The 121,896-nt window shown below is 41.9% G+C and overlaps 2 protein-coding genes across 7 annotated transcripts; both read left to right on the top strand.

Annotated features, from left to right (window-relative positions):
• The first annotated feature begins 596 nt into the window (after window positions 1-596).
• On the top strand, window positions 597-14,666 carry coq8b (coenzyme Q8B). The gene is made up of 16 exons (XM_033630875.2): window positions 597-664; window positions 1,221-1,402; window positions 1,599-1,752; window positions 2,265-2,473; window positions 3,090-3,156; window positions 5,251-5,325; window positions 5,720-5,836; window positions 5,965-6,050; window positions 6,273-6,413; window positions 6,506-6,587; window positions 8,764-8,857; window positions 9,402-9,543; window positions 11,658-11,765; window positions 11,899-11,964; window positions 12,224-12,310; window positions 13,739-14,666. Coding segments are annotated over exons 1-16 (1,917 nt in total). The 5' UTR covers window positions 597-663; the 3' UTR covers window positions 14,045-14,666.
• A 6,475-nt stretch (window positions 14,667-21,141) lies between these two features.
• numbl (NUMB like endocytic adaptor protein) lies at window positions 21,142-106,115 on the top strand. Of its 6 annotated transcripts, none has more exons than XM_078167315.1 (9): window positions 21,142-21,497; window positions 82,341-82,491; window positions 88,692-88,766; window positions 91,248-91,322; window positions 95,155-95,295; window positions 97,283-97,487; window positions 97,945-98,214; window positions 101,959-102,144; window positions 102,242-106,115. In XM_078167315.1, exons 2-9 carry the CDS (start codon window positions 82,366-82,368, stop codon window positions 103,399-103,401), a joined length of 2,238 nt encoding a protein of 745 aa, XP_078023441.1. In that variant the 5' UTR covers window positions 21,142-21,497; window positions 82,341-82,365; the 3' UTR covers window positions 103,402-106,115. The 6 variants fall into 6 exon arrangements, with proteins under 6 accessions (XP_078023441.1, XP_033487692.1, XP_078023440.1 ...); XM_033631801.2 differs by lacking the exon at window positions 21,142-21,497 and adding an exon at window positions 65,489-65,735; XM_078167314.1 differs by lacking the exon at window positions 21,142-21,497 and adding an exon at window positions 65,491-65,735 and having other exon boundaries at window positions 101,965-102,144.
• The last annotated feature ends 15,781 nt before the right edge of the window (window positions 106,116-121,896 follow it).

Below are 121,896 nucleotides of genomic sequence, written 5' to 3'. Positions count from 1 at the left end.
TGGTATAAAATGAAATGCCTTTGACCAATGACAGCAACTTAATGTGAAGTATTTTCATGGCAGCCCCACTGAACTTGCTCAGTAACTTTACAATTACAGCTGGTGCATTGTTAAAATACAAACATCTTATTCTTTTTCTTTGCATTCCTTGCACCGTACTGTTCCTCTTTCACACACAAATGCTGCAGATAAATAAGTTAAAGTCTGCATCTTATAGGGTGGGCTGAGGGCAACATGTAAACAAACATTTTAAAAAATAATGTCTAAATTATAGCAAAAAAAAGTGTACTATTGCTTGGGAAACACCTGGGTAACCGACCGTGCCTCTTTGCACGTGCATTCAAGCGTCCTTCAGGACGAGGACACCCCTGAATTCTCATTAGCCGTTGTTACATCTAAAGCCCGCCTTACGTTGACTGTGATTGGACCAACTGCCCTGATTCAGACGTCCATCATCTGATATTCTGCACTGCTATTGGTCAAAGGAACAAACTCCTCCTCTCTTCCATCTGGGTTCCGCCTATGTATCAAAAGCCGGACTGTGATTGGTGGAAGGGCGGGTCAGTCAAATTTGAACTTCCGGGTGTCAAAGCGTTGCAAAACAGACAACCTGGCAGTGAAAGAGGACAGTCACAGGAGGGAGACTACAGCAGCTTCGGGAAAAGTGAGTAACGTCATTTGTTTACAGCAATATGTTTTGTTTATTAACGTTTTTTCTTCACGTGGAAGAATAAACCATTTGTGTATAACTGTTTCGGTTTAGCTAGCTTACGACTACAAGCTTCATTCAGCAGCTAACGTTATACAACATGGTTGACACTTGATACAGTAACGTTAGCTAGCTAATGAGCGAGTTGACGTAGCTGAGAGTGTGTAGTTACTGGTTTTAATCATGTAAATGTGTTGTAAAATACTGTGCACAAGACAGCAGGTCACTGGTGCACCGTTACTATAGGCGACACGTGTCCAAGCCACATGAGCATGTCTTGACATGTGTAGCACAACATATCCAAGGTTAAAGCATCTAGCAGGGTGAAGACTGTGATCAAAGTTTGTCCCAGAACTGCATGGATGTATTAATGTCACAAACATATGCTTATCTGTGTCAAAAAGTGTGGTGGGTGTGTCTGGTACTTTGTGTACTTTTTAAAAAAAACTGTCACTTCCACCATCGTTCCCCACGTAACCTGACTCCCTCCTCTCCACCTTTCTATCTGAAGTGATGTTATCAGAACTCCTGAAGGTGCTGCGGGGGGCAGGCAAAGTGGGGTCTGCCCTGGTCACCACCCAGGGAGAGCAGCTCCGATTAATGGCCTGTAACTCCTCCGTGGGAGCTGGGGTCCAGGCTGCTCAGGGTGTGGTGGAGGGACTGGTGGGCACCATCATGGGCGGCAGCAGTGCGGTAAGGATGAGACCCTGAATGCATCACTTTGGGCTCTGGGAAACTTGAAATGGGCATTTGATATTAAAAATGATTAATTGATTTATTAAAAACAATAAGTGATCAATTAATTTATATAATAAGAACATAAATGTAGCCCAAGTTATATATACAGGTGGTTATTTGGTTAAATTTTCCAATTCTGCTGTGTCTGTAGCAACAGACGATAAAGGAGGATGTGTTCCCGGAGGTGGAGGAATGGGAGAATATGGACCCTGATGAAGCAGCTAAATGGGCCATGGGGTCAGAGTTCCCTGATGCTGTGGAGCAAAGCCAGACAGAAGCTGGAGCTGAAGCAGAGATGCCAACAGGTATTGTCAATACCAGCGAAGTATATGGATCTAAAAGAGTTTTTTTTTCTTTTCATGAAAATATTTTAATGCCTTAAGTCCTTTTTTCAGGGTTGTGAAGTTTGGTTTAGTTTAGTTTATTCGATTTGTGAGAGGATAGTGTGCCATGGCATTAATGATTTACAAGAAATGAAAACATGGTTGCACCAGATGCAATAGATAAAAATAAAATTCAAGGTGCAATGCAGACTACAGTAAATCGATGTGCCTAACATAACAGAAGCAGTATGTACAGACTGCACAGTACAAAATACAATATAAAAAACATGGTAGCTATCTTGTAAAGTGACCAGGATACTAGTGCAGATGCCTTAACATCATAAAAACAATAAGCAACTTAATATTTCCACTTTCAGTACTCAGTTTTTGGACACATAGGCCGATATGACAAGTCTTCAAAACAGTCACATATAGGTTATTTTATGTTCACATCATGTATCAATTAAACATTGCCCTCTCCTTCTATACCACAGGAGTTCCTCCCTCCCCAGGGGTAGGTCCTGCAGGGGCGGGCTGGCCGGGACAGAGCTCTCGCTTCCTCCACACGACCCCCGGCCTCTACCCCTACTACTACCACCAGACCAGGGCCGTCCATGACACAGTGGTGGCCAGACTCACACCAGAGGACATCAAGAAAGCCAGGGAGGCCAAGCAGGCCTTGGTCAAACCCGTCAGACAGAAGGTGGGTTAAGACTCATCTACAGACTAATTTTGATTGAAACAAAACAACATGAGTCACTGCAGATGCATGCAAAGTCTACCTGAAAGAGTATTTATTCATCATCTTTCAGTGTCTGAGCTTCATTTGTTGTTTTCATGAGCATGACAGTATCTAGTGAGACCGATCCTGTAATGAGCAGATGGTCATGTATGATTTTACATTCATACATTTTATCTTGACCTGGTGGGTCATTGTTGAGATAAGGAAGATGGTGACTTGGGTACAGGCAGTGAAGCTTGAAATGGAAAAGTACTTCCAGTGGTGGTAATGTGTTTTGTCTCTCATATTCACATGTTAAATACATATGCATTAGTTGTATATTCATAGTGGTACAGGCAGGAGATCAACCACAGACAGATGGTAGGACCATATTTTGAGTAGAGACATGTTATGTAACGCGTGACATAAACAGTGTGTTTGACTTTGTGATGTAATTCAAGGTTACTGTCTGAAGAGTTTCCCACTTTGTTTCTCTTTTGGCAAAGATCAAGAGATAATCAATGCCAATCAGAAACAGCTTTAGATAAGATTTCTCATACTTGTCTTTGTTTGTTATTTTTTGGTATGACCTCTTCAGCTGAGTGACCGTGCCAAAGAGAGGAAGGTGCCCGCCACAAGAATCAGCCGGCTGGTTAATTTTGGAGGTGAGAATAATATACTGTTTTATTCATTTTTCCATTGTTGCGCATGTCAAATTTGACAAGATACATTGTTCATACATTGTTGTTCAGGAGAGAATGTTTGAATGTCTTAGGAATCACGCAAGCTCACAGTCTGCTGGGAATAAAGAGCACAGAGAGCAGTAATTACACTTATACAGTGTTGCTATAAAAACGTTTTTTTATACCTCTCACATGATATCAGTCATTACGATGTTTTACCAGCACAATAAAAAAAACCTTAAGGTGAGGTGAATGACATGACTCATAGCTCACAACTTAACACGTGCTGTTAAATGTAACAAATGTCTGAACACCAGTGTTGCAAAAGTGGGGCTGTTGCTCTGTTGTTATCTGTGCTTCATAACTAAATATGATAGTATGGAGCCTGAATATACTGTATACCCTTAAACTGGTTCGAAGGTCTTGCCGAAACACATTCCTTAGGAGAACTTGAGCTCCTCGGATGGTCCTATTTCACAAGTTGGGAAGTCATTCCTCAAACTTCAGTGTGTTCATGAGCTTTAAGTTGTAATGAAAGGAGGCGGTGTTTGAGAGTGTGGAGTCCCAGTGTGTACAGTTTTAAGGAATAAATTAAACAGTTGGTGAAATAATTTGAAACGATTGAAGCTCAACTCATTATTATGAAATGTTATTTGATTATTGTCTATTTAAAAGTTCAGTTTTGTTTCATAATATGTCACAATTGCTTTGACATTGTTGCTCTAGCTAAATGCACTAACTGGCTAAATCTGGGAGGAGTTGATGAATGGGCAATCTGGAAAAATACTTCACCCACAAAATGACAATCTGTGTATGTGAATGCTTCAAATAATAGTTTGCAGCTTTACATTGCAAAGTGATTTTGTCCCAGACTTGTTGCCGCACCAGTACATCCCTTAAAACTACTTTATTGCTTTCCCTGACTAACGCTTGTAATAACTTTTCTAAATATTCTAGGTCACTCTACGCAGACAGCAACTAACAGTTACAACCTGAAACCATATTACAAATTACATGTGAGCAAAATATCATGATGCAACATGTAATTTAATAAAACGTTTTTAATTATAACTGAACATTTATTTTCATCCGCAGTGTTTCTGCATATATGATGCCAAATCTGCAACTCATGTACCAAAATATTTGCAGTGGCCATTCACAGGAATTTTCCCAGTCTGGAACAAATCTTGCCAGTTATTCAGACACCACATTAATGCAGGGTTAAATGTCAGTATTAGCGGTGGGGAAAATTGATTCTTGGATGCACTGCGATTCTCTTTAGAAAGATTATGTCTCGATGCAGAAAAGTGATCTGAAGATCACTGACATTTAACCCTGCATTAAAAACCCAGCTGTTGACATTATGACAACAATGTTATAAGACTGGAATGCATGTTCCTTACGGCTGAACCAGTTGGATGTTGAAACGTAACTGATGTAAAAATGTGCGTCGTGTACATTCTTTAGTGAGACTACTTCTTGGGACTTGATGAGGATACAATCTGACTGCCTCTACCTGGCTTAAAAGCTAGCACGTGGAAGCATTTTAGCTTCTGTGAACTTAAAGGGAAAACGGACCCTGAAAAGAGCCACAATGCATATACATGTTAACTCATTTGTTCAATTTAATTATGGATCTTTACAAAAACACTGTTTTAAAAGTAGCAAGTAGTGGCACAGTGAGAAAATCCTGTGTAGAAATAAAAGTTTTGATGCATCAAGACGCACTGATAATCATTTTGTAATTGCATAGTAGAGCTCTGAATCAAATCATGAGGTGCCTAATTCCCACTCCTAATATATTTAATTAGTATTTATTATTATTTTTTCACTCAGTTTACAAGAAAAGGAAATGTGTTTGCATTTTCACAGCAGCAACAAGTTGATTTTTTACTTGCAATATTTCTTAAGTGACAGAATTTTTCAAGTCAAAATGTTTTGCAAACAACATCAGACATGAAATATTCTCTCGTATTCAACTAGCAGCAGCAGCTGTGTCAAATCAGTGCTTCCCTCAAGCATCTGTTAAGTGGCCCTGAATCTAAAATCACTTCTATCTCCATCTTCCTGCTGCAGGACTCGCTGTAGGACTTGGGATTGGTACCCTTGCGGAAGTGGCAAAACAGTCTATGGGAGGCAAACAGAAAGGAGGTAATGATATTCTTCTCTCCTGTGCTCCTCCCATCCTGTAAAAGAGCTCCTGGTTCCAGTGCACACTCGTCAGATCCAGCAGACAGATGGACATCTGGTCAGCCCTGGAGAAGCTTCTCATGTGTCAGCACCTGCCAGGCACTGGACAGGCATTAAATCAAAGCTGTTAACAAGAAAGACAGGCTTTAATATGTGTTAAATGAGCAGTGTTTAATGATGTACTGCCCCAGTTTTTACACGCTGCTTTTTACAATTGGCTAGTTAGAGCTTAATTATTTATGTGCGGCAGTTTGAAGATACTAACAAAGGCAAATTACTCTTGATCATGCAGCTGTACGTGGTGCAGCTTATGCTTTGTATCCCTGCTAATAATCCTGTGTGTGCTGTTTTGCAGAAGGTGCCATCATAAACTCTCCGCTCCTGTCAGACGCCAACGCTGAGAGAATAGTCAACACGTTGTGCAAGGTCCGCGGGGCCGCACTCAAGATCGGACAGATGTTCAGCCTTCAAGGTGGACGCTGTAGCAACGGCATCACCTCAAAGTGATGTTCAGATGTCCTCACAGTGTCAGAGGATTTCAGGCAGTGAAAATGTTTTTCTTTGTTTCTGACAGTTTGTCATATTTTTATTTTTCTCCAGACAACAACTTCATCAGCCCCCAGCTGCAGAGGATCTTTGAGAGAGTCCGGCAGAGTGCAGACTTCATGCCTACCTGGCAGATGACTGTAAGCATGAGCTTTCCCGAAAACATAGTCATCTTGTTTACTAGCAGTTAATGGTGTCAGAGCTGTAGTGTATGTTTCTGACAAGATGAGATTGCACAGAAGATGGTTTGACTAAGTGTGTTTTATTCAGCCTGGCAGTTCACAGATGCAGCTTGATGTTTGTACATTTTTTAAAGCTTGCCTTAGAGTAAGAACTTTTTCTGTGTGGGTCTGATTGTACAGAAAGTTCTCGAGGAGGACCTGGGGCCTGACTGGCGAGATAAGCTATCATCCTTTGAAGACAAACCGTTTGCTGCAGCTTCCATCGGACAGGTGCATCATGCGGTGTTAAAAGATGGAAGAGAGATCGCTATGAAGATCCAGGTATTCATACACACTCTATGTCTGTATCCCTCACTACTTCTATCAACCTCTGTCTGCACTGATGTTGTTTGTTATTTCCATATTCCTCCCAGTACCCTGGAGTGGCAGAGAGCATCCACAGTGACATAAACAACCTGCTATCCGTCCTGAAAATGAGCATGACCCTGCCAGAAGGTAACAGCAACATCGGTGATTGTTTCAGTGTTTGGTGATGAAGCCATATTGAGGATAAGAAATTCAAATTCAGCTTTTTTGCATGTTAAAACTGCTTGAGATTTAAAGTTCTTTGACTGCCCCCCATCATTATACTGGGAGGTGACCGTAGATTGTTCTCCCATCGGTTAGCTCCTGTTCTCTTTCATTCCAGCGTTTTCACTATGACAGTAGACCATAGGGTGGTGCTGTAGTTGCAGGTTAAAACTAGGTGACACAGTTGTTGCTGAGTAACCGAGAGGATTTCTGCATCATTACAGTTTCTCTTGTGTTCTGTGGCACATGTTTACAGTCACAGTTTACTTCTTCAAAACAGCTCACACACGCAGCTCTTAACAGAAGAAGAAAAGACACAAACAGCACTTTGTTTGCAAAATGACACCACTTTCTTAAAACTTGTCACACACACACACATCAAAACCGAACATTTTTTTTTATCAAAACCTACAATTTGTGCTCGATTGAAAATGTGTGTTTTCTCATTTATTCAATAATACAAAACTAAACTGGAGTTACATCTTTCAGTCACATTATTGACTCTGTTTTACAGCCATACTACACTTTGGGTTCTGTACTGAGCACTTAAAATATTAGTGGTGTGTTTTTGTAATGCCCGAATAGAACTGTAGAGGGTATTGTAAACAACGACTTGTCAACACACGTTTACATTTGTTTTGCTGTGTACAAAATGGGAAAGACTCTCATACAAAAATAAATATTTACACATTGTAGTTATTTTTACACACTAGATGTCATGTACATACTGTAAGAAGTCCCCTGTGAGGGTCCAAAGGACAGAGGGATGTTGTGTGCTGTAAAGCCCACTGAGGCAAATTGTGATATTGGGCTTTATAAATAAAATTGAAATTGAAAATGACAGGGTTTAAAATACAGTGATCTTCAAACTATTGACCTTAGGGGCTTATAGGGCCGGCACAATATCAGATTTTCACTACATGAAAGAGTTCATGATGATGATATTATTGCAATATCTATATTCAATCAGTCATTCAGTTTCCATAACCGCTTATCCTGTTAGGGGTCGAAGGGGGGCTGGAGCCTATCCCAGTTTATTTTGGTTGAGAGGCAGGGTACGCCCTGGATGGGTCTCCAGACTATCACAGGGCTGACACATAGAGACAATCATTTACACTCACATTCACACCTACGGACAATTTAGAGTCACCAATTAACCTGCATGTCTTTGGACTGTGGGAGGAAGCCGAAGTACCTGGAGTTAACATGGGGAGAACATGCGAACTTTGCACAGAAGGGCTCCCCCACCCCAGGATTGAACCACTACCCTGGGTTTGAACCAGGAACCCTCTTGCGCAGAGGTGACAATGCTAACCACTGGCCCACCGTGTTGCCCTTAATATCTATAGAAAATTTAACAAAATAATAATGATAATAATATCAGTTAAATTCATCTTTCAGACATAGCGAGAACAGAAAGACACAAAGATTTAAATGCTGCTGGATTATTTACACAATATTATCATATGTGTGTTATAAACATGATATCAACATTGCATTTTTAAATATCGCAGTTATGGGGCTGCCAGTAGCTCAGTGGGTAGAGCAGGCACTCCTTTCACAAAGGCAGTGTCCTTGCTGCAGTGGTCACGGGTTCAGTTCCAGCTCATGGCTCTTTGCTGCATGTCGTCCCCTCCCATTCACACCTCAAACTGTCCTGTCACTAAAGGCACAAAGCCCTAAAAAAACAATCTTAAAAAAAAAAAAGAAAGAAATAGTATCATGGTTATCGTCAACACCAGTATTTTGCGACAACCCAAGTTGAGACCTGCAGTGAGAAAGCAATGAAAAATAGTTTACCTGTTCACCAGAGAAGACTTTTACTGACGGAGGTGTGAGCGTTACATTACTGTAAATTAACCTGTTATTTGCGAAATGTGTGTAACCAATTGAGTGAAATAGATGCCCAAACCTACATGCTTCAGTCAAAAATATTAAATGAGTTATCTTGACAGATGATTACAGAGGTTATTTGTATCCAGTGACGTTCACCATCACAGTCCCACGTACACCCACGAAAATTGTTTCCACACTTTGCTCATTTGCAGAGACCACACTGTTGTGTTTAAAGATGACAGAGTCACTATTTGTTTTTCCGCAGGTCTGTTTGCTGACAGCAGCTTAGAGGTTCTTCAGAGGGAGCTGGCATGGGAGTGTGACTACAAGAGGGAAGCAGAGTGTGCCAAGCAGTTCAGGTAGGTTTGTGGTGTATTGAACCATTAACCCTCCCACACTGAAGCCCACCAGTGAGCCGATACAAACCATTTAACTGCACAGGAACAAAACCACATCAAGTTGGCGATAAAGATTCAAGATAGCTATTCTATAATTAGATGTTCACTAAATGTTAACTCCTGCTGTAAAACTCCATATATATTGTGCGTAAACTGCAGCTTTCCTTTGAATTTATTCTAGATTTTATTAAAAAGATCAGAGTATTCCTTTAATATGTTGGGTTCTGATAGAAATTCAGAGCTTTGTACTTTGAGAATTTGTACTATAGATTTATTTATTGACTTATTTTTATTAATTTAAAAAGTTTTAAGAGTTGTTGTACCCTCTCTCTTAATATTGCTGTGATATAAAGATACTGAAGACAGGCTGGATTAGTGTTAAGTATCTGTATATGTGCGTTTTCTAACTGATTTCACACGTATTCTACATATTCTGCAATGCACAAACTGCTCGTCATGATTGGCTTGTTTTTTTCGGACCATTCATATCTGGCCTTCATATCAGGTCCATGCTGGAGGGAAACGAATATTTCCAAATCCCTGAGGTGGTCGATGAGCTGTCAGGCCGCAGGGTGCTGGCCATGGAGCTGGTACAAGGAGTCCCACTGGACCGCTGCGTAGACTTGGACCAGGAGACCAGGAACCAGGTACGGGTTGACTAAACAGGCACATGAATCCCATGGTGCACTGGAGACAAGGAGAGAGTGGGAATTAATTCTTTGGGCTTGAGAGGTATTGCAGAATATTTTTACAAATGACTAGCAGAAGGTTCTTAAAGCAACATGATCAATATTGTTATTGTATCAGGTGGTGATGCTCAATTTAATGTTCTTTTCATCAAAGCTATATCACACTACATCAGCAGAGGACATCTTGGGCCACCTCTTTTGGTCTTGCTCCAAGCTAAATTGGTTCTGGTCAGATATTTTTAAGGGCTTTTCAGAAGTATACAACTGCGATATTACACCAGACCCACGCTCTGCCATCCTGGGTGGAACCAGACATCTATTAGCTCTATCACTCTTGAAACAAAAGACAATACAATATGGCATGGTTGTGGCAAAAATGAATATTTTATCTCTTCTATTTTAATTCTCTCTTACTGAGGATGTGCCTTCTTTTAAGACCTGGTTGGCACCAACTTGCTACACATGGAGAGAGTTAGGGTGCATTCACACTGGCGCTATTTGGTCCGCTTTAAACGAACCCTGGTCCGCTTCCATGGATATTTCAGTTCGTTTGGAGTGGTGTGAACGCTCATTCGAACTCTGGTGCAGACCAAACGAGTGAACCCTGGTCCGCTTGAAAACGGGGGTCTCAGTTCACTTGCAAGTGAACCCTGGTGCTGTTTGCTTACAGTGGGAAATGCAAACGGACTATCCAGCGAACCAAAGAAAGGAGGTGAACCTAAGAGAGGAAGTAACGTAGAGTGCAGTGTATTTTGGATAGAAAAAAAATACAAAGCATACAGCTCGAAGCGGGAGAAGCAGAGGTTAAAAAAAGAAAAAGTTGGAAAATATCTGGTGGGCAGACATGGGGTAGTGAGAGACTGCATAAGTTTGGTGTTGTTCCATTGTTTTTGTGGCGACCAAGCTGACTGAAGGGGATGGATTTCCGTTTTCGGTCCTGGCCAATCAATGAGCCGGGCTTTCTTCTTCCTCATGCTTTTTTTCTTCCTGGTCAGTGGTCGTTTCGGGCGATACCACCCCCAAATGTGCAGCTGTTGTAACTGTGTGACATTGTCCAGGCAGTTTTGTCCTCTTTTAAAAAGTGCAGTGTGAAAGTGAACCGCACCAAATGAAGGTGTGACATTTTTCAGCATTCCTGCCCAATCGAACCGAGTCCCCCGGACTATCCTGGTGTGAACGCGCCCTTAGATGCACCTCAGCTCTGTAATCTTTGATAAAACATGGCATCCCATCATGTCCTATTTATCGAGAAGTGTTTGCATATATGTGTAGATACTTGTTCATAATGGGTTGGACAAACAGCCTCTTTGTACTCACACTATATGCATATGTACAGAAATCCATTGTGTAGTTGGTGCTGAACTTCTTACTGGTCATGCTACCTATAAGAGCTTCTTTTTGTCTTCTTTTGTTTTTGTACTGTTTGTGTTAAAATCTACAAATAATATATTACAAGTAATAAAAGTGCTGGAAGCAAAGAACAGTGAAAATAAAGGTCACGGGAGTTTATATAAGGACCACAGTGAGAATGCTGCATCGACACTAAGTGGCTGACAGATCTAGACCATCACAGCCTGGGCCCTTAATTGTGGGAGCCAATTAGAGCTGATACCCTCTGACAACTAAAAGGAGCAGACTAGATAACTGTGTTGCACCACCCTGTGCTTTTGTTTAAATTTAATGTATTATATATGTGTATTCCACCCCTTGCTGGTGATTGAAGCCAGTGAAGATCACTTTTATTTGTAACATACGTGCCATACTGTGACAAGTGCAGAACTGATCTGATGAATTGCTCATTAATTCTCTTATAAACAAGTTACTTGCTGGCAAATTATACAGCAGGACCTCAAACTGTTTGTAAAGGACAGCAGCAGTGAAAATTAGACACTGTGAAAATTCTCATTTAATGGTTGAGATTTATGCACTTGGAGCGTGACCTACAGTAATGCAGGATGTTTAGACATTGTGTGTGTGTGGCAGTGCACTGTACCAGAGCTACAGCATCAAAATATCACGCTGATTATAATGACAGCACGGCATTTAACACAACCCTCTCCTCTCATCTCCAGATCTGTTTCAAGATCCTCCAGCTGTGTCTCAGGGAGCTGTTTGAGTTCAGGTTCATGCAGACGGATCCAAACTGGGCCAACTTCTTCTACAACTCAGACACCAACAAGGTAACGAGAGTCTGATGTTGAAGTTGTAAATGTTTGTCTAACACAGAAAGGGATGCTGTGTTGATCAAATATTTAATCATAACAAAAAATCATCACGTGCAGCAGATGCATAACACTCGCATTTTGTCTGTAGGTTGTTCTGTTGGACTTTGGAGCGTGCAGAGGCTACCCAGAATCCTTCACAGATGACTACATACAGGTATGATGAATCTAAAATTACAAGACACCCACCAGTGGCCCACACAACATGATTTATGCATCAAGATTTCTGTGAATAATTAAGCACCAGAGTCTTTGGCTAAATTTAAGTAAAAAACAGTCACACACAATCACATGCATTTGCACGCTTTAATACTGGCAGCTACTTCAATCTACCAGTGCCTCAAAATGGAGCTCTTTAAATAAACCCGATTACCACATCCATATCATCATTTTATCTGTGTGTGTTGCGTGCTCAGGTGGTGCACGCAGCCTCCGTGGGTGATCGAGCCACAGTTCTTTCCAAATCGAAGGACCTCAAATTCCTGACAGGCTTCGAGACCAAGGTAAGATATTTTGGTCTCTGCTGCTGTGCTCATTTATTTTTGATGTGGTTTATCCTCCCCGGTCTCTTCTGTCTTGTCCATTTATTTGTGTCTCTTCCAACCCCAGTCTCACTCTCTCTGCTTGAGTCATACTCACTGTAGTTATAGTGCATCATCCTCCTTTTTCTCTACACTTTATTGGTATCTTTGTTAAAGAGGTTGTGTCAGTCTTGTATTTACTTTGAGTGAGTGCTCTGAAGGTTTTCAGTATGTGCACTGAATGTCTCAAGTGTAATCTAGTGTGGTCTTTCTGGAAAGTTTCCTTTTTATATGACATTTTTATCCTAGTATTCTATAAAATGTGGCTATGCGTAGAGGAAAACAGGCAGAAAATTGAGAAAAACTATTCGTTATGCACAAAAAACATTATTTATTCTTAGCTGAGGATGTGGAATTGTGTACATGTACCTTGGAGTTGTATATACGGCATAGCTACATAACATATAATGCGCACTTTAGGTTCTAACATCTCGAGTAAACATTTCCTCAGGCTGTCCATGAGTTAACACAGATCGGCCAAAACATTAAAACCACTGACAGGTGAAGTGAATATTATTGATTTTGTCTGGGAACTGCAGTGGCCTCCCCAGCAGAACAATGCACCATGCTACACCACAAAAACTGCTTACAAATGTCCCGAGGAACGTGACAAAGTGCTCAAGGCGTCGACCTGGCCTCCAAATTCCCCTGATCCCAATGTGATTGAGCATACCTGGGACGCCAGAGGTACCCCTGATCCAGGGTCAGGCCTCCTCGGATCAGACTTGGCTCTGACCTGTTTAGGCATGGACACAGATGTCTTCTGCAGATGCCCTGTGGTGTCTGGCACCAGGGCCTTGGTGGCAGCTCCTTTGAGTCCTGTAGGTTGTGAGGTGGCGTACAAGCACATCCTGTACACGCTCGATCAGTTTGGGATCAGGGGAGTCTGGAGGTCAGGTTTACGCCTTGAGCTCTTTGTCACGTTCCTCGGGCCATTCCTGAACAGTTTTTTTGCAGTGTGGCGTTGCACATTGTCATGAGGGGGTGAACTTAGTCTGCAACGGTATTATTATTTTTCTGTTTTTTTTTTGCTTTTATTGGATAACGCAGCTTCAGAGTGAGAGGGAAAGAGAGAAGGGATGACATGCAGCAAAAGGCTGCAGGAAGGATATAGACTTAGTACAAAGGGCGTTCTCTCTCCCTGGTGAGCTACTGGGCTCCTCCACCTGTCAGTCTGTTTGTTTAATTTTTGTGGCTGATCGGAGTACACTCTCAAAAAAGTGCTTAAGTTTGTTTGTGTAAACTCAGTTAACTGTTCTACCAGTTATGAGCTTCTATGATGAAATATTGTCCAGTTGATTATTTTGCACACAGATAGCTGTTTTAACGCCTCTCCGTGTTCTCCACCAGGCCTTCCAGGACGCCCACGTGGAGGCGGTGATGATCCTCGGTGAAGCCTTTGCGTCCGAGGAGCCCTTTGACTTCGGCACCCAGAGCACCACCCAGCGCATCCAGAGCTTCATCCCTATCATGCTGCGCCACCGCCTCACTCCGCCGCCCGAAGAGTCATACTCCCTCCACCGCAAGATGGCCGGCTCCTTCCTCATCTGCTCCAAACTGAAAGCAAAGATATCGTGCAAGGACATGTTCCTGGATGTGTACAACACGTACAACCAGAGGAAGCAGGAGCAGCAGGCAGCACAGGCCACTGCTTAGACGCACAGGGACACTCCCCAAATACGCCATGGACTTTTTCAGAGAGGGCTGTTACGTACAGGGACCAGCACTGGAAATCAACTATTTGGCTACCTGCCACTGTGGCTGGTGGATTCCAAAATCTACCAGCCACTCCATAGTTTACCGTTGTTTTTGGTTGGTGAGAAAAGCAAATTTAGCAGCCACTTACATACTTAACCAGCATTTGGCTGGAAGCTGATGCTAATTTCCAACCCTGATAGGAACAGAAAGCATGAAGCAGGGACACTAGATCAGACATCCTTAAGACTTTACACCATGTCAACATATAGCTGAATATGGGAACATGCTCTAACGAGGACCATAAGTGCTTGACTTTCTGTGCTTTTCTCCTCAAGTGCTTCAGTTTTCTGACATCAGCGTAAGTGTATAATGATTTGGGTGATCCTGCTCTAACCTGTCACTCTGACTCATGAAGGCTTAACTAACACTGTCACGTACAGACATAAATACTTCATAACTATGACACGTAATGTGAGTACTTTGGAAATGATGGAGATATTTGTGCCATAACAAATACCGGTATATGCTGAAGCCCAAATGGTTAAATAACTGATGTGATTAAATCTGTATATTACTTGAAGACAGGAATATGTAGTTAATCTTGTGTGTTAGTGTGTGTTTGATTACATTGGCTCGATGGTTACACCCCTCTGTCACAGCAAACACACTGCAAAATGCTGGTGTAAATGCAAGCTAGCTTTATGTACAGTGTTCCCCTCCGACTGCTGTTAATTTGTTTATTCTGACTCCTGCTCACTTTCACATCAAGGTTTACTATAGCTCCAGAAAAATGTGTATATTCTGTCTTAAAGGATAACTTTGGTATTTTTCAACCTGGGCCCTATTTCCCCATGTGTATGTGTGCGTATGATTCATAGTTACAACTCATTCTAAAATTGGTTCAGTATTGAAGGAGGCGGATGCAGCCGCAAGGTAGATATGGGGGCAAATGCGTCCTGTATAAGTTTGCGCATTAAAAGTGCTTTTTTTTTGCCGCTGACCGGTTCAGATCGCCAGTGCTATCTCTGTAAATAGCATACTAAGTGTTTCCCTGACCCTTCACTTCCTCTGGGCTGTGTGACGTCATCTCACGAGAGCTTTGCTTGTTGCCAGAAGAAAACAGGGTACGATATATACGAGGGCGAAGTATGCAACAGTAAATGTGCGTCTCGGAGACAATTCTAGGTATCAGTATTACATGCATGAAGACATTGGTTATACTTACTTGATGGATAGTTGACCATTTGGTCCCTGTGGTTTTGGCCGCCTCCTCCAATTTATTTTGGGCACATGAAAAAAGGTATCCAGCACTGCCCTGTTGATCAGAGGGGGGAAATCCTCTAATGTAGTTACACAGCATTTGGTAGTTTCTGTATCATCCCAGGACACATCGAGACCATGAATATTGGGCAGCAGGTCCCACTCGTTGCAACACAAACATTCTTCCTCTGTGGGTATGGAGTCACAGCAACCACAGGAGCACCACCAGTCTTTAGAGATTTGCGTTCGTGCAGCCGCTGCTTCACCCTCGTCTGCTTGTTGGCCCTCTCTCTCTATCCTCGTCTGCTCTTCAATTTGTAGGAGCTCCTCGTCCGTATACTCGGGCTCAAATAAGTACAGGCGGTCATCGTAATAAATGGCTCATCCTCACTCTCGAAATCGGGTAAATATGCAGCCATGATACCGATGCAGTAAAACTCTCAACTGTACTCCAGGACAACCAGCGCCACTCTGAGCGGCGCTCAGCATGGCTCCTCTGTTTTCTTCCGGCAACAAGCAAAGCTCTCACGAGATGATGTCACACACAGCCCAGAGCAAGTGAAGGGTAAGGGAAACGCTTTGTATGCTATTTACAGAGATAGCACTGGTGATCTGAACCGGTCAGTGGCGAAAACAAGCACTTTTAATGCACAAACTTATACGGGACACATTTGCCCCCGTTACCGTTTTAGCTTGTTTCGCAGCTGCTGGTTGCATCCGCCTCCCTCAATACTGAACCAATTTTAGAACGAGTTGTACCTATGAATCATACACACACATACACATGGGGCAATAGGGCCCAGGTTGAAAAATACCGAAGTTATCCTTTAAGGACACATGATAAGCCCTATATTTTGTAGTTGATGCTGCTCGGTACTCTCTTGTCACAAGAACTTTGTGTGCCACCTGATAAGGTGCTAATTAAGTTTCAGAGTCTTATTGAATCCCATTGAGTTATGGCCTTGCATTATAAAGTATATTTGACTGAAAGGTCCAGTGTGTAGGATTTAGGGGCATTTATTGTTTCTACGGTAGCCTGGAATGGTTTACCAAACTTTGGCTCATTCGTATTTTCATGTTTTCTCATCGACTACCACAGTTCTCTTATAGCAGGCATGTCCAAAGTTTCAAAGTCCAATCATGGCCCACAGACCAATGTTAAAAGGCTTGTTGTTCAAAATATACCATAGGTGACCCACCACACAATATTGGTTTTTCAAGCAAGATCACTTTGCATTTTTTCTGCTCACCTCAAAGTGGCAGGATGATCGTACAGATAGACATGCACCAAGTAGGAGCTACACAGGCAGAACTGATAACCCCTTTTACACTGTCTTTTCAAGGCAGAAATTTCATAATGCCTTTAAGTGGCATTAGAGGTAGTAACGGCGTTGAAACAACTAGTTTAGTTTGGCTAATTTTGGTCATTTTCCAACTTATAAAACTCAAATATACTGGTAGATACACAATAAATAAACATTACATTAATGCTTTTTTAGCATTAAAAGCCTTAGCTTATTACACCTACCCTTGTAACATTCATTGTTTTTGTCAGCTCCCTTTAAACTATAAAATGTCTGAATGAACGGGAAAGACTGCAGGACGGGAGTGGCACAGGCGTGATGTTTTGATAACATGTTATGCGTGTGACCCACTGTGGGAGATTTAAAAGTTTTAGATTTAGCAGTTTGCAGCTAACTCAAAGAAGAATAGTAGCTGAAAATGTCCATGAACAATGAGGTCCGGGAACTCCTTCCCCTCCGAGCAGAGGTCAAGATTGGCCGCTATTTAACAGAGATGGTAAATGATTGTTAATGCCAGTTATTGTTTTTAAGCGCTTCCAACGCATCTTTAAAATGTGACAATAGAGACGCTGTTGTATTATGTCATGTCGGTTGCACCTCTTTGATGCTGCCATTGTTCGGTTGTGTGCAAAAATGCAAAGGCGGCATAAAGAAGGGAGTTCGTACCAGCCCTAGAACGCGATCTCTGTGTTAAAAGAGATGATTCATTTTCATAAAAAGGGAGCAAACAATCAAACAAACCGGTATCTAAGAGCAGAAATGTCCTGCTAGGCAGCAGACATGATCACAGCAAACAAGTGTGACGCTGACAGAGAGGGCCACTCCTTTCAGGAGCGGTGGAAAGTTGAATTCTTTTTCAGTCAAAGATGAAACAGTTGCTTTGTCTAATTTGTGTGGGATGTTTTTTAGTAGTAGCTGACCCTGAGTATTTTTACATTATCAAATCTGGCCCCCACTCAAAAAAGTCGGGACCCACCCGACTCACATGCTTTGCAAACTCAATAAATTTCAATCGTGCAACCTCACTGCTAGATGCCACTAAATCCTTCGCACTGGACCTTTAAAACTCCATAATGTGAAAACTGACTTTTTTTGTTTTTGTTTTAATGCCTCTGTATCACAGAGCTGTGTAACCTACAGGATAGTGTGCTGTACATTTTTTAAGGAAATAAAGATTTATATGTATCACAAATTGAGCTTTACTGGCAGGTGTCAAGAAGAAGATATAAGCCAAGGATTTCCTTCACGCTATATTGATCTTTCCATTTCAGTTTTGGGCCTCTTTAGGAAATATCGATTGGAGGCCATGTTTGATCCCACTCTCCACCCTCACCATTCTTGTATTGACCATTAAGAATCATGGTACAATAAGTTTGGCTCAGACTTGAACTAATGGCAGCATTGATTGGTCTATTTTTTTCATTACCTATTTTTGTGTCAGGGCAGTGCTGCCTGCTTTGTCTGCAGTCAGGCCATTACAGGACTGTCTGTGTTCACACCACAGGAGCTGAGAAGTGAGGCTTTCAATGACATCATAAAAACCTAGATGGAGAATGATGCAGCCTTTTACTGGATCCCCATTAGTGCTCGCTGTTAGTGTCCCTCCACTGACCTTTGTTGCATCCTGTATAGCACAGCTGCAGCGAGGCTGGCTCTAGTACTCTACATCAAAATCACAGTTGATTTTTCGGAGTTTTGGGATCGGGCCACCGTTAGTAAAGTGCAGCACATGTTCAGAGAAGAAAAAGTGCATTCTTCTCTTGTAGTTCGACGCAACGGAAAGTTGGAGCCTTCTCTCTGCGTGTGAGAAGCAGCTGGCTTCAGTTTGTTGGAGGAGAATTGGCTCTTTTTGACTTCAGGCTCAGTCTTTTCATTAGGGCTAATACCGGACTGGTGAGGGGTGATGCCTACCAGGACCAGCTCACTTATGAAGTTAGCACATGGTGCATGTCAGGAGACACATTTTGAGGGAATGTTTGGGTGCACATTATGTTTAAATGCAGAGTTTCATTGTTGTTGGCATCGGCGAATGAAAAATAATGTGATTCCAGACTTTGGAGCCACAGTGGGAACATTAAGGGACAGTTGGCAGCCTCTCTGCCCAGTCTGCTTTTACTGTTTATATTATATAGGCTGAACTGGCTGTATCATAATGGAACTTTACTGCTATTTATCTGTCTTAGGCTTTGGGACTGCTGGGACTCCACAAGAATGTTTACTGGTTACAGAAACCTTGTTGTATTTTCTTGTTTTCATTTTTTTTACTTTTGCAAATATGGTATCACTTTAATAATTACTAATAGGGCTGGAGCTAGTATTGTGGATATTTACGTTAATCTAATATCTAACATTCAAGGTGAGTACAGAAAGACTTTGCTCCATCAGCAGATGAATTTTGAAAACAGCCTTGCAGATGCATCATTCTCTACAGCGATGCTTAAATGAGGTAACAAAAAGACATGTTTTTAAGTGGAGCAGACTTTGAATTTGACTCATTTCAGGCTAACAAAAATAATGGATTCAGCATTCAATCACTGGCATTTTATTCTTGACAGCGTGTAGAGGGCTTTGAAACAAAATCTCAAAATTAAAATGCCTTTGGTCTTTGTACTGGGAAATAAAACTGAGAGTTTATATAATTAAATCAAATATGAACAAATCAAATGATATGAAATGACTCCATTATATTTATACCATTAATGTAAAGTGATATTAAGGCTGAACACTTAATGGACCATAACCAGTATGGCATTATTAAATAGGATGCATTTATAAAAGCACCCTGAGCAAGGCACTGGTTCCTTAATTAACCTCCTGGGGTCTCATTTATAAACACTGCGTTTGCACAAAACAAGGCCTGAAAGAGGCGTACACCTCTTTCCACGCCAAAGTTGTGATCTAAAAAACAGAATTGATTGGAGAAACTTTGAAACGTGCTTATGAACTCTTTGGAAATGGGAAATTGGCGACCCACATGTGTAAGTCTGATTGTCGATTTTTTGGTGCACGCCATGTCTGGCTTTCATCTGTGAGCCCCTGGTGCTGTTCACCCAGTGGGAAGCAGATGTAGAAAGTAACTGAGCACATTTACTCCAGTACTGTACTGCACATACAGTTTTGAGGGACTTGTACTTTACTTGAGTATCTATGCTACGTTCTACTTCACTCAAATACATTGTGGGAAATACTATACTTCTTACTCCATTACATTTATCTGACACTGACAGTTACTAGTTACTTTAGAAGAATGGGTAAAACAAGAACTGAAAGATTCTTAGTTGATTACAAAAAGCGTTTAGAAGCTGTGATACTTGCCACAGGGGGCGCAACTATGAACTGACCATGCAAGGTGAACAAACTTTTGCCTCAGGTCCTTTTCACTTTTTGTTATTTTGAAATTGTAAGAGATTGACATTAAAAAGTAGTCTTGCTTAAAATATTGAAGAAATGTTCCATCTTTAACTCCATGCCTTTTGGAAATCGGTTCATCTACTCCTACTTAACTTCTCACGGTAAACAAAATTTTGATCAGGGGTGCAAAGTTCTTGAGTGTTGCAGTACGTATTACTTACTTATTTTAGTTTCTCTCAATATGTTTATTGTATGTTTAAAGCAAATCCCTCATAAGTGAAAAACTACTTGGTGATATATCTGATTCAGATCCTGATTCTGAATAATATCCTCCTGAGACCCTGTGTCCTCATATGAAGACATCTCAGTTTAGACCTTATACTTAATTCTACTTAACTCAGACCTGTTGTCCTCGTTTGTGGACTCTTGTGTCATCCAGTGGTAGTGAGACCACAATGCACTGATCCATATAAAAACAAGATGGCAGCCATCTCTGCCAAGTCGTTCTGCAGCCGATCTCGACACAAAAGTGGACACGGTCCAAAACTTGATCACATTTTATCGTTGAAACTTGTTTATTTATGACTGATGATGTTTATAGTTTGATATTACAACAAATTAGATGCTGTTTATTAGGAAATACTCCTTTGAAGACATTTTGACTTCATTAGTGTTTCATAGGCTACTTATCAGGTCCTACTGAGCCCAAATAGTTTGGAGAAATTAAAAATGCATACCCAACTAAAGTTCAGGTCTCAGGAGGATATAACACTGGTTAAGAAAGCATTCTGCATGATGTAAAGACTAATTTTGATACTGTAAGTGGCCAGCATCTTGCAAATAGTGTGCTGCTGCTTCTGTACTTTTACTTTGGCATAATGTTGAATCCAGGACGTCCACTTGTAATGGAGTATTTTTAGACCATGATATTTCTATTTTTACTAAAGTAAAGGATCTGAGTACTTCACTGGCTGCAACTACCCTCCACAAACAGGACAGTTTCCATCATCACAGTGGCTAAAACACCGCACGGTGGCGCAGTGGAGCAACTGTAACCGAGCCCTGCTTTTCTTCTCTGGAAAACATCAATGGGAAGAGTGGATTTGCATGTCCGGCCGTCTGTGCCAATGGGCGCACTGGGAAGGCTGGGTTAGCGGGTGGAGCCGGGGGAAGCAGCCCAGTAAGTACACAGTCAACAACCAAAGCATCCGAGAGTACTACAGATACACCAATTTCACCGAAATCTCCTTAAGATCGTTGTTGTAAGCCTTTATCTTATTTTATTCTATTTTATTTTACGTGTATGTGTGTTTACGCGCCGACCAGGTTGGTTTGCGGCTCCACATCGCCTCCATACATCGCTTCCACAGTGCGGATGAAGAAGATTTTGTGAAATTACCCATTACAGATTATTCTTGTGTGTAATATATTTCTGTCCGGGGTCCTGGATTTACACAGAGGAGGAGCGGGGAGCCGATCATCCGTCGTTCTCTTGGGTGAGTTCACTGGATTCCCGTCAAATCTGGCATCCCTATTTACTGACACTTCCCAGGGTTATTCGGAGAGCCGGTATAATGTCTTTATAATGAATGAATCCGCAGTTTAAGAAGTGTGCGATCCACTTGGGGATGACACTGAATGCTCGATGTGTGAGTTGTGGGGTGATCATAATGTTTGGATACAACTGCAACGCTTTTGGATATGGATCTCGCCACTGGGCCCATATGCGTGAAATGAATGAAATGTGGCAGCTCCAGCCTTTGATAGCGGTTTACATCCCTAATCCATAACGAAGGGGAACTAAGTATTCTAGTAGGACTCTGATCGGCTCTTACACACACAACTACCAGCACACAGATAGTCTCAATGTGAATATTATCTTATAGGAATATTCTAATGATGCCACATATATAAAAAGCTTAAACTTTGCAGGCCTATAGCTCCTTATTATGATGCTTAGACCCCGATTGTTGTAAAGACTGCACCTTATTGCGTCATTATTGGCGTGGGAATGAGATAATGTGATATTGGCTGGTTGATTATTGGGTGATTATTGCTCCATAGGTTTGCAGGTAGCCTATTATCTCCAGGACAGCATGGCCACCGAAACACGCGCCCTGAGTTTGAATATGTAAGACACATAATTCTACCTGTCTGCAGCATCCTCTCTATCTCCCCCCGTTGCATCATGCTGTGGTGTTAATTGTGTCTTTTGGACTTGATTGCATCATGCTCAAAGTTCTTCAGGGCTTGTTATTATGTGTTGGGGGGGAGAGGAAAAAAAGTGCTGCTGCAGCTTCCCGTGATTTCTCCCACACTTCTTGTTCCCTGGCACAAATGGGAGATTCAAAGAGCATGAGAGGAGGGGAAAAATGTTCGAGACTGCAGCTATAATGCACACATGCATTTACAACACTTGGCACATGCCTTCATATATAGGCCCAGTAAATGCATGCGGCTCTATTGTCTGTGGAGCTCCATCTGTTCCATGACATGGCATTCCTCAGACAGCCAGTCATGCTGTTAGGGGGTGGTCTACCCTGACCCACTGCCTCCAGAGACAGAGGGAGAGAGAGAGAGAGAGAGAGAGAGAGAGAGAGAGAGAGAGAGAGAGAGAGAGAGCGAGCGTGTCACATGGGGTGTATTAAGAGTGTAGGTGCAGGGCTCAGGGTGTCTCAGCCCACAAGCCCTAGACCACCTGCATAGACAGCTCCCGGGCCAGGCTGGAGGGCTAGGTTTGGCCCAGGACTGGGTTTCCTGAAGCATTAAATTTGGCCTAAGATTAGGCTGGAGGTTGGCTAGGTTTGGTCTATAGCTGGGGCTAATGGGAAGCTAGATTTAGTCTTTAGCTGCAGCTAGAGGTCGGCTTGGCTTTGGCTAAAAGCTAGGTTAGTTAAATTGGTCTGGACCATACGCTAGATTAGGCTATATAGGCTTGGGCTACAGGGAGCTAGATTTGGTGTGGATATTGAGACTAAAGCAAGGCTAAGTTTGGTCTGGTTTTACGGCTGAGGCTAGAGAAAGGCTAAGTCTGGTCCTGGGGCTAAAAGTAGCCAGTTCTGGTTCAAAGTTTGGGTTAGCTTGTCCAGAGAAAGGTTAGGTTTGGTCCAGAGGTGGGGCCAGTGAGTGGCTTGGGTTGATCTTGGTCTGGGGCTGGAGGAAGACTATAGGTCCAGAACAGGGCCTATAGGAAGGCAATATTTGACCTGGAGCTGGGGCTGAAGGAGGGTTAAGTTTGGTCTGGAAATGAGGCTAGAGGATGATTAGGTTTGGTCTAGACCTAGGGGCTAAAGCAAGGCTAAGATTGGTCCAGAACGGGGCCTACAGGGAGGCAATATTTAGCTTGGATCTGAGGCTTTGTTTGGTCTAGAAATGAGGCAAGAGGAAGGTTAGGTTTGGTTCAGAACTGGGGCTAAAAAGCATTTACTCCAGAATTGGGGCTAGAGAGGGGTTAGGTTAGGTCCAGACCGGGGGGCTAAAGAAGGCTAAGATAGGTCCAGAACAGGGCCTACAGGAAGGCAATATTTGGCCTGGAGCTGGGGCTGAAGGATGGCTAAGTTTGGTCTGGAAATGTGGCTAGAGGAAGGTTAGGTATGGTGGAGAACTGAGCCAAAAAAAGCTATGTTTGGTTCAGAACTGGGGCTGGATGAAAGCTAAGATTGGTCCAGAACAAGGTCTACAGGAAGGCAGCCATTGCCCTGAAGCTGGGGCTGAAGGAGGGCTAAGTTTGGTCTGGAAATCAGGCTAGAGGAAGGGTAGGTTTGGTCCAGAAATGGGGCCAAAATGACCAAGTTTGGCTCAGAAAGGCCTAGAGGAAGGTTATATTTGGTCTCAAGCTGGGGATAGAAGAGAGAGGTGCCAGATTTTGAAGTCCAAACCAAGGGGCTGCTCGATATAAATGGGTTCTGATGTAGCTAATCAGTGTTGCAACTCAGTCATCAGAACTACAACATAATTACACCACCCCCACCCAAACAGCAGTGCACACACATAAATGCACACACTTACACACTCTCCATTTCCCCTCAGACCATTTCCCCTCTCCCACTGCTCTGATTGCTGCATTAGGACTTGGCTGTCTTTTGTTGTCCACACACACACACTTACACACACAAGGGGGAGGGTTGGCGCAGCTGAGACCACAATACAGCGGGGATCAAAGGTCATCCAGCTGGCCAATCACAGTGCTGTCTGGGTTGGCTGGTGGCAGAGGAGGGCGTTGCCCCCCTTTGTGCTGGTCAGGGTGGGTCTGCTAAACAAGCGGCTCCACTTCCAGCCCCGGCCCTGCTACTGCCGGCAGCCACACTGCGCTTCCTCAGAACCAGTCACACCGACCTCTGGACACTTTATTAGACTGCAGGTCAGGAGCCTGTCTAGTTAAGAGGAAGTGTTTTATTGGTTTATGACTGGATTTCTGGTTGGTAATCAGCTCCTCTTTGAAAACACAAGTTGTTGAGCCTTTACGGAGAAAGAGAACAAACACAAAAAGTTACAATCAAGCCGTAAATTATGTTTACAACCACGCTGTGGTATGTTATCAGAGATGACTGCTATGCTGCACATTGGATGATAGTATTTAGAGGCTTCACAGTGTTCCATCAGTACTGTGCAGGTTTAATTTGTGTGTGTGGGTGTTAATGAATGAAACTAAACCCTGCAACTGAAACCTTTAACTTGACTACAGAATTCTATTTCTGGCAGTGTGATTAATTAAATAAATAGAATATGATAATGGGATTTAAAGCACTTAAAAGATGGTGAAGAGAGTGGAGACAGAAAGGGATGAGTGGAAAGAGGAAGTGCTTTAGAGACAGCAGGGTGCTGAGGAGGAGGAGAGAGAAAGACAATACAACGGATATTAGAAAGAGACAGAAAGAAAGTGAGTGACAATGTTAAAGAACAATAGAGAGATGGACTGAACAGAGCAGAGCACAAAAGTGGGAATTAGCCAACAGGGACTCTGGAAACCATTTGTTCCCCAGTTGCTGTCTTTAATTTGTGGCAGAAACTCCTCTCCTCATTGGATGTGATCTTGTCAGTCTGCACAGAACCTCCGACACAGAAGATGTACTTGTCTTCTAAAATTTATGTCCACGTCATCCTGCTGCTCAGTCACTCCCTCACTCACACACTTCCAGCTCTGCTGTCTGATGCCTAAGTGCCTTCAGTATGTGCTGAGTGGAGTTATCTGATTTCTGCAGGCTAGTTAAATGCAACCACTCCTTTCCCCCCATATAGTTCCATTACTGCACACGCTAATGGCATACTCACAGTGTAAAGACATAGGCCTATTGTCCTGTGTGTGTGTTTGTATGCATTGGATGCGCTCTTATTGCTGCCCATTATGTTGATCTGGATTGATAAATGATCGGAGCATTGGATTTGAATGCCTGTCTAGTGGACACTCATGTGTGAAGGCGGCGGTTTGGATTTTATTCTGTGTGTTTGACCATGCGTGTGTGTAGAGGGATGCTTACTGGCTTGTGTGCGTGTGTGTTCACGCCTGTTTCCCAGGCGATCAGGAGTTTATCCCTTTGCTTCAGTGACGTTTTTCTCTGCAGATAACAAGGAAAGTGGAAATGGGTCTTTCTCAGCAGCTCCAACTCCGAGTGAAGTGCTCATCGCAACTGATAACCGTCACTTTGGGTTGCGAGGGTTGCATTTTTTTGTCTCATTGGCGCCTTGATTTATTTTTCAGTGATGACCTATTTCAGCCTGTTTAGCAGTTGACGCTCAGATGCAACAGCTCGATGAGGGACTTGCGTGCAGAAAAGCTACAATGCTAAAAAAAACAAGCCTCTGAAACACCACATCCCTCCCTCAGGCTCTGATCTGATCTATATCCTTTTTCCAAGCTTTTAGCAACAGCTTTGCTCGCTGCTTGTCAATTGTTTTCACATGGTTTGTCCCAAATTACACCTAACACCTACTGTGAACGTCCAATACAGAATGCATTTTACTCCGTACCTCCTTCTGCAGTGTGAACACACTTGTGTGCTGCCTTTGCAAGATTTCTAGAGGAAGTGTTGCCTGCCTGCAGAGGAGGCTTAACACAGCCTCAGTGTGAGATTCATGGCAGAATTAAAGAATTACACAATAATTAATTATTTCTCCCCTCCGTTACTCCACTGGTAACATTTGAGGGGAAAAACATGGAGTATGGAGGCCTCATAATCATTATTAAAGTGTCCTTGAGCAAGGCGCTGAGTCCATATCTCCTGTCTGATTATGTTTAGCTGTGTGAAAGTGTGGCAGGATACTAGAAAAACAGTATGCTTGCAACTATCCTGGGGTTAAAAGAAATCATGATCGCATTGTCAGGATTCTCCATCTGATCTATACATGGAGGTAAATGAGCCCAGATGGCCTGTCTTCAGTGTGATGCATCAGAGAAGCGTTGGCGTTGTTATTTTCTAATATTGTGTTATTTACAGTACCCACATCCCACGTACGACGACTTTCCACCGCACTCTTCTGTTATTATTCAAAGCCTGCACAGTGTGTGAGTGCAGCTGAGTTTTGGTCTTACGGCGTGGAAAAAAACACTATTTAATACAAGGCCGGCTCCTCCGCTGCACTATTTCAGAGTAACGTCAAGGGAGGGAGATTGTTAGCGACAGACAGAACCCAAGTTAAATCTTCCAGAGCACAGAGGGGCCTATTCACTGTGCTATGTGAAGAGTGGATAGGGAGAGAGAAAGAGAGGGGTGGCAGTGAGTGAGGTGGGGGTGGAGGAGCGGGGTGACAACACTTAAGCGTTTTTTTATGGTTGATTGCGTGCATCTGTGCGGTGTGTGTTCTATAGCTGCACGGGCCTGTCTGAAGCAGTCGGAGACCCAGAGACAGTGAGGGATGGAGGACAGCTGATAGCAGCTCTCTGCCGATAGTGGACACATATAGGAATTAAGCTCTGTATGCACGTGTGTGTGCATGTGTGTGTGTGTGAGCCAGATAGAGAGGGACAAAGAGGGTAAGTTTCAGTTTATGTGGGAAAGCAGCCACAAGTTACCTCCAGGTGAAAAAAAGAATGAGTCATGGCAGAAAGCGGGTACATGCCTTCACTTTTGTTTTGGTGCACATGTATTTTTTGTGTGTCTGTGTGCATGTACTAGTAGTGACTGCTTATGCTCTGGGGTGCATGTGGCACAACCTGACAGGGCCTGACAAAACAAAGGTCGAGGAACACAACTGTGGATCAGACCTGCTTGAAAAGTCTACTCAGGGTGGAGGAATGAACTGGGGAAGTGATGGTGACTCAGGCGTTATTCTGCAGATATACTTATGAAATGTAAATTTAAGCAGTGCTTATTAGAGCTCCACCAAAAAATTGTCCAGACTGATAAATCAGCTGATATTAGCTTACTGCACTTGAGGCAATTAATCAGACTTTGTGGAGCTCCCTCTTGAGCCACAAAAGGCTTTACTTTTTTTCCACATGTGCAGTAGTTCTCCCCAAGACCTGTAAACAGACAAGTTCTCTCCATACCTGTTTATATGTGCCATGCATATATAAAGAAATGATTATTGGCTGATATACTGTATGTCATTTCAGTGAGGAACACTTAAGTCAAAGAAAACTGTATTTCAATTTGCAGTGTTATATTTGGTGGTATGGCTCTGTTCTGGGGCCTCTCTGCCCTTCCACGCACCTATGTGGAAAGCCTAAGGCAGAGAGAGCAAACCCATCTGCCCTTCCACGTGCAAAGGAGGGAAGCCTGAGGCAGAGAGAGCAAACCTCCCTACCCTTCCATGCGCTTACATGGAAAGCCTAAGGCAGGGAGAGCAGCAGCAAAGACCCCACGGGAACAGAACAGAGCAGCATCAATGACAAACAGGAATGACACTGATAAGTCAGATACAACATAAAAAGGAGGAGCTGGGATGGAGGCAGGTTGCAAAGCGGCTTACAGAGGAAGCAGCAACAGTAGGCAGGCCAGAGCAGTTTAAATAGGGAGCCCTGAATAAGATTCACCAACTGGTTGCATAGAAAGGAATCATGTGATCTATCAGCTGACTCCCTTCCATCAGTCAGCTGCTCCATCAGCTGATTGGGCTGTTTGAGATCAGCTGATGTAGCCGGGATGTGAGCTGAGCTTGACATCATGTCCTGCCTGAAGTAACACTATGCTCAATTGTTGGATATTTTAAAAGCTCTTAATCTTATTATCAGTATGTATCAGTATTATTATAATATCCTGTTGTCTTTTCCTGATTTTAAAGGCTGCATTAAAGTAAACTGATGTGATTTTCTGAACTTACCAGACTGTTCTAGCTGCTCTACTGATTGCCTTTACCCACGTAGTCATTATATCCTCTTTCCTGACCCTTTGTCCACCCTACATTATTGATCTAACATTGATACTGAGATATTTGGTCAGAAATACTGTGATATTATTTGATTCTCTCCATATGGCTCAGCCCTGATTTATCACATTATATATTGCGTTTTTCAAGCTACTGTTTAATGCCCAATAAATTGATACACTGAGCTAACAGTTATTTAATAATTTAATACTAAAGTCCTCTATTGTTACTTATATGGCAGCAGCTACTTTGCTCAGCTGTTGTTCCAGAGCTATAAATCCTGGTAAAAGGATAAAGTTATTATTGGCTAATAAAAAGGATTAAAGGAACATAGTGCTCTTGATGTGTCATTGCAGCAGTGTGTTGTCACAGTTTTATAAATGCATTAACTTTATAGTGATTTTCAGCAGGTCTTTGGTCACTACAGTAAATTACGGTCTTCAGTCAGGGGCGTCAGCGTGTGGCCCTAATGTGATCATGCAGTTTGTGATAGAGAGCAAAGATGAAACAAAGGAAGTGAGAGAATCCATTTGGAAGCGACATCTTCCAACAACAAAATCACGTCAGGGGAGCACGCTGACCAAATAAAACTCTATTGCCGGACATCAGTCACTGCTTTGTCCCAGGAAATGTGAAGTTCACTAGTAGTTTCTTTTCTTCAGTTTTGGTGACAGTTGCTTTCGGAGAATTGACTCCCCCTGCTTAAATCCATCACTGATGCCAGGGTAAAACAAGGAATCCTTTGTTTTTCTGCCTCACAGACTCCTACAGGTTGTTCTTGTAAAGTTGACTGTAATCCAGCTGTAAAAATGACTGGTTGAGGGACCTCCTGTGAGCAGCACGTGTTATATTCTGTGCTGATCAGTTTGGGGCTCTCCTCCTGCTACAGTATGCTTGTAAAACGTAGAGTGATGCCACAGCGAATGAGCCAGCGAGGCTTTCGGTTTATAAAACATTCTGTCTGTTTACTGGTGCTATGACTCATGGTTGCTATGGCGAGGCGCTCTGACAGCAACACAGCTGATTAGGAGCATCTGACTCCACATGACTGTACTCCTTTCCTCTCTCTGCCTCCATCGGTCCAACCCTCCTGGGTGCTGCCCCTTTTCCTATCTTGCTATCCTTCCATCAGTCTGTTATCACTCTCATCTTCTCTATATCTCTGTTTTCTCAAATTGCAGGTGTCATTCATCTGTTCTTTTACTCTGCTCCTTGTTTCATTGTGTGTTTTGTACCTTCTGCTTCTCCTCCCGTCCCTCGCTTTGGTTCTGCCGCACTCAACAACCTTTAATATACCTCATATAGATTTTCTTATCGCACCATCGCCCTTCACTGCTCCTCTGCTCTCCTCTTTTCTCCCACTCTCCTCTCAGTCCCAACGCTCTGTCTGTCTTTCTATGGTGGCCAGCTGCATGCCAGATGTGGTCCACTCTCCCAGCTGTTGGCATCATGGTCGTGAAGAAGAGAGGAATGAGATGGGAATGATCCCTCATGAAGAACAAGGCGTAGTAAATCCTCATAGTCCACGAGAGAAGCCTAAATATGTAAAAATAGCAGGAAGAAGGAAGGAAATATATAACACAAACACACCAGAATAGCCTGGTACAGGAGTTTACAGTAATATCCTGCCATGCTGTATGGGATTTAAAAAACTGATTAGCCATTTAAGACTTAAAAGACACAAATCACAGACACTGTAGTGAGTACCACAGACAGACTGGGAATCCCTATAGGAACATATAGTGATGGCACAGATGATAAAAATGCCATTAAGCAGTGTAAGGTCACTCTTGAGTACCACAGACAGACTTTACCGTAAGACCCTTTTATGAGGCTCGCATTCATTAGAAACCACATAAAAGAGATGCACAGGAACATGCAATAACCCAGCAAGAGGCAACGTTTTCAGTAAAATCCACAGTTTGATGAGGCAGATTTTTTTGAGTTTGAGGAAAAGAAGGAAGGAAGCAGGCTGAATCGTGAGCAGGGACACAAGAGATGGAGGGGTAGAGCAGCGGAGGAGGGGAAGACGAGGCGAAGAGGAGTGTCACCGTTGCTGAGTGAAAACATATCACCCAAAATGTCACCTTTCAGAAACTCAAAATGAGACCAGTGCTTAGAGAAAAGTTTCACCTTCACAACCCGCGTTCCTCCCTCCCTTAAAGCAATAGTTTGACATTTTGGGAACAGCGTTTACTCACTGTCTTGACAGGAGTTAAATGAGAAGATTGATACCACCCTCATGCCTGTCCACTGAATATGAAGACACAGCCAGCAGTGGGTTAGCTGAGCTGGTAGCAGGCTGAACCAGGTGTACATGATACCACTACCTTCACCCTAGCTTAAAAAACAAATAAAGTATGAGTAAGTTAAAGTACTTTAAACTGGCCAACCCTGAGACTGCAATGACTGCCAAAATGCAAGACCAAACGCCAGGTCGGAGTATCACTATTACATGTAGAGATGCACAATGGTGGATCTTTTGCTGATATCCGATATGCCGATATATTACAACTCATTTGACAGATAACCAATTCTGATGTTGCTTTAATCACTTTTTTCTCTACCTCATTTTAGTGATGATCAAGTCTCTCCTGTAGTGGAATTAACATCATATAATGCATGCATACTTTTATCGTGATGGCCCACCAGCAGATGGAGACATGAAATACAATACTTTTCAATATAATATTTGTTCATTGTATGAGATAAGAAAAAGCATATTGGCCGATTCTGATTGTTCATTTTAAAGCTGATATTGAGCTGATGATGTGCCGATATTATTGTGCATCTCTAAATATATGACTAATGGGTAGAGCAGACATAAGTGTGACCGGTGTCTGATTATACTTCCATCGGCATTTAGGTGAGCCTTCTTGATGGCCGCTGACCTTTTTGTCTTTTCAATTCCTCAACTGGTATGACATGAAACTGAGACTTGGATTTTTGTTCTTGGTAGTCGTACAACCAGTCACATAGCAGCTCTTTGGCATAGTGGCACATTGATGTTGTGAAGAAAACAATTTTAATTTGCCATTTTATAGAGTATTTCTCTGCACTGGTACAAGTGGCACTGGAAGTGAAATTTCCCCATGCCATAGTCATGTAGCAGCAACGGTTCAGAACTTTGAGAATATCTTGTTTATTTATTACAAAAACCAAGGTGTAAAACTGGCAACTTATTGACGGGGCTCGCTGTCTCTTTTTTATGCTAAGCTAAACAAACTGTCTATTCCGTAGGAAGTTCTACATTTTCATCAAGTATTTGACATTTCTTAAACAAATTAGCCTACAATTCAGAAATGTGTAGGAGGGTCATGTAGGCCACAGCAAACATTTCAATCAGGAGAGACAGAAAAATGAAGTAAAGATCATATTTAATACAGAATATGAGTGTATAGATTAACAGATGATTTGTGCTGAGTAAGATTTAACAGAGGTCATTGGTGCTTGGACACCAGAGGAAGATACTTTGTGATCGAGGGACATCTGAGCAGCAGCAGGATAAATCCCCCCATGGAGTCCAGACACTGATGGTAGTGGTGGTGGCTGATGACTCTGAGGCTGCCGACTACTGAGGCTGATGAATCCGTAAAGACTGGGTGGTGATGGGGAGGTGGAGGGCGCGCACGACGGCAGTGAGAAATAACTACAGCAGAGAAGGAGCCATATTTAAAATGAGGAGCAGTAAGATGATAGGCTGGCAGAGAAGGTGTGTCGCTGTGCTATTGGTTGATTGTGAATCAGCTGATGACTCAATTGACCTACCCAGACAATGACACCTAGAGACAGTGAGTGGGCATACGTGCAAGGAGTGAATGGCAGAGTGAGAAAGAAAACTTAGAGCCTGAGCATGAAAAGTATCGTCTTCCCGACTGAACTTTTGTTAGAGCCTCATTAGTATTTTTTGGGGGCTGAAAGGAGGCTAGCTTCTAACTGGCAGAAGTAGGGGCACTTTTTTGTGTCGACATTAAATAACCTTCCATTAAATACAGACTACTTGAACAGTAATGACAATAAAATGCTGAGGATCTGAAATGAAAAACGTGAGGACCAGTCAGAAGGTCTTCACTTTGAGGTTAAAAGTGAGGAGAGTGTGGCTGAGTATGAGTATGGTAAATGGTCTGGACATAGTTGCTTTCTAACATGCTAAAAAGGCACCGTCCCAACTGTCTTTCTGTCCCAACTGACCCCGCTCTCCCCTATTAGCTAATGTACTTGTGACTTCCTTTGAACTTGGACTCAAAACTGTTTGCAACACAAAATTTCCTTTCTCCTGGGGCTCACAATCAAATTGTGTGAATTTGCCTGAAATCATAAGAAATAAGCTGTAACATACTGTCTGCTGTGTTCTCAAAAGAGAATTGAATGAAGTGTGAGGCATTGTAACAAGGTAGAAATCTGAAAAATTAGTCTGGGGGAATCCAAATGATCCCAGCTGGTCTTTACACGACAGCAGCTATTTGCTGGGGCAGATGGATGAGGCTGGAGGCCAAGAGGAGAGAGGTGAGGAGCCATTGTAGGCACTGAAGAGATGGACAGAGCAGAGGGAGAGATGAAAGGAGGGAAGATGGAGGAGGGAGAGGTGTCTTGTTTCGCAGGCGAGCTGCAGCAAAATGCCACTGCCACTGTGAAAAAAAGAAACAACCATGGAGATTGTTGATCGTGTTGTTAACATTTAGAGTGGATTGTTCCTGTCGTGACTGCTCAGAAGGCTGTGAGGCAAATACTTTGTGAAAAGGGCAATAGAAAGCAACATTTTGATTGACTGTGGGTCATTACACCAGAACCATATTGGACTATATACAGCTAATAAGCAGTGCCTGACCTGCAGACCTGTTCTCTACACTGAGCTCTTTCCCTCCTCTAATTTTTTATAATCCTCCGTGTCTTTTTCCAGTTTCCTCTCAGCCCTCAGTTGTTAAAAACCTCCCTCTGTCTTTTCTGTTCAGCTCTTTATCTTTCTGTGTCCTCTCCCTTTCCTCTCAAAACATCAATTTCTTCATCTATCTCACTTTCCCCCCTTCTCTCTGTCTGCCTCTCCCGGTCAGGGGAAGTGGCAGTCGCTGCCTGCTGGCTCCCAGAGGAACAGACCAACCTTTGTCTGTCTGCACTGTAGGAAGATGAGGAGCCGGTCCGCCCAGTAAGCCCAGCAAGCCCAGTAGGGGATTCAGGGTTTGTCTGTGTTGAGCCAGCCACCCAGAATGCTTGTAAATCAGCCAGCCACTCAGGCCAAGGCCCTCCCGGGCTGTATAGCTAGCTATCCAGTCAGTCAGGTATTATGTTAGGCAATCTGGACTATTGGGAAGAATGGATGGGAAAGCATGATGCAGACGGAGACAGACAGACCGCAGACCTCGGTTTAATGTTTTCCAAGCATAACCAAAATGTGCAATGACTTGTGAACAGAAGCACTGCCATTCAAAATCTCCCCTACTTACTTGGACATAATCCAAAGTGTGAAGTTATTGCGGTCCAATTTATTACCTCATGCTATAAAGTGAGAGCAGCCAGTGGGAACTGTCAGATGTTTTACAATGCTACATGACATTATGGCACTCGAGTACTACCTGTTTTTGAATTTATTTCACCTACTGAATGTCATTAAATCACATCTTTCTTTCTTGACTGTAAGCAGCTTATTGATACCTGGGGTGTGACAGGGCGGAGCAAGATGTTTTAAACATTCAGAGCTCAGCTTGAGTATAGGGGGGTTGGGGGTATGCTCCCCTGGGGAGATTTTTGTCCCCATTTATGACAGCTTAGGGAGCATGGTCTCATTCTGAAGTTGTCGAAATCCAGGTCTTGGGCAGTGACTTGAGGCGCCACAAACCACCGAAAATAGGTGTCCTTTAACATCGGCATGATATGCGGCCGGTTGCATTATAGTTTAACAGTGCCCGGTGGCATCAGAGGGAAACACGGCAGGACAAGGATGAAAGTTAAGGTGGCAAAAGTCCGAGTGGTGGTGGACTTTCACCCGAGGGAGTGGTGTTCGTATCCCGTACGATTCTAAAGCCAAACCCTGTTCTTTTTTCCTAAACCTAACCACGTGTGTTTGTTGCCTAAAGCTAACCATGTTTGGTGCTAAAGTAAAAAAAAAAAAAGTCAAATCACGGTGTTTTACTGACGTAGTGCGTTTATTTTGAAAGAGTCTGTATGTAAACTTTAAATTTCCTGTAAAAATGGAGGTGTATCTTGACAGAAGAGAATTTGACATGGTGCCCCAGAACATCAACAACCAATGCGCTCAGGGTACCTTGCACGTCGTATGTGGACGTGTAAAGTCCATGACCAAAACATCGATATGTGACGAGGTCGAAATGTGAGAACGTGATGGCTTAGTGCGCAATTTTTCAAAGCATTTGACTTAATAGAGTGCTTAAAAATCTGTACATCATTTGGTAGTCTCGCCACCAGACAATCAGAGATCTCTGCCTTCTAATAGTCTGGGGACACTCCTTTCTAAAGTGTGTTTAACACACTGGTGAAAACGGCCGGCAACAAAGCAACGCCTCTTGCATTTTTGAAAAGGACACACCCTCCCGGAAATGTGCGCTCCTCCTTTTCTCGTCCGCAAGGCAACAAACACACAGAGAGCTTGAAAATGGATGCCGAGAGATTTAACTCTGTTTTATCAAACGTGTGCTTAGTCCACAAGATTGTGGAAATGAAGGACTTACAGCGACTTGAGCCATTTTGTACCGCTACACATGTTTCTAGTCGGATTATGTTTTTTACGAGCACAAGAGTTCAGCGAGCCACCAAAGGAACGCCTTGCGGATTTACTATTGGTTCTGCAACGTAGGGAGTTTTTTTTAAACTCTGAAATTGTATCCGCCCATCTAAATACAAAATCAGGGAGAAAGTCATCAGTCTTTAGTTAAGCAAAGCGTCTAAAGACTGACTTGTGAGTTTAATCATTTGGTTAAAAAAAAAAGAGTCGACAAGGAAAAAATCAATCCTGTAGAGTCAACATCCTGTTTTCTATCTAATTGTTCTCCTCCTGTCTTTGTCATCCTGAAAACACAACAAAACCAAATGTTGAGGATGAGTAATTTCCTCTGCTGCCACCTAAAAAAAAAGGCAACAACTGCCTGATGTTACTATTTTTAAGTTACATAACAAAGGCAGGGTAGGAATTTGGTGTAAAAAAACATTACTAATCTTGAAACCTATTTTTATTTTACTATGCTGGAGTGGAGTTCACAGAATAAATGTTTATTTACAGATCTGCCACATTTGAATCAGTGCTGTATTAATCTGGGCTGCTCTAACTGCAAATCAAGGATCCCGAATAATGCCAAATAAACTTGGTCTCCAGTACTCTGAATTGAATATTATGCCAACACAAGAACATTTGTTCAATTATATTAGATCTCTTAAGGCAACAGCAAAGATTCAGGGCTTTTGAGAAAACATAAAAACACTATAGATTCAAAATTCTGAGTGCTTTCGTTCACTAGAGGAGAATTAAAACACAAGGGTTATGATTTTTAGTCACTGACAAAGACAAACAGTGTCCCCAATCCAACGGAAAAATCTACAAAAGTTAATTAAACTGCTATACTATACTTTACTATAGTATACTATAATTGACATGTTATATCTTTACAAAAAATGAAGTGTTCAAACAACAGGTTGTAGTTTTATGGGCAGTGATGTGCTGGACTATTTCTTGGCTGAAATAGACTCCAGGGTGCAGTGATAGCTTACGGCTGCTGGCTGTAGCTGTATATCTGACAGATATAAAGGATACAGACCAAAGAATAAAGAGTGGTATCAGTCTTCTCATCAAATTCTCAGCAAGAAATCAAATAAGTGTATTTCCAGTTTTCCTTTTTTGTATAAGATTTAAGGGGACTTAGTGGCGTCTAGTGGTGAGGACTGCAGATTGCAACCAGCTGAAACTTCTCCAGGTAGTGAGTCCTCCAGTGTTCAGAGGTCTCTTCCACTCCAAAACAAACCGATACATTGATTTAAACCAGTAAAAACACTGAATAAAGCAGCTTCACCTTACAGATCAGTGTATCCCCAGTGCTGTTTGGCATGTCACAGACGGGCTGCTAGCCCAGTGCCTGTTAATATGTGCTCCTCTTATTTCTCATCCAGACATTCAGGTGGTTTTTACAGGGAGACAAATTATCCACAGAGGTCTGTTCCTCTCCAAAACAAAGGGCCTGGTGATTTAAACCAGCAAAAACACTCAATAAAGGAGTTTCATGTAACAAATCAGTGTTTCTATGATGCTGTTTGGCAAGACAGGGACATGCCACTAGCCTAACGCCTGCTAATGTATGTTGACCTTTTTTCTCTGATACCTTAAGATCCAGACATGCAGGAAGTTTTTACAGGGAGCTGAATTATCTGCAGAGGTCTCCTCCTCTCCAAAATAAATGGCAAAGTGGCAGAACACTGAATAAAGCAGTTTTACAGTAAAAAAAAAGAAAGTCACAGAGAGACTTCTAACTACAGTGGCCAACACAAAAACACAAATGGCCCTATCCTGAGCCAGTGTTTGGCTTGTCCATTCTGGGGTACTGTAGAAACATGATGGTACAACATGGTGTTCTCTGTGGACAAGGACCCGCTCCCTATGTAGTAAATAAACAGCTTACTCTAAGGCAGGGGTGTCAAACATACAGCCCAGAGGCCAGAATCTTCCCACCAAAGGGTCCAATCTGGCCCACTGGATGACTTTACACACCTGATATTGATGCATATGAAGGAGGAGAGGTTTAAATAGCAATGAACACTGTCTGTGGTCATATTTAAATATACTGAACATTGTGCAAAATATTGTCAACCAGCAGTTTCAGTATAAAAGAATCTGTTTCAGACTTCTGTCTTAAAACAATATGGGTGGCACCCTGCTGCTGAGGCACTGACAGAACTTCAGATTGTAAATGGTTTGTAAGGCAGGGGATGACTTAACCTGCTTCTTCAACAGCTTCCACTGTAGTGGAAAATTATGAAAAAAAATGCACATGTAACGACAGTGAGTAGTACTGAATGTGGAAAAACTGAGACATACTGTTGAATTTGGACATGTTTTTCTGAGGATATGGTGGACTGTTCATCATCTGTTTTGTAAATGGATGAACGTTCTCAGAATGGACTTCTTTATGCTAAAAAAAGGGAAAAAGGGGTCTTTATTTATAGGTTATTATGCAATGGTTTAACCGGTCTGGCCAACTTGAGATTAAACTGGGCAATATGTGGCCCCTGAACTAAAATGAGTTTGACACACCTGCTCTGTTTCATACTATTTTCAGGTGATTATACACTAAAAAACCCAACATATTTTAAATAGGGCTTTCAACTGATTAAAATATTTAATCGCATCATTGTCCCTAGTTAACTCGTGATTTATCGCAAATTAACCACACATTTTTTATCTGTTCTAAATGTACCGTAAGGGGATATTTTTCAAGTTTTTAATACTTAACTAAACATCCTGTTTTTAAGCAGCTCGACATACTCCAAAGTAACTGAATTCACATAACAGTAAATGAAAAAACTTTGGTCTTGCCGATAGAATCATGTGGCAGGGCTTTGAAGCTGAACTTTCCATTCGAAAGACGCCTGTCTTTATCCATTTCTACTCATGGAGGTTTGTTTCTGCTTGCCATCCATAATGTTGCTGCTGCATCACTTCCTGATTTCCCAAACAAGTGGGCAGAGAGTCATAATTACAGAGAATACGTCAAAAAAATCAGTGACATTAAAAGGAATTTGCTTTAACTCATTATTAATGCATGAACTTTGACAGCCCTGATTTTATACTTTTATATTATATTCTATACTTCTTATATTTTATTCCATTTCTGCCAATATATGCCCCCAAATCCTGTATGCTGAACCTTTAATGTCCCGCTCTGAGGTAAACGTACAGTACTGATTTAAGAATTAGGTATAACTAGTCCATACCCATTGAGTGCACAGTTGCCCCTGTATAGTTTCACATGATGTGTGTTTGGGATACAGGTCATAGGAAATTGCAGATTAAATAGTCAAGTGAACCCATTAAGAAGAGCAATGTATTCAGACAGAGGTTTTGTGAATTTGATAGTATGATTGCTTTATTGAAAGTACAGTAGTACCATTGCCAATAGTGGGGTAGTTAGTGGGCTAAAACTATACATTAGTAGTTGAGGTAGCACGTTGAAAGGCAGATAGTTAAAGTGTTTTATGTTGAATTGACTTAAAAGTGGGGCGCACTGGTAGTTCACATGGGAAAGGTGCGGCTAGCCCTTGTTGCAGCGGTGGGGGTTGGAATCTGGCCTTCATTCTTTGCTGCATGTCTTCCTTGCTCTCTCTCCCATCCTTCCTGACATGCTTCACTGTCCTGTCAAATATAGGCAAAAAAAGGGGCGTCCTGTTCTACATATCTACCAAGTTTAGTAAAAATCGATATGGCGGTTAGGCCTTGATAAGAAATTAGCTCTCTAGTGACCCCATTTTGTTTGATGGGGTCAATAATGGAGGGGTCCCCTCAGATTATGTGTGGTCATATGCCTACAAAGTTGCGTGGTGATCGGTGAAACCCTTGAGATGTTATACACCTTTATGTGATGAGCCACGCCCTCCGCAATATTCATTGCCTTATAGAAGCTCAGTTTTAGTAAGTTTTCCAACTTTTGCCAAGAGGGAACTTTAGATATTGGTCCCTAGATTATGTTCACCCACACACACACCCACAGACAGACAGAGTTTTCGTCATTTTAGAGTAAGATCGTAAGATGCTTACAATTGTTCTGAGGTTAGTGTTATTTACTTAGCTTTACTGAAATAATAAGGTACTTGTCAATCTAAAGACTCCAAGTGATATTCAAAATTTAAAATAATTAATTAAATGTATTTAAAGCAAGAAAGTGATCTGAGATACTTATGAAGGCAGAGATGTCATAACTTCAGCGTATCAGCAGCAGGTTTGCTTGTTATCTGCATGTACGAGCTCATATGATCGCACTTCCCCTCCAAACTTCTCCCGACCACTACCAAGCCCTTTTGGGACAGGAAACCAAAAACACCCAGTAACATTGATTTTCTATTATATTTCAAAGCTGAATCTACTTTACATCATTATGCACCACATGATCCTCCTGATATCACATTCACACCTTTGACTACACTCTGAAATGACTCTACAGGCATGATAAAATCTAGAATAAAGCCAGAGTGCTTCTTTCTTTTTTTCATCATTATGTTTTAATGGATGAAGCTCCAGGCACCTCAGGCTTCAACAAGCCTTAACAAGGAGATCAATAGAAAGTATATAGACTGTCCTCCCACAGGCTGCGTCTGCTCTCGCCTCGGATCACAGAGGGATATTGTGGAGATGCCAAGGCGACACCCAGCCGGCGAGGAAATGATTTGATGTAATAGGAACACTATGGTTTGATTAGTGGAGCTTCTCTCCCTTCATCTCTCACCCTGTAGCACCACTTCACTCTCTGTGAAGTCAGTATGTCAGGAGAGGTGAGCATGCATTTACCATTCCCTTTAAGCCTCCTTCCCTCCCTCGACATCACCCCTTGTCTCCATGCTTTCAAAGGATGGCACGAGGGTAACAGGAGAGTAGTATGGGTTACAAGAAGAGGAGAGGGGAGGAGAGGAGGATGAGGGAGACGATAAGCGGTTGTGAGGAGAATAAAAACTACATGGCTGCAGGGCTGGACAACAGTCTGACTCAGCCATGTCCTGGATCGTCCAGTTCACCAGATGGCTCCTTGATATGTTGCAGAGAGAACAGACCCAGGCACACCAGACTGGCTGTTCCTGTGTGTGTGCTTACATGCTATCCGTACTATGTTGCTCTCTGTGCTCCACATAGGGAATGTGTTATTGCTCTCGCTCCGCATTCCTCAGAGCCAGAGGAAAATCTCAACCCCTTTTAACCCCCCTTCTCAGCTGTAGACCGGCTTTGAAGTTCTTTTCTCTTTCTCTTCTCTCACTCACACACATGCGCACACACACCCTCGCACACTCCGCTCAACTCCTTTCCTCACATGGATTTTGTTTACATCCTGGCAGCCAGCTCCCAGAGTACATGGCTCATGACAGAGGTTGTATGGATGATTTACTGAAGGCGCGTTCTCTTGCTGAGGTGTTGCTTAGTCAAGCTGCATGGGATAATGATTTGACCACAAAAGGCACCATCCCTCGTGACACAGATGCATTTTGATGGATTTTTGAGACGGCTTGGTTATTAGCACAGGGATGGCAAACAACCTGACGTGCTGCTTTCTTATCCTCTCCTCTTGTTTTCCCTGGTGACTTGTTTTGACGGACAGATCCCGACTCACAGAGCAGTTGCATGTACCCCCTCTGCCTGTGAAGTGTACGCCTGTTTATGCATGCTGTCTGTGTCCATTTACTGTAGCTGTGTGATACCTGCTGCACCACAACAACCCCCGCACATTGTTTCCACTGATACCGAGGAATATTTCTGATCTTGTTTTCTGGCAACACCATAATCCCCTTTATCATAATGTAACTCTGAGTATTAAAAGCCTGGTGTGCATGTGTATGTGTGTCTCACTTAGTGAATGAGATGAGATGTTCAGGGGCCTGATGAGGCGCATACAGAAACCATCCTGTGCATGCATTATGTATACACATTCATATCCCCATTATGCTGCATTCTCCATTGCTCCACGCTAATTTCTTTCACTCCCAATTTTCGGCACAAATCCCTCAGCACACATCTACAATTTTTAAACCTTGCCTAACACGCAAAAAAAAAATCTAAGCGTTCGCCTGAGGCCCCGTCTTTACAAAGTAAAGTTAGGAGAGAATTTGTTAGGGCCCCCCCAGTGTGCTGTGTGGGCTCCTCCCTCCCATACATATCAGGAGACAATTGTATGTGTGCGTGTCTTACAAGATATGAAACAGAAATATGCATAGTTATGGAAAGGATGAGAAGCAACGCAGTGTTTAATTAGTGTTATTCTGCAAAGCATGTATAAGTCATTTAGTCTCATATTCAGCCTTGATATCTCACTTTTCTCTTTAAAGACATCACTTTTCTGTAGTTTCCCTTGACACTGCAGTCTCTTTAAACACATTTAAGTGTTAGTATCATGAGACCAGACACATTAAAACAGAGCAGTATTAAAGGGTATGTTCATTATTTTTCAACCTGGAACCTATTTTCCAATTTATGGACTTTCCACATCGAGATAAGACGTGCAAGGTACCCTGGATGTGTTGGTTGTTGACCCTGTTACATGCATTGTCTGTTTTCAAAATACACTTCCGTTTTCACAGGAAATGTACAGTTTGCATACAGTCTTTTTCAAAGTAAAAGCACCGCATCGGTACAACACTGCTAATTGACATTGGTGTCTGCACAACACATGCATGTGGTTGGGATTTGGCTTACAGTCTTGCGGGATGCGAACATCGGCCTCCTGGATGAAAGCCGGTGGTTGTTGGACCCATTCACCACCTCTTCCACCCACCCTACTCAGACCTTCTGCTCCCTTAACTTAAAGGACAACTTCGGTATTTTTCAACCTGGGCCCTATTTCCCCATGTGTATGTGTGCGTATGATTCATGGGTACAACTCGTTCTAAAATTGGTTCAGTATTGAGGAGGCGGATGCAGCTGGCAGCCGCGAAACGAGCTAAAAGGGTAACGGGGGCAAATGTGTCCCGTATAAGTTTGCGTATTAAAAGTGCTTTTTTTTGCCACTGACCGGTTCAGATCGCCAGTGCTATCTCTGTAAATAGCATACTAAGCGTTTCGAACATTGTTTATATAACATTACCTCCACTGTGTCTGTAGCTCTCTCTACTCGTGGGACAGCCGTTTTCTTGAGGAGAAGGTGTTCTCTTCTTTGGCTGGCAGTAGCCATCTTGGGAGAAGTGAGCACTGCAGACCTGATGGTCTGCAAGGCGCAGTGTCTGGACAGGAGTGTTAGCATCCATTTGTAGCACAACTAGCCACAACTTCAGCATCTCGCCGTCCGACAAAGGCAGCCTGTGAAAGCTGTACGGGGTGTTGCGCGACATCCTGTTCTTGCAATTCAGATAAGCACAAACACGAACCATTGTTTTCAATCAATGCAGTAAAACTCTCAACTGTATTCCGGGACAACCAGCGCCACTCTGAGGGGCACTCAGCATGGCTCCTCTGTTTTCTTCTGTCAACAAGCAAAGCTCTCACGAGATGATGTCACAGCCAGGAGGAGGTGAAGGGTCAGGAAAACGCTTAGTATGCTATCTACAGAGATAGCACTGGCGATCTGAACCAGTCAGTGGCGAAAAAAAGCACTTTTAATGCGCAAACTTATATGGGACGCATTTGCCCCCGTTACCGTTTTAGCTCGTTTCGCGGCTGCCAGCTGCATCCGCCTCCCTCAATACTGAACCAGTTTTAGAACGAGTTGTACCTATGAATCATACGCACACATACACATGGGGAAATAGGGCCCAGGTTGAAAAATACCAAAGTTATCCTTTAAGTTCTTGTCCTGCCGCTCTTCCCCCTGACACCATCGTGCACTGTTATATAATAATGGCAACCGACCACATATCATGCCGAAATGAAAGGCTTATTTTGTCGTTGTCTGACACCGGAAGTCACTGCCCAAGCGCCAGTATTCGATGACTTCTGAGTGAGATCGGGTTGTATTTTCCCGTGTATTTGTGTTTAAGTGACTTATTGGAGAAACAGTTTTTGAAAGTCATCGAGTGTTGAGAGAAAATGCTGACCATTTGGGGCATGTTTCCACCTTCAATTTATGCCCACTAAAAGTGTTTGTTTTTGCCACTGACAGGCTCAGATTGTTATTTTAAGTGTCTGACAACCTGTGGAAACGATCCCTACAGAGATAGGACTTTTTATTAACGAGTAAGATCCTTTATGTTTAACCAGAAACAGCCCCAAAATCACTATCGCCAACTGCACCAGACTCCATTAAATAAACACTAATTTTATCATTGTAAAACACACCTTATTCACAGTCAGCTGAAGCAAAATAAAACGTACAAAAACCATCTTGGTTCATCTTTCCACTGTTCCAACAATCACCAACTCTTGTTTGATTGAAATAAATCCCTAGTTCACCCGGGTGGATGTGAACATATGCTGGCTCTATACACACTAAAATTACTGTTTATTTAAATGGAGTCTGGTGGGCACTGGTGACAATGTCAGGGCTGTTTCGGCTACACATAAAGGATCATTCTCTTAAACAAAAAGGTCTATCTCTGTAGGGATCTTTTCCATAAGTTGTCAGACACTTGAGATAATAATCTGAGCCTGTCAGTGGCAAAAACAAGCACTTTTAATGAATGTAAATTAACGACACACACATGCCCAATGCAGAACATGCTCAATACCGAACCACTTTTAAAAATGGCTGTTCCCACTTGTTACGTAGACACAAAAACATCGTAAAATTTGGGTCCAGGTTAAAAAATGTAGAAAATACTCTTTAAGAAATGAAGAAATTACTATATATATTATATTATTTATTATATTATATTTATTCAGCTAAATGTGATGTTATACAGGTGTCATTTTGTGTCATAGCAGTGGTGAAGTGTTCCTCAAGTACAGACTCAGGACCATCTGTGTATTTGTAAGTCATAAAGCTCCCCGTGTGTGTGAATCTGTGCATGGCTCTATGTAGGTCTGTGTTATCTAATACAATCTGTCCCTATCCAATATTCACACTGCTAACCCTTGAGGGTAAAGAGACTGGAGGGGGGAGAGAAGAGGAGAGGAGAGGGAGGAAAAGAGAGCAATAAACAGGACTCTTCCTGGAAGTCTTCTGACTTTAAAAGGGAATACTACACAAAACAGATTTAATACACACGCACAAAAAGCTGCACACTCACTCACTGACAAATGCTGTTGCACTCAGTTAGCCAGTGCTCAGTGCGGTGCTGCAGACACTTCAGAAGAAGATGGATTAAAAGATAAGTTACAGATGTGTGCAAGTTACACACACATACACACTCATAGCCAGGAATGACATGTACTATGAGCTTTAAACACCCTGAAAACCCATTTTCTCAATCAGCTTCTTACAGTAAACAACACTGTCTTACATGTACAAACATTCTTCTGCCAAGTTTTAACAGTTTTAGTTTTGTCACGTCAGAGATTTTCTGTGTTTTTTAGTCTCTTCTCATTGGTTTAAAGTGGGCAGGGCTCAGCTGTAGAAAGGCGATGTGACGTATCGCTGTGCACTAAGGCTGAAACATTTTCATTTTCATTATTGAGTAATCTGCATATTATTTTCACAATTAATGGATTCATCTTTTAATGATTTAGTCTGTAAGATGTAAAAAAAAAAAAAAAAAAAAAAAAAATGCAATCAGAAGTTCCAACAGCCCAAAATGACGTCTTCAAATTGTCAAAAAGCTGGAACCCGGGTACTTGACATTTTTGCTTGAAAAATGTGTCAAATGACTGATCAACTATCAAAATAGTTGGCGATTAATTTCATTGACTAATCAACTAATAGTTGCTGCTCTACTGTGCATGAATCAAATATGTCGCAACATTTTAATTCAGAATTTGACAGATGTGGGACTGTTTGCCTCAGAATTTATGATATTTAGTATTTAGTGGCACATTGTTATGAATATTTAATGTAACAGAACAAAACTTAAGATATGAAATCACCTCATTTGGGGCTCGAACATTCCCAAGAGTAGCAGAAAAGGATTGATAGAGGAAGCTTTTAGACAGTTCACTCAGCAGCAGAGAACCACTGCTTCACTTTAAAAGAGTCAGTGTGCCCAGACATGTGCCATAGAATGAGTTGGCCACGTTCCATTTACACCCCGGTATATTGTTTTCTTGTGTTGTTGAGGGTATAAGCATATGGATGTGGTTATTCCCTTAGTCATAGTGTATAATAGAAGACAAATACTGTTAGGCAAGAGAGACAAAATAGAGAATGGAGTCAATATTTTGAAGCTGTCTCTAATTAACGCAGTGAAATCAAATTCACTGCAGCTCTGAAGCGACTCTCCCGGCTTTGCCAGTGTTTTGCACAACTTCTTCACTGCCTGTGCCTAATATTACTTCTTCTCTTTCTCTCAAGCAATCAGTGTTCTGGCCTTGGTCTTTTCTCTCTCCTCTCTCTGCTCTCTCTTTTGTGTTGTTGTTCTCTTCCGACGCAGCACATTCACCCCGCCAGCTACACATGACGGAGTGAAAAACAAGAACAGAGCTTGAATCAATTACTCCGTGGATGCACTTGATTTAGTGGTGCTCTGAATAAGCACTTCTGAAGCGATGCTGGCTGCATCTGCAACTTTTTTCCTTTTCTTTTTTTTTGTTGTTGTCATATAAATCAGAGATGATCTGCGCTGATCTGCTGTCAGCCTGGTGCAGATCATAATAAGGGAGGCGGCAAACAGGGAGTGGGTTAGATCCATGAGTCAGCCTCGGTTGTCCAAGAGGATTGATCTGAGGAATATGAGATCCAGTGTTTGAATCACAGGATATCTTTTAGAGAACTGCTTTAATGAATGATGATTCTTTCACTGAATCGTCATGATTACACCATATTATTTGGCATAAATGGTTCATTTTTTCCTAACAGGAGGCATCAGCTTTATTCGACTGAATCATGACCTGCATTCAGTAATTGTCACAAGACAAGAAAGAAATGAAAACATTCCTTTATTTATTCCCAAATCATATCTAATGACAAATGCAGCCCCATAAACGTGTGAAAAATTGTCGGCTCCTGTCACTTTGCACTGCTGAAAGCAATTTTGCTGCTGTGCATTGCCTCACAATCGTGTATGAGTCACAGGCCTTGAGCCGTAGTGATCTATCCAGGGAACTTGTCTCTGGGTTTGAAACGCCACAGGAGGCTTGTTGGAAGATGTCTGGTTAAGAATAGTTCCATATCTCCAGGGCTTTTGTTTGGGTGTGGTGCTGCGTTTTACCAAGAGTGTCTCAACACCGTTATGTGGCAATCAGAGAGACCAACTCTCCTCCTACTGACAGATGGTCGTGTGTGGCGTATGTGTGTGTGTTTCTGCCTACATTCGGGTGAGGGTTCTGGTTCGTGGGGGGATGGGAAGAGGAGTTTGGAGAGGAAGAGGAGGTGGAGGAGTGTGGGCAGAGGTCAGCGGAGGCACAGCTGGTGAGACCCCCACTCCAACCAGCTGCTGCCTCAAAAGAGCCCGTCAGCAGCCTGCCTGCCTGTACGTGCCTGCCCCTCTCCTTCTCTGTCTGTCCCCCCAGCTCCCCCTGTGTCCTGTCCCCCTGCAGACTCAGCCCAGCTGTTCCAAGCTTTCTACTCTCCTCCCCTGCCACTATGCACCCTGACCCCAAGGAGAGAAAAAAAACTCTTCCTGCATTTACAAACAACTGTGCATGCTACTGAGTGTGCACACATACACATAAGCTCTGATACATTTTGCCCAGTCGACTCAGTAATCCCATAAGTCACATCAAAGGTGTCTCAGGAGTTGGACTGACGAGTACAAGCCTGAGGCGGGAGTAAATCCACCAGCTGGGACTTGGCCCTATAGGACGGACTTGAAGGCGGCCTCTGCTTTATGTTTGGTCATAGGCATCAGTTACACTGTATCTCAAAGTCTCTGCATCTGACAAAAAATGTCACTTAGAGCTGATGATTTTTCACAATTTTGTGCCTATTAAGTACAAATTCTGAGTCATTAACCTCACTGCTGACCATTTTCCACAGCGATTAGTTTTCATTTTGTCATGTTTTGGTATAAAAATCAACTTGATGAGACTTGAAACACACTTTAGGGAGGTCATTTTTCACAGGAATCGATCCATCACTGACACATTGTCATTTTAATGCCAACAGGGATGGGAAAACTTGATGCTTCTGATGAAAAGAAGTGACGAATTAATGAATACTCTTATTGTCATACACCAAAGACGTGCCCAGGCATGTGTGCCTCCACTAAAAGACACTGCTTACATTACAATAAGAGGCAAGAGAGAACAAAGATGAAAGCAAGCAAACATATCAACATGTGTCAAAAGACAAAGTGACTTGGCAAATTAAACACAATGCTTTGACGCGAGATGATGATGAGAATGTAACAAGTACTGAGCTGAAATGCCTTGTACGTAAACAAGTTTAACATATGCTAAATTACAATGAAAGTCTATGTTATAAGCCAGATGACAAACTTCAAGAGAAATCAGTGTCATGAAATGGATCTAAAAGTCAACTTACTCAAGAAACTAAAAGTCCACAGCCATGCTAGCAGCTCTTTGAGGCTGTTCTTAGACACAGTGATGATTTGAGCTATCATGCTAACATGCTAATAATAGCACAGTGCAGCTGAGTCCAAGAGATATTTCAATAGTTTTGCAGGTATTTGGTCATGGATAAAGTGTCTTGGATAAAGTGTAATTCTGACCTAGAAGAAGGGAGAGACGACTGTATACGTGCTCGTGGAGAACAGGAAACAACAGGATCGACAGGAAGGCAATCCAGGCAGAAAAACACGGAAGGAAATATAAAAAAGCCTTTATTGTAGTGGCTAAAAGTGGCTCTTTTAATGATTTAGCCACTACAATAAAGGCTTCTTAATATTTCCTTCCTTGTTTTTCTATTTGTTTTTTTTTTTAGAGTGCCCAGATTGCCTTCCTGTCGATGCCTCTCTGACCTGATTATGCCAGATGAAAAAATCAGCAGACCACAAAAGTTACTACAATTCATCATGAGGGCAACATGAATATGTTCTTGCATAACCTAATAACCTCATTTCAAGGTAGTCCATCTAATAGTGGGCGAGACATTTCAGTGAAAACCTCATATGTCAAATTCACGGTGGCATTACAGGAACAGACGGGATCACTTTAGTCAGTGGGGTTCATCCTCTGGAGACCATGAATGTCTGTACAAACTTAAATGGCAATCCATCGCCATCTGATAGTTGTTGAGATATTTCAGTTTGGACCAAAGTGATGGATGGACCGGCCGATAGACACACGTCCCGAGAGCTAGGCTAGTACCATGGTTGAAATGTAGGGCTGGGTGATAAGGAGAAAATCAAGCATCTCAATACTTTCGACTAAATTCTTTGATATCTGCGATGATACTGTAGGGTTGTCTACTGATGCTTGCACACTTCACTTTACTGTAATGCAGCCTTTAAAACCAGTGTTACCAGCTCACCCTTTTCCCCCTTTAAGGGCAGTGGCCTTTTGGGGAACCTGTGAGGGTGTGACGTGGTCTTCATGGTGTATGAGGGAAGCAGGTCTCTCAGGGGTGAAGACTGCATGTGGCAAAGAGTGATGATAGTAGCAGAATTAAGAGTCTAGATACGCTCAGGGCGACTGCTAAACCTCATTAGAAGGCCATGTTTGTTGTTTTGTGGTAGAGGCTGCAATATAGCCATTGTTTGTGAACGGCACCCGAACGCGTCGCCATCCTTGCTCTCTGTAGAGTGGTCTGGACCGCGAGAAGCTAGTTACCAGCTAATAACGAGCCAAGCTGAAATTAATGTTAATAAGCCGGCGTGTTCCCAGCTATGGTTTAGAGCTGGTAACACCAGGAAAGACAAAAATCTAAGACACTATCTACAGTCTTATATCATGATATTGAAATACTATTGACACATTGCCCAGACAACCACTTAGTCTCAAATCCTAGATGTCAGAAATTCCTTTGAAAGCACAAACAAGTACAGTTTGTAAGTGTTCCAACTGCTAAACCACTAAACGACTGAAGTCTACTGTGGATTTAATTGTGACAGATCACTGATCTCACAGGTTTTATGTCTCTACAAGTTGATGCTGTTCTGAAATGGATGGATTCCAGTGACTTCCCAGAAGGTAGGAAGTCTGTCTTTAAACATGCAACATGATCGTGTGCTTTGATAAGACGCCAGCAATCGATGATTAGCGGTTGACGGGCCGACACGTGCAGAACCACAAGTATTATCTCTGAATCTGCAGACAAAATGAGGAAGTGACTAATAACGTGGTGAATTAATAAAACATTATTAGCCTCACCAAAAGCACACAGCCCAGGGGGCACACTGATGCTGCATCTCCCTTTGATGTGATTTTTTTAATCGCATGGCCTACTTATTGATTTCTGGCTATTTTCCTTGTTATTTGGCCCTCGTTAAAAGAACTAAACCCCACAAGTTCAAATCTGCAGGCCACCCAGGCTGCACCCTCGCCATCCCCGGTTGCAGTGGGTGCTGGGGTGCCACACCCTCTCCCTCTCTCCCTCTCCCCCAGTGCTATTGTTCCCTCGATGACAAGGCCCACGTGCCCCCCTATTCAGCATCCTGGTGGGGGGTAGGCGGGCTCTTTGTTTGGCTGCCATTGTCCCAGACACACGCTTCCATTTGACGGACACACGTGCTGTCAAAAGAGAAAGGGAGCGGAGGAGGAGGAGGAGGGGCCACCGCTGGCCATTATTCTCCGTGGTGGTGGCGGTGAAAAGACGAGACGCGCTGGCCATCTGTGGTGCGTGTCTGTAATCTGTAGTGACTGCACACATACACACACAAACACACACACTTCTCGGTTTCTAAAAGAATCCCTCTCTTTTGTCTCGCCACGCTTTACTCGGGGCATGATGCCTATTGAGGTGGTTTTGTTTTGCTCCAAAGTGGGGTGTGGAGACAGAAAGAGTGTGTGTGTGTGTGTCAAAAGAGGCTGATATGGTTGAAGTGAAGCTACTATCTTGGAGAGAAAGTAACCACAAGAATGTCCTGTATCCTCTCATGTCCTCTGTATGTCAGAGTGTCCATTGTTGAACGCCTGTTTTCTAGCAACAGGCCTGAACACCCGTCTACTTGTCTTTCCTCTCCCTCTGTCTCTTCTTCTCTCTCTGGCCTTGGATGACCCAGTCTGCCTGAGGGTCTTCACTTCGGCAGTGTTTACCCTGCTTCTTCACAATCCCTCTCCACTTCCTCTTTTTTCTGGAGGTTAACTTATGTTCTCAGAACTCCAACAGTTTCTGGAAGTCAGGGTGGGAAGTTTTCACTGAGCTGAAATATTAGATAACTGCCCCAACTTGTTGCCCAGTGGATGTCTTGTTCTTCTTCTTCTTCTTCTTTCCTTCCTTCCTTCCTTCCTCTGGTCTTTGTTTCATTTAACCTATAATTCCTGCATTCATTCACTTCCTCACTTTTCCATTGTGTGTCCCCTCCCTTCGCTCCTTAGTCTCCTTCAGTCCGTCTCTATTTAATTCCCTCTTTTTGTCCGTCCATCCTTTAAGTTTTTCTTTCATTCACTACTTCCATTTCTTCTTAGTCTATTCTAAACCCCCTCTGATGATCTCTTCTTTCTGCTTCTCCTACAATCATTACATCAGCAACAAAGATGCACTTGGGGCACTCTACAGGGCAGGGTGTGTCCTTTCATTTTTCTTAATTTCATTAAATATAAATGTGAATCCAGACAGAAATGAGCATCAGAACAGCACTACAGAAGCTGATAAACATTTTTGCATCCACTCTATCGAAAGGCCAGTATTATAAGTTTGCTAATCATTATTATTTTCTTAAAATACCTATGACTGGATTATTATTTGGCAACAAATCTAAGTAGGTGTGTCACGATAACTACTGTTGTTGGACGATATATTGTCCCAGAAAAAAAAATTGATTGGTATTGTCATTTTTAGACCATTTTATGCCAGTGACACAATGATGATATAATAGCATAACAATGCAAGTACACCCTGTCAAGAGCAATAAACTTTATATTCTTGGGAATATTTAGATATTGGAATTTGAGTTTTAAAAAATAATCCTCTATAAATAAAACATAAATAAATAAAACTGTGCAACCGGAACAATAAATAAATTGGACTCACTGTCTCTGTCAATACAAATTGCAAATTTTAAATATTAAACATTTGGCACAGGGCTATAGACAGTCATTCCTTAACAGGCAATATACTGCCAATCCAATTTTTCAGTGGTACAGACCTTTGTTAACAAAAAGTGCAAGTTACGAGTGCTGACTGAAAAGTTTTGAGCCCAACCCAGAAAATGGGTAGCTAGGCAAACCAAATTATTTCCATTCTGCGTGGAAGTGTGGGGGAACACATATAAAACAAATACGGAAACAATACTCAGACTTCAAAAAAGAGCAATAAGAATTGTGAACAAAAGCACCTACAGAGAACCATCAAATCCACTCTTCATCAAACTGAAAGCACTAAAATTCAAGGACTTGGTCGACCTCAAAACCATTCAAATCATGCACAAAGCAAAACAGCATCAGTTACCACATGACATCCAAACGTTGTTTCAATTAAGGGAAAATAACCACAATCTCAGGGGAATGTGTATGTTCAAAAAGCAGCAGGTACGCACTAACTCAAAAACTCATTGTATATCAGTAAAAGGAGTTAATCTGTAGAACAGCTGTAGTGAAGAATTGAAAACATGTATGTCCCTAAGAAAGTTCAAACAAATTTTTACAAACAACATTCTGAATGGATATGAACACATGAATTTATAACCAATGAACAATGCACCTTGTTTGGCTAATATGCTTTCTTTTCTTCTGTTTTCTACATGCTATGATTGATAAACTATAAAAACATAGCAAAAAAGGGAGTAGGACTAGATAAGTTTTATTAACTTCACCCTACACCCTTTCGAACATGGAATGGCTATTTATGTTGTTATAGAGTTGTCACATCAACTTGGTTTTTTTGTTTTGTTTTTTTGCCTAAACTTTATTTTTTTATTTTGTTTGTTTTTAACCTGTTCAAATAAATAAAATAAATGAAATGAAATGAGTATTTTTTATAATCTACCACCTTTATTTGTATATCATTAACCATGTTCATATTTCAAACTCTTTTTGTTTTATTTTTGCAGATTCTTGAAGTGAGTAGTGGTCAGTTTGTTGAAAAAGATAGAAGAAGATTGGAGTATCAGGCTGTGATCAAATATCTTCATCTCAAAGCAATTTCACCATCTCAAAACCACCAAGATATGCTCGATACTTAACATGACACTGCCCCTTCATATGCCACAGTCAAACGCTGTGTACAAAAATCCAGAAAGAAAAGAAAAGAAGCGTGGCGGGACTGGGATAAGGGTGCTTCAGTACAGCTGGAGCAAGAGTGTTGCCCTTGAGGGGGATAAATAAAAGCATTGAAAAATCTGTATCTTGTTTTGTTTCCTTGAGGCTCAAAACCTATCAGCCATCCCTTGTAGATATAAGTAACCACAACAACAACAAGTAGAACCAAGTAACATGTTTGACATGAGCTTTTAGATTAGCTGTATCGCCACTTTCACATTTGGGAAAACCCTGCTGTTTATTCTGGCATGGTGTTGGTAAAAAATGTTGGCGACATTCTTATGTAAACAAACACGAATGTAAACACAAGGGCAATATCAAAGAGCATGGATACCAAGAGGCAAAGCTCAATAGAACGCCCCATAGCAACAAATCCCCCCATGGTTTCGTCCTACCGCCGCCATTTTGGACCGTCAGCAGACCGCAGCAGACCGGCTTGCATACAAAAACACACAGACAAACTGAAGTATATCGCTATTAATTATGCTTACAATGCTACTCACCTCGTGATAGCTTGGTCACAGCTGCTTTTTCACGTTTTTGTAAAGCAAAATATAGACTTAAAAAAAAAAAACCACGAAGAAAAACGGCCGAGATGGCATCTCTACATATTACATCCACTTATGAGAAGATTAACTTAATTACTCCTTCAAAATCACCCCATAAGCCAATCTACCAAAAAAAATCAATAAATAATAATAAAAAAAATCAATATTTTAACTAGAAACACATTAATGGCGATGTCACATAGTCAGGAATAAAGATTTATTTACAGTTTGTACAGTAAGGGGACAGTAACAATAATAATAATAATAATAATAATAATAATAATAATATATAATCTATTTTAATATGATATATTTTAATGCTAAAGCAGTAATCAGTTCTGATATAAATGGTCCAAGAGGCCATATAGGCCTATATATATATATATATATATATATATACCCACGAAAACTGGTATATTAAATTGATATTAAAACACTTTAAAACGTACACCTCTGTCGGGATCCTTCGGGAAACGGTGGAAGGCCAGGTGCGGGGTGTTCCACTGATAGTTGTTGCAGTTAATTGCACTACACTGTTTTCTTTTACTTGTTTCCTCCTCTCTCCTTGACATCTTGCATGTTGTCTGGGCGCAACAGTCCAAGCTCAACAGTCCAAAATGGCGGTAGCGCCCCTAGTGGCTGTTGGCAGAAATTCAACGGAGCTTCGGCTCTTGGTATCCATGCTCTTTGGCAATATGTTACGATATGTGGACATGACCTCGATAAGATAATGACGTACTTGTCGTGACAGGCGTTTTCAGCTTTGAGACACGTTTCAAATCATTAATAAATTAACCTTTGAGCTGAGATATTCTTCACCATTTTGGTTGCTAATGTTAAGAATGAACACCCATGTGTGAATTACTATTGATACTCAAAATATCAGCTATCAGACGTGTGCTGCAGCGCCACCGCCACAGTGCGTGTCTGCCTGTATATCTGCACCCATCTTCCCTGTCTGTGTTTCTGCATGACCAGCTCGGGCTTTTAGTGCCGGTCGATAAGACACGACCACCCTGTGAAGGTCATTCAGTCTCTCTCTTCACAACAACCCAAACTCCCAAACCACTGTAAAGCCTGCCACTGGCTTTGTTTATCACCAGAAAGGATAACACTCACTGTAATTTTCTCCTCATGTCTCCGTGCCGTACTGTAAGTGCCTCAGAGAAATGTTCTTTTTGTGTGTGTGTAGCAAGTTTCTGTGTCACCAGATGTTGCTATAAGGAGGATTGTTGTAAATGTTGCTTCCTTGTGGCGCGGAAAATGCTGCAAGATTTGCAGATTTGAGAGCAGGCAGATGGTTGATGTCACACAGGCAGATATAGATTGACAGACAGATGGATAAACAGATAGATAATATATTCATACATGCAGAGCGAGCATTTGACCGTCTGCTGTGTGTGGACAAGTTCAAAATAAAGAATTTATGATTATAGGATTCTCCAAAAACTAACTTTAAATTGATTCAAATGGATCTCTGACTCAAATAATTATACCTGCAGGAGCAACATATGTTCTTTGAACTCAAAATTTGGATCCCTATCTTGAAATACAGACAATTATATCAACATTTCGTCAACCTCCAAGTGTTTCCTGTTTAGGAATTCACAAAGACAAACAGACGTGAGAGTGGCAGTCACACAGAGAGTGATGGGGCAGATGTTAAAAGCTTTAAAAGCCTTATTGATTTTAGAGTCCTGGCCTTGTATCTGGTAGCTTCACATGCATAAACACGCATTATGCATGAATGCTTTGTATTGACGGTCAACACTAGAAATCTGAAGAGACACGGTTCACATTAAGACAGCATGTGGTTTGCTTTCAGCACACAGATTCATGTATGTGGCAAAATGTCTTCCTGTCTGGACAGATCTGACAGGAGGTCAGAGGTCAGAGGTTGCAGAAAGTGACCTGGATATTGACACACACACACACACACACACACACACACACACAAATACACAACATGAGAGGCAGCATACATGACAGTGTGTTGTACTTTTACTCTCCAGCAGGGGCACTGTTACACAGGCAACAATGTCTCCTCTCCTCTCCTCTCCTCTCCTCTCCATTCTTCATTGTGTGTGCTTTTTACATGAAAATTAAATTATCTTATAAATTACAGCCCACAAACTACAGTTTATTTGTTGTGTACATACCAGGTATCCATAAGATACTGATTATATACGGGTCCAAATACGTATGTAAAATACAGGAAGACATTATATATATTAATATATAGGTGGGTAACAAGATTTTGGTACTATAATTTACTTTTTTTTGCAAAAAATTAACTAGGAAATGACATTTTAAAGGGTTTATAAATTTTCAGATTCAGATTCGGATTCAGATTTCTTTATTGTCATTGCACGAACATACAACAAAATTCAGGTACACTCAAGGACCGGGCTCATATATAAGAATAAGTAAGAATTAGTAATAAAATAGCAATGAAAATAAATGCTCCTATTCCCCTCACATTCTACACAATTGTAGATACACTCATTGCCAACGTATGCATCTAAAATGGGAATTAAAAAAAGTGCTCATGCATATTATTGCACTTAAGAAAAAGAACAGTAATGTGTTTAAGTGAGTTTGCTTCAGTTCAGATTTCAGTAATGGCTTTAGGGTATGAGTATTGAAGTGCATGTTTTGATGGATCTGTAGCGTTCTTTGAAGGGCAACTGTTCAAACAGGTGGTGAGCAGGATGGAGTCTTTTAGGATGTTATGCGTTTTCTGCAGGCACCCGGAGGTGAAGATGTCGTCCAGGGCAGGTAGCTGTTGTTGTATGATAATATAGAGTGAGTGTTGAGTGTTCCACAATAGCTATAAAACAAAAATGTGCCTGCTCAGGGCAACTTCTAGCTCACCTGCTTGAGTGTGTGCCCCATATAGGCTGAGTGCTCTGCAGTGGCCTGGGTTAGATTCCGACCTGTGGCTCTCTGCTGCGTGCAATCCCCCCTCTCTCTCCCACCTTACCTGTCAGTCATAGCTGTCCTGTCAATAAAGCCAAGAAAACGTCCAAAAATAATCTTTAAAAAAAAAGAAAATAAAGGGTGTGCTTTACATCCATCCATTTTCATCCACTTATCTGGGTTCTCTTCACAGCAACAATCTCCAGCTCCTGCTTGGGGACCCCGAGGTGTTCCCAGGCCAGATGAGATATACAGTATAATTCCTCCAGCATGTTCTGGGTCTGCCCGGGGCCTCCTACCAGTGGGACGTGCCCGGAACACCTCTAACAGGAGGCGCCCAGGAGGATACTGATTAGATGCCCGAACCACCTCAACTGACCCCTTTCGTTACGAAGGAGCAGCGGCTCTACTCTGAGCTCCTTCTGGATGTCCAAGCCTATCTCTAAGGCTGAGCCCAGCCACCCTACGGACGAAACTCATTTTCGGCCGCTTGTATCTGCGACCTCATTCTTTCTGTCACTACCCAGAGCTCATGACCATAGGTGAGGGTTTGGATGCAGATGGACCAGTAAACTGAAAGCTTCGCCTTCCAGCTTAGCTCCATCTTCATGGCGGTCCGCTCACATCGCTGCCATGCTTTGCAAAGACGAAAAATATATAGATGTATGCAGGGGAACATTGGTGTAGATGTCAGGGGCACAGAGAGGACACATCAACTTGTTTTTAAAAGTAAGCATGAGTGATTCCAGTGGGGCTAACGGCTGCTACCTTTTGGTGACAGTATGAAACTATCAGGACACAAAAGTAAAGCTGTGTGAGAATGCTGCCTTTATGTACTGTAAATTAAAGCAGTCACTTGTTCAACCTTTTAATTACAATTTATTTACAGGGTGTGAGCTGGGTTAGGAACTAATAGCTGTTACTTTTTGGTGTGTGTACACTGACATAAGGACAAGGAACGGGAGAGAGCTCCATTATCACAGTATAAGTAAAGAGTATGCGGACTGTAAAATGAAACAGTCACCTCTTTTTCATTGTAATTACAAAGTTCAAGGTCTGTCTTAAATTTGTTTCCCCTGTACTTCTCCCTCTTGCTACCAGTAGATACTCAGCATTTATTTTATTGTACTAAGTATTTTACGGGCTCTGTAATTTGCGGGCTGTAATCTAACGTGTAAGCGTAAATGATTGAGAGGTTGACATTTCCTTCTCCCTATATCTTCCTCCATCACACTCACCCCTCCTCTCTGCTCCTCACCAGGAAGACCTTGCTGTGATCAGCGCAGAGGGAGGTCTCCTTTCACCCACAATGTTGTCACTGTCTGTCTCTCTCTCCTCATGCTCATCTGATCTCAGCACAGTGAAAGAAGTGTGTGTGTGTGTGTGTTCGTGCTGCCCCGCTACTTCCTCTGCCTTCCTCTCTCTTTCTATTTTCGTTCTTTTCCAGAGTTGCTGCTTTTCTCCCAAATATCTGTCACCCCCTCCTCCTCCTCTTTTCCTCTTCCCCTTCTCCCTCACTCTCTCTCTCCCAGCCCACAAAAAACCCATACCATTGGTTGCCATGGGATCCAGTTGCCATGGAGCAGCAGTGAGGTTTTCACATGGTCCTCGCGTGTATGCGTGTCTGCCGTGGCGTGACAGAGTTTGGATGCCATGTTGATTGGGTCGAGGGAGAGAGGTGTTGAGTTGGGATGTGAGGTTTGAAAACTAACTGCTGCGATGTAGTCGGCCCCAAGAACCTGACCCACATACAAATGCACAGACACACACACACCCTAGAGGATGTAGAGCTATTGATCATGTAATCTAGTGCCAAGCTTGATCAGCTGACATGCACCTAGTGTGTTTGTCCGAAGCCACTTGAAGACACACTCACACACTCCTCCGTCATCTTACAGTTGGTCAATGAGGCTTTGTCTGTAACTACAGGCTTTACGTCGGTCTGTAGAGAAAGATAAGTCAGCAATATTGGAGACGTATGATGATGGAGAGTCGTTGAGGAGAGGAGAGACAGATGAAGGGAGAGAAAGAAGAAGGAAAAAAAAGAGAGGTATTGACCAGAGGCAGAAATCGATGAGCAGTCTGTCAGGATAAGGCAGTGGATTTGGCTGTCACGCTCCCCTATTGGACAGCCCGTCCGTCTGAGTGCAGTTTTACAGAGCGTGACTGGATAAAGTTTTGGGGAATTCTTATCAGCAGATGATTGGATAGCTTGTGTTTGGTTTAGCAGAAGGCACTGAGGCTGTGAGAGAACATGATGATGAGCTGAAGTGGCTGACATCTCCTAATGAAGCATGTTGAGTGAACCCACTTCAGGATTATCCACCTGTTTCTTTGTAGCACAGTTGTCGAGCACAGCAAAACAACTTTTAGTTGGAGCTGCACTCCTGAAGTGGCACTTGTAGATGAATCAGCAGCTCTCTTCAGCTTTACAAGGGTGTGGACTCATGTCACATGACTTGGACTTGAGTTAGACTTGAGTCACAAATTTGGTGACTTTAGACTCGACTTGAGAATGTAGAAAGAACTTGCAACTCAACTTGAACTTTAACCCAAATGATTGATGACTTCACTTTGACTAGAGCCCTTAGACTTGACGAAGACACGCAACTACCAACTTTGTTTGACATTTGAAGTTGCACAAAGAACAGTAAGTCTAAATATCAACAGTTAGCAAGCAAATGCTTAGCTAACATTAGCTTAACAGCTACGCAACTTTTCAACAAACTTGTTTTAACAAATCGATGCAGATTTTGAAAAGTGTTCATGGTTTTTGTAAATTTAACTGGCATTATTTTTATTGAAGAGTGCGACTTGTTTAGGGCTCAAAACTCCAGTGCTGCCCCCCCAACAAAGAATTTTCCTAGTCGAGCAATAGTCGTCATGTAGGGCCATTAGTCGACTAGTCGCCCGCATGTTTACCACATTAATTTAATTATTAAATGATATATTTTGGGCAACACCATGGTTTGAGTTCGAGGTGTGAGAAAGAATAGTATCATTGTTAACACTGTGCTACATTACAGAGAAATACAAACCGTACTAATGAACCTTCATTAATATAGGCCTATATTTTATCTACAAGTGCACGTCACACACTGAGCGAGCCGCCTTCCATGTTTCAGATGATACGTCATGTTTGTAGTCGACCAATGAAGATGAGTTTACATATCACCCTGGGTTCGTCCTTCACCTTCTCAAAATGATCCCACACTTTGGATTTCCTGCCCAACATGTTATTAACTAGCCTGTGGAATAACTGCAGGTACCAGCCCTGGAAATTAACCTGACTCCTGTCCGACTGCTGAGTCCTTTCAAATTAAATTCCCACATGGTCCAGTCACATAGGTTTTGATTTATTTTGACAAGACGAAACTCCTAATAGAGTTTTTTGCGACTAAGCTACCAGTGAAATCTTGACGACTAATGAACTTTCTGGTTTACTAATATTTGGTTAACTATTAGGGGGCAGACCTACAAAAAAGTTCAGGACTTGGGATTTGACTTGGAACTTGTGTGCAAAGACTTGAGCCTTACTTGTGACTTGCAAAACAATGACTTGGTCTCACCTCACCTTTCCTTTAGCATCTTTCTTTTGGTTTTATGACGTAAAACTGTACTGTAAATTTACGGCTCTAATCAACATAATTTCCAGCTTCAGCCGGCAGCTGTTTTCAACAACAACAGCAAAAAGCTTCAGTAAGCCCATCATAGCTTCTCTACCTGTCCAGCATGAAATCAGCCACAACAAAAGTCAGTTATTTCCCTCAGGAGTTGGTAGAGACCAAATCAGACATAAAAGGAGAGTTGGTATTGGACTAATATTCATCAGGTGGCCAAAAACATGACTTAAGATGAGTGTCGATAAACATGCTGGATGTGTAAATAAGCAACTATTTGCCAGCACATTCACTAGAGCAACTTTCTGAGTTGAAAATATGTAAATGTTGTCTTCAAAGTGACCAAAAATGCAGGTTTAATAAGTCTGAGAGTATAATAGATTTTGTGAAATGTTTTTTTTTTTGCATCAGGTTAAACTCTAAACATTACTCCCCATAACATTGGACACTGCTGAATTACAGACCAATCCCATGTACACACACACACACACACACAATTGAGGTTTTGGGTAAATGCCTGAAGCATGCGGTTTGTTAAAGGAAATTATGCCATTGAAAGTGGTTGGTTTTTAATTTCCTCCATTTGGCTTAGTCACAGAAAAGAAAACAAGAAAACACAACTTTGTTTCTTTCTCGTGTGAACCGGATTATGTTCTCTTCAGTTGTGTGTTCAGATTTATGATGCTATGATAATGCTTTTATGTAATGATTTTCAATTTTATTACATATAATTTGGAAAAATGCAGCTGGAAATTGAACCTCACGTAAACAGAAAAGTTTATTTTTATACACAGTTCAGAGTTTTGTGCATGAGCTTCACCTTGATTTTAAAGTCAGACACAAGAATGGTTTTGTCTTGAAATTAACTCCATTTTGATTTTAGTTTTTTTCTTTTACGACAGACCTTTTTTAGGATTCATGTCACTTTCCCCTGACATATTTTCAACTCTGCTCATTTCAAGTCAGACAGGCTGATTGCTACATTGAAAAAAAAAAAAAGCTACTTTATGGCAAATCAACACGTAATAAAGGTCCTCGAAATGAATGACTTGCTCAGTGATCGCACATAATTTATTTTAGCTGTGTTACAGTTTCCAGTGAGGCACAGTAAGTAGGTTATAGCTTGTTACTGTATGTAAGTCTGCGCTCGAGGCCCTGCTGACCGCTGCTGCACTGGAAGACTGCTTACTAGATAGATCATTGAGTATTTGTAACCCCACAGATCATTAATTATGGTTGTATGTGTGTGTGTGTGTGTGTGTGTGTAGAAGGAGCCTCATTTACATTCAGACAGGGTTGGTTAAAATAACAGGCTGTTATGGAGTCACTGAGGCATGGTGGTTGTAAAACCATAGAGTCTCAGATTTAACATGTTCGCAGACACAAACATATTACACACACACACACACACACGCACGGCACGATTAGGTTTCTCTGTTTCGGCTCTTACTGGTGGCAAAGCTCACTTGAGACACGTGCCAGAGGGCTTATTTATTGTGAGCAGGAAGTGTGTCTGCTACCACCTGGCTGGTGAGATCATCATGTTTCATAACTACACGGCAGCTATAATAGGCTTATGCTAGTGTCTTTGAAGTAGACGGATATACACACTCAGACGGATGAATTTGCATGCACAAGCAGATGCTGCACAGTTATTCAGCACTAAAGAGATAACATCTACCCTCATCTGATTATAAATTTCTGTCCCTTTTGTCTTCTTCGGTGGCTTTGTGTTCACTTATTTTTAGATTCCTTTTCTTCTCACCCTCCTCTTCTTTCAGTCTGTGCATCTCACTCCCGGAGGAGTGCAAAAGAAAGGAGGAGGAGGACGAGTTAATAATGTGGATTAAAGGTCGATATAATGCAGAACAAATGACGGAAATGACGTGCAGCTCAAAATTCACTCCTAATGTTAATGAGCCGTCTTTGTATCACCTTCAATGTGAGAGACATCAGAAGGTGTCTCATACTGTAGCACACTGTAACTGTTTTTGCAGTCACATAATTGCCAAAGCAGAAAATTAGATTTAATTTAGATACACAAAATGATTGCCTGAAATTACACCCCAGAGTCCAGACATCAGATTTACACAACAATGGACCGACAACATTAATACCGCAGTGACATTTGTGTGGGATTTTATCTGTGTTTGTAAATGTCACAGTTGCAGTGCAGCTTTCAACAACAGGAAATCACTTTACTGTCTCAAAATAATGTGAGGAGTGTGTCACAGTATCGCAATAGGCAGCCATCATTTTTTATTTTTGAATAACCTCTTAAGATTCCTGTCTTGCTTCCTGAAGATTTTCATCAAACATAAACCACCCAGCACTGTTTCTGTTGACATGTCATGTTACTTAACACCATAAGCTGTCGCAGTCTTCAGTATCGCTTGTGAAATGTATTTGAATATTTATTCATATGCCTTTTTGCAATTAGAGCAAGCCTCCTGCAGTGAGCATTAATACAAGTTCCCCCACGGGGACAATTAAGTACATCACAATCACAGTGATGTTAGGCCTGTCAAGTGTTCATGTCAACACACTGTGCAATGGAAACAACTGACAGTAATCATAAAGAGAGATGATGGTGAATGTTGCCAGTCAGCTACAAATACCCACAAGGACAACAAGGATGTTTTGATCCCTCTCAGTCTCATCCACTGTTGATCTCTGGCTCGAGGTGTTGCTGGGTAAATAGCTTAGGGGATGAACTGGCATCATGGAAGGCTAGGAATGTGTGAGACGAAAGAGATAGCATTAATACTAAACTGAGTTACAGTATCTCTGAGCTGAGCCTCAGCTGTAGCTTCCTATTTAAAAACCTCCTCTATCCTGAAGCACAGGCTGAAATGTTTGGATCCAGGTGCATTTACACGTCTGCTAAAGCCTCTTTCACACATGCACTGCAAACCTGAACTTACCTAGACATTACCTGGAGGAGCTGTATGTGAGAACGCACACGTCCAAATCAGTTGGACCACACATTTAACGGACTTTATCCTGCCAGCTGCCTAGTAAAGAGTCTGTGTAATGTCCAACTGAGCAGGCGAGTTGATGTTCCTGTCATGCAACTAGCACAAAACTAGAAGAATACAAACATCAGAGGTTGAAGAAGGAGAGTCATTTACACAATGATGCCGACAAAAAGGTCTAACTAGAGTGGCGGTTCTCAAATAGTGTGCCGCAATGCAAATCCACTGGGCCTGTACAAAAAGTTAGGAATGAATTTTTAATTGACTGTATCAGTATGTTGTGCACATGCACTCTACTTAACTCTACTTAAAAAAATGTAGTTTAATTTAAATAAAATCTTCACAGGAACCTATTTGTTGTTGTTCACGTGGGAATAATCTTACGTTATTTCCTGTTTAGATGGATGTGTTAATGGTGCGTTAATGTAATTTTAGAAAGTTTAAAATTAATACTTGAATAATTTTGTGCATAAATATTACATGAGTAATAGTCTGTTGTTAATTGTTATTTCATATTAGTCAATAAAAACAAACATTTATGTCACGATAAGAGTGATAACATGTTATAGAGGCTATTGTGCACAGATATGAATACAGGTGTGCCTTGAGATTTTGGCTTGCCCTTTGGTGTGCCTTGGGCACAAAAGTTTGAAAACCACTGAACTAGAGAGGTGACAAGATTCAGGAACTTCTGTCAGTGGAGGGCTGATGCTTAAATTGTCTGACAAATTCAACGAACGGCAAGAGACCAAACTGGCTGCGTAAATAAAACACTGCAATTTCGGCTGCATCCTTTTTGCACCATGTCCTGCCTCCTGCACCACTTGCCTAAACCACATGGTGTATTTCAAGTAGAATGCCTCTGACATGGACAATTTCCTGTTGTGTGCTTCATGTGTGATAGGTCAACTCTGGACATTAAATACGAAGTTCATATGAGATAACGACTTTAGTTGTGTACTTACAGGGTTAGCTAACCCATGATGCTTTTGGTGCAAGGTGTGAACAAGTTGAAGTGTCGTTCGTTTGCTCCTAAATCCTCTCACGCCAACACCCAGCTGCCAACAAGCCTATAAACCCTTACTGTGTCTTCAAGTTCAGGAATCAAAGGTGTCAAAACCCCAGCAACACTTGTAATATTTAGAACAACTTCATTGCAAGACTCCGCTTGTGGTGACCCCGATGAAGGCCACAAACTGATGCAATAAAGTTGTTCAATGGTTGTTTTTTGATCTTGCGCAAGAAACCCTCACCCTGCTTCAGGAATGTCAGTTTTATGCAAAACATATTTCAGAGTGTCAAGGCTGATCCCTCCTTCATGTCTTCAGTTGTGTTGGCTCTCAGTCCCCAAACAGCTCACCTCTAGAAACAGTGCTCCGCCACTCTTGTTCAAACTCAGTTACTTGTCCTCCACCTTGACTGAAAGTTGTCCCTGTTTGTTTCTTGTCTCAGCTCCTGCACTGTTCCAATAACCAGTTCCCTCTCCAAGTACTAGGCCCTCAAATTAACCCTACTTTCAGTGCCAAACCTTGCTCTTCTTTACACCTATTCAGACATAAAAAGACCTGTGCAGGCAGCTGTCTTGGTGGGGACCTGTTGCTTCGGTTACCGGTGCAACGATGAAATGTGATCCACAAAGTGCAGGCAGATGAGAGTGAAGCGTGACGGACAGATCATGGTTTCAGTTTAAACGTTAATAATGTAAACAGCTCTTCTCATGCTTCAAATTGCTCTTGACTTTTCAAGTATTATTTACCAAGTGCTGTGAGTCCCTAAACATATCCGCTTTGCCGATGTTGCATTTGGTTGCAGTGAGAGTTTTTGCCAAACTACCCTGCCTCTGTACCCCTCTTGTGTCTCGTTTAGACATATGAGGAGGCTGTTTTTCATGCAGTGCTGTTGTCTGTCAGAACATGGCTTTAGTCTTTTGTCCTAGCTTTGTCTCCAGCTTTATCCCTGGTCCTCTCCCTGCTAGCCCCCAACCTCTGCACCTACCCTTCCTCAAGGCAAAGCACCTGTGTCCTGATTTAGCTTTGACCAACCCTTACCCAAGCATCAGCTACTTTGCCCCTCTTACTACACTTGAAAAAAGTCCATGTACTTTTTTGCCTGGAGTATAATTTACCATACGTGACCATGCAGTGCATCCCTGTAATGGTTCCTGAGGCAGCGTGATACATCGACTGCTCCACATCTGTTATACAGTAGAAGCGTTGGCCTATACAGTATGTAAATCTGCAGCATGACCCACAAACCTATGAAGCTCCCAAACCTTGTGAACCAACTATAAACTAGATTTACTCTAACACCGCACTAATGTTTTTAGACACATATTTCACACGCAAAACATTTGGATGAAGTAGGTTTCTGCAGCTTTGCCAGCAATGTTTTCCAGGCTTGAAATGTGGAACAGAGACCAATGGATTCTCAAAACATGGAACACTCGTACAACCAGGTGCTCGCTTGGGTGTGGTCGGAAGGTTTCAGCACTACTTAATCATCTGTTGGGAACGCTGTCTGCTGTGTTTCTGTGGCCAGCCCTTCAGCATCCAGCACTGGGCAGCAGCGCTCTCCCTCACGTCCAGTAACGCCCCTGTGGAAACATACTACTAGGCTGAGTTCCAGTCCTCACGTTAGACACATCCTCCAGCCCTGGCCTTATTCCCCAGTTCCAGCTCCAGCGCCTCTCCCCAGGCTCCAGCCCCAGTTCTTGCCCTCTCCCCCAGTGCACTCTTGACCAGTGCGCCCATAGCAGATGGAGAGCAAAGAAAACTGTGTCACCACCAGCCATAGCTCGCTCACTCACCCCTCCCCTTTTCTCTGTCTCTCTGTGACTCTCTATCCTCCCACTCCCTTCTATCCTCACTCCCAGGATTTGGTGCATCAAACATTGATTTGTCTTTATTTTTAGAGCAGCTGCGAGCGTATGTGCGTAGTGCGTGCGTACGTGCGCAGTACTTGTTTGTGTGTATCTGTGTACCAGATGCTCATCCATGCTGGGTCGTGGGCAGTTTGATTGTTTGGGTGCATCACTGTGCATGTCTTTGCGAGTGTGTCAGAGCTCCTTTTTCCAAGTTAATCCCTTAAGAAGAGGTGTGGTTCTCTTTCTCGCTCTCGCTCTCGCTCTGCGCTCCCTCTCCTCTCTGTCCCTCACTCTGAGCGCAATATCATCACATGCTCTCCTCTCATCTTCTTCTTGTGCTGTTGTTGCTGTGGCCGCTAGTCTGAGGGAGTTCTTTCTCTCAGCCTGTCATCTCTGCATCTCCTCTCATCCGCTGGCATTGCTGTGTGACATGAGTTCTTGTGGCGAGATGGGGGAGGCCATCGAGCTCAGGTGAGTCATATGCAGAGTAGGGGGTGTGAACTGTTTGTTTGTTTAGCAACTGGCAGGTCATATCCATCATGCATATGCACTGTTTGTGTATCTGTGCACATGTGTGTCTGTTCTTCTGCTTTTCCGTGTGTGATTGTGCACCTGGGAGTATTTTGGTTTCAAACTGGGTCGACTGTTACTGTAGCAGTCAGTACCTTGGGCTATTTTTCTCAGCCTCACCTCTTTTTCTGTCCATCAAGTTGACCCTGTTTCAACAAGGCAGAAATCTGCGGGCTCTATAGAGGTCAACAGGAGATGTTGGGTTGTCGTGAGAGTGATAGCTGCGGCTTGTCGTTGTTGTTGTTGTTGTTGTTGTTGTTGTTGGGTTATTGGCTACGGTGGTATTTTAGTCACTGCCAAACTGATAATAGGTCTAGTCCAGCCTGTTTCCACAGGGCTCATAGCGGCTAATAGCCTTAGCAGATGCATTAGCCCCCATGCCCATATGGAAGAGATTAAACCTGCTACATTGATACAAACGCCCAACAGTTTTTTTTTGCATTAGTGCCTCCATATGTTTTTGCATGCACCTATAGATATGAGTATGTTCGTACATGTTTTGTTTTTTTACATAGCAGAAAAGATATGTGTTTCTAAGTCTTGATGGAGGAAGGACTGGTTTGCTTCAATTCCCGAATTCAACACTTCCTCTCTTTCCTCTCTCTGCCCTCATGATTAGATAATTGAGGAGGACAGCTCTCATGTGTGTTGCAAAAAAGAAAGGCAATGTGTGAGAACACTGCGGACGACAGAGACCGGTGTAACGAGTGAAATGAGGACAGACGAGGAACAGCAAGACGGAGACTCAACAGGAGGGAGAAGATGAGAGGAGGGGTGTGAAAGTGAAAGTTGAGTTTGAGAAGGGAAGGGTGGAAGAGAGTGTGTGAGGAAAAAGCTGAGGAAAAGATTTATTATGGAGTGAATATGATTTTCCTCCTGTTTCAGCAGAGGATACAATCAGACTGAAGATAGTGGTTTATATTATCACCTGGCCTTGAAGGATATCAAAAAGTATTTTGCAGGTTTGTGCAGACATGAGAGTGGATTCTTTTTAACATGTGCAAAGAAAAGAGTTTGAAGGAGGTTAGCGACCTGAGAAAACAGTCAGTGAAGCTAAAAAGAAGGGGAAATATATGACTTTGATACACAAAACTTTGCAAAGCCTTGTTTGACTGAGCTCAGTGTTTACGAATGCAGGCTGCAGAGCCGCACCGGGTCACTTGGCATTCTTCTCTGACCCAAGAGTCTGACGTACAATCTGCACAATTCAAGCTCGAGGGTGGGGTTGACAAGACATTGAGAAATTACAGCAGCAACAATAAGTTCCTCAGCTGGGGAACATTTTGAATTTGAATGAAGTGATTGTGTTTAAAGGCTTATTTTGGGTTGTTTTTGAGTTCACTACAGGAAACTCGAATATCGCTTAGTCTAGAAAAGCCCTCAGTGTTCAACATGTGTTTTGATTATGTCCGTGAAGACATGACAGTTAGCAGCAAATATGGAGTTTTGGAGCGTTGGTGTGAATTTCTTCCTGCCTGGAGTAAGTTAGTCTATAATGTCCATGGTGTGTGAGTCTCATCTCCGACTCCAGAGATGAAAGTGCGCTGCGCACTTTGCTGCCATGTCAGAGACGTAATACAGATGATAAACCAGCCTTGGGCACTGTGATAGACTGATCGGAGGGAATACAAAGTGGGAACACAGCATGACAATATGATACTGGAGCATATCGACTAGACTGCTCCAATTCACGCCTGGCTGCACTGTGTTTAGATTAGCTACCACGCAAACACACACACACTCACAGTTTCCCCATCACAGATACATGCGAACGTGCAAACATGGACATTCTTTGACATGGATGCAGACACAATGCCATATGCTATGTATGCACACACACACACACACACACACACACACACACAATCACAAACACATATAAAGCTAGCGTGGTCCGTACCCATACCTGCTGTTCCAAGGGCAGAGAGGGATTTGGATATTGTTATGTTAATCTGCCTCTCCTTTGTATTTTTGGACCCATTCAGACACACACACACAAGCCTGCACACACAGGTATGAACGCATTCAAGCATGCACAGACTTTTGTGCACAAATGCAATGCATGCAATGATGTTTAGAAAGACAAGAATACTTTTTCCTACAAAAAATAGTGCCTGTGTTTCTGCAGGGAAACTTCCATTCGGTAAGTTTCCCTGCAGAAACACAGAGTACAACACACACACACACACACACTCACACACACACACCAGGCTTAACTTGGGTGGGTGGGAATTGAAACAGTGGCAGGAGGGGTGGTGACACAGCGCCGTGATAAGCCAGGAAGAAGAGGATAATAGGTGTGGGAGCTGTGTGTGCATGTGTGTATCTCATGGTGTTGAGGTGACAGTGCGTGTGTGTATACACGTGTGAATGCACCAGCACACGCTCCCTCTGTCTCTCCCTCTCTCTGCAAAGCTAACACGATATCACTTGAAGTTTCCCAGCTAAATCCTATTTTCAGAAAAGACTGGGAAGCAGATAATTTTAATTGCAGGATGTTTTCTCAGACTCCCGGCTTTGCCAGACTGCCCTCCTCGGCCCCCTTATTCGATTTGTGCCTTGAATGAGTGAGGCAGGAGGAGCGGGAACATGATGTGTCCACTGAATGAATTGTATGTATGTGTGTATGTGTGGAATATGAGGAGAGTGTGCTACTGTCTTTGAGCATGATATTATGTGTCAGTTTGAGAGTGCGAGTTAGATGTGAGCGTTCGCTGTAGTCAAACCAGGACAAGAGTCAGCTCTGGAAACCTGCGCTGCTTCCTGGATCTATCCATCTTCTTACTGTTGACATCTTATTTCATTCCAAGTACTTTCCTAGGAGTTTACCTATCTTGTCTAAAGGTTATCTAAGTTATCTTAACTGTTTGACTCTCAGGTGCCAAATTAACTTTAATCTCTCTTTCTCTTTGCTTTATATTTTCATTTCATTTGATGAAGAATGAATTTAAAGAATAAAATGAGCAGGCGAAATGTTTCAGTGGCCAGTCTAATACATGCAAGGACATGTTCCTTCACTTTATTTTCCACTGGATTCTACTGTTTACCTTGTGACTGTCTTGATAAATGATAAAATAATCACTGCTGGGATATTTAGGATTTTTAAGACTTGTTAAATCACACATCAGAGAATATTACAAACTTCTGTGCAGTGCTTTGGGCTCTAATTCCTGAGATCAAAACTAACTTGGTGAATTAATTTGTTGAGTGATTCCTAAAAATACACCAGACACAAGCTTTCAGACGATTATCACCAGTTTAACATCCATCACAATTTACTTACCAACGTCCATGGTTCAACTTTGACTTCCTGTATTTGCTGTAGTTGTGTGTGCTTTGAAACGAGGTAACGTGAAACAAGAAATTTTTTGCGGCTCTGGCACTGTGAGAAAATGCTTCACCACCTAAGTCGAAGGGTTTTATAATGATCTTGAACTTCCTGCTGTTTATTCTGGCGTCATGTTGGCTCCCTCCACAGTTGCTCGTCCTGAGATTTCTTTTTTTTAAAGATTATTTTTATGGCTTTTTACGTTTTGACAGGACAGTCTAAGAGTGAAGGGGGGAGAGAGAGAGAAGGGATGACATGACATTGAACTCATGGCCGCAGCAGCAAGGACATAGCCTTTGTACATGGGATGCCCGCTCTACCCCGTGAGCTACTGGGTGCCCCCTTCTTTAGGTTTCTACCATTTTTTCCCCGTTCCCAGTTTTTCCTATTTCCACTGTGAGAGTCCAAGGACAGAGGGATGTCGTATGCTGTAAAGCCCTCTGAGGCAAATTGTGATTTGTGATATTGGGCTTCCATCCATCCATTTTCAACCGCTTATCTGAAGCCAGGTCCCGTGGGCAGCAGGATGAGCAAGGTATTCCAGACATAACTCTCCTCAGCGATGCTTTCCAGCTCCTCCTGGGGGACCCCGAGGTGTTCTTGGGCCAGATTTTTTTTTCCCATTAAAGGTTTTTTTTGGGGGAGTTTTTCCTTATGTGCTGCGAGGGTCCTAAGGACAGAGGGATGTCGTATGCTGTAAAGCCCTCTGAGGCAAATTGTGATTTGTGATATTGGGCTTTATATATAAAATTGATTGATTGATTGATTGATTGATTGATGAGATATATAATCCCTCCTTCATGTTCTTGTTCTTCCCTGGGGCCTCCTACCAAGTGGATGTGCCCTCTAGCGGGAGGCACACAGGAGGCATCCTGATCAGATGCCTGAACCACCTCAACTGGCCCCTTTCAACGCGAAGGAGCAGCGGCTCTTCTCTGAGCTCCATCCAGATGTGCGAGCTCCTTACCCTATCTCTAAGGCTGAGCCCAGCCACCCTTTTGAGGAAACTTATTTCGGCCATTTGTATCTGTGACCTCATTCTTTCAGTCACTACCCAGAGCTTATGACCACAGGTGAGGGGTTGGGACGTAGATGGGCCAGTAAATCAAAAGCTTTGCCTTCAGGCTCAGCTCCCTCTTCACCATGATGGTCCAGTGCAGCGCCTGCATCACTGCAGATGCCGTGCCAAGCAGCCGATCCATCTCACACTCCATTCGACCCTCACTCATGAACAAGATCCCCATTAAACACAATTAATGGAAGTTATCAAAAGACCGGAGCTAGCTGTGAAAAGAGAAAAGAGATACAGTTCTGATCCAACCTGCTTTAATGCTTAAACACACCAAGAATACTAAGAGTAGGGTTTTCTGAAGACTTTTCTGGCTTGCGATTAGGCATTTCACATGTAACACAGAACATTTGCAATGCTGTCCCTGCAGGCTACAAACAGACACAAACTGCACTTTCAAGTTAAATGCCCATGCTCTGAATCTTTCATGTGCACATGATTTAAAATTCCCCCTCCTTCACCTGTGACTGTGAGTCAGTTGTTGCAGACAAAGTTTGATTTAAGAACAAGGAGGCAGTGACTGAACTGATCCTGGATCAGCAGTTTGACTCACCTCTTCACCCACTCTCGTGATTTCATCGTGATGACCACATCTTTCTCACACTTCTTCCACTTGTTGCTGCGATAAAGCACTACATTCCCACACTGCATTGCAGCCTGAGTCACAGAGGGCTGTTCAGTCTTATTATGCAAGATGACCACCAGTCTGCCTGCACACACACACACACACACACACACACACACTCACACTCAGACACACACTGACTATAATTGCATTAGGGCAGCTTTCTGTAATGCGTCACCCTGCCCAGAAGCCCCCTGAAAGATCGTATTTCATTAGAGGGTCAGAGGAAGGACAGGATGTGTCTACCAGTCAGTGTCAAGCTAATTGGCGTCTGTACGTAACCATGACATTGTGACACACCACGAACACACACCCGTCTGTCTGTTAATCCATCTAACCTCTAATCTGTCTTGTAGACGCTGATGAGAAGTCGTAGCTCATAAAATACAACACAATCAATACGACCAACCTGATGGGTGGAACAGAGCCAATGGCAGTAAAATAAACTATCAATCACGTGTGTTAGTTGCCACCTGAAGATATTACCAATCTGTGACTAGTAATTGAGTCAGCACAGTTGGAAATGAATTGGTAGAGTAAAAATTTCAACAGCGCTTGTTTGTTGATGAAGAAATAATTGAGTTTATTATGGTTTGCTGGAGTCACCATTGCATTTCTTCCAAGCTCTCAGAGCCTTCACCTCAGTTGTGACAAATTTCTGTCACGTTCGCAGCCTCCTTGCTGAGTCAAATGTAGCGAGAAATGACTTTGCAGTGCTATTTCCTCACATGGAAATCAAAATAAATTAAGTTTCTCCGTGCCCGTGTGCTGCTGGATGTTCAGTCATTTGCTGACAATAAATTTAGACACAGACAGTGAGTGTACCTCTTCTATTTTAAACATTTTTATTGGCTTTTTTCTTTGTTACATTTAGAAATTATTAACCCCACACACAGTACAGGAGGCACACTGGGAAATCTAAGTGCAAGCAAACAAAATTGACTTCATTAATAATGAATTTTACAGTATAGAAAATCATTCAAGGACATACCACTGTTATATATTATGTTATGAGCAGTATTGACTGCATTACAAATGACTATGGATCGTGGATTAGCCCTGAATTTCAGTGCCAAAGAGATGTATGAACTCACATACCCCTTTTTATAGAGTGGACCTGCTTTATGGAGCAAGCTGAGGCATATGTGTGTGTGTGTGTGTGAGAGAGTGTGTGTGCGTGTGTGTGTGTGTGTGTGTGTGTGTGTGTGTGTGTGTGTGTGTGTGTGTGTGTAGGAGACAGACAGAAAGAGACTGACAGAGACAAGTAGGTGTCAGGCCGATGGTTAAACACATGGCTCTGCCTCAGCTGTCACCGTACATCAGTCCGCACACACTCACACACACTCCTAATCTCGACAGAAAGGAGCATTACTGATGCAATACGGCTGCGTTTGCCTCCTCACTTACCGAAAAGTATGCTTCATAAGCCACCTACACGCTGTACCGGAGCAGCTCTTCACCGATCTGTACGTGCTGCGACTTCTTTATGTTTGCTCACTGTAGCCGCTGCACCCAAGGGATTGCGGTTTTCATGACTTTATTTCGGCTGTGATGTTTCCTCAGTTTCTGTGGTGATGATTGATGCAGTGACTGAATGATTGGTGGGGTTGTGTTGTTTTCCAGCTGAGATATTGACGTGGAAAATTTCATCACACCGCCCGTCTGCTCTGTAACCCGTCTGATTTGGTTGAGTGGCTGTCTGATGATCAACAGCAGAGTTACAGACCATATTATAATCAGCTGTGTTTTGATGTTATTTTTAGCTGGGCGTAACTCTTTGTCCGTTTTAGGGTTTAAATAAGTCATCAGAAAAGAACATTGACATCAATTCCATCTTTGCGTGTTCATTGGTCCAGGACGCTTTTAGACTTTGCACTCAGCATCAACTTCCAGCACGGCGAGACAGCTGGCTTGCAAGACAGAAATCAACCTTACCTTAACTTCAAAACATTCTTATGAACATGTTGTATTGTCTTAACTTGTTTTCAAAGCCGATGAGGACACATCTTAAGTTTTATCCTACTTCTGTTTAACATACAAAATACAATGTCAAGCCTATGTGTGATTTTTTAAGGTTGCTCTCATGCACTGTTCGTACATTTTCCCGCAAAAATAATGTGCCAAAATTCATACATATCCCACATAAACATGAGCCAGTAATTCGTGCATAACCCATGTGTTTTGGAAGGCTGTGATAACAATGTGCAGATGGGTGTAAAGAAGGAAGCTGAGGCAGGTTTAGGTTGGAGTGGGCGATGGGTCACAGAACACAGGACTTTCCCCAGGAGGCCGATGTTCGAAACCATGTGAATTTTAAGGCATTTCGTCAACATGTTTCTTCTCCTAAGCCTGATTGATTTTACACACACCTTTAGATGCAACCTAGACACATCATCAGTGACATAACCTGGGGTCATTGGGTGTTTCAGGTCTTTCAACATTGTATACCCTTGCCCAGGCAACCCAGTTAGGGTTGATCAGACCCTGGCATGTGTCTAGGTAGATAGTGTGGACCATGGATCACTGGCTCTCAGTAGCATCTGTGATGTTCCTGATGGCTCTCTTGCTGTGCAGTCCTTTTATCCCCAGCAACTTGAAGGCCCTGTAGAACGACTGGCTTGCAAATCCTCGGCAGCCGACCTTGATGGGGCAGCATCAGGTTTTCCATCCATTGCTTCGGCATTCACCTGTGAGCTCCTCGTACTTGACCTTCCTCCTCTCAAATGCCAGGGCATAGTCAATTCCAGCAGGACCACCTGGCTAACTATAGTAACTTTACTTTTAAGGATAACGTCTTTATTTTTTTGGGCCGCTATTTCAAAGGATATCATATGAGCTGTTGTTTGAGGATATGTTGTATTTATGAAGTTGTTGGGAGGCGTGTTATGACAGAACTGAGCTATTTCCCTCTGTTTTCAGTCCTTGAGCTAAGCTAGGCTAAAAAAATAACCTCTGCACTAAACATCAAAAGTATGTTTCAGCATTTTAAGTCTCTCTGATCTCTGAATGCTAAGATGCCAAAACACAACACATTTAATAAATCATCTTTCAGAGCTGTGTCAAAAATGTTTTTACACGGCTCAATAATTATTTAGCTGACAATAAAATATTGAGCACTACAAGGGCTGTTTGAAGCTGTCTTATTTATTTTTCATTGTTCAGGGAATTTAGCGGCTGAAACACAAGACTTGCAAATGTCTTTGCCTTCAGATCAAATCTTTAGCGAGTCTCATGTCTCAGTGTCAGAAGCTACTGTAAGTCAAGTGTCACAGTCATAGTCTGACTCAACTCAAAGTCTCATTTTTACAGCACTGCTCATCACTGATTAAATTGATATCAATATTCTCTCCGAACTGCGAGTAAGAAAACAAAAGTCTTGGTCTCATTTCACACTGAATTGTGTGTTTATGTTTTATGGAAATCTGTGTATGTAGCAGTGCTTGTGCTGCAGCAATCTGTCTGTCAAAATCAGACGTTAAAATGATCTATTTGTAGTTATTTTCAGGAAGGAAGACCTTGGAGGAGCACGTAGCGCACTCTCCGTCTGTCACTCTGTCACACCCATACACACTCCTCCACAGCCTCATGAACCACTGTAATGAATAAGGCCGTCCTGTCCTGGGTCAGGCTCCAGTCTAAACACAAGTGCCCTGGTTTATCTCCGTCACGTCACACTCCTTTGTTTTTAATCACACACACAAACACAGACCACCTGTCACTTGTTGTGTGTGCGGGAGAGGGAGAGAAAGAGGAAGAGAGAATTTTGGATGATAGTAAGAGTCGCTGTCCCTATTCGGGTCAGTCAGTGTCAGTCGAAGTCTGCGGGGCCCAGAAAATGGGTCAGTTTTCTGTGTGTGTGTGTGTGTGTGTGTGTGTGTGTGTGTGTTTGTGTGTGTGTGTCAGCTCAATGTGCCTGTGTCTAATGTGCTTTTGATTTAATTCTATTAACTACATGTTTGCATATTGTCTCTTATTAGCCCAGAGATGAATCACCATTGAAGTGACATTTAAAGCTGGTCGTAAAAATGAATGGATGGGGAGCCTTTTGTGTGTGAGTGTGTGTGTTTGAGATGGAGTTAGGTAATCTATTACAAAGCTGATGAAGCTGAAAAGTGAAGAAAAAATTAACTTTCAACAAGTCAAGAAACAGCAACAATGAAAGTCACAGACAGTTAACACATTTAGGGTTGTGAAAATGTCTTCGGCTGCTGTTTCTCCTGCGACTAAGACATAGTAGTAGTACTGTACTTTATATTTCAGTTGTGGGATGTCTGTTGAAGCTTTGGTTTTGGGAGGTTTATGTCTTTTTTTTGCATGGTGATGTTTGTTTCTGGATGATGTTTATGTATTGTGCTGCTGGAAGATAGTGAGTTAACATTCAGGAATGTTTGGTTTGTTGTTGGTAAATGTGTCTGAATAATCTCATGAGAGGTGGCTCGTGTAAATGACTTGAAAAGACATGAAAATAAAATATTTATTTATCTGTTCATTCACTAGTATTACGTTGAAGATGTCAATAACATTTTAATAAGTGGAATTTTGTCCTTTTCCAGAGAGCAAGCGTCCAAACAGTCCAACTAGTCTAAGAGAGTTTTCACAACCTGGCATCCTGAAGGTTTTTCAGTTTTATTTTATGAATTTATTCGTTTTTGGGAACATTTTTATGTCTTTATTTGGCAGCGGCGGTGGAGAGAGAGAGGACACAGAGTTGGAGAATAACATGGAGCAAATGTCCTTAGCCAGTGCCTCGACCCATAGGCCAACACTCCGCCCCAAATGTTCTTCTTACTGATGTCTTATAACTGATCTATAAATGTTGAGTTAATGATTAATTTACTACAGATAAGACATTTGATACAACTCCTAAAATGTTCATAAATATTTTATTAGAAAGTGGTACTGTCATGTGTAACGAGTGATTGTTTTAGAGTTTTCTATAGAGCAGTTTTTTGTTACATCACTTCACAAAATAAATTACAGACAGAAGAACTTTGATCGGATCACGGTTTTCCACTGCACAAAAAACCTGCTAACATCTGCTAACATCTGGCTTTTTAATGCAATGGAATTGGCATTCACACCTGGGTCAAATGACTCTATCAGCTCTGGCTCTGATCGGCACTGATGGAAACACAACACCCAGGTGAACGTGCTAATTTTAGCCCCTTAGCCGGCGAGATGCAATAACATGCCACCACAAAATACCGATCTAAATGAGTCTGTACTGAATTTGAAAGAGAGACTGAATAAGTGCAAGATATATAAAAAGAAGTGAAGTTTTTGCAAGTCGCCATCCTGCTTTCTACTGTTTACCATAGATTTTATTATTAACTGTTTACCTACCAGTTTCCTGGCCTGTCTGTGATGTCGAAAAATGGCAATGGGAAAGGAGTCTATAAACTAGTTTTAGTGGGGTCACCCGTTTTTGAAAAACCCACATAAATGTGCTAATTTTGTTGGAAAAGGGGTATATGATAGAAACTACAAAATTGTCTTTAACATGTTGAAATAATTTCAGAAAGAGATGTTTTCATATTGGCAGCAGGTGAGTGCAGTGATTAGCACTGTCGCCTCAAAACAAGAGGGTTCCAGGATCAAACCGGCCAGTTGGCTGCGCTCTTCATGTGTTTGCATTTTCTCTCCATGTTAGCATGGGTTTTCAAGAGACATGCAGGTTAGGTTAACTGGTGACTTTAAACTGCCTGTAGGTGTGAATGTGATCGTGAGTGCTTGTCTGTGTTTCTCTATGTGTCAGCCCTGTGATAGTCTGGCGACCTGTTCAGTGTGTACCCCGCCTCTCGCCCAGTGACAGCTGGGATAGGCTCCAGCAACTCTGCAACCATGAAGCTGTTATGGAAAATGAATGAATGCCACCATATTTCTGTGGCTTCTGTCTGGAACAAAAATTCTCTCTGTGTTTTTGCTGCTAAACGCGTTTATGCCTGTCAGATGGTGCTGGTGTAAAATGGTTTAGATAAACAAGCCATAAAGTTCAATCCTGAAACAGTACAACAATCATTTTGCACTGTAGCTATAGTAACGCTGATCTTTGGTGTTTTTTCTGCCATTATGACTTTAAATGTTCTCAGTCAGTCACGGTGGATGCTTTTGCAAAACACACCAGCTTCTCAGCTGTTCAGCCAATAAGTCACAACTTGAATTCAGCGGAACAGAGAGAAGGAAACAGAGAGGTACATCGTGTCCATATAAAGTGGTCAGCTCAATGACTAAGCCGAGACAATCCCCTACACACACACACACACACACATACACACTTGAACACTTGCTCCGCCTCTCGCTGTCCCCTCCTTGTCTCTCCGGAGCTCCACAGACATATGGCTTACCGTAATGCGAGGTGGCAATGACTCACTGTGTGTGTTTGTGTTACATGTGTGTGTGTGGGGCAACATCACTCCTCCTCCTCCTCCTCTGTCTCCCTCCCCGTACGAGGTGTGTTTTGTGAGCATCTGGTTGGGAAGAAGTGTGAGGGAGGAGTGTGTCCCGTTTTGCCAAAATCTCTGAGCCGCTGTTGAACACAGAACATCTGGATCAGGGAGGAACGATGCGTGTGTGTGTGTGTAAAAATGTGTGTGTACAGGAGTGTGTGTGTGTGTGTGTGTGTGTGTGAAAGAGAGGGAGAGTGCCAAAGATATCAATCAGACTCACATCTGGCAAGCACAAAACACAGCTGGACACACATGAGTTCATGCAGTCTTAACATAGATTATGTGCGGGGAACACAGAGGTGACACACACACATATGAATGCAGACTGACATGCACATTAACTTTCTAACACTTCAAACACAAGCTAAGAAACTGGATCACCGACACACACTGTTAGTGACGATTGTCCCAAATTACTAACAGTTAAAATACCAACTTAACAAGCCGGAGCAAATATGTTGAAATACTTTCCTCTGCATTTTATTAGTCTGTACGTGTAGGCGAATCTTTCTCTCTAAATTCATCACTGTGAAACCCATTTCCTCACATTCACATCACCAGAGCTGCAGACATTCAACTTCGGGATCCATTTTTGCATCCGTTGTTGACGTCTTTGGGGCACGAGCAGAGCAAAGGGGAGACCTGGAGCATAAACACCAGCGAAGAAGAAGAATAGGGAGGGTCTGGAAAGGAAGCTGCGATGAAGGGGGGGTCAACCCAGGTGAACAGACTTAAAAGTCTACGACCTAACATCGTATGATCGTAAGTCGTCTCTCCTGCCACCTCCGCTGCAACAATACATTCCAGATGTCTGCTAACTCAAACACTGGATGCGAAACAACTATGTGTTTTTTGGCAGCAGGCCTCTTGTTTTGTGTAGTCTGCGCTGGAGTGCTCATAAGTTTTGCGTGGGTTTATGACGAGAGCGGGGACTTCATTTGTGCCGGTGATTTATAGATTTATTGTGATGTTTTCCATCCTCGCCTCCCTGCCTGCCTGCTCGCCCCCTCTGTCTGTCTCTTGTCTCTGTTTCACTCGTGCAGATGGTTCTTGTTGTGCGGGGTGAGGTCACAGCTATGCGAGGCCTTCATGTGTTGCATGCTGGGTAATGTCTCCACCCTAATGTGTCTCTCCATCAAAGAGGGTTTACTACCAGATTCCAGTTCATTTCACACTGCGCCGCTCAGCAAGAGGCGGACTATCAACTTGTTTCCACTTGTGTTTTCACTGCAGTCTGGCTTATGTCATGTTCTCTGTCCTCCAGCCATGGTACATACATCATGGACTTCATACCGCCCGTACAAATGAAAGAAACACTTTCCACAGTGTCATCTGAATATATTTTGGAACCCATTTCTTTCTTCTTTCTTCTTGACATTCTGGGGAATACGCCTGTGTTTTTTTCTGGCAGAGTTGACAAGTTTGATACCACTCTCATATCTGTCTAGTAAATGTAAAGCTACAGCCGGCAGCAGGTTAGGTTAGCTTAGCTTAGCTTAGCTTAGCTTAGCTTAGCGTAAAGCCTGAAAACAGGGGGAAACAACTAGCCTGGCTCCGTCCAGCACCTCTGGAGTTCACTAATTAACATGTTATATCTCAGTTTTAAAAGAAATCTTTCCAAAATACATTAATAATTTTCAACGTATTCTAAATGAATTGTTGGTATAATATACTGAACAGTCACGTAATTATGGTAAACAGAAGAAAGCAGCATGGAGGCCTGTGAAAACTTTTTATGTATCTTAGTTAATCAGTCTCTCTTTCAAACTAGACTACTTTGAATCAATGTTCGAGTGCTGGTTGGGCAGAGGGAAGACAGTATTTTGTGATCTTGCATCACTGCATCTTGCCGATCACGCAATTAACAGTAAGCTACGGAGGTTAGGTTTAGGAAGAGAAACATGCCTTAAAATGACTCACAGTTCACTTGAATTTCACACAGATCTGAACATGAGACTCCAGGGGAATGTCACAGGCAGAGGTCTGTTTCTTTTTGGCTCATCCACCACCCCAATCTGCCTCCTTACAATCGCTCGGGACTGTTTCTTTGTTTATTGCCATCAGCGCATTGGTCATGTGAAGAGTTCCAGTTGTCTGGCTACCAAGCTGGGCAGGCATTTGTAGATTCTGGGTGCTGAGTTCCCCCGTTTGGATGACAGAGGCCAGACTTGTCGGCCTGGGGAAGGCCAGCAGCTCAGCCTATCAGGTGCAGGGGACCACATCCTAAACATGGTACAGAAAGGGTTAAGTCAGCTGCGGCCATAACAGCAACAATTTACAATTTGGGGGGAAATCTAATCCAACTCCCTCAAATAAGCGTATTTCCCAAAGTTTGTTTTAAGACACAGAGTTAATATTTTTTTTTTTTTTATACATTACTAAAGCCAGATTCCCTGTCAAAGTCTGCACTACCTTTAAAGGTAGAGCATAAATGTATGACAGTGTTGTTGTTGGTCTGTCTCTGTCTGTCCTCGTCTGGTTTCCCTCCTTCTAGTCAGCTGGCTTATTAATCTTCGTGTCAAACCACTTAACCCCACTATATCTCCATTTAATTAAAGCAGGATGACTGATGGCTGTGAGACAGGATAATTGGGTGTGTCACAATATCAATTTCCTCACCTTGTTTTTTTCCCCTTCTTCCCTGTTTCACTCCTCCACCTCTTTTCTTTGTGTATCGACTTGCTCCAACACATTGAAACTATAATTAATAATAATATTAATACAAAATTTTACAGTACAAAATTAATTACCTCATTAGCATAATAATTAAGGTCTGTTTATGGTAGTAATTATGGAGAAACATCGGCATAAACAGGTGAATGCTTTTCATAAAGGCAAGAACATTACTCCATATTTTTTGTGTTATAGCTGTCAATTTTCCCATGATATAGAAAATGGTATTGAGTATTGTTATTTTTCAAGGCATTTTAGTGTCATGACATCGCTACTCTGTCTTTAAAATACGAAAGTCTGCGCTCTTAAGTGGATAAATATGATTTAGTTTATTAGATTTTCTCAATTAAAAGATAAATGATCTGAAAATTGATGTTAATGGATCATTCTGTATACAAATAATAGGAAGGTTCTGTTTTTGCTGGCACAGTGTGTCGTCAGCATGAGGTGGATTTTTATTCTCTGGTAGCTGCTTTGTTGGATGATTAGCATGATAATTTCATGTGACAGCAATGATATTCTCACCTCGTTTCTTCATCTTTACACTTCTTCCAGTCAGTTTTCACTTGTCCCAGTACCCTCAGTTTACATCATTTCGTTTTCCTGCCTTTCCCCCTGTGGCTTGGCATCAGATGATTATTCGCTCATTCCTCCTCCTCCTCCTCCTCTACTGCTGTCCCCAACCATATGAGGGCAGTTACAGGGCATCCTGTATTCCCCAACTAGCGCCTCCTTTCCCCCACCCTGTCCCTTCTACTGTAACCGCCCCCCACTCCGCCTCCCTTGTGGGGCATTATGCACCAGCTAGTTCACACCTGCTGCCATCCAGGTGCCAGTCAGATGGCGCTTCGCCCAGAAATGACTGGCGCAAGCCTTGACATGTGTGCGCAGCAAGCTGCAGAGGGGCCTGTGTGTGTTGTGTGTGTGTATGTGTGTGTGTATGAGTGCGCTTGGCAGAGGATGCGTGCCTCACATGCCAGAGATGAGTAAAGCCACTCGGGTTGTTTCATTGGAATACTCTTCGTTACACACACGCCACAGTGTGTGTGTGAGATTCACGGGAACATGTAATTATACACCCTTCCTGCACGCCTGCCTTATTACCAGTAACACAGCAGTGATTATGGGAAGTGATGTATCTGTCTGTGTGTATATATATGTATTTGCTGTGTGAGGCAGAGCAGAGAGAAGATTTCTTCCCTTCAGTAGCAGCTTCACTGCTACCATATGGATTTAATGTTTCTTCAGTGTAATATTTGTGTGCTTTCACGCCCTGTGGCCAGGATACCGACCTTTGGGGCAAGCACATGGTAAGAAAATGATACATGTATATTCTTTGCTCAGATAAACCAAAGAGATATGGAGGAATGGAAGCAGAGAGGGACTAAGAGAGACATTTCTTTGCTCTGGACTGTGCTGTGTTTGCAAGAATTCTGCAAAAGCAAGTAAGGCTTGCTGGTGTGTCTCTTATCAGACGAAGAAAATGCCTTCAAAGTAAGGAACCTGTAAAGAGGCGTGAAAGGTCTGGATGGAGTAAAGTCAGATGTAACACTTGTGATAACAGAGGAGCTGATGATTCAGTTAACTCAGTCTTGATGAAGACGCAGGACGCACGCGAGGAGAGATGTTTTTATTGTACTGCAGGTCTTCTGTTGAGGGGGGATGTGACTGTGGAGGAATGAAAACAGTAATTATCATTTTTAAACAGGTTATGTTTTGATGGCGTCATGTTTCATTGTGCTGGGAAATTAGCATCGCTAAACAGGCCAGCGGGCTGAATGGTCTAATTAAGCAGCGCAGAGAGGATTGTGTGTGCTCAGAGAAGGATTGGAGTGTGTGCACATGTGTGTGTGTGTGGTGATCAGCATTCACTCTGCGTTCTTGATGTTTCTTGGGGAGATGAAAGCACACCCTATGCTTTGTGTTCATTAGCGTTAACGTTCTACCTGTGTGATTTGTACAGCCTGTCTCTGAATGGAGAATCAATGGGGCATCGTGGCGTTTATGACGCTAATGCACTGACTGCCTTGTTAGGGATGATTACTGCATAATGAGCTTGAGCTAATCAATGAAATCCATCCCTCTTCACTCATAATCCTGCGTGAAACACAGGGCTACAGTTTCTGTTCAAAGCTCTCAAGTGGCATTTCTTTAAATTGTAGTTTGTTGCATTTAATTAGCGTTTAATGAGCCTTACTGTTAAATTGACAGTGACTGAATGCTGTTTGTTTTAATGTGTGTTAAAGAGATTCACTTACTTGTGATGATTGCCATTTTTTCAGTGTTTTTAAATCTTCTGAGCTAACATGCAGCTGTGCAGGCTGAGCAATGCAACTAAACCACCGTCTCTTTTCTTTGTCCACAGTACCAGGGAGCACGTGACCCCGGAGATGAACAAGCTTCGTCAGAGCCTGAGGAGGAAGAAGCCCACCTACGTGCCAGAGGCCAGCAGACCGCATCAGTGGCAGGCAGACGAGGAGGCTGTACGAAAGGGCAAATGCAACTTCCCTGTTCGGGTGAATATCCAAAGCTGCTACAGTGCCAGTCCATTCTTAGCCAGAGTAATATAACAGTCATATTTCAATGTGTTTCTTTCCCAGAGGGAATATTTCACAACATACGTCTGAAATAACCACAGTAAACACCATAATTATCATTAAGTTTTGTCAGTATAAACAAGGGATATATATATACATACATATATGACTGAACATAACGGTCAAAATGTCACAAGGTCATGAATGTAATCTCCCATTTTAGGCGAGGAGTAACTTCACTCTGCGTATATAGTGACATGAACCTCGGCTGAATAACTCAAAGGGCCACGCAAAAGGGCAAGGTAGAGTTTTCTGGGTTGAGGCCGAGACCGCAGTTCATTTATCACAGCTCATGCCAGTGCGTCCTGTTTAAGAACAATTACAGGTTCGCTGGATCCTCATTTATGCAGAACTGTATCCTTGAACATCACAGAGGAAGAACAAACTCAGATTCTGCTTCTGGACCAAGCTGCCTTAGATGGTCCATTTACCTCATACATGTAGGTGTATGTATGGTTTAATATTTAAAACCTATTTAATTAAAAAAAAAAAAAGGTATTTTCTGAGATTTGGGTTTAGACTTGGCTTTATTTTGCTTTTCTTAAAGGCCTAGTGAGAAGGATTTAGCAACATCTAGTGGTGAGGCTGCAGATTACAACCAACTGAAACTTCTCCCGAGTGCCAGGTGTGTCGGAGAACTCAGGTGGCCGATGCAAAAATGTGAATGTCCCTATCTAGAGCCAGTGTTTGGTTTGTTCACATCTATAAAACGACATGGTAAACTCCATGGAAGAGGACGCGCACCGTATGTAGATATAAACTAGCTTTACTGTGGAGTGTATTTACTTTTGCCAAAAGATAATACAGTTGTGTATGCAGGGTTTGGCTCTATTAACCGGTACTGAATCAATTAACTGGATTGTTTTAACGACAGGATGCACTGATTTGATTGATTGATTTATTTAAATGTAAAAGGTAAAAACACCCACAAGGTTCACCTGCTGCTGCACATTGTCGCTGGTATTTATGTGAATCATTTTTAAACAAATTTTGCTTGTTTTTTGTTTTTTACATAATACTGTGTATTTGTTATCTGTTGGAGGACTGCAGAGCCGTGCGCTGAGAAAAAAAGAATAGACTAGTCGTACAAAATAGAGGAGCTGTGCAATGCCTGCGTGGGCAAGCGTGGCGTCTGTGGTCAGTGTAGCAGCTTTAGCTGATTATAAATGACGTACGTTGTTGCGGGCATGCTGTAGCACAGTGGTTCCCAACTGGTCCAGCCGTGGGGTCCAGATTTCTTCTTAGTCATTAGTTCAAGGTCCACACAGTTTGATACATTCGGCGTCATACTTGCGTTTGGCCATATCGTCAAGCTAGTTTGCTGTCTCTGTCAAGGAACTTTCTGTTAGTAACTCACTCTACAGCAGGAAACGGGACTTTAAAATAAAAGCTCTGTGCCAGAAATTCACTGTACTTAAACAAAAATGTGTTTGTTTTTTTTGCAAATGTGAGACATGCGAGTCACTTGCGGTCCATTCAGAAGGGACCCACAACCCACTTTTGAACTGCGACAAGTTGTGTTGCGTCTGTGTCCCATGTATTTCCGCGGCAAGGTAAAAAAAGAAACCAACACATTTTCAGGTGATTATACACTAATGAAAACATAGTTATGGATATTAAATACCATGTCTGACAATATATTCGCCTAAATCCTACACGCTGTACCTTTAAAATTAGTTTGGCATTTTTGAATATTTGCTTGTTGGATCCAGGAGGCACTTATCTTAGCTTAGCATAAAGACTGGAAACAGGGGGAAGCAGCTAGCCTGGCTCTTTATGCTAAGCTAAGCTAATGGGTTGCTGGCTGTAGCTTTCAGTGTACAGATATGACACTGGTATCAATCTTTTCATCTAACTCTCGCCAAGAAAACAATTAAGAGTATTTTACAAAATGTTGAACTGTTCCTTTAAAAATACAAGACAACTGATTTCATTTTGATGTTTGCATTTTAAAGTTTGTTTGCAATGAACTCACTGGAAGGCAATGCACCCAAAACTGACATGAGTCATACAAACATGGCAGAGCTTGGTGCATTCTGCGTGTAAGCATAATATGACCAAAGTGCATGTAAACCTGTGGTCAACAAGCAACAGAATACCATTGATCTTCTTGTATTGGCTGCCTGTGTTATTGGCAACGTGATCAAATTACATGTCAAATAAATTCCCATTTTGATCTCAATAAGACTGAAGACCATTTCATCCAAATAGAAACCATGTGGTAATTAAATTGCCCTTGAGCAAAGTACAGACTCTTAGCTCTCAGCTCTGTGCCTCATTTGCAATCAGCAAATAAATAAATATATAAGAGGAATTACTGATGGCCCAATTTACTGATAACCAGCTCCAGTCTGAGTGTGTGCTGTCTGCCTATTGCTGAGAACCAAAGTGATTTGTTGAAGGGCTGGAGAGACAATGACAGTAAGAGATGGAGGACAGAGAGGGAGGAATGACATCGAGGTGGGGTTGTAGATTAAGGAGACCACAGGAGATGACAGGGTGAGGGATGAGGGCACACGGAGGGGACGGAGACACATTGTGAGATATGAAATGAGAGCGCCGCAGAGATATGGAACTGGATAAGAGGGGTGAGATGGTAGAAAGGCTGCAGACTGAATGAAGAAACCAGAAAGCAAAAGAAAAATACAAGGTAGAGAGAGAAAGATAACAAAGGCAGAGATGAGTGTAAGAAAAGGCAGCGTGAGAGCTAATGGAAAATGGTCCTGATGGTAATGCTCCACAGAGTTCGCAATGAGATGGGCAGCGAAGTGGAGCTTGGAGCTTTGCAGCGAGAGATGGTAGCACTAAAAAACCTCTCAGTCTCTTTATTGCAGCTTTTCTTTCCTTCTCGTCCCTCTGTTCATCTTTCTTTCTCACATCTCTTTCTCTCCATTTTCACTCCAAATGTATTCACGACTCATGCACTATTAATGGCTGTAGCAGAGCGGTTCAACTGTACCAGAGGAAAGAAAACTGCGTTCTTGAGCTCAATGCGGACAAAAAAGTTAACTAAAATCTGAGTTTGGAAAGTTCTGAAAAATGGCCTGCCTCGATTTTTGATGAATGATACTTTTTTTTTTCTCTGTACCAGCTCCGCACACACCACCTTCACTTCCTCTGGATATGGAAGTTGAACTTGTATGTGGCATTTATCCTCATGTGTCCAAAACTTTTTTCACCACATACAGCACGTTGATAGACACCTGTCAGCTCTAGCTTGCTAACCTGACACCTGAAATTCAAGTGAGAAACAGAGGTCACTGGGGGCTGGAGCCTATCCCAGCTGACATTGGGCGAGAGGCAGGGGAAACCTGGACAGGTCTCCAGACTATCACAGGGCTGACACATAGAGACAGACAACCATTCACACTCACATTCACACCTACGGACAATTTAGAGTCACCAATTGACCTAAAATGGCCCGTAGCTTACCGGAGAAAAAGTTGTTCTTAAGATATAAGGGGGACACGTAACCAGAAGGTTTTAAGCTACAAAAAAGTATGCATGTGTTTTGTTAGACTATTTCAATAATTTTAAAACATCCTCGCATTACGTCAGACCTTGCTATCAATTGGGACTATTTTCTGGCCAGTATCACTCCGCCGTGCAGGCCCGCAAGACAGCACGCTAAGAGAAATCAATTAGACAGTTCATCACCGCGCCGTGCAGGTGCGCAGGATAGCAACGGCTAACGAAAACTTCATCGGCTGTTTCCAACAGAGAACCAGAAGGCTATTATTAGTGAGGAAGAAGATGTACTAGCCCTATATATACCTACTACAGTGCGAACACCGGCTCAGGCTCACGACACACCCTCGTCAGCTGCTGTAGGTAAACAGAGGAATACCAAAATGGTGCGAACTTGTGATTTCCCCAGCTGTGGGAATAAAAACATCACCGGCTCCCAATTCCATCGGTTTCCTGTTACAGATGAGCAGGAACAGGACAGCACCTCACATTCCCACTGTCACACCAGTCCTTATTCACCATAAAGCACAGACTTCATCTGCTTCCTTCGACAGAGCAGCTCTGTCAGACTGATATACAGAAAAAGAGCCTCTTGGTTGAATGGTGCTGTCCAGGATTTTTGGATGAAACAAAGGATATTACAATTTCTGATGTTCTGTTGTAAACTGATGCAGGCATGGAGATTGTTCAGTTTATTATCCAACGCTTGTACAATAGCTAGCAGGACGCCAGTTCACAGAGAGATCCATGTGATCAGGCGCTGTTTAAAAACTCATCATAGATGACAGCAGTGTATACAGCCATGTTTCTTTGAAAAATTAGGAGTTGTAACTTGAGTTGTTCCAATACTGATACCAGTTTTGGAAATGCCTGTGATACTGCCTAAAATGCTGGATGGGGTATACGTTATACAAGGATCCAATACAACATACTTAATTGATAAAGTAGTTTTACACCCAGATAAAACTGCAGTTTTCCCATAGATTCATAGATAGTTCTTCTCCACCCTCATAGCCTACACAGCAGGTTGTGCTGTGCAGCCACTGGCAACTACTGTTTGAGAGCAGCAAGGAATTGATTTCTGGTAAATAATGCAACGTTAGCTGTTAGCAAAATGTCAGGAGTCTGGTTATTTCTGTGCTGTCATTCTCTGTATGTAGTTGTTCATGTTTTACAAAGGATTTAACCTGAGCCAGGCCACACAGCAATGTAACAATCCGTTCACATCCGTACAGGTTAGTAGTATAGCTGTTATTTATTTATGTGGTGTCTGATGGGTACTTGTTATCGGCCGATACGCAAGTTCAGGTATCAGAATCAGTACTGGGAAGGAAAATACAATACTGGAGCATCTCTAGTTGTTACAATGTGTTTTTCATCCAAAACCATCAGACTGTCACCATGTTGCCAAACTGATCACCAAATATTTGGACCGGAGCTATCTAGCAGAATTTCAGGAGCAGGGCGAGACCTCAACCTTTTACCCTCCTGCATATATACCCACTAACCCACTCCTCCTGATTCGCTCTTGTATTCTTTGTCCCACTGTCCAATCCCATCCTCTCTTTTCCTCTCTTCATCTCCTCTGTGTAGAGTCCTGAGGGGATTCGTGGTACCCGGGTGCTACGGCAGATCCGCTGTTGTACACTACAAGCAATCCAAGCCTCGCACATTAGTCACATTTCTCTTGAATAAAACTGTAAAAATGCAATTTAATGATGGTGTGGTTCTTGCCAGTAAAATATTCATTAAACAGTCAGAAACACACATTAACAGTGTGAGCCATCTTATACTTTAAAATAGACATTTTTTCCTCCCCAGTTTCTTCACAAAGCCGTTCTCCACCTCATCAGAATCCAGGGCTTTAACCAGATGACTAGATGCTAATTAATAATGATGCACTTTGAACATTTTCCACCCATTACTTTTGCAGTTTTCTAAAAACAAAAAAAGACTTCTCATGTTCCTCTCCTCACAAGCTCTCACTCATTAATCCCTGTTTGTTTTCTACCCCCCGCATGTGTGTGTATCTAAAAATGACATCGCTCTGAAAACTGTTTATTCGTGTTCTGTGAGCGTAAAGCAATTCCGCTCTCATTCATAAATCTGCCACACATATTGTTTACAACAGGTATTTCAGTTTGGGGACCAATCTCTACAAAACTCAGAGCTCTCCTTAAAACTTCCTGTTGCCTCACCGCTTGGCTTCTGACTAGGGCAGAACAGCGGGGAGCTTTAATTGTGTCCCTGTAGGCTCTCCGTACACCACAGAGCAGAGCACTGGAGAGACAACAAAAGGGGATGTGAGGCTATAAATTATTTCAGACCTCCCCTCTCTCTCCTGTCTTTATTATCAGCAGCAACTTGCGGCCGTAAATCCAGTATGGGAGCCTATTAGCTACTCTCTCTGTCAATTTGGTAGCACTCAGAAATACTGATCGGGACTAATGAGGCTTTGGTAGCTTTTATGTCACTTTGTCTCTTTTTTTTTTTGTTTGTTTGTCTTGACATAGTTTTCATTTCAGCTCAGTCTGCTTTATTGGCGTGACAGTGAGATGAAGAGTAAAGCCAAAACATGAAAACTGTGAAATCAAAAACTTCATAACAATCAGGGTCTGTTGTGTAATATCACTGCTCTCTTTTCTCCGCAGTACCTGGGGTTGGTCGAGGTGGAGGAGTCGAGAGGGATGCATGTATGCGAGGAGGCAGTGAAGAAGCTTAAAGTTGTAAGTATACCACACACACTCTCTCTCACACTCACACACATGCACGCACACCTCCCCTGCTGCAGCACTGGAGGTTCATTTTATTGTGCCGAGGCAGTTACAAATACTCACCCCAAGGATCTGCAAACTTCACTGGAGCACATTATAGACCCAGTTGTGCCAAGCTCGTGCAATAACACCCACACCCACACCCACTCACACACACACAAACACACACACACACGTTCAATACTTTCTGCAGTTACCTTCTTGTTATTTTCTCTTCTTTACCTCTTTCATCTCCCGCCTCGCCCTCCCTGGTGGGTCTTCTTCCATATCTGTCCGTCTGTCTGTCTGTCTGTCTAATCCCACTACGTGCATGAGAGCAGAACATAAACACATATACATGCTCACTGATACACACACATACTCACACACATAGTCTGCCCCCCTGGGAAGCTGGATTCGGACAGGGAGCGTGTGAACAGAGTGACACAGACCGGCCAGTGTCAGACAGCCACACACACTCAGCAGTGAAGAAAACCGGAGTTTGTGTCGCTTTCTGCTCAGGGCTCTTTTGATGAAACAGCATTAAAGGACTAGTGTGTTGGATTTAGGGGGATATATTGGCAGAAATGGAATATAATATAATATGTTTTTCATTAGTGTCTCATCACCTGAAAATAAGATTTGTCAGGGTTTTGTTACCTTAGAATGTGCTGTTGATATCTATAGGAGGAAGTGGGTCCTTGTCTACAGAGACTGGCATGTTGCACTGCCATGTTTCTACAGTAGTCTCAAATCTAGATAGGGTCATTTGTGTTTTCACATTGGCCATCATAGTTAGAAGCCCCTTTGTGACGAGCCAACCAGCATCAGAAAAACACTGATTTTAATGTTAAGTGCTTTGTTCAGTGTTTTAACCGGGTTAAATCACCTGGTCCATTTGTTTTGAAGAGGAGGAGACCTCTGTGGTTAATTCAGCTTTCGGTAAAAACCTCCTGAACGTCTGAATCTTCAGCTATGTGCGATGAAAGGAAAACACACTTAAGCAAGTCCAAGGCCAGCAGCCTGTCTCCGACATGCCAAATAATGTTGGAGAAAAAGTTTTTTAAAAATGAAACTGCTTTATTAGTGTTTTTACTGGTTTAAATCACCTGGCTATTTGTTTTGGAGAGGAAGAGACCTCTGTGGATAATTTGACTTATGGCAAAAAAAAGGTGAACACACAGTAGTAGGTGAAGAGCAGTGACGAGCAGAACAGCATTGGAAAAACACTGAATTTCAATGTAAAACTACTTTATTCAGTCTTTTTACCAATTTAAATCCATTGGTTCATTTGTTTTGGAGAGGAAGAGACATCTGTGGATAATTCAGCTCCCAGTAAAAACCTCCTGAAGTTCACACTTGGCACATAGGAGATGTTTCAGCCAGTCGGAGTCTGCAATGCTCACCACTAGATGCTACAAAATCTTATGAATCCAATATAATGCTCCTTTAAACTTCACTGTCATATAAAAATCAGGTTGCCCAACAAAACTGCAGAGCAGCACATTTTCTATAGTCAGCATGCACTCATCTTAAACCTGATTCCCCCAAGTAGGAATGTAACTTTATTTAACAAAAGGCACCACTTTGTCAGAAAATCTCAGAGAGTTAACTGAATCACGGCCAGTTTCATACATTCACTCTAGTCTCCTTCTCCTCTCACCACCGTTTCCTTTCATTGTTTCTCTCCTCTGATTCTCCCCACCGGATCGACTCTTTTCCATCTTCCATCTACATCAGCATCTTTCCTTAGCGGTGTTATCACCTCTCCGCAGTTGCTCACACTGAAAACTTTCTACCAGCTATCCCTATCTTTTGTTCCCCCCGCTCCACCTCCCAATTTAGCTTTCCTCCCCTTCCCTGCTCTTTTCCCTCCATCACTCTCAGTTTCTTCACCTCTGTTCTCACTCCTGCTGTCTTCCTCTCAATGGGATTATGCAAAAATTGAGGCTCCTTGTCGCTTCACTGTGGGTTTCAAAGTCATTTCCTGCAGTGCTCCTGCTTTCTGTTTCCCTTACTTACACACAAACTCATATGCAGACTCATGTGCGCATGAAGACATGCACGTACACACACGCTTCCACGCTCACATGGAGATGTTGCTTTTTTAGTCCATGTATTTTTAGCCGGGCGCATGCTGAGTGTGTTATTAGCTCTGCCTGGTGCCCTCCTCTGGAGAAATGAGTCTTAGTGCCAGCTGGCACAGTTTTTACCTCTGCCCACCTCACCGCTCTTAACCTACCACTACGTCATCTGCTGTAAGGATGTAATGATCACTTCACATTACCATGAGTAGTAGTAAAAGTCGCTTTTACATACTCGTAGCTTGTTGATCGCACCTTTATGAGAATGAAGGAACATCTGATGAAACCACTGAAATACCTTTTCTACATAACTTGGTCACCAGCATCTGAAGTAATAAATTACTTAATGCTATTTTTTCTGTCTTTCCAGAGTGGGAAAAAGACAGTCAAGGCAGTATTGTGGGTTTCAGCTGATGGACTCAGGGTGGTGGATGACAAAACTAAGGTAAGCAAACACATTTTTATGTGTGTGTTGAGTCCATCTCTGTGTTCCATCATCATCCCCTCTGTTTCCTCTTTGTATCTACCTCATCACTCACTTGGAAACAAGGACAAAGAGGGGAAGAGGGGAAGTGTTTGTCCTGCAATCACGTACAATACACACCACACAGGTATTCCTTATACATCTTCATTCTCAGTTTCTGACAACAATAAAATAGCAAGAAAAAAAATAGATGTTTTCCATCTTCAGACCACCAACAAAAGTCGCATTCTGTCCCAGTTTGATGACACCACCTTATGGCTGACAACAGAAGGATGCACTATGCACCTACTGTCTGGATGCTCCAAGGCTAGTTTTGGCCCCTGTATGTGTATGTGTGTGTGTGTGTATTCAGTTTCAGAGCTGACATATGTGACTCATGGTCTCTTGCTGAAGGTGCTTAGTGGGGGAGGGAAGATCAAGTAAACACAGACACACACACATGCACTTGAGGAGTGTCTGGCGGCCAGGGAGGCCTCCTACAGAGTGAGTGCAGCTCGCTGTGGCTCTATTGAAAGCCGAGCAGAATAAAGAGCAGCAGAGAATAGAGGAGAGAGGAGAGCCCAACGGAGCAGCCTCTTCTTTCTCTCGCTTTCCTTTTTTTATGTTGAGAGGCCACACACATGACCTCACCTCTCCAACTCTTCCCCCACTTTAATACCCCTCTTTACTTTCTTTCAGTGATGTATCTCATCTAAACATATTAAAGGATAAGGCTGGCAATATCTTAGAAATTTCTTCCTGTCTAAAAATCCCAAAACCAACAATGAGTTAAAATATTGGATGATAGTTCCTTTATTACAATGAATATGACCTCTGGCTTGGTGCTTACAATGGCCTAGACACACTAAACCAACTTCAGAGAACTAGCGGCGACGAAGGCCCCTTGCTGCATTGCCCGACGCCTCTGTGTCTCAGCCAAAAAAGTTGCACAGGACCACACTGCAGAGTCAACGGTCAACCAGCACATATTTTCTGTGCCTGTGTGAGAAGAAATAAGTCTTAACACCGACAGACGGTGGCCATGTATAATCCTCCATCAGACCATCTTGGCGCTAGTTAGGGAGTTAGCACATTAACAACACTTGACAGAATTAGTTGACAGTGAGTCAATATCTATAACACCTTTAACATAAAAAAACAAAGACATGAGTAAACAGTTTTCTTAGTTTGCACTAGATGGTTGTGACTTCCCCTCTTTTTATCCTCCTTTACCATTTTGTCTAAATAATTCCGGTGCAAGTATGGAAGTATTTCATTCACATGAATTGGACCTGTATTTGGACACATGCGCTCAGCGTTTACCCACTCTGTGAACCTTTTAATGAAAACCACAGAAGCACAGTTAATTTACTGGCATATTTTCCACTTCAAGCAAGTTAAACGTCACGTTCAAAAAAAATCTAATCAATGTTTCTCCTTTATATTCAGCATTTCCTATTCAGCACATCATGGTTAACAGTGCTATGATCAGTATTTTTATGCAAACAGTGTATGAAATGACGATTTGTAATGTTAAAGGTGTCAGTCCAGACAAACCCATGGACCACTGCAGTTCCTCTCAGCTTTACAGAGCAGTTGAATGTCTTTTAATTTGTTGCAGCAACTTCACTGTGTCGCTTCACTTCCACCGCTCCCATCAGCATAGCGTCGAGATGCGCCCAGTTATTTTCAGCAACACACCTCTGATGAACCCACTGAACACTACAAGCCCAGCACCAAACCACAGACAGACACTGTTAGCGACATGCTGGTGAACATAGCGAAGCATTTAGCAGCTAGAGAGCCAGATATTTCTCTCAGGAGTTGGTGGAGATTAAAAACGAGCTAAAGGAGATGACTCCAAAGCAATGCTAATGTTGCTGTGTCTCAGCTGGATGTGTAAATCAGCCACTGTTTGCTAAAACATTATCCATAACATCTTTACAAGGTGGTGATATGTCAATGTTGTGTTCATAGCTTGATGCACTGCTCACAACTGGCCAAAAAAACCCAAACCGACCTGGAGTCACAGAAATATGTAACCGCAGTGGTGGCAGGTATTGTGCAGAAATTACATTCCAAACAATGATAATGGAGAGTCAATTAGGAAGCTTTGTTTCGGCAGACACGTGAATTCCCTGGTTCAACGATATCATGCAATGCGTTGGTTAATGTTACGACCTCATAGGCAAAGAGGAAGAAAGTCAATAAGGGAGGAGGCCAGGGTGGTAAGGGGGTCAACAAAAGCCGGACTTTCACCTGGGAGGCCACTGTTTGTGTCCTGTGTCAAGCTGAAAGTCAACGTGGACTTCTTTTAACTTAATGTACTTAACATCCCTTACATTCTGACATCACGTTACATAACATACTTACATTGTACTTTGGTCCCGTACGTAACAAGCAAAGAAATTTGAAAAAATATGATTTTCTACAAAAATTAACCAAGTACTTTTGGAGCCGAAACCCAACTGTACTGCCGCCATTTATTTACAACAAAGTATGCGTCACCACAGCGTAATGCGGTGTTCAGAGGTTGTGGTCATCTTACGTATTTCTGTGACATCACGTTGCCCTAAACAGCCTCCTCCACCTTCTGTCTTTATTTCTCGCCTCCTCATCATCTTTTATCATCAGCTCAGCCTCCATCTATGAATCAGCAAGTGCACTTATTAACGCCCACATGGCCATTATTCAGACGCTTTCCCACAGTGAATGTACTGTATATATACAGTATGTGAGCGTGCGATCGAGACACATCTCCACATGACCTTGCTAATGCATCGATAGAAAAAAACAGTGAAGTCTTTTTTTTGTGCTCAAGGCAGAGAGGCTGCGTAGATGAGACACTCTGAGTCACATGCTGCTGCTGCTGCTGGTATTCTTCTTCCTTTCAGTGAATGTCGGGACATGGCCTGAGTCACCTTTACCAACAAACACACACTTTCTTCTTGCGCTTTTCATCAAAAATACACCACGCATGAGCAAACGGAAGTCTAAATCTCACACCAGCACATACAGTATAATGTGCTTCTAGTAACACAGAGCATCTTACTGTACCGGTGATGAAGAAGCACACACGAAGCACATTGCTCTCTGCTCAGCCTTTCACCTCAGTACCAGCATCCCCCTTCATTCACTAATTGGCCCACAATGAATGGACCGTTATTCTTCTGCCTCTTTATTCTTCTATCCCGTCCTCATCCTCCCTCTTCCTCTCTCCTCTCTTTGTTTTTGGCGACACTGGAGGAGTGGGAGGAAGTGAGTGGATGAGTGTGTGAACCATCTTCCCCTCTCTTCCCTTTCTTGTCCCTCTCGCCTCTTGTTTTCCTTCTCTTTCTGTCCTCGGTGAGTCACAGAGGTGAACTGAGGGCCCCTTAATGTACACAGAGAAAGAGAAGGGCCCCTTTTAGTTTCCTCTGTAGTGACTATAGACACTGAGACGGGCTGAATAACCCTTTTATTGAAGGAAGGGCAAGTGGTGGAAACATCTCCGAGATGAAAAGGGGGTTCAGTGTCATTAGTCTGTAGTCGCTTTCCTTTCTGTCCTCGGTGGATGTGTAAATAGGTTGGACTGAGAGGGGTTGCATGGGGTTAGCTGAGGTTGAAAGCACTGTGTCAAGTATTGGATCAGCCTACAAGCTGGCGTGCTATATTTCCTGTCCGTCATCGGTTAAGCCACTGCTTGGAAGACAAAACCACATCAGATGTGATTTGATGCAGTCTACCTGCTGGAACACTATGATTGGCTTAACTGTATTGTGTGCGCTGTCAAATCTGATTGTCTCTGACCTCTCTGTCTGTGTTTCTCTCTCAGGACCTCATTGTGGACCAGACCATAGAGAAGGTTTCATTCTGTGCTCCTGATCGTAACTATGACAAGGCCTTCTCCTACATCTGCCGAGACGGTACTACCAGACGGTGGATGTGCCACTGCTTCATGGCTCTCAAAGACTCGGTGAGGGAACAATTAACCTCCCATCCACCCTTTGGGGATTTTCTCTATAGGAGTTACAGGAGCTGCACCAGCATCTACAGTCTCATTCAGCATTTCCTTCAATGGACTGTCTAAAAAAAATTAAATGTGTTCTGATTGACAAATTGCTATCCACTATGGCACTTAAATCTGTTCTATAGGACCAGTTAATGGTATTCCTTAAATTTGAAAACCTTAGGCATGCTGCCAAGGCTCAATAGGGTGCTCAAATGGTAAATGGATAGACTTGCATTTATATTGCTCCTTTCTCGTCTACCGACTACTCAAAGTGCTTTACACTATGTGCCACATTTACCCACTCATAGACACATTCATACACAGGCTGCCTTGCAGGGTGCCAATCTGCTCATCAGGATCTAATCTAATCAATTACACACACCCACACACCGATAGCACGGCCTTCGGGAGCAATTTGGAGTTCAGTGTGTTGCCCAAGGACACCTCGTCAAGCACACTGGAGGAGCCAGGGATTGATCTGCTGGACAGAAATAGCAATAGAATATGAAACCCTTATGAATTTAGCAAAGTTAAACTTACGCAATCGCAACTTCTTCCACAAAGATAATATTCACCAAAGCTCTCATCTCATGAATTTACTTCAAGTTTGCAGCTGTATTCTCTGCTGCTGTCTGTAAACTTTTTAAGCTGCTGTTATTACAGACAGGCCAAGCAGCAGCCTCCGAGGCTGAGAAATGAAGCCGATGTCCAAGTGCCAAAAACTGCAGTTCCTCCAATGGCCACTTGAGGCTGGCTCCGAAACACTCAATCCCCATAGACGTGCTGCCCAGCTTTACAGCAGAAATAAACATGTTTACAGCCAGGCAGAAAAAACAGTTTTGGTCTCTATAGCTAATTTCAACATTCATGACAACTGTACAGGGGATGAATTTCTATATAATTGACTTGTTTATGTTTTATTAAGGCTTAAAGTTATGCATAATTAAGGACAGGGCTGCTTAGGTCACAAGCTGTCTGTGAGGTATCGATACAGCTCCACCCTCTTGTCCAAATACGGTCACTTCTGGCTCCAAGAAACCATGGCGATAGATGAAATGCCAAACTCGAGGCTTCAGAATGGGAGTCAACAAACCAATGGGTGATTGCAAAGCAGCTGCATCCATTATTTTATGCAGTCTACGTCTTCATTTTCATGTTATTACGGTCTGCAGCGCATGTATAATTTAGACACATCCGTGGCAACAATCTCTGTGACACAGTTGTGTTCAACTCCTGGAGTTAGAGTGATTTCTAACCTCTAGTGTTTTTGTTTTACCAACCTTGGGCTGAGGAGGTTGTAATTGAAAGACAACTGCAATAGAAACAATGCTGTCACAGTGTGTTGCGGTTTCAACCCCGTGGCTGTTTCATCAGCTTAGACTGCGAGTTGGATTATTCATGTGGACGGAAGAGAGCGCAGCACAGACCTGCGGGATTAGGAGAGGGGATTAGACAGAAGCCTGTGGAGTTATCTGTCCATCTCTGTCTGTCTCTATTTCCACCACACTCTCCATATTTCTATCTGCTCATCTTAAACGGAACTGTCTCTCCCATAGCAGTCACGGCTGTCTATAAAGACAGACGCAGTCAGAATAGGAGGGAGGGTGTTAGAGAGGTGGTGGGAAAGTGGGAATAAATTGCAAAAGGCAGGCTGGAGTTAGTTGCATTCAGTGCCACAGAACATGAACTCATGTTGACGTTGGACAGCAGAGGAGATTTGAGGTTGATAATTGCACCCTAATCCGATGTTCACTGCAACAGCTGTATGTTATGTGAATGCCTGAACTTGATTTGAAGGTTGACCTGAACAAAACTCACGCCTGATGCAAATAGTCAAGATCGCTGACAGTGGAGACATTTGAAGTGTCCTAATTCTGTTTTTGTTGAAATTGATCAGTCCAGGTTACCTGTAGATTTATGACCTTTAAACTCTGTGTTTTTGCTCCATCAGGGGGAGAGACTAAGCCATGCAGTTGGCTGTGCCTTCGCCGCCTGTCTGGAGAGGAAGCAGCGCAGGGAGAAGGAGTGCGGCGTGACGGCTTCTTTTGACGCCAGTCGCACCTCGTTTGTGCGTGAGGGCTCCTTCCGGTCCAACCCTTCTTGCCAGCAGAGCAGCAGCAGCGAGAGAGATGACAAGCTGCAGGACAAGAAGAAAGGTAGGGGGACATTTCAGAGTGTGCACACATACTCACACGTGTTTTTCAAGTAGGGATGGGACGACATACGGTTCTACCACGGATTGTGATTAAAAAACGCTCATGATTAGTTGATAGTGGTAAATTTCCATGATGTGTGATCTATCTGTCATGCAACAAAAATATTTGTTTCTTAACAAAATGTAAGGTAAAATGGGATACTATCATGTATTGCAATTGTCTTGGCCAGGACAATCATGACATGAAATGGTCATGTAGTCCTGTGCCTACTTTCAAGTACAGCTCATACAATGGGAAATATAAGTTGACCCTTAAAATGTTAAATTCAAGCATATACTGAGCAAACTCTCAGAGGATCATAGCCTCAAGACGTTTAGTAGATCACCAGTAGATTACAGTATGTATGGCTGTAATAGGGTTTGAACTGAAATGACCGTGCAACCATTTCCTCTTCTAGACCAACCTTCTGCCATCCCAGCTCTCCCACCTGGCACCGCCTCCCCACCCGAGGGTGCGGCGTCCCCCATGGAGCGACCAGAGCCTGGCGGGCCTCACGCCATCCCCCGTCGCCACGCGCCCATCGAGCAGCTGGTGCGTCAGGGCTCGTTCCGGGGATTCCCAGCCCTCAGCCAGAAGAACTCTCCCTTCAAGAGGCAGCTGTCGCTCCGCCTCAACGACCTGCCATCCACACTGCAACGCAAGACCGACTTCCAAGACAAGAACCCTGGTGAGTTGGGAGACCCCGACCTTTTCCTGCTGTGATCCTTTTGTAGAAACATCTGTTAGCTATACCGTGTTCACACTGATACTGTAGGGTTGCCGTTGAAGTGTTGCTCAAGTGCCAGTTGATGTAGTTATCATGGGATTCTGTGTGTCTGCTATTGTTAGACTACTTGCAACAAAGCACCTCAACTCAACATCATCTAAAGTTTGTAATTTTGTCAAAAGACTATCTGTGTTTTTGAGCCTTATATTAACATCACATTTCACCACCCCATTGCATCCCACAGGAAGTGCGCTGGGCTTTGAAGTCAGTTTTTCGTTGAGGCCAAACAGCATAATTACACGTTGAAGTGATGCGCTGTGGTCCAAAAAGACTTTTTCCTTTTGACTTACATGGTGAAAATGACTTGTTTCACTATAAGGATTTAACCCATTCGGTCCGATAACATTTGGAAAGTCTAGAAGAACTGCACCATTGAATCATTTTATCCCATTTGACACTAGTCATTCAGTTTATTTGAAGTGTAACTGCAATTGAACAACATTTAGACCATTATGGGATGATGCTGGGTTAGCAGCAGGACGCTGATTTCACAGACAGTTTACCAAATGGACATCATTCAAGCTGTTGAACAAAATCACACTGAAATAATTTCTCTAGTCAGATATTTGATGCAAAAAAAAGAATGAATAAAAGCATATGTGCTAGCTGTAATAAGAGGGAAACAGAAATCTTATGAGAGGCTGATGATATTAGCTGGCAGATGCAAAAGGCTAATTTAAGGCCATGACATCAGTTAACATTCATTAACATTGGGCTTGTTTCTGGAGGTGATTCATCCACTTTTAATTTACATTTGGTATCAAAATGCCTCTCCAGTACCCACAGTGAAATCAGATGGGACCTCTCCCTTGCAAGTGCAGAAAAACAACATGATTTGTTATTTTGTATTTCAAAGAAGTCAAAGAACATTACTGCTGTCTCCAATACAGAGAGTACACATGTGGGACTTTGTGTTCCACTTGCGTCATGGTTGTTTGCAGATCGGAGCATCATAACATTTTCCATTTGGCTTCAGTCTGGCATCAAAGACCCCCGTCTGAAGAGATCTGAGGTCTTTATTACAGAATAAACCTTCAGCACATGTCAGATGCATTCTTATTCATGTCCTCATACAATGTGTAATTCTTCACTTTAATCCCGACACTCGCCTTCTATTGTGTGCGGGCCAAGATAAGAAGCAGTTGTGCAAAGTGCTGTTATTATTGCTATTAGCGTCAGCGCTGATGGCTGGGCCTGTGTGACTCTGAAAGCTCTGTGCTTTTTACTAAGGACAATTAATAATAACTGACTTACCCCTCACAGGTATACACACACACAAAGACACACCCACTCACCATGGTGCCACAGGATCACAGCGCTCGGTGGCGAGGCTGATTATAGTCATTAGAGGAGATGAGAGGGTTGACTGGAGGACTCCTCCGACTGGAATACTAAACCACAACATTCAACTCCCACTCTCACTCATATATACACTCCTTCAATTTCCGTTCCTTATTCCCCCATGTTAGTTAATGTATACATCCATTGGTGGTGAACTTGATGCAGTTTGCATCCTACCTCACTCCATCACACACACACATGGATCCACGCTGTCTCCCTGCTCCCTTGTGACTCTCTGAACAATGTCTGTATTGATTTGTGTGGTCAATCAGCTGTCCGGGTTAGCCGTTAGCAAGCCCTCTTCCAGCCCTTAACCTGCCACTGCAGAAACACACACTCACATACAGATAGAAACACACGTGAGGTGCTTAGAGTGCTTCTGAACTCTGTGGGACATTGACTGGTAGAGCGGGGATAGAAAAGGGTGCCAGGGTTGGTCTTTGTAGAACAAAGCACAGAGAAGTCTTTAAGGGGAGACCTTACACATGCCTCCAGCGCCCTCCTATATAATTCAAGGCCTGTAGCCACACAATACACACAAATGAGAAAAGTATACATGTATAAGAAGAGTGGGCTTGTGAAGGTTTGGGTTTGACCCACAATGAGCACATCTGTGCTCAACGTGTTTATTCACTTAAATGCCACTCATCTATACATTCATCCCTCTGCATGTGCGCGTTATAAAACTTAACCACAATGTCAAAAGTGTCATCATCAGACTCCTCTTTGTCAAGTGTTTTGGACAGCTGGGCATGGGGATGATGGGGGCAGCAAAAACAGGAAGACTGAGTTTCATATGTTGAAACTCCACTTACTTACCTTTTGATTTTTAATTTTATGATGTGATAAGGCTGTAGTTAAAGTGTGGCTGATTCAGGTGCCAAAACCACTTGATTAGGGTTAGGAAAAGATCATATTTTTGGCTTAAAATACCCGTCTTTGTGCCACAAAGGCAGCTGGAAATGCCCTGATGTCTCACGAACAAACACCCAGTTTTGGCGCCACAGTCACAGCTGGATATGCCTTGACGTCTCACTAAAAAACTTGGGCACCACTATTGCGGCTGGAAATGCTCTGATGTCTCACTAACAAACACCTGGTTTGGGCACCAAGGTTGCAGCTGGAAATGCCCTGATGTCTTGCTAAAAAACACCTGGTTTGGCTGATACAATCAGGGCTGTAAATGCTCTGATGTCTCGCTAAAAAACACCCAGTTGTAGCACCACAATTGCATCTGGAAATGGCCCTATGTCTCCCTAACAAACACCCAGTTATGGTGCTACAGTCACGGCTAGAAATGCCCCATTGTCTTGCAAAAAAGACACCTGGTTTGGGTGCCAAAATCACAGCTGGACATGCCCGGTGTCTCCCCAAAAAACACTCAGTTTTGTTGTTTGTTGGCCTCAAACAGTGGTGGAAACAAAGGCGGCCGTATCGCCATCCACCATCCCCTCCACCTCCTGATGACAAAGTCAGCTCATATAATCTGAACTATGTCACTGTAGAAATTTTGATATCCTGTGAATGAAATGTACAAATGTTACATATCTGTGGTTTGCAGAAACACACAATGCTAACAGTTTCTTCAGGCCACTTGGCTGATAAGCTAGTGGAAGAAAGAAGAGGGTAATAGAGGAAGAAACAACATTCCTCTCCTGTCTCTGACCAGAGGATAGGAACAGGGAATTAGATATTATATCTATTTATATCTGCGGCCTGTGCAGGAGAGGTTTAAAGCTGTAGTCCAAACCAAAGTCAGACAGGAACATTATGCCTTCTAATCCCTCACTGGTCAGATCAGTTACAGTTGGTTTAAAAACATAGATAAGCTAAGCCAAATTCACCTCTGTCTGAGTCATACCAATGCACCAGATATACAAGGTAATGACATGGCTGGCAGGCTGCAATGTACATAAAGGATAATGCTGCATGAGATAGAGTTGTTTACACAGTTTGGCTTGACCTGAATATATTCTTGTGACTATCTGTGAACCTTTTTATTTTTAGTAAGGAGGTCCTGATGAGCACAATGCCATGTTTGTCTTAAGAATCTTGCGTTTTTGATGCTTTCTAGGTCAATAGCAGCGAGACTTCATTCGCTCAGGTTTCATTGCTTTTGATGCTATCAGGATGTGTTGCACAAATAAATGAATATTTTTTCTCTGTCTTTTTGTTTGTTTGTCCCTCTCCTTCATCCTCATCTTCTCCCATTCCACCTCTTTTCTTTCACAACTTTCCTTATCTCCACCATCTCTTTCCCACCTCCTCTCCTCCCCTCCCCACTGTGTGTCCCTTTCTTGCTAGTACCAGAGATGGATATGGGGTTGCCAGGGGAGGGAGACTGTAGTATTAACGCCCTGTGTAGCCAGATCAACACTTCCTTCACCAATCCATCGGCTGAGCTCTTCTCAAACCCGTCTTTGCCTGCGAATGGCCCTCCAACCTGCACTGTGCCCCCAGCCCTGCCTCCACCACCTGGACCAATTCAGGGTAAGAAGAACTGCAACTGAGCATTTTATTTTTTTTAATAGTGAGCACTCAGTGTTGGGGAAATTATTCTTCTAAATCTTTAACTTTATCCCTCCAGGTACTTCTTCCTGGGTGCAGCCAGAGCCTCCACTCCACTCTCCTCCTCCGGTTTCTGTGGCGATGCAAATGCAGATGCAGAGCGGACACAGGCGCACACCCTCCGAGGCTGAGAGATGGCTGGAGGAAGTCTCCAAGGCTGTAAAGGCTCAGCAGACCCCTCCACCAGGCCCCACCATCCCCACTATCCCTGGACCACCCTCTATGTCGAGTCAGCAGATGTCCAGTCAGGCAGTCATATCAGCTGCCCCAGTGTCCACTGTCCCAATGTCCCTTGGCACCATGTCCAAACCTCTCCTCTCGGGCCCCTCTGCTCTCTCAGGTCAGGCGCCGATGCCCCTCCCGCCCATGTCAATATCATCAGTTCCTCTAATACCAGGTCCTCCAGTGTCAGGCCCCCCGATGTCTCTACCCTCCATGTCCATTCCCACGATGTCCGGTCCGAGCATGTCTGGGGCCCCAATGATCCAGCCCTCCCTCCCTGGGCCCCCATGCTCACTTCCAAGCTCCATGCAACCCTTTCCCTTGGCTTTTGATACCACCCCAGCTCCTGTGGGAATGTTCGCCAGCCAGCCTGTCCAACCAGCATTTGTGCCCATGCAGACCTACATGCCAGGCCTGGCCAGCAGTATGACATATCCCAATGCCAGTGTGCCTGTGGTAGGCATCACACCATCGCAAATGGTGGCTAACGTCTTCTGCACTGCTACAGGCTCATCTGGTGCAGGTGGAGCCATGGGCACGGCCGTAGGGGGACCAAAAGTGGGGCCACTTGGAACAGCTGGGCAGCACCATTCTTACCCAGGCGTACCCAGTGCAGTCGGGCACACTGGAGGGTTTTCCACACCGCCATTCTCTCCCACTCCGCCATTATCGACAGCCATTAACGGCCTCCCACCGCACAGCAGCGCCACGATGGCCCTCCAGAATGGGACCTCCAGCAGTGGTGGGAATGGTGGCAGCAGTAGCAGCTGGCCGCCAGAGGGCAGCCAGCTAACAGCTCCGGCAGCCAGCGACTCCCAAGACGATGATCGTTTTGAAGCTAAGTGGGCAGCACTGGAGGCCAAACCATCGCCTCAGCAGCCTGGAAATAAGACACCAGCTGCAGCAGCCAACCCGTTTTCCAACAATCTTCAAAAGACTTTTGAGATTGAGCTTTAAGCCTGAGTTGGCCTCCCAAAGCTGTAGCTCTAGCCCTGAAGTTCAAGTGAGAAATGTGGGCTTAGGACAGGATGCAGGTCCTCAAAGTTAGCCTAGCATCTGACCTGTGGCAGCCTAGCAACTTGCTAAAAGCTCTCATATGAGTTGATGTTATAATGATCTTAATTGCTTTCTTCACACTCCAATGAGAGCTTTGGAGGAAGCTTACAAGTTGCTGGGCTGCCATCGAATGATCAGGTCTCTAGCTCACTAGACTTGTTGGACTGAATCCTTCCACTCCACCCGCTACCCACCTTTCTTCCCTGCTTTCACTTCTCCACTCTTGCTTTTCTTTACTTGGTGCAAGTCCCTGGATGTACTGTATGTGTCCCCCTGAGGACATTGTAGGGGGGGCACAGCCCAGTGGTTTCTTTCTTTAAAAGGGGACTCCACTCAGATGCATTCCAAACCCATGAGATGTTTTTGTTTTTTTCCCTGGTGGAGGATTTTGGTGGAGAATATAGCAGATATGGCAACATCACAAGACGTGCAGAGAAGCAGAGGAGCAATTTGTGGACTGATGATCAGACTGATGCTGATCTTAGCCAAGCACAGCGAAAGTTTGGATACCTGAAAGGACTAGCCAATGATGAAAGACCCGACCCTACCAACCCAAAAGGACTTACTGACTAATAGTAGAGATTTATGGCCAAATTATTTTATTTATTGTACTGCATTTTTATTTTAACAAGTTATATATACGTAAAAATCAAATTTCTAAAGCAGTGTTTCAGGAGCGTGTTGTTTTCATCCCCTATATTTATTTTTGTTGAACCGTAAAGAGGAGGGAAACTACAGGTAGCAGATAGGTAATGTCAGCAGTAGAGGGGAAAGTGATGTGGGAAACCGAGTTGTGTAGCAGGATATAGCCTGGGCTGACAGTAAAGCAGTGTGTTGTGCAACATGTGAGACAGTAAGTGTATATAGCGGCATGTTTCTTCCACCTGTTAGTCCTCACGTATATACGCTCCACTGCTGGTGAGGCCAGTTGAGTCGATACGGCTTCACCTCGGCTCTGTAGCCCATTTCTGTTGCTAAAGTCTATGTTCAAATGTTACCAGGATACGAGAAATCACTTCAGGATATCCAGCACACAGACACTCTGGATAATACAGCACAGCAAGGACTTCATCTTCCCCAGACAAACCCAAGGAACTTTAACAACTCAGTGGAAACAAAAAACACTCAACACTGTGCAACTAAAAAAAAAAGATGATGCACTACATTCCAGCACTCATAATCCTTTTATGTGTTCAAACACAGGGTATAGTCTCATCTCGTACAGTATGACTGTGTATTCACCTCTATTGTGCTACTGCGTCAGTAGTGCTACACTCATTTCAGATTTTGGGATTAATGATAAGAGGTGAAAAGAGGAGAGGAACATGAGCAGATGTAAATCGAGGCGTGGCAAATGAACGAACCGAGAGAAATAAAGGATATACTTTGGATGCAGAACTATTAAGAACACTTGATTGACAGATTTACAGGGAGAGGAAATATAGAGCAGCAGATAGATTGCCAGAGGAAAGAAGGAAGGATAACATGTATGTGAGAGACTGAAGGAGAGAATGGAGTCATACCTTTAAAAAAATGAGACGGAGGAAGTCTGAAGAAAGGAAAATAAGATTAGATATTAAAAAAAAGAGATAAGAGGAGGAGACAGAGTGTGTGAAAATATCGAGAACAAAGACACATTCATCATGAATCCCACAACCCGAGGACTGCCTGCCGTTTTTACATCTTTTTTTATCCCGAGGTCAAGCCACTTCCATTTCAGCGTCATGTTCCTCAGCTCCTAATGCCTCACAAACAACACTTTTGATCATATTTTTTAAAAGATATTGCTTACTATATTATTGAAGTCTCAAAATGATGTGCAACTCCCTATATAGTCAAAGCTTCAGCAATGTCAAGACAACTTTCTGTGTGTTAACTTGCAGTTTGCGTCATAAAAGCTTGAAGAAGATGCAGCATTAGCGAGCAGAGACGTTCTTTATCGAAGGGCTTTTCCATGTGACATATAGGCCTAGCGAACAGGTGGTTTCTGTATGTTATATAAAAACTGTAATCTGACCAGAGACACTCCTGTTATGTTCCTTGGGAATTTAATTGTATGGATTTGGACTGCCACTGATTAGGTTTCCTGCTCATTAACTCCCTACAGTTTAATTAGCTCATTAGGTCTCTTCCTGTGGCAGCCATCCCGCCTGATAGGCTGCCTTCTCAGAGATCTTAAATTTATGTTCCACCGGCCTAATTTATACCATCTCGGGTCCTCCCCACGTTATTGTCTTTTGTTTTTCAGACGAATCGATATTTCTTCCCCACCAAAAACAAATCCAAATTGCTCTCTCTTTGCCCTCCTCTCTCTACAAGACCAGACTGGTTCACACATAAAAATCAGTGCTTTTATTTCATTGAAAATATATTTTAGCCCTTGACTCTTGTTTGCACGCCCTCCAAAATTATAAATGTAGGTTAATTGTATTTCCGCGTTAAAGCAAACTAAATGACCTCATAAACTTGATTGTAAAACCATAGTTTAGTGATGGTAACAAAGCAAACCAGTGGAATTTATTTTTAATCTTTATTTACAGAATTTTTGTATTTAAACCTACATATTTGTATTGTAATTACATTGTACAAAAGATAAATAAAGTAATATAATATTACTCCTGTTCATGTTTTTGTATGTGGTGTTTTTTTTAGTTTTTCTACAACTACTTTTTATTTCTCTTGTGTTTTCTCTCCTGTCTTTTATGACCTGCCTTCGTTTTCTTTTTATTTCTGCCTCCCGGGATCTCAGCTGCTGTCTTGTTATTGATCTGACTCGTCTTACTTTTCTTTTTTTTTTTCCATCTAGCTTCGGAGTGAATTCAGGACAAACCTGTGAAACAAGAGTTAAAATAGGTAAAGCATAGGTTTGTTTCCATTGACTGTACTGAAACAGGTTCAACAGCTTCCTGAATGTCTTTAGAACACAGCTGAAGGTAAAAGAACTACGCCCATTTTCAAATTTCATACATGTTATCCTTATGTTCTGAGGCAGTGGTTCTCAGATGGTGTGTGATTTTGTGATAACCACACATTATTATTTCAATATTCAACTGGGCCTATACAAAAAGTTATGAATGAATTTTTAATTGACTGCATCAGTATGTTGTGCACGCCCATTTCCTAATAAAGAGGCAAACTCTAGCAAAAAAAAATTAATTTAACTGAATTTAATTTAAAAAACCTTCACAGGGGACCTATTTGTCGCCATTCACGCATGGAAATTATTAGTGTGTAACACATCAAAAGCCCCGATTGGCAGCCAGTGTGAGGGATGATAACATTTAAAAGGAGAAAGGCATGAATGGGACGATGGGTCACTTTATTGTACGGAGCAAACTGCAACAAAGCACCAATGAAGACGACCTACCACCTTGAGAATTTGGCTCGCCCTTTGGTGTGCTTTGGATACAAAAGGTTTGAAAACCACTGGTCTAAGAAGCTCCAAAAATAGTAGTAAACATGAAAAATTCTCCCCCAAATCCAAAAACAGAAACTCAAATTTGTGATGTTATCAAGTATAAAGTCTGGAGCTGCTCCATCGACAATAAATTGGGAAAGGTGCTCTACATCAGTGGTTCCAAAATGGTGGGTCATGTTCCAAAACTGGGTCACGAGACGCAAGTGACTCAGGAACATGTCAAGTTTGTAAAAAACACAATTTATTTTAGATTACAGCGCCGTTTCCTGCTGTAGAGTGAGTGACTAATGGACAGCTACTTGACAGAGACAGCAAACTAGGTCAACAAACGCAAGAATGACGCCTAATATATTAAACTGTGTGGACCTTGAACTAGTGACTAAGGAGAAATCTGCACCCTATGTCTGGACCAGCTGTAAACCACTATTCTAGATGACACTGAGAGCACACAGGTTCATTAGGGTATAAAAAAGAAAACAAACATTTTGTGGGTCAACAAAATCAGGCTCCCTCTTTACAACATCGCAAGTCTGTGACTGACTTCTCTGGTTTTTAGCTTTGAGAGAGAGAGCAGCTCACATCCACAAATATTGATAGAACTTTCCTCACCTGTGGAAATAACATATTGGAATTCTGAATTTAGGTGGTGTTCCCCTTTCAAAGCTGATTGGTTTAAAGCAGGGGTAGGCAGTCTATGGCTCCAGAGCCCTCTCCAGTGGCTTCCTGTGGCTTTGATAGACAATTCTAAGGAAATGAATAACAATTTCTTTTTACATTTAAATTTTCAGTTATTGTTGTGGGCCTAACGTGAGTCTTACATTCTTCAACTGCAAAAATGCGTAGCCTGTACACTGATTTAAAAAATATTTTAACATTTTGTCAGCTAAAATGTGTGTCATATGTCTGGCCTGGCACTTTTTCCTCTAAAACATCACTAGTGATTGCTACAGTATTTTCAATCATCCTAGTTAGGCTAGCTGTGGATTCCAAATCCAAAACGGGAAAAGTATAAGGGGGAGCATAGAGAATTTATTATTATTATTGAATTATTTTGATTGGTGTTATGAAACAACCAAGACATCAAAACAACCTTACAACATAAAACCACAGCACCCAGATCCACCCCGTCCCATCCTGAGGCTGGCCAGCACAGACAAACAAATAAGCACCAGTAATTACACATGATAAATATACAAAATATACAGACCTAAGATAGACTGATTAAAAAAAAGGCAATATTACATTTCGGTACTATTATAAGCACACATAGCCATTAAATCACATTACTTGAAATGTAGACATTATTATAATTGTCCAGGAATGGTTGCCGTACTTTATGGAATTCATTGACTGATCCTTGAGTGGTAGAAATAGAGAATTTAATAGTGCGTGAACAAATTTATTTGCTTTCATCAGCAGTGCTACAAAGTTAAAGTACCGAATAATCAAAAATACCTCACTGCAGAGGAGCCACCTTGTGCTAAAACATATCAGTGAATGCTCATTTAGATCTATTAGTGATGTTGAGAGGCTGAATTTGACTTAAAAGGCTGTGTTACCTTGATCATGAGGCTCAAATATGTGTTGCAGCTCCAGACAGATTTTTCCCCCTCTTTTATGGCTCCTTTGATAGTAAAGGTTGCCGACCCCTGGTTAAAGCAATACAGTTATGTTGTGAGAGAAGCCATTTTGGGGCCCCCACAGACTCATAGACCACGTCAAAGCTGGAGCACTTCGACTGTTTGGATTGACACAAAATCATCAGTACAAAAAAGTACAGCCTCTGGAGCAGCAACTCCTCCCTCACTCTGTAACTTGACATTTTGGAAGATTTTCTGGCTTTGCTGCTGAGAGTTAGATGAAAGATCAATAACAATCTCAGATATGTATACCACCATACTTCTTCCTTTGTCTGGTGCCATTTCTCTCTCCTCTCAGAGTAATCTCCCCCACCCCCCAGCCCCTGGATGTGACTGCTGTCTAACCAGCGCTGTCTTCCCCTCAGCCGGGCTGATCGCTGCTGCTGCTGCAGCTCAGGTCACTAATGGAAGCAGACAAGGCCTCTTTTCTTCATAGGGCCGTGAGAAACGGGGCGGATGCACACACACACACACACTGAGCTCTTGAGCAGTGGTAGCAGTAACTCTCAGCCGGCCATTGTCCTCTGATCTGAGGACAGAGTCAGTGAGTGTGTGTTGCCGAGGAGTCAAAGAGGGGACGATCAGCAGAGCTTTATAACTGTGGTTAAACTCCAGTGGACACTTGTTCACCTCATGTTCCTGTAATTCATTCATCGTGCATCATGCTGATATGAAAGTTAAATCAAAGTCGGTGTCAGTGAGGCCAAATGAGATGATTTCATGTAACACAGGCGCTTTGATCAGGGCAGTCTTTGTTGTTTTTTAATGGGCTTTTTTCAGTAGCTGGATGGATATCATAACACTATGTTTAACTCTCTAATCTGTGGATCATTTCCGCACAACAGTATATGCATTTCTTCTTGCTTTCACACAGAATTAAATTATATAAGTGCAAATCTCTTCAGTTGATCCAGTGGCACAATACATTAGTGTAATCAAAATGATCAAAATTGATCACACTGCTTTTCTCACAATCCGTATCGCTCTCGGACGTGTTCATCAACATCCACTTTGTGTAAATCCCCTACATGCAAAATATTTATGCCATCTGTCAGGGCCCTTCAAACACGAATGTTTAACCGGTTTCAGTAATGTGGTGTTTTCATAAAAAAGAGCTGATAAGAGATTTATTCAATTCAGTCAGGAACACTCTCATCCTACATTTAACCATTTATTGCAACAAATGGAAACAGAGTTATGCTTGGCGCTGAGGGCTCTGCTGTTAAGGTGCTCCCTGGATCAGACAAGCAGCATGCTATGCCAAAACAGGAATTGCAATGCAGAAAACCTCCCAGGTATTTAACCTTACAGCCATGTTAGGACTCGGAATCAGAAAGGTATAGGCAGGGGTGGTGGAGGTAAAGCTTTGCCGGCAGCAGCAGCGGTGTGTGGCAGCACTGGTGTAGCAGGGATCAGTGAGTAGGAGGCCATATTTACATGGACCGCCTTGTTGTGAGAATGGGCTGTGATTCGTGTGTTACTGATGAGAAACAATGATCAGCTGGTTGTTAGCTGGTTACAGCCGGGGTGTATGACTTCCGTGTCCTGCATGAACTAATGCAAAGCTTCATTTAGTGACATGTTCATCCTCAAATTTTTGTGCAACTTATGACATGTTGTCAAAAGTTTACAGGTGCAGCTCCGCCATTATTCCTCAAACACATTTACAACTTTCGAAACTGAGTTTTTCATAGGTTATGTAGTTGCTAAACATGGACGAGGCGGACATCATGGAGCAACAAACTTATATTTTTAATGTAACATGTTTTATCCTCCACATACAGGATTACAATATACCATCACACACACATACAAGCATTCAATGAAACCACAACCCCTTGCACCAGCGCCTCAATCTATCTGTGCATCACACTGAGTAATAAAGTTGGTCGCAGATGCTAACATAGGAGATGGAGATGCTTGGTTGCCATGGCTACGCAGTGAAAGGCTAATTTATAACAGCTGAAAAGTGCCTTAGTCAGCAAAAACTGCCTCCTATATGCAAAAATTAAAGTGCCAGAAATGATAGTAGCTGAAAAGGCAATATCATCCTAATGGATTCTCAAGGCAGGCGGGACAAACATGTGTGTGTGTATGTGTGTGTGTGTGTGTGTGTGTGTTGGAGGACGTCTCATGTTCTTTATTAGTGCTTCAAAGGCTTAATTTTCACTTGTACAGGAGCCAGGTGCTAAAATTTAAAGTGTGTATGTTATAATCACTCAGAGCAAATTACTGCAAGATAATCATACAAGAGAGTGTGTGTGATTTTTGCGCGGCGTGACTTATTGCAACTAATACTAGAAGAGGAGCAAAGATCTTTGAGTGTATGTGGATGGAAAACATCACTGCGGGCAATGTTGTTTCACTTCCAATTAGTGCTTTCTCCCTCTCTTCACTGCTTTTAGTGGATGTCTGCAAAATGAAGGTTGTTGGCGCTTTCAGCTCTTCGCATCACTGTGTATATACTATGTAATTAAATAGAGATGGAAAGGAAGGATGTGTCTGAGTGTGTGATATGTGTGTATCCATACAGTGTGTGTGTGCGTCTGTCTGCGTGATGGCAGCGTCTGATAGCAGTATGAGCGTAGACTCAGTAATGGTGTTTGTGAAATGGGCCATACCTAGATTGTCAGATCAGCATTGGATAATGCATCCAAGCCGCACACACACACAAACACATACACTGTATTGTATATATATATATATGTTTTTGTCCTGAAATATTTCCTGAAATATTTCTCGCGTTTTCAGTGACATATCAAAAATTCGTTCAAGAATTTTTCCTTCTTCAGGACTCTTTCTCTTTCTCTGTCTCTCACACACACACACACACACACACATACATACATACCCACACTGGTCTAATGCTGCTAATTGCAATGAATATAGTGTTGGCAATGTGACCTTGCAGGTCTTGGAGCTAGGAGGAAGTAATTACATTGATTAATAGCATGTGTTTGGTATTGATTAGTGCAGCAGCTTGCCTCTTGTTTAGTCCACAGCTGGTTCCAACAGCAATGACAGGGGCAGTAATGTAAATCTTAAGGATAACGCTGGAAAGACATGAAGCAGTGATCCATTTTAATGCTTGTATACTGAGCAAACAGGCCATGACAAGCTTCCACGAAGGGGTTGCATGCAGCGTGTGTGTGTGTGTGTGTGTGTGTGTGTGTTTGCATGTGTAGAAATATGCACACGTCAAGAAATACTGACTTTGGCCCTCAGGGTTTGAGGCAACCTCAAATGCCAGGGCAAGGGCACATACATACACACAATCAGCTCTCCATCTGTACACACACACACACACACACACACACACACAACCATGCCCGTCTCTGGCATTTGTGACATGCAAAATGTTGGCACCATTGCTGTCTCGTATGACATTGTAGACACTATGCAAAATGTTGAATCCTGTCAGACCTTTGGACAGAAATGCTGTGATTGGCCGGGCAGCATAGGCGGATGACACGATGGGCCCCTGGGCACGGACGCGTAAAAGCCCCGCCCCAGGCTGGGAAGATACAACATACGGCTGTTTCTCCCCACAGAACTGAAGGGTGCATAATGCATAGAGTATTCAGCCCATCTAATGTCCTGTAGATAAATTGGGGGAATGGAAACACTGATGGTTTCACTCTTGTGACATTTTCAAAGTGAATGTTTCAGCCTGTTTTCTCTCCCAACAACAACAACAACAACAACAAAAAAACATAGAATAAAATTAAAACAAACAAACTAAAAAAAACAATAGAATAAGATAATACATTATAATACAATAAAACAATGGCGCTTTTTTTTTTTTTTTTACAAGAGTTAAAAATGATCAAAATACAGCCACTTTGTCAGTGCACAGAGCCACTTTTTGTGATGGTATGACACGCACCAGGCATGTCAGTTTTCAAGCCAGTGGGCAACAACACAAGTCGTCAAATACTGCCCCTTTGTCAGAGGTCACTGGAGTCAGACATGGACACAGAGAGGAACCCTCTGCGGCAGTATGTACATAATATAAAGAAGTCTGTAGTGGGTGGGCAGGAGGGGGAAGTGGATGGCTTAAAACAAACTCCAGACTTTCAGCATACTGTTAAGTTCTCCTGTGAATTTTATGCCAAACTTTTTCAACCTAGCAGTGCTTTTGTTGCTGAAACCTAAGGAAATCAATGTATAAACAAAGTAGTTTATGTACATTGTAAGTTTATTTTGAAAGAGACTGTGTGCATGTAACGAGCAGAAACTGTGCATTTCCTGTGAAAACTGAAGTTTATGTTAAATAAAAAGACACAATGCATGTAATAAGAATAAATTAAACGCTGACGTGTATGTTCACTGACAAAGCGGCAGTATGATGAGTTGGGATGAGAACATGTTTAATGTTTACGCTATTCTTCCAATTTTGTATTCATTTATCTATTTTTTAAGAAGGGGCTTTGTTGTTGACATGGATGACTATGCCCTTTGAACAGAGATGCTGAATTCTGAACAGATATTAAGATTATTAGGGATAAAATTATATGATTAGATTTAAAGATAAAAATGTTGATGTTTAAGATCACAGAAGGTTGGTTATGCTTTAGTGTGGTTAGGCCGGACAATATATTGATATATCAATATCATGATATGACACTAGATATCATGTGAGATAGTGGATATTTTAATGCTGTAAGTGCTGTTTTGTCTCGGTTTAAAAGGCTGCATTACAGTGGAGTGATCTAATTTTCTCTTACCAGACTGTTCTTGCTGCTCTATAATTTGCCTTTGCCCACTTAGTCATTATATCCACATTACTGATGGTTATTTATCAGAACTCTCATTGTGTAAGTTTTGTGAAAGCACCAATAGACAACCCTACAATATTGTCACAACATTGATATCAAGATATTTGGTCCAAAACATTGTGATATTTGATTGGGTCCATATCGCCCAGCTCAAGAGTGAGAATAAACGTAGGCAAGACGTCCATCTTTGCCCAGTACTGCAGTCCACACACACACACACACACACACACACACACACACACACACACACACACACACACAGTGTCAGCTTCTACCACCCCCTGCCAGCAGCTGTCACTCATCAGCGCTGGGTGCCAGAGAGGACCAGAGCCAGTGTGCTCTCACTCACCCATTGTTTGCGTTGCTTAAATCATCCAAGCATTGATGTAAATCATCTGTTTACTATGCTACAGGCGCAGAGGGGGGCTTCTTTCTATGCTGTGTCCTACCTAATAAGCCTAAAGGAGACGGAGATGACAAGTCTTGAAAATGAAGTCATTCGAGTGCTTAGTCACGAGCTAAATCATTTGCTCACTCACTATTTGGCATCACATGGATGACAGATTGTCAACAACATGAGTAAATCCTCTAATATTTATGTCTTTCTTTAAATAACATCTCTATTATCATGCTACAGTTTGAACAGCTCTGATAAAACTCTAAGTGTTTGTGCTTATGTAATCAGATGAGATAAAGCTCCTGTACGTATGTGATGGTGATGATGCACTATGACTTGTGACATCATCACTGCAAACAATACATGTATGCAATCATCATACAGACCCAATCACCTCCGCCGGCTTTACATGTGACTCATGTGTAAGCCACAGTGGATTACAAGTGTGGTTTAACACATTCCTCTGCACCATCTTTGTAATATCACCTCTACTTATGAAGAGGGGTTTGAGCTTCTTGAAACATGAATAACTTAGTGGCAGAGAGAATGCAAATTTCTGACTTCCAAATAGGACAGCTTTATAGTAAAATCCCCTGCTGGGACTCACCCAGGACAGTTAACAGTAGGTGGTCTCATGCATAATTTACTATGGTGCAGCTTCAATATTTCTGCTCATCTAGCACCCCCTTGTGTAGAAACGGGGTGTTGCAACATGGACACAACAATATATTTTAATACACGACTCCTAAAACAGATGACACCAATTTGCCCATTCAAGCCAATACTATCATATGCGCATGTCTGAAGGCTTGCAGTGGTCCCAGTAACCTTTACTGCTAAATGGCTCTTACACAAGATTGACTCTGGGCATAACATTGCATGACAAGCACTGTTTCACACTGATGGAAGCTGTCTCAATACAGCTCAGTGAACTCAATATATAAGACCAATAACCAATATTAAAGGTGACTTCATTTGCTGTTCTGTTTCAGTTTAAATATCTAAACTTTAACAGTAATTAAGGCATCATGGTTTTGGACGACATACTATACTATGACTTTTTTATAATTTTGGGTGACATAATATACTGTGACTTCTTTCACAATTGTGGACGACATGCTATACTATGACTTTTTTTAATGGTTTTGGACTACATATACTATGACCTTTTTTTTATAATTTTTATACTGTGACTTTTTTCACAATTTTGGACAACATGCTATACTATGACTTTTTTTTGTAATTTTGGACGACATACTATACTATGACTTTTTTCATGATTTGGATGACATGCAATAAAATGACTTTTTTTCATAGTTTTGAAACGCATACCATAGTATGACTTTTTTCATGATTTTAGACGACACACTATAGTATGACTTTATTTAATGGTTTTGGACTACATACATATACTATGATGTTTTTTTTTATGGTTTGACTATAGTATGACTTTTTTTTATAATTTTGGGTGACATACTATACCATGACTTTTTTCATAATTTTGAACGACATACTATACTATGACTTTTTTTGTAATTTTGAACGACATACTATACTATGACTTTTTTTCATGGTCTTGGACAACATACTATACCATGACTTTTTTGTAATTTTGGACGACATACTATACTATGACATTTTTTGAAATTTTGGACGACATACTATACTATGACTTATTTTTAATGTCTTGGATGACATACTATACTATGATTTTATTTATAATTTTCGACGACATACTATACTATGACTTTTTTTTATAATTTTGAACGACATATTATACTATGACTTTTTTTTGTAATTTTGGACGACATACTATACTATGATTTTTTTTTTTATAATTTTTGACAACATACTATACTATGAGTTTTTTTCATAATTTTGAACGACATACTATACTATGACTTTTTTTCATGGTCTTGGACGACATACTATACTATGACCTTTTTTGTAATTTTGGATGACATACTATACTATGACTTTTTTTATAATTTTGGACGACATACTATACTATAACTTTTTTTTATAATTTTGAACAACATACTATACTATGACTTTTTTTTTATAATTTTGGACGACATACTATACTATGACATTTTTTGAAATTTTGGACGACATACTATACTATGACTTATTTTTAATGTCTTGGATGACATACTATACTATGATTTTATTTATAATTTTCGACGACATACTATACTATGACTTTTTTTATAATTTTGAACGACATATATGCTATGACTTTTTTTGTAATTTTGGACGACATACTATACTATGATTTTTTTTTATAATTTTTGACAACATACTATACTATGACTTTTTTTCATAATTTTGAACGACATACTATACTATGACTTTTTTTCATGGTCTTGGACGACATACTATACAATGACCTTTTTTGTAATTTTGGATGACATACTATACTATGACTTTTTTTATAATTTTGGACGACATACTATACTATAACTTTTTTTTATAATTTTGAACAACATACTATACTATGACTTTTTTTTATAATTTTGGACGACATACTATACTATGACATTTTTTGAAATTTTGGACGACATACTATACTATGACTTATTTTTAATGTCTTGGATGACATACTATACTATGATTTTATTTATAATTTTCGACGACATACTATACTATGACTTTTTTTATAATTTTGAACGACATATATGCTATGACTTTTTTTGTAATTTTGGACGACATACTATACTATGATTTTTTTTTTTATAATTTTTGACAACATACTATACTATGACTTTTTTTCATAATTTTGAACGACATACTATACTATGACTTTTTTTATAATTTTGAACGACATACTATACTATGACTTTTTTCATGGTCTTGGACGACATACTATACTATGACTTTTTTGTAATTTTGGACGACATACTATACTATGACTTTTTTTCATGGTCTTGGACGACATACTATACTATGACCTTTTTTGTAATTTTGGACGACATACTATACTATGACTTTTTTTCATGGTCTTGGACAACATACTATACCATGACTTTTTTGTAATTTTGGACGACATACTATACCATGACTTTTTTGTAATTTTGGACGACATACTATACTATGACTTTTTTTAAAATTTTGAACGACATACTATACTATGACTTTTTTTATAATTTTGAACGACATACTATACTATGACTTTTTTTTATAATTTTGAATGACATACTATACTATGACTTTTTTCATGGTCTTGGACGACATTCTATACTATGTCTTTTTTTATAATTTTGGACGAAATACTATACTATGACTTTTTTTTTAAATTTTGGATGACATACTATACTATGACTTATTTTCAATGTCTTGGATGACATACTATGCTATGATTTTATTTATAATTTTCGACGACATACTATACTATGACTTTTTTTATAATTTTGAACGACATATTATACTATGACTTTTTTTGTAATTTTGGACGACATACTATACTATGATTTTTTTTTAGAATTTTTGACAACATACTATACTATGAGTTTTTTTCATAATTTTGAACGACATACTATACTATGACTTTTTTTCATGGTCTTGGACAACATACTATACTATGACCTTTATTGTAATTTTGGACGACATACTATACTGTAACTTTTTTTTATAATTTTGAACAACATACTATACTATGACTTGTTTTGTAATTTTGAACGACATACTATACTATGACTTTTTTGTAATTTTGGATGACATACTATACTATGAGTTTTTTTATAATTTTGAACGACATACTATACGATGACTTTTTTTTATAATTTTGGACGACATACTATACTATGACTTTTTTTTGTAATTTTGGACGACATACTATACTATGACTTTTTTTGTAATTTTGAACGACATACTATACTATGACTTTTTTATCATTGTTTCAGACGACATACTATATTATGACTTTTTTTTATAATTTTTGACGACATACTATACTATGACTTTTTCTCATGGTCTTGGACGACATATTATACTATGACTTTTTTTCATGATTTTGGAGGACATACTATACTATGACATTTTTCATGGTTTTGGAGGACATACTATACTATGACTTTTTTTTATGGTTTTGGACGACATACTATCCTTTGACTTCTTTCATGGTTTTTGATGACATACTATACTATGACATTTTTTCATGGTCTTGGATCATATACTTTACTATGACTTTTTTTTTAATTTTGGATGACATACTATACTATGACTTTTTTTAATGGTTTTGGACGACATACTACCTTTGACTTCTTTCATGGTTTTTGATGACATACTATAGTATGACATTTTTTCATGGTCTTGGATGACATACTATACTATGACTTTTTTTCATGATTTTGGACAACATACTATACTATGACTTTTTTTCATGATTTTGGACGACATACTATATTATGACATTTTACATGGTTTTGGACGAAATGCTATACTATGACTTTTTTTCATTATTTCAGACGACATACTATACTATGACTTTTTTTTTATAATTTTGGACGACATACTATACTATGACTTTTTTTCATTGTTTCATACGACATACTTTACCATGACTTTTTTTCGTGGTTTTGGACGACATACTACACTATGACTTTTTTTTTATAATTTTGGGCGACATACTATACTATGACTTTTTTTCATGATTTTGGACGACATATTATACTATGACTTTTTTTATGGTTTTGGACGAAGTATGACGTCCGAAATCATGAAAAATAGTCATAGTATAGTATGTCCTCAAAACGTATGAAAAAAAGTCATAGTATAGTATGTTGTCCAAAATCATGAAAAAAAATCATAGTATATCATTCGAATTCATGAAAAATAGTCATATAACAGTATGTCGTCAAAATGTATGAAAAAAAGTCATAGCGTAGTATGACGTCAAAAAGTTTGAAAGAAGGTTATAGTATAGTATGTCATCAAAAGTCATGAAAAAAGTCATAGTATAGTATGTCGTCCAAAATCATGAAAAAAAATTACAGTATAGTATGTCGTACAATATCATGAAAAAAGTCATAGTATAGTATGTTGTCCAAAATCATGAAAAAATGTCATGGTATAGCTTGTCATCTAAAACCATGAAAAAAAGTCATAGTCCAGTGTGTCGTCCAAATTCATGAAAAAAGTCAAATTATAGTATGTTGTCCAAAACCATGAAAAAAAGTAAAGCGTAGTATGACGTCAAAAAGTATGAGAAAAGGTCATATAGTATGTTGTCCAAAAGTTTGAAAAAAACAGTGATATTATAGTATGTTGACCAAAACCGAAAGTATGAAAAAAGTCATAGTATAGTATGTTGACCAGAATCATGAAAAAAAAGTCATAGTATAGTACGTTGTCCAAAATCATGAAATAAGGTCATCATATTTTATGTCTTCAAAAACCATGACATAAAAGTCATAGTAAAGTATGACATCTAAAATCATAAAAAAGTCATAGTATAGTATGTCGTCAAAAACCGGAAGAAAAGTCATAGTATAGTATCATGTCCAAAATATGAAAAAAGTCATAGTATAGTATGTTGTCCAAAACCATGAAATAGTTGTAGTAGTATATCATCTAAAAAAAATTAGTATAGTATGACTTCAATCAAGAGAGACTCGTTTTTATTGCAAAAGAATATTTATTAACATGTGAACATATGAATACAAATACAGACAGTCTTTAGAGATTAGACCCTGTAGAGATGGTAGGATTCATGGAGGGTAATGAATTCATAGTCGAATAGGGAACCACATCCAGGGTCAAGACGCTGGTAGAGGTGGTGAAGATGAGATGAGAGGAAGATGGAGACCTGCTGATGATCTGGATTAGTAAAGGAATGAGCCTTTGAGCTTGTCCTGGACTTGTCCTGGCTGGAAGTGAACGGTGTGGAGGAGGGTGTGAAGATTCTGCCTAAAATGTTAAAATGTTGGCTGTCAGCAGCAGGAAAGAGAGCAGATTTAAAATTTTGGAGTGGAATCCTGATTGGGTCAGAGAGGTCTTGGCAGACTTTTTTGCATGGTTTTGGATGACATAGTATACTATGACTTTTTTTCATGAATTTTGACGACATACTATACTATGACTTTTTTTCATGGATTTTGACGACATACTATACTATGACTTTTTTTTCATGGATTTTGGACGACATATGCTTTCCCCACTGTGAGATGTCCTATAAAATAAGATTAAGTTTTCAGACTGTTCATCTGATTTCAGACTTTTTTTTTATTGCAGCAAAATGTGTGTAGCGAGCTGAAAAAGCAATTGATTACATTTTTGTAGTAGGCTGCTTAAAATTTAATTTGTATTTGCAATATTAATAATTTATATGATAAAAATCGATACTTTGCACTGTGTGATGATACAATATTGCCACACAAATATTGAGATACTTTGCTGTATCGATTTTTCCCCCATCCCTAATTATTATGAATGCATAAATAATATATGCAATATACGTAAATGCTTCATCATAAGTGTGTTTTATGATTATGAAATGCTTTAAGATCTATAAAAAAAACAACAACAAAAAAACAATGAATACAGCCCTGTTTCCTAGAAATCACGTCATTACGTAATGCAAGTACATTTTTGAGGGAAACTTATTTTCAGATGTCATCTCTAGGAGACCTACTGTATGTATATAATATTATCAATATAATATGAAAAAAGAAAAGCTCCCCAAAAACACAACCACTGTTCTAATATTATATCTTATTGTATGAATATCACCCAAATCCTCCTACTCAGTGGTCATGATGTTATTGAACACTACTCTTGATAGAAAGACTTGTCATCGTGACAAAAATAAATCAACAAGACAGAGCCCTGGTCAAGATTGTGTCAGATCATGAGCATCTAACATTCACATCATATACGACCTCTTCCAGTCACCACACTCAGATCCAGGCTTTGTTCAGAGGCCTGTCGAGAAAACTGGTGGTTTTGTCATCACTGCCTGAATGTGTCTTGTTCGAACTAACGCTTCATGATGGATTTTTTCCACGGTGGTTTGGGGGACCACACACAGTAATAACAGTGCACTGCAGACACATGGGGCAGAATGATTTACTGCAGCAGCAGCAGAGTCACTCAGTCAAAACTTCTGCCTGTCTGCACCGACACCAGTACAACCTTTCTGCTAAACTTCACCATGCGCGCTCTCTTTCTACAAGTGCAGTTTCACACTAAATCAGTTTTACAGCGTGGTAACTTTAAAGTGTTGCTGTTCTGCAGGGGAAGAATGAGCACTGAGCGGCTATGTGCTGCAGCAGTAAATAAAAAGGCGACCGTGATCTACAGCTGATCATCACCTCAAAGCCAACAACCAATAAAAGGAGGATATATTTCCAGAGCCGCATCCTTTTATTTTTATATACCTCATTACCTTCATTTTAAATGTATTTACTTTGATGTCTGCTATATCGTAAAAACAGCATCTACAGTCTATATACAGATGCTCCTGGCTCTCTGGCTGATGTCTCCGCTGACACTATGTATAGTCTGTGACTGTGCGGCTAAAGTCAATTTAGGCTTGCATAATTGGTTTGTGAAGGAAATGAGCACTGCTTCATGGATATTAGTCAGCGATCCATTAGAGCACAGGACATCAGGGAGCATAAACTTCAGATAACCTTGAACTGGAGGTCGTAGGAGGAAGAAATTAAATACATCAGTGTGTACCTGCCACATGCTATACTGGAAATAGCAGCTTCACTGTGTAAATCTTGTGTCTTCTAAAGGAAACAAACAACAAACCGCAGAGTAAACAACAAACAAGTGTAAGGCAAAGATGCAGTCTAAGACACAACATCTCTCAGTTACTAGGGAGCAGGAAATTAAATCCAACACTGCTTCCAAATGAACTGGAGAATATAAGTGAATGAAGACAAGATGGAATCGACTATTTCAATATCAAATATCTTTTTAATTGTTCACCAGCTACAACTATGCTGGCTTAGCACAAGCTCATCTGTGTTTGACACATACGGAGCTACATGGAGCCTCAATGCAAAGGCCTCCATGCCTGTAAAGAGTATAGAAAACATACATTTTACTCCACCAAGTATAACTTGGATAAACTTTGATAATATTACAATGAAAGGAATATATAAACTACTACTGAGAATGTTAACGAGAGAGCTGTTAAAAGTCTGGAGCCAAAAA

This window comes from Epinephelus lanceolatus, chromosome 4 (assembly GCF_041903045.1).
Source record: "Epinephelus lanceolatus isolate andai-2023 chromosome 4, ASM4190304v1, whole genome shotgun sequence".
Taxonomy (NCBI): domain Eukaryota; kingdom Metazoa; phylum Chordata; class Actinopteri; order Perciformes; family Serranidae; genus Epinephelus; species Epinephelus lanceolatus.
Note: the sequence above shows the minus strand (reverse complement) of the source record. Positions and strands in the feature narration are given on the sequence as shown.

Excerpts from the sequence above, each read along its gene's own strand:
- numbl (XM_033631799.2), top strand. The coding sequence starts at position 81,203 with ATGGATTTAATGTTTCTTCAGTGTAATATTTGTGTGCTTTCACGCCCT. Across the intron at positions 82,492-88,691 it reads AATGCAACTTCCCTGTTCGG|TACCTGGGGTTGGTCGAGGT; the intron begins GTGAATATCCAA and ends TTTTCTCCGCAG. Across the intron at positions 91,323-95,154 it reads TGGTGGATGACAAAACTAAG|GACCTCATTGTGGACCAGAC; the intron begins GTAAGCAAACAC and ends TTTCTCTCTCAG.
- coq8b (XM_033630875.2), top strand. Across the intron at positions 11,766-11,898 it reads ACAACTCAGACACCAACAAG|GTTGTTCTGTTGGACTTTGG; the intron begins GTAACGAGAGTC and ends TTTTGTCTGTAG. Across the intron at positions 11,965-12,223 it reads TCACAGATGACTACATACAG|GTGGTGCACGCAGCCTCCGT; the intron begins GTATGATGAATC and ends TTGCGTGCTCAG.